At 43.1% G+C, this 144,179-nt stretch overlaps 1 protein-coding gene across 1 annotated transcript; it reads left to right on the forward strand.

Moving 5' to 3' along the window:
• Window positions 1-9,065: 9,065 nt before the first annotated feature.
• Window positions 9,066-95,009, forward strand: fam120b (family with sequence similarity 120 member B). Its single transcript, XM_060830798.1, has 11 exons — window positions 9,066-9,125; window positions 36,537-37,594; window positions 42,241-42,421; window positions 48,206-48,319; window positions 50,018-50,190; window positions 51,616-51,708; window positions 71,527-71,733; window positions 75,116-75,218; window positions 75,510-75,653; window positions 87,648-87,705; window positions 94,800-95,009. Exons 2-11 carry the CDS (start codon window positions 36,581-36,583, stop codon window positions 94,837-94,839), a joined length of 2,127 nt encoding a protein of 708 aa, XP_060686781.1. The 5' UTR covers window positions 9,066-9,125; window positions 36,537-36,580; the 3' UTR covers window positions 94,840-95,009.
• Window positions 95,010-144,179: the final 49,170 nt, after the last annotated feature.

Genomic DNA, 144,179 nt, shown 5'->3' on the forward strand with positions numbered 1-144,179 from the left:
TCCCATCGAAGAATTTTAAAAAAACCTTTCTGACAGTCACTACTGTCTGTAGCAAGAGACGACTTAAACTGCACAACCAAACAAAACAGTATGAGGACTTGCTGACTCAAGTTTCCTGACACAGTATCATTTGGAAATTCAATATTTTTTTAAATCTCTGGAGAGGAAAATGTGGCAGAGTTACACTAAAAGGGCAGGCGAGGAAGACTAGGCATGTCATTTTTTCAGAGAGCCAGCGCAGAGCACGACAGGTCAAATGGTCTCATTCTATACTGCAACCATTCTAACCCAGCACTACAAAATGTTAGAAGTCTTGAAATTGCATCAACTTTTCAATTTTGTTTCAAAAACACAGCGCCTTTAGATTTATTTTTCCTGTTATCTATAAGGTGAGCTGAGAAATGGAATTTTATTTTCACTGTTATAACCTGTGTTAATTTTAAGTGGGTTGGCACATTACAGAAAGGATGCAGAGCAAAAGATCATCACCAACCACAGTACCATCCCCAACCAATCTCACTACAACTCTTCCCGAGAGTATATCTTACAACGATACATTTTCATTTTCAATATCATTGGAAAAAGACTTGGCATTTAAAGTTTCCTCTCTGCTGATTTGGAAAAAGAGTTCCTGATTATTCTTTTCATCTCTTTTTATGTGAAGGGGTTGATAATGTGGAAATGGTGCAGTAAAGGTAACTAATTTTGTTACTTCCTCTCCAACAGGAAAAGTATTGTCTCTCCAAAGTCACAACATTTACAATGTTCCCTCTCTGCTGCACAAGAAACTGTCTAATTATTTGGCAAAAGGCCCAACATTTGGAAGAGAGAGAGGTGGTAAAGCAGCAATATTAGCAGCCTGAATTTATAGAGCACATTCAATGCAGTAAAATATTATATTGTCATTTGTGAACAGCAACTACCTAACTCTACTTAACAGTCACTGAGCCATATATTAGTTTTTCAAAACCTTAATGAAAAATATAAGATTTAACGGTCATTTTAGACCCATAGAGTTGTACACCATGGAAACAGACCCTCCAGTCAATTCATCCATGCTGACCAGATCTCCTAAATTAATCTAGTCCTTTTGCTAGCATTTGGCCCATATCCCTTCCTATTCACATACACATCCAGATGCCTTTTACATGTTCTAATTGTAGCAGTCTCCACCACTTTCTCTAGCTCATTCCATGCATGCACCACCCTCTGTGTGAAAATGTTGCCCCTTAGGTCCCTTTTAAATCTTTCCCCTCTCACCTTAAACCTTTGCCCTCTAGTTTTGGACTCACCTACCCCAGGGTAAAGAACTTTGGCTATTCACCTTATCCATGCCCTTCATGATTTTGTAAACCTCTGTAAAGTCACCCCTCAGCCTATTCACCCTCTCCCTACAGATCAAACCCTCCAACTCTGGCAACATGCTTATAAATCTTATCTGAATCCTTACAAGTTTCACAACATCTTTCCAAAAGGAGGATAATCAGAATTGTACGCATTGTAAAAGTGGCCTACCAATATACTGTACAATCACAACATAACATCCCAACTCCTACACTCAATACACTGACTAATGAAAGTAAACACTTTCTTCACTACCCTGTCTATCTACAACTCTACCTTCAAGGAAGTATTAACTCCAAGGTCTCCAGTGTATAAGTCCTAACCTGATTTGCCTTACCAAACTACAATATCTCACATTTATCTAAATTAAACTCTATTTGCCACTCCTCAGCCCATCTAATCAAGGTCCTTTTATACTCTGAGAAAACCTTCTTCACTGTCTACTAAACCACCATTTTGTTTTGTCATCTGCAAACTTACTAACCATTCTTCCTATATTGATATCCAAATCATTTACATAAATGACAAAATGCAGTGGACCCAGCAGCAATCCTTGTGGCACATCACTGGTCACAGGTCTCCTGTCTAAAAAACTGCCTTCTCCCACCACCTTCTGTCTCCTATCTTTGAGCTAATTTTGTATCCAAATGACTAACCCTCCCTGGATTAATGTGATTTAACCTTGGCAATCAGTCTACCATGCAGAACCCTTGTCAAACGCTTTGCCAAAGTCCATATAGGTAATGTCCACAGCTCTGCCTTCATTAATCTTCCTTGTCACTTCTTCAAAAACTCATTCAAATTGCTGAGACACGAATTCTCATGCACACTGCCATGTTGACTAACCCTACACAGTCCTTGCCTTTCCAAGTGCATGTTAGTGCTGTCCATAACAATCCTCTTGAACAATTTACCCACCACTGATGTCAGGCTCACTGGTCTATAGTTCCCTGGCTTTTCCTCACCACCTTTCTTAAATAATGGCACCACATTACTAACCTTCAGACTTCCAGCACTTCACCCATGGCTCTCAATGAGACAAATATCTCAACAAGGACCCAGCAATTACCTCACTAGCTTCATCTTAAAATGAAGAGAGAGTTAGAGACATTTATGGAGGGAATTCTAGACCTTGAGGCCCAGTCAAATGAAGACATAGCCACAAATGGAAGATCAGTGTAATGCAACAGCAAGAATTGCACTCGGGTTGTGGAGCTGAAGGAGGTTATAGTGAGGGGAGGTGGGGGGGGGGGGGGGGGGGGGGGGGGGTAGTGGGGTGAACTGCATTTGGAGCAAGTCAGGATACAAGTAGCAGAAGATTAGATGACCTCAAGTTTTCAGAATGTGGAAAGCTGGCCAAGAGTGAACTAGAGTAGTCACATTTGGAGAAACAAATGCATGGATGGGATTTTCAACAGTATAACAGCTGAGGCAGTGGTGGAGAGGCTATGGTGGTGGACATGGACAGTCTCAGCAATGCTGCAATCAGGGTGATGGTGGCGTAGTGATAATGTCATTATCATGCTCACCATCACAAATTCAAAACCCAGCATGCAAGGTGGTAGATTTTAAATTCATTAAAGTAAGCTGGAATTTGAAAGCTAGTGAGAGTGGTGATTCATAAGCTATAATTAATTGGTGTAAAAACCTTACCTGGTTCAATAACGTCCTTTAGGGAGCAAAATCTGATGTCCTTACCAATTCTGGCCTATATGTGAGTCCAGAACCACGTCAAAGTCTTCTGAATTGGCCTAGCAAGCTGTTCAATTCAGGTGCAATTCGTGATGGGCAAGAATTGATGGCATTGCCAGGGATGCCCACATCCTATGAAAGAATAATGGGTCATCTCAGGGCCAAATATGTCACCAAGTTAGTGAACAAATTGGCATAAACAATGGAGTAGACAAGGGTTCTTGCAGACGAATAACGAAGGCAGAGTTGGAGATGAGCCAGTGCCATGGAGATAGAAGTAGATGGTCTTGGTGATGAAGCAGGAAACCTCACCTCAGGCCAGGAGACAGTCAGCTTGTTTTCAGCGCAGTGGATTAATCATACCTAACATATATGCCTATTTTACTTCACCAAATCTGCACCACCATTAGCACTCCTTTTGTCTTTTGCTCTGGGCACCGTCACCAACAGGTCCACTCTCTCCTCCTCTACTTCTGTCCATAGCATAAAAAGAACAGCTCCTTTCAGTTCTGAAGAAGAGTAATTTCAGACTTGAAATGTAAATGTCTCCACAGATGCTGCCAGAGCTGCTGGAGCTTCTCAAGCATTTTCCGTTTCAGGGGCAGCCTCAGACAGCAGCCAGCAAGACGCATGGAGGTTGTGGCAGTGGGAAAGAGTAGGGGTGGCACTACACCTTAGAAAGACTATATTGGCCTTGAAGGGAGTACAACATTGATTTACAAGAATGACACCTGGACTTCAGGAGAGATTATACAAACTAGGTCTTCATATTTAGAATGTAGAAGGATAAAGGTGATCTGATTGAAGTCTTCAAGAGCCACGTCGTTGGTTTAAGATCCGACCTACAACGGTGTTGTCAGCAAACTTGTCAATGGAGTTGGGCGGAATTTGGCCACACAGTCATGAGTGTAAAAGGAGTATAGTAGGAGGTTGAGTCCACAGCCATGTGGAGCACTGATGTTGAGGATTATTGTGGAGAAGGTGCCTATCCTTACTGACTGCGATCTATGGGTCAGGAAGTTGAGAATCCATTTATATGGGGGGATGTCAAGACCTAGTTCTTGGAGTTTGGAGATGAGTTTGGAATCATGGTGTTGAAGGTGGAGCTGTAGTCACTAAGTAGGAGCCTGACATAGGTATCCTTGTTATCTAAATGTTTCAGGGGTGAGTGTAGGACATGGCATCTGCTGTGGACCTGTTGTGCCAATAGGCAAATTACAAAGGATCGAGGCAATCTGGTAAGCTAGAGTTGATATGAGCCATGACTGACCTCTCAAAGCACTTCTTGATGCAAATGGGGACTTCACATCAAAGTAAGGCAAAGTGAAAGGTGCCAGCGAATACTCCCACCAGCTGTCCCACACAGGAGCTGTGTGCACAGCTGAGGACTCCATTTGGATTAGTTACTTTCATGGGTTCACTCTTAAGAAGACCGATGCAATGTCTGTGGTGGTGACTGTGGGCACAGGTGCGTCCAAGGCTGTTGGGATAGGTGACATAATTTCATTGACCTTCCATTCAAAGTGAATGTAGAATGATTTGAGCTCATCAGGTAAGGATGTATTGTTGCCCACAATTCTGTTTGACTTTTCCTGGTAGCATGTTATGTTGTGTAAGCCTTGCCACAGTCTGAGTGAAGTCCATCCACTCAGCACTGCTGGCTGATCTCTGCTATGTTTAAGGATGGAATATATTCATGAAGCCTAGTACTCCCAATAATTGTCCAACCGCACTGTCATGACTGGATGATAGGACTGAGACACTTAATTTGATTTATTGATTGTGAGATTGATATTTTTTATCTATCACATCATGTCACTTTAGTGGGATGGCATGTGCTTTTTAGATATTTCTGGTATTGCTGCTCCTCACTTGCACTCTTCATTGAACCATGGTTCATTCACCAGGTAATGGTAGAATGGGGAAAATGTTGAGCCATGAGGTTATAGATTGTGGTAGAATGCAATTCTGTTGCTGAGGCCTGCTGTGGCCCATGGATATCTAGTTTTTAGCTGCTAGATCCATTCTAAATCTATATTGTTTAATAGGGTGGTAATCCCACACAGTGCATGGAGGGTGCCCTCATTGAGCAAAGGCCACTCTTGTTAATACTATCATGGTAGATTGGTGAGGATGAGTAGGTTTTTCTCTTGCACTTTAGCATGGGTCTGCAGCAATGTCCTTTAGGATTTGGCCAACTTGGTCAGCTCTGATGATGCCAAGCCATGCATGGTAATTGGACAATGAAGAATCCCATCCAGAGTGCATTCCGTACCCATGCTTAAAATTATTCATCCATTTGTGTTCAACGTGAGACAATGCCAATTCATCAAATGAGGTGGGTGGGGCAGTGGTAGTCAGCAGGACCTGATGGAACAGAACCTAATGGGTTCTGGAGTCAAAGCTGAGGACTCCACTCCCTCCAACATTGTGGTACAGTAATCTGATTACATGTTGATATTACTTGATTGTTACTGATTGAGTCTCCATAATATATTTTCAATTTTTTAACATGAACTGAATTATGAGTTAGTTTCAGTTTCCACTTTTAGCATGAGATTGAGAGCCTATCTGAGAGAGAGGCAAGGTGGAGGGAAAATAGCTCTCTATTTAATTTGAACATTGTTAAGAGGGGCACAAAGTCACAAAGCTTTTCATATTATTCTCATCAGGACTGGGACACAAGCAATCTAACTTTGAAAGGAGTCAATAATTTCTAGGAAAAGCATACTAATTACTTGGCCCATGGTTGGTACTGAAATGCAATAAAACCTGTTAACTGTCAATATTAGCTGATTTAACTCCAATTAGGGAGGTAAACCCTGGTCAGGGCGTTGCCATTGCAAATACAGTAGAGATTGGTCATCTTTGTAAGCTTCTCTTAAAAAGGTATGATGTATTCACAAATTCTTTTCAATGCTGGTGTAATGCCAGGTATGTATTCTATACATCCCAAAGACTGGCAAGCCATAACAACAACACATCCTTTGACTGTCAATGTGGGCAGAATGCTCATTGAGGTCAGCCAACTCATGCTTGCAGAGTGCCCAGCAGAGCTTATACATCAGTTTTGCCTCCTTTTGGAATGTTGAAGTTCTGTATTACCAAGCAATTATTCAACTTCACTTATCAATTTTTAAAAAATAATTATTAATATTGAGTAGCTTAGAGGCAAATGAGTTGAGATTATCATTGGTGTTTTTTCCCTCACTAACTCCATTTTAGATTAGTTCTGCCCGCTTTCCCTCCCTGATATTTGCTATGGATAAATTGCTTATGGTGGTTGATACTTGACAATTGTTCTTTTAATGAGTAACAGGCTGCTTAGGTGGTTTAAAAAAATCCAGAGGTGTGTAATGGCATCTTTGAATAGGGCAGAGGGTGGTGATGGGGATGCTAGTTTTGCCTCGCACTATTGTTGGTAAGCACAGTGAATAAGCCACTGACGAGCAATAATCAAAAGAGCACAACCAGAAAGTCCATGCCTTTCTGAAGAATCCTTCAAGCTATCAAATCCCAATGTGTCAAAATCTAATTCCACAATAACCATTCTTCTCTCTGCTCTGCAACCCCCATCCCCTTCAAAAAAAAACAAGCTGTCCAACTAAAATCCTTACTGATTTCCCCAACATCAGGTACCTTCCAGCAGCTCAGATAAATTGTTTGTACTTTTAATGATCAAATAATGAATCTAAATGTGGAATATTCTTATTGAATATTAAAATCACTGAGTGGGTCTCGGCTTTTCTTGATGTACTAATGACTGCAGGGCACTACTTCAAAATTTTCGTTTGAAACAAAACATGGAAATATCGTGAACTGCGAAGAGGTTAGTGATAGATTGACGAGGATACAGACGAGTCGAATGTGCGTACGTGATCAGTTTTTATAGGAGTGAAAAAGGGTACCTCAGAGTACAATGGCATCTTGATCAGATGGGCCAATGGGGCTAGGAGTGGCAGATGGAATTTAATTTAGATAAATGTGAGGTGCTGTATTTGGAAAGGCAAACCAGAACAGGGCTAATACACTTAATGGTAAGGTCCTAGGGAGTGTTGCTGAACAAAGAAACCTTGGAATGCAGTTCATAGCTCCTTGAAAGTGGAGTTGCAAGTAGATAGAATAATGAAGAAAGCATTTGGAATGCTTTATTCGTCAGTGCATTGAGTTTAGGGGTTGAGAGGTCATGTTGTGGCTGTACAGGATATTGGTGAGGACACTTTGGAGTATTGTGTGTAATTGTGGTTTCTCTCCTATAGGAAGGATGTTGTGAAACTTGAAAGGGTTCAGAAAAAAGTTACAAGGATGTTGCCAGGGTTGAAGGATTTGAGCTATAGGGAGAGGCTGAACAGGCTGGGGCTATTTTCCCTGGAGCGTCAGAAGTTGAAGGGTGATCTTTATGTTTATGAAATCATGAGAGGCATGGAATAGGGTAAATAGGTAAGGTCTTTTCCCCAGGCTGGTGGAGTCCAAAACTTTAAGGTGAAAGGGGAAAGATTTAAAAGGGATCTGGGGGGCAACTTTTTCATGCAGAGGGCGGTGTGTGTATGGAATAAGCTGCCAGATGAAGTGGTGGAGGCCAGTATGATTGCAACATTTAAAAGGTATCTGGAGAAGTATATGAATAGGAAGGATTCAGAGGGATTTGGACCAAATGCTGGCAAATCAGAGTAGATTAATTTAGGATATCTGGTTGGCATGGACGAGTTGGAGCAAAGGGTCTGTTTCTGTGCTGTACATATGTATGACTCTATGACTCAATATTAATAGGAAAAGACAGGGTAGATAAACTCGTTTCACTGCTTGGAGATTCTAAAACTAGTATAAGAGTTATAGCCAAACTGTTCAGGAGAGATGAAGGGCTCCTGCCCGAAACATCGATTCTCCTGCTCCTCGGATGTTGCATGACCTGCTGTGCTTTTCCAGCACTAGACACTCTTGGCTCTCGCTCCAGCAACTGCAGTCCTCACTTTCTCCTAGTTGTTCAAAGTTAAAAATCACACAACACCAGGTTTAATTGGAAGCAATTAACCTCAGCACCACGCTCTACCGCAAACCCACAGACAACCTCACAGTGCTACACTTCTCCAGCTTCCACCCAACACATATTAAAACAGCCATTCCCTATGGATAAGCCCTAAGCATACATCGGATCTGCTCAGATGAGGAGGAACATGACGGACACCTGGAAGTACTCAAGGATGCCCTCACAAGAACGGGGTACGATGCTCAACTCATCGACTGCCAGTTTCGACGTGCCACAGCAAGGAACCGTAATGACCTCCTCAGGAGACAGACATGTGCTGCAACTGACAGGGAACCCTTCGTTGTTCAGTACTTCCCAGGGGCTGAAAAATTATGCCATGTTCTTCGTGACCTGCAACACATTATCAATGAGGATGAGCACCTCACCAAGACCTTCTGCACACCTCCACTACTTGCCTTTAAACAACTGCCAAACCTAACAGATCATTGTTCGTAGCAAACTGCCCGGCTCTCAGGACAACTCCATACAACCCTGTCACAGTGGACGCTGCAAGACGTGTCAGATTGTGGACATAGATACCACTATTACGCGTACCTGCATCTCCAAATCATGCCTAGTTGTTCAGGAGAGATGTTCGGAATCACGTGTACACACAAGAGGCGTTGGATGTTTGGTACTCTCTTCCACAAAGGGCAGTTGATGCTAGATCAGATGTTAATTTTAAATCTAAGGCAGATAATTATTTTTGTTCAGCACAAGTATGAAGAGATAAGGGGCAAAAGGCAGTTGTCTCAGATTAGCTATGATCTCATTGCATGGCACGACGAGGTCGAGGGGCTGAATGGCCTACCCCAGTTAGTATGCCCGCCCCTTGCCCCGCCGGGGTTGGGTGACTGACAGCTAGAAGTGAGGGCTCTCGAGTTGCCACCGAGCCCAGGCTGGGAGGAGACTGGGGGGCTGCGCTGAGTGAATGAGTCGGGGCTGGGAGGAGTACCAGGAGGGGGCGCTGCAGCGGGAGCGCGCCTCTCAGCCTGAGGGCGGCGGGGGCGTGTACGTCAGCGGAGGGAGCGTGCACGGCGTGGGGGGTGGGGAGCGAGCCCAGGTAAGCCCTTATTTCAGGGGCGTTTCGGACAGTTCTGGCTTCGACCAAGATTCAAATGAGGTCCACACCCGTCCTCCTCCCCCTCCCCGGGCTGTCTGTGCCCGAGCCGCCGCTTTCAGCGCTGGGGATGGAGCTGCCCCCGCCCCTGGGCCGCTCTCATCCCCGGCCTCGAGTTGGATCCTGTCCGCCTGAGCGTGCACCTTACCCCGGGCACGTTCCGGAGGAATGCTCAGTGTCAGTGCACCCGGAGCAGGGGAACCCTGTTTTAAAATCTACTTCAGCCCGAGAGCCCCCCTGCTCACACTCGGCTGCAGACTTGCAACTTGTAGCGGAAACTTACTTTAAAGTTGCGCTGTTTTCTGTTTCAAATGTAACCTTGGGGGGCGAGTTTCTTGATGGTGCATTTTATTTGTAGACACCCTCCCCCTCGCCGCTGAGCTTGAGCTTGTACAAGCATTGATGACAAAATGCTGTGTCTTGATATATGGTATTTGTAATATTTTCTGTCAGGTAAACTCACATCCAGTGATGGATTGGTCTGTTATCATAGGTACTACTGGAGACATCTCCTCATCCTATGTTGCCCTCACTGTCTGAAAGCTTTCCTTTTGAGCTCCACCCTGCCCTTCCCTCCTTTGTAAATTCTCCAACGTTTCCCATGTACGACCCCTATCCCCAATATTTTTTGCATTGTCTTACTGTCATCATCTTCAGCTAACATTAAATATGATTGTTCGTTTGTGGGCAGCACGGTGGCACAGTGGTTAGCACTGCTGCCTCACAGCGCCAGAGACCCGGGTTCAATTCCCTGACTGTGGAGTTTGCACATTCTCCCCTCCCCTCCCCTCCACCCCCCACCGTGTCTGTGTGGGTTTCCTCTGGGTGCTCCGATTTCCTCCCACAGTCCAAACATGTGCAAGCCAGATGAATTGGCTATGCTAAATTGCACCTAGTGTTAGGTGAAGGGGTAAATGTATGGGTCTGGGTGGGTTGAGCTTTGGCAGGTCAGCGTGGATTTGTTGGGCCGAAGGGCCTGTTTCCGCACTGTAAGTAATCTAATCTAATTACTGCATTCTTCATAAATTAGCTGTCACATCTCTCACATTGCAACGGTGACCACTTCAAAAGTATTTTGTTGTTTGTAAAGTTTTTGGAGGCCACGTAAGGTGCAATACAAATGCAAGTTTTTATTTCTGCAAAACTGAGCTGGTAGTTTCCATTGTTGATGTAGAATGATGCAAATTGTAAGGAATGCTTATGCTTGCACTACTGTTAAAGTGGTGGAAAAGACTTACAGGATTCTGCATTTGATAAAGAGAGGCAAGGACGTTGTTGAATCTTTATAAAGTTCTGGTTTAGCCTCATTTGGAGTGCATGGTAGAAAGGCAATGAAGGCATGGGAGAAAATGTGGAAGACATTCACAAGAATAGCTTGAGTGATGAGGAACTTGAGTGGATGAGTGGAAAAGCTGAGGTTTTCCCTTGAGAAGGGAAGGTTGAAACAGTTGAAAATTTTTGAGGGATCCAGATAGACTGGATGGAGAGTAACTGATCCCACTGATGCAAGGGTGGGCAATCAGAGGATGTGGATTTTAAAGTAATTGGCAAAACAGCCAAGAGTGACTTGAGGAAAAACAAACTTATTAATTTTCCAAAGGGCGACTAATTGCAGGGATAGCAAAAGGGTGGTGGTGTAGATACTTTAAATAAACTTGGTCAGATACATGTCTAAGGCAGTTGGGACTTGAACCATATCCAATGATGGATTGAACTGTGCTACCATAGGTACTGCTTCAACCAGTAGAGACATCTCATGCCATCTTATCCTTGCTGTTCCTGCACTACAAGAGCCCAAGGGTGATGTTATACATGGACTTCTAAAAGTTTATGCTGAAGAGAGCATAAACTCTATGATGATGTCATAGAGTTGTGAACAGAACAGTTTAGGATCTCGAAGTGGTGAGACTGAACGTTCAACTTGCCTCAAAGTGTATGCAACAATGCAAGTGGGCGGCACGGTGGCACAGTGGTTAGCACTGCTGCCTCACAGCGCCTGAGACCCGGGTTCAATTCCCGACTCAGGCGACAGACTGTGTGGAGTTTGCACGTTCTCCCCGTGTCTGCGTGGGTTTCCTCCGGGTGCTCCGGTTTCCTCCCACAGTTCAAAGATGTGCGGGTCAGGTGAATTGGCCATGCTAAATTGCCCGTAGTGTTAGGTAAGGGGTAAATGTAGGGATATGGTGGGTTGCGCTTCAGCGGGTTGGTGTGGACTTGTTGGGCCGAAGGGCCTGTTTCCACACTGTAAGTCTAATCTAATCTAATCTAAATGTCTGTGGTATCTTTATAACTTGTAATTAGGTGTGTTGACATGTGATAAGCAATACCTTAACAAAAAGTGACTCTTTTAGTTAGACCGGGATGTGCTTCCTCAACCACATTAGACCAAGTAGACTGTTGAGTTTCCCACCCTTAATGGGCATGGTGCCAGCAGCATTCATCATGAGCTGGCATGCTCACATGAAATGGTAGGCATCTGTGGGAAATCTTCTGATTAACTTTAGGTCCCCTGCTTATGCAGCACAGCCAGCACCAGAGAAGAACTGAAGATTTCAGATCCTTACTTGGACCCTCTTGTGGCAATCTTAACATGGAAGAATATTCCCGTGAATGTTAAAAGCATTTCAGACCTGGTAAGAACTTGCTGAAACAGGAGAGTAAGCAGCTCCCTGGAGTCAGAGAATTGGTTACTGCAAAGCAGATACTGACGTGAAGTATCCGTGGAGATGGGCCAACCTATGTAGAATCATACACTTTTCCATTAAAGTTGAGAATCCTCCATTACAGCTGCAAAATGCAGGAAGATTCTTCAGAAAAGCCGCAAACACCGGCAGATTACTGCAAATTAAAAGTCTTATAAGCAATGAAATATAAAGGAAGTCATGACATGAGAAATAATATTGCCACGAAGACTGTATTTCAGAGAAGGGCAAAATAGTATGAGTCATATCTGGCACGTAGAAAGAGGAGGTCAGTCGTTTCAGCTCCAGAACAGCTCTGCAGGAGTTCCTTAGGGTGTTGTCCTGGGCCAACCATCTTTAGCTGCTGCTTCAATGACCTTAAGGTCAGTAAGGTCAGAAATGGGGTGTTCACTGAAGATTGCACCATGTTCAGCACCATTTGCAACTCCTCAGGTACTGAAGCAATCAGTGTTCAAATGCAAGAAAATAGAATAGAATAGAAATTTATTGTCATATTTACTTATATATGAAAAGTACAGTGAAAAGTTTTAAAACTATAACTATATTAATAACAAGACATACATAATTAAAAAAATTAAAATTGAGTCAAAGTTCATCACAATTCAGTTAATCGCTCCTGGGCTCGGGGAAAGCTGATTACGGAGCAATAGAATACCCAGAATACAGCCCAGATGAAACCACCTTTCCTTGACAAGAACGAGACAACCACACCAGGCTGCAGAAATACTGAGCTGGAAGCCTTCGCTGAAGAAGACCACAAGAATGGGAAGTAATATTCCTGTCAAGCAATCACCATCTTCAATAAAAGACAGCCTTACTACAGTCCCTTGAAATTCAATGACATTACATCCCTGAAACCCCTAGCAATCTCCTAGGGAGAGCATTGACCAGAAACTGGACTCATAGATATAGTGGCTTCAAGAATAGATCAGAGACTAGAAATACTGCAGTGAATAACTCATTTCTTGACTCCCCAAAGCCTGACAACTATCTCCAAGACACAAATCATGAGTCTAATGGAATACTCCCAACTTGTCTGGATGAGTGCAGCTTCAACAACGCTCAAAGATCTTGATACCATCCAGGGCAAAGTAGCCTGCTTGATTTGCACCACATCCACAACCATTCGCTCCCTCCAGCACCAGCGCATCTTCGCAGCAGTATGTACTATCCAAAAGGTGCACTGCAAAAAGTCACCAAACATCCTTAGGTGGCCCTTCCAAACCCATGATTGCGACCTTCTGGAAGGGCAAGGGCAGCAGGTACACAGGAATATTATCACCCTGCAAGTTCCCCTCCAAGCCACTCAATATCTTGACATGGAAATGTACCGATGTTATTTCATTGTCTCTGGGTCAAAATCCTGGAATTACCACCCTAATTGTAATGTGGGTCTACCTGTAGGAGTTCAAGAAGGCAGGTCATCACCACCACCACTACTACCCAAGTGCAACTTGGGATGTGCAGTAAATGCTGGCCAGTCAGCAACACTCATGTCCCACTTGTGAATAAAAGAAAGTGCGAAGAACTAGATGTCCTGGAGAAAATTTCTGAATTGAAAAATAGCTTCTAAATTACATATTAACTCAGAAGCTAAACGAATAAGTACACTTTATACATAATTGGAAGTCTAGCTACTGATGTTATAGCTTGCCCAGTAGTAAAAGAAGCAACAGATGCTTTTTAAGAATTAGTGAAAGATTTTGTCCTCTCAGAATTATTACAGTTCTTGAAAGAGCAAGATTAAAGAGGAGAATTCTGCACCCAGGTGAAACCATTGATTCCTTTATTCATGATTCCTACAGATTAGTGGAGAAATGAAACTAGGGTGACTTCAAGTCAGAATTCATAAGAGACAAAATTGTGTAGGAATTCTGCTGAGTCTGTCAGATTCACTGCAGTCCAAAGAAATCCCAACTCTTGAGAAAGCCACTCAGATGGTCAGTGAAACAGATGTCCAAAAGCCACACAGATTAATTCAAAGAGACCAGCCTTGCCACAGGAGATTAGTAGTGTCCACTAAAAACACAAGGCTCAAAACATGGACAACTGATATGAGAAACGAGTGCAATGAATAAGATAAGCACCAGAGATGAAAACTAGCACTGTGGAGCAAATCAAGCTCACAGGCACAGACAGTCCCCATTTTCCAGCAACCCTATTTAGGGGATAACAAATATTAGAAAAGCTATGTATAGTTCATAATCAAGAATTCTTACCCTTGAGGAGAGACCTACATCTTTTCTAAATGGTGGAATTACTTAAATGATATAAAGTTACCAGCTGGTGAAGGAGCAATCAAAATACCACCAACAGAAGACCTCCAGGGATAGGAAAAGTCTAGAGGGATATGGGCCAAATTTAGGCAAGTGGGACTAGTTTAATTTGGGAAACTTAGTCAGCATGGACAAGTTAGACTGAAGGGTCTGTTACCATGCTGTATGACTCTATGGCTCCTTAGACACTCAGTGGAACTGAAACAACAAAACAGAATCAATTGAGATTAGTTATATTGGTATAAATAATTTGTTTCATTATATCAACAGGAAAGGAACCTGTGAAATGTGCTCAGGCCAATGGGCTGAGAAGTGGCAGATGGAGTTTAATTCAAATAAATGCGAGGTGTTGCATTTGGAAAAGCAAATCTTGACAGGACTTATACACTTAATGGTAAGGTCCTAGGGAGTATTGCTGAACAAAGAGACCTTGGAGTGCAGGTTCATAGCTCCTTGAAAGTGGAGTCGCAGGTAGATAGGATAGTGAAGAAGGCATTTGGTATGCTTTCTCTTTATTGGTCAGAGTATTGAGTTTAGGAGTTGGGAGGTCATGTTGCGGCTGTACGGGACATTGGTTAAGCCACTGTTGGGATATTGCGTGCAATTCTGGTCTCCTTCCTATTGGAAAGATGTTGTGAAACTTGAAAGGGTTCAGAAAAGATTTACAATGATTTTGCCAGCGTTGGAGGATTTCAGCTATATGGAGAGGCTGAACAGGCTGGGGCTGTTTTCCCTGGAGTGTCGGAGGTTGAGGGGTGATCTTATAGAGGTTTACAAAGTCATGAGGGGCATGGATAGGATAAATAGACAAAGTCTTTTCCCTGGTATCGGGGAGTCCAGAATTAGAGGGCATAGGTTTAGGGTGAAAGGGGAAAGATATAAAAGAGACCTACAGGGCAGAGGGTGGTGCGTGTATGGAATGAACTGCCAGAGGAATTGGTGGAGGCTGGTACAATTGCAGCATTTAAAAGGCATTTGGATGGGTATATGTATAAGAAGGGTTTGGAGGGATAGGGGCCAGGTGCTGGCAGGTGAGACTAGATTGGGCTGAGATATCTGGTTGGCGTGGATGGGTTGGACTGAAGGGTCTGTTTTCATGCTGTACATCTCTATGACTACAAGAATCAATACGTTTTGCAATGAAAAACAAACGAGGTAGCCAGGGAACAGCATGTCCCATTTGAACCAGTTGCCACATTTATAACTAATATAACTTGGGATGGAACACAGATAGTGAGCAGATAACCATGACACAAATTCAAGTCTAATGTTAGCTGCTGAGAGGACTTGGAAGAGAAAGTTCAAGCAGAATATTTCACTTCTTTTTCCAAGAATAATCCAAAGTAACTGTTACAGAGATCGTGCTAAAGTCGAAGCAATCCTCAAATAGCAGAACTTCAAAAGGGAACATATTAGTTTCACCAATAATGCAATTGCTGAAGACTAACGAGAGAGTCATTGTGATAAAGTAAAAACTCGATATGCTTCAGCACAAGTCTACAGTTTGAGTATTGACATCTTCTGACTAAGATTGGAGATGTTATACATATAACTCCATGAGAAGTGATTACCAAAGTCTGACAATTCAAGATAACTGCAAATAAGAAATTGCCTGCTTCTGCAGGACGGTGTCTTCCACAAAGGAAATCCAAGGGAGCGTTAAGGAAGAAAGTCAAAGAAAACAATCTAATATCTGGTAAACTAGCAGTTTTGCAAGCTTGAAGAGAACCCATTCCCGGAGAATAGCGAAACCACCAGATAAACTGCACATGTAAAGTCAGAGACTTGGGAAATTGGGCTTATTTTAGATCACAATAAAAATGGTAAAAAAAAAACTTGGGGTGATAGAGCTATATAGTCTGAAAGGGATAATACTGAGGAGTGCCATAAGGACTAACCATTATGATGATAATGTACAGATCTGTGGATAGAACAGCTTTGGATCTCAAAGGAGTGAGACCTAATATTCAGGTCCTCCTCATAGTCTCTGTAACAATTTTTACCATTAGCAGTGTAATCTGTATATAGTTGCTGATATGCAATGAACTACATCATTGTTAACTAGAGCTTCTAGTTAGACCAGGAAGTGGTTTCCCTCTACCAGACTAGACCAGGCAGGCTCTGAAGTTTCCTACGCTAATGAGGATGTTGGCAGCAACCTTCATCATGAGCAGCAACTCATATCGTGTTGTGATCTGGTATGTCCATGCAACAGGTGGGAGTATGGACCTTGCTAAATAGCTGTTAAAGAGAGCTGCCATGGACATGATGGAACAATCGGTCTCCCTTGTGCCTTAACCATTCTATTATTTTACTAACTCAGGGTGAGGGTCTAGATGTAGGTATGCTCACTGAGCTGGAAGGTTCTTTTTCAGACGTTTCGTCACCATACTAGGTAACATCCTCAGTGAGCCTCTGGATGAAGCACTGCTGATGTTTCCTGCTTTCTATTTAAATGTTTGGGTTTTCTTTGAGTTGGTGATGTCATTTCCTGTGGTGATGTCATTTTCTGTTCTTTTTCTCAGGGGGTGGTAAATGGGGTCCAAGTCAACATATTTGTTGATAGAGTTTCGATTGGAATGCCATGTTTCTAGGCATGTCTCTCTTTGGCCTGTCCTGGGATGGATGTGTTGTCCCAGTCCTTCATTAACTGTATGTAAGGATACTAGTGAGAGAGGGTCATGCTGTTTTGTGGCTAGTTGATATTCAAGTATCCTGGTGGCTAGTTTTCTGCCTGTTTGTCCAATGTAGTGTTTGTTACAGATCTTGCATGGTATTTTGTAAATCAGGGTGAGGGTGTCACTGGATAGGCCAGCTTTTAATACCCATCCCTAATTGCCCAGAGGGAGAAAGTGAGGATCGCAGATACTGGAGTTCAGAGTCGAGAATGTGGTGCTGGAAAAGCACAGCAGATCAGGCAACGTCCGGGGTGCAGGAGAATTGATGTTTAGGGCATAAGCCCTTCATCAGAAAACTGCCCAAAGGGCAGTTAAGAGTCAACCACATTGCTGTGGGTCTGGAGTCACACAGAGGCCAGAGTAGGTAAGAATGGCAGTTTCCTTCCCTAAAGGTCACTACTGAACCAGAAGAGTTTTTCCAACATTCAACAATGGATTTCATGATCATTATTAGACCCTTAATTCCAGATTCTTCAGTGAATTCAAATTCTACTATCTGCCATGGCAGGTTTGAACCTAAGTCTCCAGAAGATTGCATGGGTCTCTGGATTAATAATCTATAAATAATATCAGTAAGTCGCCATCTCTCTTTGCACGGAACGGATTTCATTTCACAAGTTTTATTGTGCAGAAATGCAACAAAACCATCATTAAGCTTTACTAAAATTTGGCAACATTTCGCACAAAATGGTGACCATCACTATTTAAGTTGGTATGGATATAGAATGGACAAGTTTGATTAATGGAATAAATATTGAATCACTTGATGCACAGGTTCTGCTGAGCATTGCCCTTCATTGTTTTTACCAACTTATGTGGAGAGAGATGTGGCGCAGCTTGGCAGTACAGGCAGCAGACTGTTTTTCTATCCTTGCATGAAGTACGCAGGATGGCATGGGGAGCTAGATTGTTTTTGTGTGGGCCAATAACTGGTAGCTTTGACCGTCACCTCCTTCAGAACTCGAGAGGACACTACCATCAATGCTAGCATTTTTTTTTAACAATAATAAATGTATAAAATAATAGGCATTTAAAGATGCAATCAGTCTCATCCAGCACTCACCCATTGTTTCTAGTGAACCAACAGGCACCACCTACCTGCGGCGAAGCTCAAAACACAGACAGGCAGCGGGAGCATGCTTGCCTAATGATTCTCTGCATTTTAAAAATTAGCAAAGTATTAAATTGAGGCATTCATGATGATTGTTTAAATAGAAACATTGTGAAGGTTACAGAGAAAAAAGCAAGAGATTGACAATAAGTTAAAATGTCCAGAGCGCTGGTGGATGACTGGCCTCCTATACTATAGCTAATCTGCGATTCTCTGAAAAGAGGACCAGAACTGTACTGTCTGAACATTCTCCCCGTGTCTGCATAGATTTCTTCCGGGTGCTCCGGTTTCCTCCCACAGTGCAAAGCTGTGCAGGTTAGGTGGATTGGCTGTGCTAAATTGCCCGTAGTGACCAGATATGTGTAGGTTAGGTGGATTAACCATGGGAAATGCAGGGTTACAGGGATTAGGTAGTGGGATGAGTCTGGATGGAATGCTGTTTGGAGAGTCAATATGGACTTGTTGAGCGAAATGGTCTGTTTCCACGCTGTCGGAATTCAATGAATTCTATAACTGATAGTGGAATTTAAAAATCATAGGTAATCATTCGCAAAAAATGTATTAAAATTGAGTAGAAGTCATAGTAAGTATTTATCAAATCCCAGTTTGACCTCAAAAGGAGTATTGTATTCAATACAGGGCATCAAACTCTAAGAAGGAAATGATGATTTTAGTGGAGGCACAGACAAGATTAATATGAATAGTGATTTAAGTAGCTTCGGTTCCACAGTTAGATGGGGAAACTGGAAAATTGTTTTCCTTGGTGATGCAACGGTTGAGAGGCAGTTTGACAGAGGTATTCACAATCATGAGATATCAATTAAAAACAACTTGCATGAGTGAAAGAGTCAAGAACCAGAGGACATTGATTAAAGATGATTAGCATAAGACCCAAAGCCATAATGAAGGAAAGATTTTTTATACATCATGAAATTAGGATTCACAATGTACTACCTGACACTATGTTTTTGTATCTTTAATGGCTTTGTCTTGGGCTTGGGTATAGTTGTTATGACAGTAATCAGCCACACAGCCCAGGTTCTGGTAACTCCCTATCCATGTCCAGGCACATTCATTGCTTTTAAAAGGGAATAGAATATTATTCCCATTCCCTTTCCCTCTCTCTTCACTAAAGAAGAGAGAACATAATTGCAGGGCTACATTGTAAAGGTGAGGGCAATGAGACAGGATAAGTTGCTCTTTAATAGAGCCAGAGCAAACACGATAGTCTGAATGGCTGCCATTGTTGTAAACATTCTAAAATTCTAGTGTACATGATGTTGTGCTAATTTACGGGATTATGAGCAGTTCATGAATTTCCAAATAGCAGTCGTGTGCCTGATGGGTGAAATTACTGAGTAAATAACAAAATTAAAATAAGACAGTGCACAATGCCAGCATGAATAATTTTGCAAAGCTAATTTTGAGAATTTCTTCAGATGTATTCTGTAGTGTTTCTCTACAGATGTAGCATCTAAATGGATCCCAAAGCTCTGAGTGTTGTCTGAATTCAGTCTTCCACCCTTGTGTGTTTGCCTGAGATGGCCAAAGAGGTTTGAACTGAAAGTTATGATTCTCTCACAGCGCAAGATGCATTTATTCACTGACCCACAAATATCATTTTTATTCTGTAGTCACGGGCATTTCACAAGCCAGGCAACAGAATGGATTCCTTTTTATTTCGAGAGCCACATGAATCAACCATAAATCCAAGAACTGAAGTATATTTCCAAAGAATATATATCTCATTTTCTTGTATTCAATCAGTTTTCTCTCTGGCCAATAGCAAAAAAGACTGCATAACAAAGACATAGCTGCAAAGGTGTAAGTAAAGGACCTTCAGCACTTAGACAGCTCCTTTCTTCAAATTGGGAAGTCACAGTCAGAATCATAGAGATGTACAGCATGGAAACAGACCCTTCAGTTCAACTCGTCCATGCTGACTTGATATCCTAACCTAATCTAGTCCCATTTGCCAGCACTTGGCCCATATCCACCTAAACCCTTCCTATACATACACCCATTCAGATGCCTTTTAAATGCTGTCATTGTACCAGACTCCACCACTTCCTCTGGCAGCTCATTCCATACACGCACCATCCTCTGTGTGAAAAAGTTGCCCCTTAGACCCCTTTTATATCTTTCCCCTCTCACCCTAAACCTGTGCCCTCCAGTTCTGGACTCCCCCATCCCAAGGAAAAGACGTTGTCTATTTATCCTATCTATGCCCCTCATAATTTTGTAAACCTCTATAAGATCACCCCTCAGCCTCCAGTGCTCCAAAGAAAACAGTCTCAGCCTCTCCCTAAAGCCCAATATCTTTGTAAATCTTTTCTGAACCCTTTCAAGTTTCACAACATCCTTCCAATAGGAAGGAGACCAGAATTGCATACAGTATTCCAAAAGAGGCCTAATCAATATCCTGTACAGTCGCAACATGACCTCCCAACTCCTATACTCAATGCACTGACCAATAAAAGAAAGTATACCAAACTCCTCCTTCACTATCCTATCTATCTAAGCCTCCACTTTCAAGGAGCTATGAACCTGCAAAGTCTATTTGTCCAGCACACTCCCCAGGACTTTACCATTAAGTGTATAAGTCCTGCTCTGATTTGCTTTTCCAAAATGCAGTACCTTGCATTTATCTAAGTTAAACTCCATCCGTCACTCCTCAGCCCATTGACCCATCTGATCAAGATCCTTTTGTACTCTGAGCTAACCTTCTTCACTGTCCACTACACCTCTAATTTTGGTGTCATCTGCAAACTTACTAACTACATTTCCTATGTTCACATCCAAATCATTTTTATAAATGATGAAAAGCAGTGGACCTAGCACCGATCCTTGTGGCACACCACTGGTCACAGGCTTTCAGTCTGAAAATCAAACCTCCACCACCACCCTCTGTCTTCTATCTTCGAGCCAGTTCTGTATCCAAATGGCTAGTTCTCCCTGTGTTCCATCAGGTCTAACCTTGCTAACTAGTCTCCTATAGGAACCTCATCGAATGCCTTACTGAAGTTCATATAGATCTCATCCACCATTCTGCCCTCTTTGTGACATGGTTTCCTACGCACAAAGCCATGTTGACTATCCCTCATCAGTCCTTGCCTTTCCCTGTCCCTCAGGATTCCCTCCAATAATTTGCCCACCACTGATGTCAGGGTCACCAGTCTTTTCCTTAACATGTTTCTTAAATAGTGACACCACTGTAGCCAACCTCCAGTCTTCCAGTTGTGAAAGCAACCATACTTGACAGAAATTTGATGGGATTTGGTGGGAGATGGCAGTTTCTGTGTTTGACTACTACAAGATTCCTGAGAATTCCAGATCAAGGTTCCTCTCATCCTCAGCTTCTTTCACTGGCCACAAAGGATTCTGGAGGTGATGTGGTTTTTGCTGTACAGTTGCAACTGAGTCGATGAGATGTGTCTTCCCCTGTTCTGTTTATTATATAGGGAACATATAGAAGAGATCTTGCAATAACCAGGGCTTAAAAGATTTTTGAGCCACAGAAAGAATTGGTGAACATTAATTTAGTGAACCGCACTCCTTTCACATTTCAAAACATCACCTGCTGGCAATGTGATCATAAACTGCAAATTTATCCCATTAGTTTTGGTTTAGTTAGCATCAGTTGCTCCCTGTACAATACAGTTTTTGCAGTTCTTCTCATGCCTTGTTATAGGAGGGAAGCTTTACTATGTGCAGGAAAGTGGCAATCTCCACTGTGGATGGATTGCCCTCTGAGGAATAGTAAGTGGAACACAATTTAATAAACTCTGGATTAATTTGCACCAGATCCCTGTTGAATGTGACATCAGCGCTTTTTTAAATTACAGCAATTGCTACATTCATCTCATTGTTTCCTATGGTTTAGCCAGCAGTGCATACGATTATCCCTCCATTTGTCGGTATTATTTGACAGTGCGCATTCAGTTTTCTCTGTTATGTGTTGATACTTGAGGAGCACCAGAGGGTTTTAAGTATTAGTGGCAAAAGCTGCAAGTCAAATTTGCAGATCATTGATATTATCTTCTTGGTTCATGATCTTACACTTCTGCTTGTTTGAAGAGACAGGGCGTAGTCAAATCCCTGATAAATAATTGACACACATCTCTTGACAAGAAATTACTGGAGACACAATCCAGGTGATTGGCACAGCATTCAGTGGCCTGAACTTGGATTCGTGCCACTATTTAACTTCCATTTATGTTTGGCTTTATTTATTTCTGCTAAGACAAATTCCAGTACCACCACTTAGTGATCTGAAAGTAGATTAGATACTGAGGCAATGCCTTAAATTACTTGTTTATCTCTTGCAATGGCTCACTTGGTAAACAGAGTGTAACTGGGTTTAATTCCTGGTTTGGTGTCAGCCAGCATGGCACTGGGGAGGGAAATAAACACAATTAGCTTCTGCATCCCTGGATATAAAGCAGGGGAAATCACATATTATGTGTCGTATGAAAAGAGACCTTTCAGCCCCATTAGTCTGTGCTGTCATCTAACTTAAGCCATTCCTGTCATCCCAGGAGTTACTTATAAGGAGAGATTGAGAAGACTAGGCCTGTATTTTCTAAATTTTAGAAGAATGAGAGGGAATACAAGAGAAGCACTACATTGTGGAAGCAGGCCATTCAGCCCATCAGGTCTGCACTGACTCTGTAAAGAGCACCCTTTGAAGCAAAAAGGGAGTTAGGAGTCTGAATTCAAGATTCTCTTAAGATTAAGATGAAGGTTCAGTGGCAGTATGCAAGGCAAATGCAGTGTTAGCATTGATTTCAAGAGGGCTAGAATACAAGAGCAGGGATGTACTGCTGAGGCTGTATAAGGTTCTGGTCAGACCACATTTGGAATATTGTGCATAGTTTTGAGCCTTGTATCTAAGAATGGATATGGTGGCCTTGGAGGGATCCAGACTGGTTCACAAGAATGATCTTGGAAATGAAGGGCTTATCGTTTGAGGAGCAGGTGGACCTGATTGAAACTTCCAGAATCCTGAGAAACATGGATATGGTGGACTTGGAGAAGATATCTCCAGACTCAGACCCAAGAGCACAACCTCAAGAGTGAAGGACAACACTTCAGAACTGTGATTAGGAGGAATTTCTTCAGTCAGAGAGTGATGGACCTTTGGAACTCATTGTTGCAGAAGGATGTGAAGGCCAAGTCATTAGAGTGTATTTAAGACAGAGATAGATAGGTTCTTGGGGGATCAAAAGTTATGGAGAGAAGGCATGAGAATGGGATTGAGAAATATATTCGCCTTGATTAAATAGTGGAGCAGACTTGAGAGGCAGAATGGTTTAATTCTGCTTCTCAATCTGATGGTCTTATAGAAGTGCAGTTCTCACAACTCCAAAAGTACAGTATTCTCTGGGGTTAAACCAACTCAGGATCAGACTGCATGCCTAGTTTAACTCAATTTAAAATGGCCTTTTAGAATCATAGGATGGTTACAGTACAAAAGGAGGTCATTCAGCTTATTGAGTCTGTACTGTCTCTCTGCAAGTGTAATTTCATAGTTGCATTCCCTTGCCCAAATGCACTCTTCCAGCAAAGAAACTGGAAACAAAGGGACAACTCTGCAACCCAGCGATTCCCCATCACTGAAATAGACCGCATTAAAGTTTAGCTGTAGTGTATAGCTGTTGAAATAACAACCATAGCTGCATCATAGTGTGCAGAAATATCCTCGTTCAGAGATGATGAAGAACAAGCTGACTGATCTTACTCGTGGACTCATTTTAGTATTTGTCGCTGCAACTCAATTTTGGGCAGTAAAATGTAGTCCTGGACCTTATTAAAATAGATAGTTATTGTCCTTGGAACATCTGCCATGAAGAGCATTTTCTTTTTAAAAGATAAAGAAAGCCAGAGGGGGTCTGCGCTGGATGCATATATATTACAGAATTTACATAATTTTTTTTACTCAGTTTGTCAGGACAATTTGAAAATTATCTTGTGGGTCAAAGGTTTCATCTGCAGTCTATAATCCTTTCTGAAATGGGGCTTCTACTTTGAACATCAAGTCCAGTCTATCTTCCCAAGGGACCTTGGTTGGCTCCTCAATTTTCTGCAGCTCTTAAATTTATACGGTGTCCCATCCTAGTTGTCTTAATTGTAATAAGTTTTTTTTTGTCCTGATCATGATAATTGCTGAAAAACCCCTGTAAGATAACCGTTATCTGAGGCACACAAGATGTTGGTATAGAGTTACCACCAGGTTTAATTGGTACCTGTATGTAAAGGGATAAATGGCACTGAAGCTTTTTGGTGTGAAGTTCTTGCTTCATAATCTCAAATTACTCTCACCATTGTTATTCTTGCTCATGAGAGATGACCACCTTTGAGTTACACAAAACTCAAAAGTGCTCTCTCATTGCAGTAGAAGAGATTGGATGGTCAATGCACTGCCATGTCTTTCTCACAGGTTAACAACAGGAGTTAATCTCAGTTAATAAACAGATCTGTGTTTTGTACACTTGCTCGTCCTCAAAATGATGTATTGGGAACTTTTGACAGTCACCTGAGCGGGCAGATAAGATCTCTGTCTATGTCTCACCTGAAAGACAGCACCTCCACTAGTTCAGCAGACCCTCCATATTGCTGTGGGCTGTCAGGCTTGATTTTTGTATCGAACTGCAAAGTGGGACTGAGCAAGTCAATTTTCTATTTCAAGGTTGTGATTAACTGTAGCAATTTATATTTATGGACTATTCCCAAATAGAGGACAAAAGTCCATCACTGAACCAATTAAAAATTGAAAGAAATGAGTGATACATATTACCCAGATAAATGAATTGAGTTTGGAGTTAAGGTATGGATCAGCAGTGATCTCATTGAATGGAAGATCTGGCTTGAGAAGAGAATGGACTACACTTTTGTGACCTCCAATGGCAATCCTAGTGCATCCTCATTCAGAGTCCTTGGCTTCACCCAAACATAACAACCAACACCTCCAGTCTTAAATTGTGATTCTTACCTGCTATTCTTGGTTTAGATTTTCTCACATGTCTCCACTCTCCACAGCAGAACATTCAATGTTATCCTTGCTCTGTAGAGCTCACTTGCTAAGCCTTTCTGCTTTGCTTCATCACTCAGCATCTTGAAATGTTTCTTCAAAACCTACCTGTTCAACCAGGTCTTTAGTTTGTGCATTTACATCTGGAAGTCCAGTCCAAGATTTGGTCAGTCTTCTGTGAGGAATAACCTGCTATCAGTCCTAACTTCTTCCAGCTCTCTTTGACTTCCTTCTTCTTGTCGGACTGGGCCTATTCTCTGCAAAGTCATATTCCAGATCTGCCTTTATATCTACTATACTGATGCTTTGCTCATTTGGCTGTTGAGTTCAATATTTGATTGGCTTTGTTGTTTGCTCATTGACACTGAAAGAAAGAGAATAAGTTGTCCACTTTTATATTAAATTTTATCTGTTGTTGCTCTGTCCATATTTGTTTTTTGACCAATGTTTATAAGGTGTTCCTCCAATTCTATTGCCTTTCTTAATTTGATATCAAATTTGGCCAATTCACGTGATGTGTATAAACTAGAAGCATTAGTGATTCTGAGGTGGAGACACCCTGCTCCATCTTTTTCCACTCATCATTACTCTAACAAGTACCCATGGTATGGCATTGCTGATCATCCTGAAAGCCACAAAGTGGTTGTGGTGGATTGAGAAGTCACAGTGCCATATTTGTTGCCCAGGATGTCATTGAGTGATTTTTAACAGTCTCAGTATCATGAGCAAGATGAAAACAAAACTGGAGAGATTTGAACAGGGAGAAATGGACATAAGATTTGGTGCAACAGCACATTTCAGTGCCTAAGAGAGGATGGAAAGCATGAGCAGAAGAGGTAGTTCCTGATAAAGATGGAAAATGAGTTTAAATTGTTCTTGTGTTGCTCAACACAGCTTTCTTACTGTGCACATGCTATTTACAATGTGCTGTTGACTGCTTGACTTCTTCCTTTCCCTGCAGGCACTATCAGTATTACACTAGTCCTGACTAACTTATAATAACATGGCATACACTTCTGCTATTATAGAAAAGCAGATGATTAAAAAGCACAATGCCATGACTATTTGGGTTAAACCACCACTTAATTGCCTGATATCTGTTTCAGGGTTTACAGAAAGATTTGTTAAAAGCATTTGGGATCCATGGAAATGAGCATTAGCAGTAGGACTGACCATGAAATTCTTCATGACAGCTACTCTATGGAAACAGCTGGTTACACGTGAAGGGTCAATATTGATTCCATATTAATATAATGCAAGTAGATTTTACAGCATTGCTAACTGGGGATATCATGGGAATTCTTAAATCTTTTCATCTGCTTCTGGTCCTTCTGTAAATTAGATGGGTTTCTTTGCTTAAAAAGAAGAATTTTAACCCATTTAACATCACATGGAAAGCTTTATTCTCACAATTTCAATTTAAGAGTGGACTCCCTTCCTGCTCTGCAACAACATGCAATTGTATTCTTCCAGCTCTGCTCTTATGCATATTCCTCCTCCATTTTACCACCATTGGTCACAGTGCCTCTAGCAGTCTAACTCTAATTCACTCCCCTGAAACCCTGGCCAATTTTTTTCTCTCTGTTCCTAAGTGTGCTGTCATACTGCTGTCACTTACCTGCTGACACCATTTAACACAACATAGGTTGTGACATCTTTTTATCTTGGTTTAAATTGGGACCCATGTGCAATATACTCTCACTTCTTTTCCATTCTTTCCAAGGCCCTTTATTTAGGATCTTCCAAACCCATGACTACTACTACGTAGGACAAGGGTAGTAGATAAATGGGAACAGAACCAGCCACATGTTCCACTCCAGTCATCCTGACTTGGAAATATTCTGCTGTTCCTTCAGTATGGCTAGGTCAAAATCCCAGAATTCCCTTTGTAACAGCATTGTGAGTGCACCTACACCAACTGGACTACACTGGTTCAAGACAACAACTCACCTCCACAATCTCAAGGGCAACCAGGGATGGATAATTAATGCTGATCTAGCCAGCAACACCACTTCCCATGAACCAATTTAAACAAATTCTTCCTCGTGTGAGTTGCAGAAATGAACTTCTGAATTCTCATTCGAATGGACTACATCTGAATCTTACATTAAACTTAAGAGTATTTGTTTGAATGCTACTTTTGTTGGTTTCAATTCTCTGAAGCCAGTTTTAATTATTAGAAAGCCAGGAACATTTAGCTTGGACTATATGAATATCGTAAATGCTAAAACTTCACATACAGTGGCTAGTGTGATGGTTTTCTTTGTTCACAGAGGCCATTCCTTTACCCTCCAGAGGCACTAATTTGGGGCACTTTAAGCTGTTCATATGCAATGTAGGATCTGAGGCATTGCAGCCCAAACTCATAGGATCGCTGCAGCCAGGAAACAGAAAGCTTTCATGATTCAACCTGGTTATAATTGGATTCAAAACTCTCGAAATAAAAAGGATCACTGTCTAGGAGAAAGTGAGGACTGCAGATGCTGCAGATCAGAGTTGAAAGGTGTTATGCCTGAAAAGCACAGCAGGTCAGGCAGCATTCAAGAAGCAGGAGAATTGATGTTTCAGGCATAAGCCCTTCATCAGGAATGTTGGGGAGGGGGACAGGGGACTGAGAGATAAATGGGAGGGTGGGGATGGGGCTAAGGGGAAGGTAACTTGAAAGACGATCACTGTCTGGCCTTTTGAGTCATCCGATTCCCTCTTAATGAAGATTTTTGTTTGGCCCAGGGGACAGAACTGGCCTATCCGATAGTAAATACGTAACATGACTGGTTTCTAGCCTTTAAATTACCTACTTTAATTAAACTTCCTGATATTCATTTCACCCAAACAGTATTTTGAAGTACTTCTGTGATTTGGAATCATGCTTACCGAGAATCTCAACTGACATCTCTTAGGTCTACAGGAACGATATGAACTTGGGTCTCAGAGATTAGATTAGATTAGATTGGATTCCCTACAGTGTGGAAACAGGCCCTTCGGCCCAACAAATCCATACCGATCCTCTGAAGAGTAACCCACCCTGACCCCTCTCCCTGTGATTAGTGCACCTAACACTATGGATAATTTAGCATGGCCAATTCACCTGACCTGCACAGCTTTGGATTGTGGGAAGAAACCAGAGCAAACCCACGCAGACACAGGGAGAATGCGCAAACACCACACAGACAGTCGCCCGAGGCTGGAATCGAACCGGGTCCCTAACGCTGTGAGGCAGCAGTGTTAACCACTGAGCCTGAAGGAGTGTTTTAATGAACTGTACCATTCAGCCCCCTAGGATTTCTGCTAATATTTCACTTCTCAGTATTGTCTGTTGTCAACAAGAAGATATGGTATATCAGTCTTGCAAGCTGTGCCTGTGTAAGATGATCTTCAAGACAATCTTAACCCACTGCAGTGTAAATGATGTTGAAGAAAGCAACCTTACAGTGAGTGTGAGATCGACTCTGAGAGCAAACCCATGTGACAATCATTTTTCCTTTGGGTTCCCAAAGGGACAATGACAAAGCTTCCCTCCAGTGTGATGTATCATCTTTTTCTGGTGTAGTGGTCTTGCTAACAGAATATACCTGTCACTCTTAGGAATGCTACACCTTTATGTACAACTTTAGTTGTGTATGTAATGGCAAGAACTTCTTTACCAGAAGCCTTAAGCAGGGGATGGTAGTGTTGTCCTGGGCTTCCAGAAGAAGAACGGGAGGTTGCTCCATTATTTTGCAAAGTATAAAATGTAAAGGCTGTGGATCAGTGAATGAGTTGCATTATTGATAAGGATCCCTGTCTAATGATCTCAGAAGTATCCCAGATGATGATCCAGAAGAGTTGTTCAGGAGAATTTAATAAGGGAAATGGAGCAAAACTATTCTCACAATGGAGGAATCCAGAGCAAGGCAGCATAAAAAAAAATTTAAGATAGTCCATTCGAGGGTGATACCAGGAAGCAGTTCACACACAGGCTATTGGAAAGCGGAAACTTTCTGAAAAGGCTTTTTAGGCAAAAGGGTTGACTGAAACCCTGAGATTGATATAAGTTTGTTAGGTAAAGATATAACAGGACCAAGTGGTATTTGTAGTTGAGGTACAGGTAAACCATGATCTAATTGAGACAAGTTTGCAAAGCCTATTCCTGTTCCTATTGTATGGGTCTGGTTAACTGCTACAGGTAATGGGAACATTCAGAATAGGAGCAGGAGTAGGCCATTCAGGTCCAGAACTTGCTCTGCCATCCAATAAGATCATAGCTGATCAGTTTGTGTTTCGAATTCCACATTCCCATCTACCCATGGTAACACTACATTCCCTTCCCTAACAAGAATCTATTGATCCTTTCCTTAAAAATAGTCAATGTCTGTACTTCCACCACCTTCTGAGGCAGTGAGAAAAAAATTCTCCCTACACAATCCTCAAATTGCACCTCCTCATTTTTAAGTTCTGACCTCAGCCACAAGACAAAAAAATTCCTTTCCATGTTGATATTGTCAAGCCTATTCAGGATCCTATGCATTTCAGTTCCTTCATCTAAAGGGAGCACCCTTCCCTCATCTAAAATTGAAACAAGATCAGCCTGTCTAATCTATTCCCGTAAGGAAACCCATTCATTTCAAATGTAAATCTGGTTAACCTTCCCTTTGAAACTCCTCCAACACATTGACTTGCTTCCTCAAATAAGAAGACCAAAACTGCACAATTGTTCAAGATGTGGTCTCACCAATTCTCTGTATAACATCTTTCCTTTCATGTTCAGTTCCTTTCATAATAAAGGACAGGATTCCTTTAGCATTCTTGATCACATGCTGCACCAGATTACTAACATTTTATGACTTAGGCAAGAAAGCACTTAACTCGCTCTGCATCTCAGAATTCCACAGTTATTCTCCTTTTAATCATAGTTTTTTTTTAATCCTACCTGCGTTCGCATGTGCACGTGTGTGTGTGTGTGTGTGTGTGTGTGTGAGAGAGAGAGAGAGAGAGAGAGAGAAAGAGACATGGGAACATCCACTCCAGTGTATGCACCATAAATGACTCAATAACAGGCTCTGAGTGCATCCCAATTCTCTTTGCAAGGCTACACATTCCCTAAGTAAACATTCAGATTTTCCCACATTACACTCAAACTGCAATACTTTTGAACATTCACTCAAATATTAATATCCATCTGCAGATTCTATATCCACTTCACAACATATTTCCCTACCTGTCTATGTGTAGTCTGCGAATTTTGCTACCATGCCTTCACACATATCATCTATGATGTGGCGGTGCTGGTGCCAGTCAGGGAACACTTCAACGGTCAAGGGGATTCAGCCTCGGATCTTCAGGTGACCATCCTCCTAGGCGAACTTCGGGATATGCAACAATGCAGAGTGGCTGAGCAGAGGCTGATACCCAAGTTTGGTACCCCTGGGGATGACCTCAACCGGGACCTCAGGTTCATGGCACACTACAGGTGACCCCACTACACCATACACTCTCACACATACACACACATACACGTTTACATACTCACACAGAGCCTCTCTTATACACATGCTGTCTCTCAGACGCACACACATGCACATCCCACACTCACACCCATGCACACACCCTCTTACAGACTTATACTCTGTCACACTCATGCACACACAAACACACACTCATGCATACTCACACACACACACAGTCTCTCTCTCTCTCTTCCCCCCACCCCACCCCGTTGTGCGCTCTCTCTCTCTCCCTCCCCCCCTTACATACACACACACAAGTCTATGGGGTGAATTTGCCTTTGCAGAATTGTATTTACAGATACATTCTATTTTTGCTCAAAAAGCACACAATCTGCAGGCAGTCAATCCATGTAACATTTTATAATTTCCTACTTTGGAAATAGAACCAGTTTGATTCAAAATTGGGATACAGACAGACTCTAACCTCATACCTTTAATACATTGCCTGAGCAGAGATGTCACTTTTTTTTATAAAACCTTAAGTTATCTCGAGAATGTGACTTAAAAGAAGTTCTGGGATTTACATATTAATGACCTCAAACCTGCAACCCATTCTAAAAGATGAAAGACTTAACAGCAATCTAGATTCGTTCAATATATCATTTTAATTGCATGACACTGTGATCTTTTGCTATAAATTCTATGTCTTATGATCCTGCCCACTAGTTACCTGATGAAGGAGCAGTGCTCTGAAAGCTAATACTTCCAAATAAACCTGTTGGACAAAACTTGGTGTTGTGTGATTTTTAACACATTTTGTCTAAGTCAGTGATGTAAATTGTTAAAAATTGACACCCCTAAAAAACCCCTGCAGACCCCCCTCCCATCACATTCTGCCAATCAGGCAAGAGTTCACTTGCGCTCAGTTTTTTGCTAACCAACCAATCTCTATCCATAGGCGAAAGTGAGGACTGCATATGCTGGAGATTAGAGTCAAGAGTGTGATGCTGGAAAAGCACAGCAGGTCAGGCAGCATCCGAGGAGCAGGAAAATCGACATTTCGGGCAAAAGCCCTTCATCAGGAATTATTTATCTCTCCACCCCGAGGTTTCCAGCCACATTTCTGACCTGCTGTGTTTTTCCAGTAACACACTCCTAATGTCTATCCATGTTAATCTGTTACCCCTCTATACTGTCAGTATTTATTTCCACAGTGATCTTTGTTGTCATCTTATTGAATGCCTTCTGGAAATCCTTCCCAAAATCCATGCCTTTGTACAGTAAATCCTGCTGTTGATCTGCAAATCAGACTGCAGCTATCAAGACATTTTCTACAGCTGGCATTTATATAACACCTTTAACAAAATAAAATGTCCTGAGACACTTCACAAAAATGCTGTCAAATAACATTTGACACCAAGCCATACAAGGAGATGGGAGGGCAAATTGTTATACTTCAAAAGATAACTGTATTTACATAGAATTCAAGTCCACACTTTATGAGCCTTATTTCAGTTAGCGTTATTCCACTGATTAACAGCTTCCCATATTGAAACAGCCAGTTCAAACCCAATTCACTTCTGATTAAAATATCCATTACCTGTTCTCGCATTCTATTAGGTCTCAGGCATTCCTTCAGACGATTTGCAAAAATAACACAAATGACTTTTGTTGTGAAGTGCACGTAAGTAATTTGTAGATGGATATTAATGTTTGAGTGAATGGGCAAAAGTATTTCAGTATGAGTATAGTGTGGGAAAATGTGGATGTTCACTTTGATAGGAAGAATAAAAAAAACTGACTTAACAGGAGAACGACTGCTGAATTCTGAGGTGCAGAGGGCGTTATGCACTCTCGTGCAAATATTAGTATGCGGGTGCAGCATGTAATCAAGAATGCTAGTGGAATCCTATCCTTTATTGTGAGAGGAACTGAACATGAAAAGAAGGAATGTAATGCTTCAGTTATACAGCGATTTGGTGTGTTTTAAGCACTGTCTTAAAGAAGGAGAGAGTGGTGGAGAGGCTTCGGGAAGGAATTCCAGAACCTAATGCTTCAGAAGCTGAGGTGTGGAAACCAATGGTGGCGTGATTAATACTGGGGACACTTGAGGCCAGAATCATATCTGTTGTTGTCTTGGGAGGTTTGTGAGGCTGCAGAATTGTCCATAAATTATTGATGGTGGGTGGGGGGTCTTACGTTGGGATTTGAAAACATGGCTGAGAATTTTAAAATTGAGATGTGAAGGATGAACAGGGTTTGGTGCAAGTTAGAAATAAGTAGCACCCAGTGTTTTGGATTTAAGTTTATGGAGACAAATGGCAGATCAGGGTGGGAAAATACATGGGCAGCTTGAGTTGTGGCACTCCTTTTCTGAAGTCAGAGCCGATTTCCAGCTTCAGTTGAGAGGCAAAGTCCACTTTTATCTTGTCAGTATCCAGCACTGTGGGAGCGATGGCTAACATGAGCTTGAAGGCTCAGCTTCTAAGCCCACACGTGCTGCCAGTGAGTGCCTGAGCACTTTTTACTGCAGACTCTTGCAAAGGCTAAAGATGGATTTATTACATTTGTCATTTCTTGCTTTGCATTGTTCATATTGCGAACAGGCAGTGATAGCATACAGTGATGCTTTTCTCTGACTTTGATAATTAGTTTGGGGATCAGGTTTGTGACAGTGCAAATGGGACTTCCTGATGAGAGCAATTTTGGTGAACAGCAGGTGACTTACAGCGAGCGCTTTCATGGAAATTTCTGTACTCTTGAGGATTTGACTGAATACATGAAACATAATACAATAATTGTCCCTGTGCTACCCCAAGTGGATGTCCCTTCTCCTCCCCCTCTCATCCCGCTCCTCGTTCATGGTGGTTATATAGATAGTAACCTCTGACTGTCAAGCAATCAGTAAAATTGGTCTGCAGCATGCAGTGAAAATTCCCTTGTTACAGCCCTGCTGTGTAATGCAATACATAAGTCACAGCTTAAAGTGTTGTTGACAGTGCATTAATGGATGAGACCTTATGCTAGAAGCATGCCCTCAATCTGACTATATCATTGTACTCTAAGTATATCATATCAGGGATTGACATTACAGATGCTGACTGTTTAGGAATTCAGGGATTCTGAAGCTAAGCGTTGGTGTTTTAAGGTTTATAATAGTGACTGCTTCGAGTTACAGTTATTCTATAACCAATCTATCCAGTGAAATTATTATGAAAGATTGGCCTTGAAATTAGTTGTTGTCAAAAATGCCAAACCCAAAGTTAAATAAAAGTAAAATAGTGCAGATGCTGGAAATGTGAAACAAAGAGTCATACCAGACTCAACATCTCCTTCTCTCTCTCTGTCCATAGATGCTGCCAGACCTGCTGAGTTTCTGCAGCATTTTCTGTATTTGTTAACCCTAAATTATCATGTTCAGCTGAAGCTACCCAAATAAATTAGCAGTAAGAATATGTATACTTTCATGACACAATGGATTAGAAATTTAACAATGCCTTCCAAACTAGTACAAGAGCTTTGAATATGGCACATTCTTGTTCAGATAGAAGTGTATTGACCACCGCCACCAAACCCCTATCCCTATCCACCCAAAAGACCATCAGCAACCTTGATGTTAATATCGGTGTAGATATAGGCATCAAGGGAGTTGTCCAAGACTCTTGGCTGAAGCAATTATTGAGCCCTTTGCATGAACGCTACTTTGATATCCATTGAATAAACATGGTTGTTGTGTCTGCCTAATCCAAGGAGCAGGAGAATCGATGTTTCATGCATAAGCCCTTTTTCAGGAAGGACTTACGCCTGAAACGTTGATTCTCCTGCTCCTTGGATGCTGCCTGACCCGCTGCGCTTTTCCAGCAACACATTTTTCAGCTCTGATCTCCAGCATCTGCAGTCCTCACTTTCTCCTCTGCCTAATCTAGTAAAGTATTGCCTATGTCTTGTTGTGATTTATAGATTTTGGATACGGCAACAGATTCTTCATCCAACTTGTCCACGCCGACCAAGTTTCTCAAATTAAACTCGTCCCATTTGTCTGAGGAAGGGTCACCAGACCCGCAACATTAACTCTGATTTCTCTTCACAGATACTGTCAGACCAACTGAGCTTTTGAGCAATTTCAGTTTTTGTTTCCCATTTGTCTGCGTTTGCCCCATATCCCTCCAAACCTTTCCTATTCATGTGCCTGTTCAAATGTCTTTTAAATGTGGTAACTGTACCTGCATCTATCACTTCTTCTGGCAGTTCATTCCAAATATAAACCATCCTCTGTGTGGAAAGTTGCCCCTCAGACCCCTTTTAAATCCTCCTTCTCTTATCTTTAAATTATGCCCTCTAGTTTTGAACTTCCCTATCCAAGGGAGAAGACCTTTGCTATTCACCTTATCTATGGCCTTCAAGATTTTATTAATCACTATAAGGTTGGAAGGGCACTGGAAGCAAATTCATTTCAAACATTTCAGAGAGAATGATATAAAAGCTCAAATGGTAAAAATGTACAGTATGATAGGAAAAGAGGAGGAGGTGAACCTCATTGGGTAGCTCTGCTATAGAATTGTACAGTTACGATGGACTGAAGGATCTCCTGTTTCATTGTATGATTCTATACATGTCCTTAAAGGGAGAGCTGCAGGCAGTCACGTGACAAGCTGAATTCCATAAAATATACTTAACCGATAATGAAATTGGTAGTAACAGGAGTGTTTCTACAGCTCTGTCGAAACTCAGCAAACCATTGCTTTTACCCAGTCAGAAGTCTCCTGGCCACCACCCAGAAAGGCATGAGGCTATCTCTCTCTCTCTCTCTCTCTGTCTCTTACTCACACACATGCTCACCTGTCTCCCCTTTCTCTCTGTCTATCTCTCATTTTGTTTGTCCATGTCTTTGAAATTCAGATCTCTTGCTCTGCAAAGACAAATTTCTGGTCTGTCTTATTCTGGCCCTTAACCAAATAACGTCTCACTGATGCTTGTCATCGTTAGATCTGCATACTTTGACAGAATAAGAATTGTTATAGGATGGAAGGAGGTCATCCAACTGGCACTAGCTCTCCAATTGCGCAATTCAGCTAGCGTTATTCCTTCTCCTCTCTGTAACCTCGTGCATTCTTTCTTTTCAGATAATGGAATTTCCTCTTCAGTGCTTCACCAACCACACTCTGCAACAGTACATTCCAGATTTTAAGTGCTTGTATGACATCAATTTCTGAACATTTCTGCGTTTCTTCTTTTGCCATTTAAATCTGTTCCCTTCCATCCTGAATTCTTCCACCAGTTTCATGATCTACTCTGACCAAACCCTTTATGACTTTGAATGCCTCCATCAAATCTCCCCTCCACTTTAATTTCTCCAAAGAAAACAGTTCAGTTCTCCAAACTATCCAGTTACCTTAATTTCCTTATGTCTCATTCATTGACCAACTGGCTATCTATCATATGCGCATCAATCCATTACATCATGTTTTTCATATCCTTCTGTGTTCAGGCATTTCTTATCTCAAAGATCCAATGTCTTCTAGAAGGTCCTGGAGATTTTAAGCTTGTACTTGTATATACATTAGCACTTCCCACAGACTGTTTCAAGGTCGCAGTATTTTTGCTGCAAATAAGCAATTTTATAATTTGACATAATTTTCCCACTATTTTGGCATATTTTTCTGCACTGTGTCCTTCTTTCTGTTTACTATCCTCCAGAGAAGAGGATTTAATCATGTGGAGTGTCAGTTTCCAATAAAGTTAAAAGTTAGCTTTTTATGTGGAAGTTAAAATGTTAACATTTAACATTTTGTTTACACCCTAATGATCTTGCAAGACAATGACCTGAGGCCTTCCTTTGTCTGACATGAAAGATTATTCTGTGCTATATGTTTCAGAGAAGTGTGCGGAACTATGTTTTATGTCTGTTAACATTTACCCCTTGGCTAACCCCGTAAATGTGAGTCAGTCAACCCTACTATTTGCAGGGGAGGGGTCTCACTTTGCACGCAGTGGTTGCTGCCTACACGACAACAACAATCAGGCTCAAAATACATCTAACTGGCTGTGAAACACATCGGATCCTGAAAGGTGAGATATGAATACAAGTTTCTTTTCCTTACAATTGAAGGTTTGTTTTCCTTTTTCTCCAGACTTCTGATGCCGTTCTGTTTGGGCCCATTAACTGGCAGCAGCAATGGGTGTAAAGGGCCTCCAGAGATTCATGGATTGCGCCTGCCCACAATCGAACATTTGGGTAAATTTGAAGGAGATGGCAGAGCAGCATTGCCGTTTGCACCCAGGTCATTCTCCTGTTGTGGTGGTGGATGCTATGGGATGTCTCCGGTTCTGGTACACGTCAGAGGCTTGGGTGCATGGTGGGCAGTGGCGTGAGTATTTGCAGAGCCTAGACACCTTTGTAGCTGCTTTTCGATCCCATAACATAGAGTTGGTGTTTTTCTTTGATGGGGTAATAGAACAGAAGAAAAGGGACGAATGGGTTAAGCGACGGCTGAGGAACAATCAAGAAATTGCAGAAATATTTCAGTATATAAAAGCAAAGGCCAGTCAGCCAGGAAGAGACATGTTCTTTATTCCCTCTGGGCTGGGCACGTTTACTCGTTTTGCCTTGAAGTCCATGGGCTTAAACACCATGTGCTCCCTACAAGAAGCCGATTATGAAATCGCCAGTTATGCCCGGTTAAATGATTGTATGGCAATCCTGGGGCAGGACACGGATTACGTCATTTACGACACAGTGCCGTATCTTTCAGTTAACAAGCTGTGTTTGGACAAACTGACAACAGTTATGTACTCCCGAGAAAATCTCTGCCACTCCCTCCACCTGCAGCTGGTGGACCTGCCACTTTTAGCCTGCCTTCTTGGCAATGACGTGGTGCCAGAAAATGTGGTAGGAGGATTGAAGCGGCATTGCTTGTCTAGATACACTCCACATAATCCCAAGCCAACTAAGAGAAAGGAGGTGGTCGAGGCAGTCGCACATTATATCTCCACTGTGACCCGTTCATATGATGGTTTGAGAACGATAGAGAGACGTCTGCAGTACACTTCAACTGAAAGCCTTCTGGAGCTGGGAATGACAACTTACTTACTGCCCGGGCAGTCCTCACCCTGGCTTCTTCACAATGTGCCATCTCCAGTGACAAGCCAATATGAAAATACCATGTACACAGACCAAAGGATTTTACAAGTGAGTATATAATCCATCGTTTATATTTCAGTGAGGCTGGTAATGTTTGCTTGACGGAAAGCATTGATGGAAAGGGAGCTGGCTGTATGTGAGCTATTAAGGTGACAAAGGCAAGGAAACAGAACATTACATGAATAAATTCAGACCATTTTTGTGACATGGTGAGAAACAAGGAAACACCTAATTAGCCGGGGAACACAATGAACCACCGATGTCTTGATTCCAAGGTGGTAATTGGGTCAGATTGATGAACGGCCATTTGACCTGTGAGAGCCAGGGTTATAATCAGCTCAAGGGGTGAATTTGTGGTGTGGCAGTAGTGCACCTGACTCCACATCAGAAGGCTGCTTCTTCAAATCTTGTCAGGCTCATGGACCAGCAGGTCAAGTCGCAAGGGGCCAAATTGCACCTGCCACAAATACATCATAACATATCTGAGCAGGTTGATGAAAAATATCTATAATCAGATCAAAGTCAAAATTCTGAGTGTCTGGTTGAAAATAATTCAGCAGGTGCAACCCCTGCAGTGTAAGCCTTATTTTGGTGCAGTGAACTCACTGTTCACCCTCCTGCATTTCAGTAACAACCTTACCAATTTTTAGGATGTCCCAAACTGCTTTGAAGTGTCGTCACTGCTGAGAAGTGGGAAGTGTGAGAATTAATTTTTACAGTTGAGCTTTCACAAACAACCTGATATTTATCATAAACACACTTCTTCTTAAATGCCATAATTTCCACCTCTTAGGTCATCTAGCAAATCCTGGAATAGTCTGCCATAGAGAGACCTTTGAGTTCAGGTACACAGTTCTTTGACAGTTGTGTCACAAGTAGACAAAATAGTAAAGAAGGCATTTGGCATACTAGCCTTCATTACTCAGACCACTGAATATAGGAGTTGGTACACCATATTGCAATTGTACAGGATGTTGGTGAGGCCACTTTTGGAATATTGTGTATAGTTCTGGTCACCCTGCTATAGGAAAAATATGATTAAATTGAAGAAGGTGCATAAAAGATTTGCATCGATGTTACTTGGACTAGAGGATTTGAGTTATAAAGAAAGGCTCGACAGGCTGGGACATTTTTCACTCGCACTTAGGAGATTGAGGGGTGACCTTATAGAGGTTTATAAAATCGTGAGAGGCAGAGATAAGGTTAATAGCAAAGGTCTTTTCCTTGCGGTAGGAGAGATAAAACTCGGCATAATTTTAAGGTGGGAGGAGAAAATTTAAAAGGGACCTGAAGGATAACCTTTTCACACAGAAGTTGTTTTGTACGTGGAATGAACTGTCAGAGGAAGTGGTAGATGCAGGTACTGTTACAACATTCAAAAAACATTTGGATAAGTACATGAATAGGAAAGGTTTAGAGAGAAGTGGGCCAAATGCAGAAAAATGGGACTACTTCAATTTTGGGAAACATGGTTGGCATGGACAAATTGGACCATGAAATCTGTTTCCATGCTATATGACTCTATAACAGTGAGGTAAATAAAAGTTGGATAATCTGTTGGATGACATAATTATTTGTCAAGCCACTGGGGACTACTCCTTTGTTCTTCAATTAGTGCCATGGGGTCTTTAATGTCTACCTGGACAGTACCCAATGTCTCAGTTTAATGCTGTATCTAAGAAATTACACTGGATTGGATACTCTGCAGCATTTCACTGACCTTACTCCAATCGTAGTTCCATGACCTTGAACACTGAGAGAATCAAGAACAGCATTATAGTGGGAATCCAGGTTCCCTTCAAAGTCACACACAACCTTCAACTTGGAGATTTATCGCATTCTTCTGTTGTCACTGGGTCAACCATTATCGCACATTATCATCAATATAAGGATCTGCAGTGGATTGGGAACAAAGCCCACCACCTTTCCCAGCTAAGGCTGGGAAATATATGCAAGCCTTGCCCACATCCTGTTCATGGATTTAAAAATTATGTTCAAAACATCTAATTGATGGGGGTGGTTAATTTGGGAAGTTGAACTCTTACACTAGTGCTGAACTGCTTCCTCCACTGGGGTTTGAACATTAGCAAATTGACAGGCAGTGTGGAGTCATAGATCTATAAATAACTCATGGTATCTGTGAGCTGGAAGGACCTAATTCTGACAGTCTCAGATCAGTAACTAATTCCCTCTGCAAAGTGCCTCAGCACCAGTCTTAAAAGAACACTCTCACTGTGTGCCTTTCCCACACCTCTCTGAGTGAGATTAATTGGCCCACACCCACTCAGAACTTCTCCAATTCACTCAGTAGAAAACTTTCACAGCTAGCAGACAATGCAGAGTGGACAGGATTCAAACCAGAAAAGAAGTTGCCTTATCAGTTTGTCTGTTAATTACTTCTGAGCATTGGGCATAAACTTGGAATGAGGTGTTAATGGAAGTATATTTCAGTGGAGGATATGATATGAAAGGAATGGTTTATTCAAGTAGACCGAGAGTAATCAACAACCCTCAGAGAGCAGTAACCGTACTGGTTGGTTGACCCAATGTGGTTTTATCAATTGATTTGATTTTTTAAAATTGCTAGAGTTGAAAATAAATTCCATTTGTATGTTTGGATCTTGTCATCGTATTTATTACCGTTAAACAAAATGTGATAAGTGGCACTGAATCAGTGTTCCGCCGTATCTGCTCCCAGGAGGACCAGTTCCACCATAGAACACACCAGATAGCTTCCTTCTTTAGAGACCGCAATTTCCCTTCCCACGTGGTTAAAGATGCCCTCCAATGCATCTTGTCCACATCCCGCACCTCCGCCCTCAGACCCCACCCCTCCAACCGTAACAAGGACAGAGCGCCCCTGGTGCTCACCTTCCACCCTACAAACCTTCGCATAAACCAAATCATCCGCCGACATTTCCTCCACCTCCAAAAAGACCCCACCACCAGGGATATATTTCCCTCCCCACCCCTTTCCACCTTCTGCAAAGACCGTTCCCTCTGTGACTACCTGGTCAGGTCCACACCCCACTACAACCCACCCTCCCGTCGTGGCACTTTCTCCTGCCACCGCAGGAACTGTAAAACCTGTGCCCACACCTCCCTCACCTCTATCCAAAGCCCTAAAGGAGCCTTCCACATCCATCAAAGATTTACCTGCACATCCACTAATATCATTTATTGTATCCGTTGCTCCCGATGCGGTCTCCTCTCCACTGGGGAGACTGTGCGCCTCCTAGCAGAGCGCTTTAGGGAACATCTCTGGGACACCCGCACCAATCAACCACACCGCCCCATGGCCCAACATTTCAACTCCTCCTCCCACTCTGCCGAGGACATGGAGGTCCTGGGCCTCCTTCACCGCCGCTCCCTCACCACCAGATATCTGGAGGAAGAACGCCTCATCTTCCGCCTCGGAACACTTCAACCCCAGGTCATCAATGTGGACTTCAACAGTTTCCTCATTTCCCCTTCCCCCACCTCTTCCTAGTTCCTAACTTCCAGCTCAGCACTGACACCATGACTTGTCCGGACTTGTCCTACCTGCCTATCTCCTTTTCCACCTATCCACTCCACCCTCTCCTCCCTGACCTATCACCTTCATCCCCTCCCCCACTCACCCATTGTACTCTATGCTACTTTCTCCCCACCCCACCCCCCTCCTCTAGCTTATCTCTCCATGCTTCCAGCTCACTGCCTTTATTCCTGATGAAGGGCTTTTGCCCGAAACGTCGATTTCGCTGCACCTTGGATGCTGCCTGAACTGCTGTGCTCTTCCAGCACCACTAATCCAGAAACACATTAAGATAAGTTGATTTATAAAAAGAATTGTTTAAACCAGGCTCGGTGCATGGGGTACATCAAGACCTGATATCCAGGGCCCAGGGCTCTGGCGTGCCAGCTGTACTTGGGGTCACGGGATGTGGCTGGCACATAGGAGTAGCAGCAAATCCTGTAATTTCTGTCCTTACCCTTGGTTTAAACTATGAAGTCTTTTCCAAATGTATCCGTCCTTCCAATGAAATATAAATGCATCACAATTATTTTTACCAGCAACACTAGCCAAATGAAATCCTGGACCTCCCTCCTTGACATTACTGAGGCTGTATCTACACCACATGGCCTGCTGCAGTTCAAAAAGGTGCCTCACCAGCACCTTCTCAAGACCAATTTACAGATGAGAAATAAATGGTGGCCCAGCCAACAACATCCAAATTCTACAAATCCATGAAAAACCCTTACAACTTTACTGAATAAAATGACGCAGCACATTGTTCCTATGTTACTCTAGCATTCTTCTGAAATTGCTTAGAATTCACACCATTTACAATTTAATACATGATCAGTATTCACTACTTTCCGAACTTGTGACTTCTCCAAGCGGAGGAACAAGGGGAGCAAGTTGCTAGTGGCATCCTCGTCATCACCATTCCAACTCAGACTTTTATCACCGTTTCTTCACTGTCATCAAGTCAAAATCCCGGAGCTTCCTCCCTCGCAGTACTGTGAGAGCACCTTCACTCCATCAGGTGTGGTCGGGCACAAGGTGCAATCTTCAAGGGTGTCTAAGGGATGGGCAATAAATGCTCGCCTTGCTAACGATGCCTGTGTACACAGAATGACATTTCCTTTTACAATGATGTAGCCTTCTTGTTAAATCTTTGTTTTGATAATTATTTTTAATTTTTTAAAAGTTTGCAAAGGAGCGGCACATCAAAGCTGAAAGCTGCACAGTTTACAAAGTTCTGAACGTTCGGGAAGTGGATTGCAGCAATACTCTGGAGGATGCATTGGATACTGAACTTCCAGGACAGGCCATTGTTTACCAACCAGCTCGACAGTGCATTTATGGTATTATTCTTTCAGCTGAATCAAGTAAGGATTCCTGTCGATATTTTGTATCATCTGCCTTTAGAATGCACTGTTTTGTGATGAACAGCAAGTTTTTGACAATTACCATACATGTATTTATACCTGCTGATAGTAATAACAGTCTTGGTGAATCTAGTGGAGTTATTAAGCCTGACAACATGAAGATGTTGAATTATCATGCACAGATACACATCAGCTTGAATCCTCAGGTTATTAACTATAGGATGATTTCTGGATATGCAGCTCCTAGGGGAATTCAGCCATTAAATGGAGATCAGTTTTATCATTGGAGCTGAAATTAGTTTGCTTTTTGTACACAATCCTGCCATGCTAGTTCCCCTGATGTCACTTGATCATTTAAGCAGACCACTAGAAAAACAATGGAAATAGATGCTCAGAACCAAAATAATTGCAGTGTACTTAGTGTTTTGAAGAAGGGTGTTAATCTTCGTGGAGTGTTTCCTCTTTTAAATTCCTTGATTTCAATTCCTTTTAATTCCTAAACTGTCCAGGTTTGCATTCATAAGCCAGGTCTTTGTGCTCTTCTCTTCTCCAAAACTGTGTGCAAGTTGTTGCAAAAAATGTTTCTGCACGGTGGAAGAGCTCTGCGATAAATCAGTATGGTGTTTAGATTAGATTCCCTACAGTATGGAAACAGGCCGTTTGGCCCAACATGTCCACACTGACCCTCCGAAGAGTAACCGACCCAGACGCACTTCCCTCTAATTAATGCATCTAACACTATGGGCAATTCAACATGGTCAATTCACTTAACCTGTGCATCTTTTTAGTGTGGGAAGAAACTGGAGCACCCGGAGGAAACTCACACAGATAGGGGGAGAATGTGCAAACTCCACACAGACAGACACCTGAGGCTGGAATCAAACTGGAGGCCCTGGTGCAGTGAGGCAGCAGTGGGAACCACTGTGCCACTGTGCTGGCTTTACCCTATGGTGTTCTTACCCTATGCCTATTTGAGTTCCATGGACATTATGCAAACTTTTCTTCCTCACCCAAGTGGCTGTGTTTAGAAACATAGAGCATAACAACAACAGATGACTAGTTTTAATGTAGCAAGGTGCTTGACGAGAGCATTATCAATGTCATGGCTCACTGTGGTAATGTCTGGAAAACAAGGCCCACTTTTCCCAGTGTGGTCATAAATGCAAAACAATTTATTCAAATTATTCAAAGTTCCTAATTTACTGACTGACAAGCACACATTAAAAGATAATATTCATTAGCTTTCTGTACTTAACAGAGAAGGAGGATTGTGCAAACGCATTGTTTTTAACATATCGCAGAAAAGAAACATAAATTACTGACATAACTCTCTATAATTTAAATTCTACCCTTTTATAAAATTCCCATACATATACAAACAGAGATATGTATAGAAAAGACTTCCTTGAAGTGGGGGATTTCTGTTATCCAAACATAGTGTGTAATGTTGATAGTGTAAGGAGCAGTGAGAGACAAATGTTCCCAAATTATGTTATGGAAACATTCCCACAGCAATATGTCCAACAAGGAAGTATGCATTTTGGAACCTGCTCATTAGAAATGAGATGGGCCAAGTGTCAGGAGTGGTACATTTAGGAAACTCTGATGAATGTATAATAAGTTTCAGGATGGTGTTGGAGAATTACATACAGCAATCCAGATTAAGAGAAGTCAATTGCAGAGAGCTTAATTCAGTCAGGCAAGAACAGGACTAAGCAGGATTGATTGAAATAAGAGTTGGTGGGAAAAATAGTCACCTACAAAGAGCAGGTGATTCAGGCACAACTAAAATATATTCCTAAAGCGATTTACAAGAATGGTTCCAGTTATTCAGATAGATTGAAGAAGTTGGGATTGTTCTCCTTGAAGTGAAGAAGGCTGAGAGGTAATTTGATGGAAACTTCCAAAATCATGAACGGGCTGGGCAGAGTAGGCCAGGAGAAGCTGTTCTCGCTTGTAAGAGAAAAAAGAATGAGATGGCATAGATTTAAAGTGAAGTGCAATCGAAGTGAAAAAAAAACTTTTCACACAATGAGTGTTTATGGTGTGGAATGCACTGCCTAGAATTGTGGTGGAGGCAGGTTCAATTACGATATTCAAGAGGGCATTGGATGGTTATATGGGCAGAATAGTATGCAGGGATATAGGAGAAAGGCAGAAGAATGGCACTAGGCAATAGAACCACTATAGGGAGATGGGCTGAATGGCCTCCTTCTGCACTGTAACAATTCCTCATCTCCCCTCCCCCCACCTTATCCCAGGTCTAACCCTCCAACTCAGCATAGTCCACAACACAGATATCACGAGTGGGAGAGGAACAGAAGATATCAGTGAAGCACGGTTCTGGCACCAGTCTAGATTGTAGGCCTCAATGAGATGTTTTCCTTCCATTGCCTCCCAGTTCTTTCTGACTCTTCGAGGAAAACACAAGGGTATTTTCAAACTTTTGTTCACTGGCTGAGGATTCATCCTTTCAGTGTCTGTGAAGGTTATTCTGCCCTTTCTCCTTTCAAGAAGGGAATTTATAGAAAGAAAGAGTAACTGGCTGTTTGGGAAAGACACCCAGACACACATGGAGTTAACAGGATAGATGAGTAAAAGTTTGGTAAATGGACAGGTTTTCAGGAGAATCTTAATGGAAGGCAGAAAGTTAGAGAGGAGAAGTGGTTGAAGACAGAAATTCCACAGAATATGGCCAAGGTAGCTGAATACATGACTGCTGTTAGTCGAGTGCTTAAAATCTGGCAAGATGCTAGAACTGACTTCAGTTCACATCTAGCAGGTTTGTAGGGCTGGATGAAGTTATAGAGATAGGGAATGGCAAGACAGTGGAGAACTTGAAATCAACAATGAGAATTATAAAGTTGAGATTTTATCAAACCAGAAGCTAGTATTGACCAATAAGCATATTGGGATGATGGACAAAATGGGACTTGGTGCAGTATAGGATGTCAACAGCAGAGTTATGGATGAGCTCAAGTTTATGAACAATAGAAGATGTGATGGGAGAAAGAGAGGACTGCAGATCAGAGTTAAAAAGTGTGGTGCTGGAAAAGCACAGCAGGTCAGGCAGAGGAGCAGGAGAATTGATGTTTCAGGCATAAGCCCTTCATCAGGATTGTGGAGGAGGGGGAAGGGGTGTGCCCAATGTGGCTGAGAAATAAATAAGAAAGAGGTGAAGCTGGAGCGAAGATAGCTTGGAAGACGATTGGTAGATTGAGGTGGTGGTGATAGTGATAGTTCAGAATGGAGTGTGGAGTGGATAGCTGGAAAGGAAGATGGACAGGTAGGGCGGTTCAAGAGGACTATGCTGAGTTGGAGGGTTAGATCTGGGAAAAGGTGGGGGGAGGGGAGATGAGGAAACTGGTGAAATCAACATTAATGCCATGTGGTTGGAGGTCCCAAGGCAGAAGATGAGGTGTTCTTCCTCCAGATGTTGAATGGTTAGAATTTGGCACCAGAGGAGGTCCAGGACTTGCATGTCCTTGGCAGAGTGGGAGGGGGTGTTGAAGTGGTTGGCCACAGGGTGGTGGGGTTGGTTAGTGTGTGTGTCCCAGAGATGTTCTCTGAAATGTTCCACAAGTTGGCATCCCCAATATAGAGGAGAACACATCAACAGGAAAGGACACTGTAGAGGAGGTGTTTAGATGTGCAAGAAAATCTCTGCCAGATGTGGAAGGATCCTTTGGGGTTCGGACAGAGGTGTGGGCACAGGTTTTACACCTCTTGCTACAGCAAGGGAAGGTGGCGGGAGTGGAGGGTGGGTTGGTGGGGGGTGTGGACCTAACTAAAGAGTCACAGAGGGAATGGTCTCTGTGGGATGCTGAAAGGGGTGGAGAGGGAAATATCTTTCTCGTGGTGAGGTCTGACTGTAGCTGGCAGAAATGGTGGAAATTGATGCGTTGCATCCAGAGATTGGTGGGGTGAAAGGTGAGGACCAGGGGAATTCTATCCTTGTTGTGGTTGGACGGGTGGAGTTCAAGGGCAAAAATGCGGGAAGTGGAGGAGATGCGCTGGAGGGCATTGTTGACCACCTTGGTGGAGAAATTACGGTCCTTGAAGCAGGAGGCATCTAGCATGCTCTGGAGCGGAATTGCTCCTCCTGGAAGCAGATGCGGTAGAGGGGGAGGAGTTGGGAGTAAAGGATAGTGTTTTTACGGGGGTGGGGGGGGGGGGGGGAGTGGGAGGAGGTTTAGTCCAGGTAGCTGTGGGAGTAAGTGGGTTTGAAGTAGATGTCCGTGTTGATTCATTCGCTGGACATGGAGATAGTTCAGGAAGGGGAGGGAAGTGTCCGAGATGGTCCAGATAAACTTGAGGTCAAGGTGGAAAGTGTGCGTGAAGTTGATGAACTGTTCAACCTCCTCGTGGGATCATGAGGTGGCACCGTTACAGTCATCAATGTAGCAGAGGAAAAGGTGGGGACTGGTGCCAGTGTAACTATGTAGGATGGACTGTTCCATGTACTCGACAAAGAGGCAGGCATAGCTGGTACCTATCAGGTGCCAATAGCTACCCCTTTGGTCTGAAGGAATGGGTCTGGGAGGATTCAATGGAGAAATTGTTGAGGGTGAGGACCAGTTCAGCCAATCAAATGAGTGTGTCCGTGGAAGGGTGCTGGGTGGGTTGGTTGGAGAGGAAGAAACTGAGGACTTGGAGGCCTTCGTCATGGCAGATGGACATGTGAAGGGACTGGATGTCCATGGTGAAGATGAAACGTTGGGAGCCAGGGAAATGAAAGTCATGGAGGAGGTGGAGGGCATGGCAGGTGTTTCGAATGTGGAGAAGATGGGATGCCAATCAGTAAAGCGTTGGATTGGTCAGATCTAGAGGTAAGAAAGATACAGAGTTCCTCATCCATGATCCTATTCTAGTAAATCTGTTTCTCAGCTCTCCAAAACCTAATGTACTTCATTTGTAAGCCAAGGCAGACTGTTAGGCTACAGATAGTTTGACAACCAAATCCTGTGTCGATCTCTCTCTTGACAACAGTGTAGCCATTCACGACAGGTTAGCACTTTGGTGTGAAAACCCCAAATATGTCTGTCCTCCTTTGCTGGTAGAGTTGGGGCATCAGAAACATTTGTGGTTTTAGTGGCCTGCTGCTGAAATGCAATTAAAAATTAAACGTTGAAAATGGTTTCTCCCTTGATTTAGTTCTCAAACGTGGACCTATGAGCAGCAGATATCCTCCATTACCATGTTTGAGTGGGGACTGGCTTTTTTTCCATCTTTGATCCTTCCTACTTATCCTTACTCTACTCCAGATGTGTACACTTCCAATAGGCCATTGAATAGTAATCAGGAGGTGGACTGTTCCTGGACAGTTTTCCTCTCTTGGTGGCTTGTATCACCCACTGCCCTAACAGTTGAGCCATCATGGAAGATCCCATCGTGATCATTCTAATTTAGTTTCTGATTAATAACATTTGGAAAGAAAAGGCTTCAAAATGTTCACGCCAATGGAGTCAGAACATGGAGAGCTGCTCAACAGAAAGTCCTGTCAAAGAGCCAGCATAGGCTAGATGGGCTGAGTAGCCCTCTCCTGTGATTTGCATACTTAAGTGATGTTAGTGCTGCTGTTTTCATTCAACCTATAGTGGTCTCAGATATATGGTGGCTCAGAAATATAATTGTTAAGTCAACTCTTACAGGGAGTTGGCATAGATATATAAGGCCAGACAACTTCCTTCCACATTGTAAAATTCATTTTAAGTTGTACTGAGATCAACTAAAGGTGACATTTTATGATAGCTGATAATCTTATTTAAATTTCTTATTGTCTAGAAAGCCAACTTGAAACTGCCAAAGCATGTCCTATGGTAAAGGAGTGGTTTGTATATCCAGGCAACATGCTGCAGCAGCCGAATCTTGTGCCAGCGCTAGCACCTGATGTACCAGGTACCACATCATTACCCTCATGTGTTTCAACAAGTTTGACCAACCAACAGTAAGGGCTTGCACTGGTATAGTGCCTTTTGTGTCCTCAGGATGGTTCAGTCAACCTGTTAGCATGGGTTCAGAGATATTTGGTATATCTAGCTGTGCTGAACCTGACCTGGGAATGCTTGGTGCCAACACTGACTGCAGAATAAATGGTCCATTTACCAGCACTATATCCCTTAATCTGATGTACTTATAGGGTTAGATGGGGAACAGCAAGCAATTGGGATTTAATGCAGTACAGTTGCAAGGAAGATACTAAATGCTTTGCAAATGTTTCACAGGTGTCTGCAAGTGACTATTAAATCATATTAGCTTAGCATTACTCACAATATTAACTACAGTTCTGTTGTAATTACATTGTAGCTTCTCCCCTGTTTCTGGAATGACAAACTGCTAGTTCAAAAGAAAATATATGACTTTGGGAACCTAAAGTAAAAGCAGATAATGCTGGAAATAAGCTGCAGGCCTGACAGAAAGAGGAGTGGGACTTTAAAGAAAAAGCTAACCTTCTTGGGCCGAGATCCATGGTCAAATCCCAGGGGTCCCATTGCTGAAAGTTAACCTGTCTTTTTAGTTTACAGATGCTAACAAACCTGTTGTATATCTCTGGCACTCAGTTTTCATCTGAGTGCTCCTTGTGAGAATGCTCCCTAATTATTAAATAAAAAGAGCTTTCTGAAATGCTGCCCTTGCCACTGACCTCTGTAAGCTCAGAAAATTGTACTCCATTTGGCAGTGGGGGAATTCACAAGCAGATGTCTGCACGTGTGCAGTTTCCTGCAGAGCCTCTAAGGATAGCAGGAGCCCTGGATGATTTTGTTTCTTCTCTATGGCAGGAGGCTAATTCTTGTAGTCTATCCACTAATCGAGCTATGGTCAGTTAACTTAGCAGAGAGCAAAAATTGGCAGACCTTCTTGTCTGTTTGCATCAGGGCAACTCTTGTCTGTGCTTTTGTTCATTCTTTAATTTACAGAAGAGAATCATAACTTCTGACGTAGGAGCGTAACTGCTACCTCAAAGCTGTGTAGTTGCACTGCAGTAGATCAAAGTATAGGGTGTAGGTTTGCTCGCTGAGCTGTAGGTTTGATATCCAGACGTATCATTACCTGGCTAGGTAACATCATCAGTGGCAACCTCCAAGTGAAGCGAAGCAGTTGTCTCCTGCTTTTGTGGCTACAAAAAGACCCCCTCTCCCTCATAGCCCTACACACGGATGAAAAAAAAAACACCATTTCGACTGGGACAACACATCTATCCTGGGACAGGCTAAGCAAAGACATGCCAGAGTATTCCTAGAGGCCTGGCACTCCAACCACAACGCCATAAACAAGCACACAGATCTAGATACCATCTATCAACCCCTCAGAAAACGAACAGGAGATGACATCACCACAAACCCCAGGAACCCCATCCTGGAGAAAGATATAAATAGAAAGCAGGAGGCAACAGCTTTGCTTCACTTGGAGGTCGCCACTGATGATGTTACCTCGCCAGGTAATGAAACGTCTGGATATCAAACCTATAGCTCAGCGAGCAAACCTACTCCCTAAACCTCAACCTGAACTACAAACCTTCACAAACCTTGCGAAGATCAAAGTGTGTTTGAACCTGCTGAAGCAGGTGGTAACCAAATGCAAATGTTTTATTTGCAGGAGGAACTCCGGATTTACAAACCTTGTGGCTGACGGAAGGGTCAGAGGTTAAGAAATTACGTTACTGCACATTTCTCGCATGTTTTGGCTTACAGGATTTTGCTGAGGAGTTACTTCCTCTTAAGCCTTCCAGTGCTGCTGTTTGCTGCCTGCTGACCTATGTTACACTGCAGGTAGGGAGAAATGATTGTTCCCTTTGATCAAGCTCGCTTATTTGCAGTCTTAATGGTATAATGGATAGAATATGAGTTTCTACACACAAGTGTAAATCCTGCAACTCAATAGCTAAATAGAAGTCCGGTCTGCTTCTCAGATGGGGGAGAGTTAGATTAGGCAGGGAGGGAGAGGGAGTTTAGTAGGGGAGAGAGTGAAACTGGACATGGAGGAATAGAAACACTTCATCAGTCCAAGAAGGCACAAAACAGGAAAATAGCTCATGATTTGATAGTGGGAAAAACTCGTTCAGGAAATACCTATTGTGGTAAACTAAGATGATCACTCCCCCAGGAGCTTAACTATAAAAGTAGCAGTGTTAAGGTTCACTGATGCCACCAAGTAAGAAACAGTAAGTAATTTTAAAAGAGACAGGCTGCACCAGGGCCTTTCAGTATTTAAAGCTAAATTAAAAGGTTTAAACTGCACTGTGAGAACTCCACTCTTTAGATTGATGACATAGGTAGCAGTAGAAATCACATCACTTGAAAAATGCTGCAGAAGGATTGGAGGGAGCATTTGAAAAAAAATTTCAAAGAAGACAAGCAAAGTAAAACTTGGAAGGGGAAACCTTGGTTGAATTGAAATTATTGTAAATGTCTGAGAGATTGGAGAAGTATGTTACAGACTCTGATTTAGCATGAAAAGGGAGCTTGCTATATGATGAGAGGAGGGAATACATGAAAACATGAAGATTAATTTAGTGAAATGTCAATCAATTAAATGTAAACTGAGTCTCTCTAAATGATCTTGAGTCATGAATTGATAAACATAACAGAAGACGACTTGACTGAATGGGTTGGGGATGCCTTAAGAGGTTGTGCTTACCTAAACCTGTTGACATCAAGTGATTTGGACCAGGAAATGAAAGTCATGACACCCTAGGGAGGGAGTAACCACAGGACGATCAGATTCAGCATGATCTCCTAGTAGAGTGAAAACAACTCAGCATGGTGCTTATGACAGAAAGGAAAACTCACAGTCATACTTTTCATGTCCACCAATCATCTCAGAGTGGGTTATAGCAAACGGAAGTACTTCTAAAGTGTGATCACTTTTGTAATGCCAGAAGTGCAGCAGCCAATTTCGCCCACAGCAGTCGCTGACAAACAGTAAGGTGATAATGACTAGATTTTTTTTGGGATGTTGTTTGAGGGATAAATATGGAGCAGGCATAATGAGTCTGCTCTTCTTTGAAATAGGACATCTATTACACCCACCTGGAAGACAGAAGATGGAGCCTCAGTTTAATATCTTGTCTAAAAGTGGCTTCTCAGACATTGCAGTATGTCGTCAAAGCTGCACTATCTGCCTTGATCTTTGTACTCAAGTCTTGGAGTGGAATCAGAACTTAATGTTTAATTATGCTTCATGGACTGTTTCAGGTAAACACGATCAGTTGGGAGGACCTGGATGCATATTTATCTCAGGCTCTCATTGTCCGGGACAAGACAGCTGATCAGCTTGCTCAGAGAAAGGTATATGAATTACTTTATCCACCTATTTGACCTAATAGTCTATTAGGACTACAGTGACTTTATCATTTACTTGGTCTTGGTCATTTTCAATGCCTTTCAGTGACTGTGCCATTATCGAGCATATCATTTCTATGCCTACCTTTTAATATTCCAATAACAGAAGAAAACTTTGTTCCGTCAAAACTGCAGTCAAACATGACCCCTGTTTACAAATGGTTATCTGTGACAAAACAAGTAGTGCCATGTAACAAAGGAACTATATGAATGAGTTTTTGATGCTGATAGCATGCTCAGTTATTTAAAATGAATTAATGTTTGCCTTTTAAATATTTGGCACAAGTACTGCTAACACCTTCTAATCTTCCAATAACTGGGAATTTGCTTCAAGGATTCACTTCCTCTCATTGAATTTAAAGTAACACGCTCATCTGGCCTTCCAACCTTCATATATCTGGACCCTTACCACAGCTCACTGAGATAGACAGCATTTCTATATGCTATTGTCTCCAAACTCCATGTTGAAAAACATGGTATATAGTTGCTTACTAGCAATGGCATAGTACATGACTGATGACAGGTATTGACTAGTGAACAAATTGAGTTCAGATCAGTTGTACAAGCTTTTGCAAATAAAAACAATCCATTTAACCTGCTTTATTTCCATGACTACCTCCTTAACATGTTTCAATACAGTCCATCTTCAAAGCAATATTCAATGGTTACTTTGACTAGCCTTTGAAAGACTGTCTACACATTGGCAAAACTTTCACTAGAATGAGATAAAAAAATGAGAATTTAAATGGGTTAGCAAAGCAAAGGGATTTGAGCACAGAGTTCCGAGATCGCTAAAATAGGCAGTGGGTGGAGTAAAAGATCTTTTCAAAAAAGCACAAAGGAGTACTAGGGTTTATTGCTCGAAGGATAGAAATATAGGGATGTGATGCTAAGTTTCTATAGAACCTTGATTGGACCACACTTGGACTACAGTTTCTAGTTCCAATTGCTAGATTATACAAGCCCGGGAAAGGATTTATAATGACGATGTCAGAACAACAAGGTTTAAACTATCAGGAAAGGGGGAGAAATGGACAGGTTCCTTTGGTAGAGTAGACATAGAGAAAATATTTCTAATTGTGGGGTAGAACAAACAAGGAACCATCAATATAACATAGTAAGCAACATCAACGTATGAAAGAGGGAGATGGTGATGTAGTGAGAATGTCATTGGACTAGTTATTCGGAGGCTCGGCTAATGCTCTGGGACCATCAGTTCAAATCTTACCACAGCATCTGGCGGAATTTAAATGTAATTAGAAAGTCTTGTAATAAAACAGCTAGTCTTATGACAATGATTGTCAATTGTTGTAAACAAAAATTCTGGTTCACTACTATCCTTTTTTTAGGGAAGAAATCTGCTGTCCTTACCCAGTCTGAATCCAGATTCATAGCAATTTGGTTTTAAGACCATAAGACATAGGAGTGGAAGCAAGGCCATTTGGCCCATCGAGTCCACTCCGCCATTCAATCATAGTTGATGGGCGTTTCAACTCCACTTACCAGCATTCTCCCCATAGCCTTTAATTCCTTGTGACATCAAGAATTTATCAGTCTCTGCCTTGAAGGCATTTAGCGTCCCGTCCTCCACTGCACTCTGCGACAATGAATTTCACAGGCCCACCACTCTCTGGCTGAAGAAATGTCTCCGCATTTCTGTTCTGAATTAACCCCCTCTAATTCTAAGGCTGTGTCCACGGGTCCTAGTCTCCTCGCCTAACGGAAACAATTTCCTAGCGTCCACCCTTTCCAAGCCATGTATTACCTTGTAAGTTTCTATTAAATCTCCCCTTAATCTTCTAAACTCCAGTGAATTCAATCCCAGGATCCTCAGCCTTTCATCGTATGTTAGACCTACCATTCCAGGGATCATCCATGTGAATCTCCGCTGGACACGTTCCAGTGCCAGTATGTCCTTCCTGAGGTGTGGGGACCAAAACTGGACACAGTACTCCAAATGGGGCCTAACCAGAGCTTTATAAAGTCTCAGTAGCACAACAGTGCTTTTATATTCCAACCGTTTTCTTACACTTGTTCTCAGTTCAAGAGTATTTAAGGTTGGGAAATCCACATTGGCCTTGCCAGCACCAAGAAATTCAGTAAGGAATTCTGGCAGACGTTCTTCACACAGTGAGTGATGAGAATCTACAACTTACAGGAGGTAATGGTGGCAGATTTCAGGAGAAGCGAAATAAGCAGACAAGAGAGAAAGGAATCTGTTGATGATGGAGTTAAATAAGGACGACCTGAGTGGAACATGAGTGCATTGTGTGGGCCACGTGACCTATTTGTGTTTGTAGTCTCGCTTGAGGTTTCAGTACTGCAGTAGGATTCATTGCTCAGCACACATTTTCACCTCCACAAAAGGAGGGATGAAGGGCCAACACTGGAAGAGGTAACATTGGAATATACAGAGGAGGGCCTTTTTATAACTGACCAGAGGAGGATATTTGTTGTTACCAAATCTTTCCATGAACAGAAAACATGAGGTCTGGCCTACAGTCCCATTCCATTAGGTTGATTTAAAACCCAATGAAATTCATCAGCAAGCCATTCACTAAAAAAACATTTGTTTTACTCTCTCCTTCCAAAGATTCTTAAAATATACCTCTCCAACTGAACTTTTGGTCACTTGATTTAAAATCACTATATATAGTTCAGTGTCAAGATTTACTTGACAATAGCCTCATGAAAAGCTTAGTTTTAATACGTTAAAGGTACCATATAAACCCAAGTTCTTTCTGTAGGCTTGAGCAGTAAGTGCTTGTGCTGCACACAACAGGGCAACAAATAACATACCCTAACAAATACTTATTGTTCTGCACTTAGTGCTGCCTTCCTCCTATTATCTGTATATCTCCAGCCCGTAGTAACAAATTGCGGGAAGGATGTAATTCTTCTGGTCCCATCCCCTTGATCTAGGGACTTATGTAATTCTTTCTCTGTGATCATAAAGTGCAACTTTGTCAAACTAAAAATAAGAAGAGATTGGGAGGCCAGTGCATTTCTTGAAATGTTTGCACGGTGTTGGGTTTCTCTTTATGTATAGACTTGCACTGTTTTATGTTCACATTGTGGTAGATCTCACACCTCCGAATTGCAGTCACAGAGCAAGAATGCCACAAAGATCGTATCTAGCCACTGACCTGTGCTCCTGTGTTGTGTGCAGACTCATGTGGAGGATAAACGTCAGGGCTTTGGCATAAGGGCTGGGAAATGGGATTAATTGGGTAACTGTTTCAAAGAATCAGTACAGGCACGAGAAGACGGATGGGCACTTTCTGCTCTGAATGATTTGCAATTGTTGCACGACCCATCAGTTTGTGGGAGCTCACTGTAAATTTGGGACTACCCAACTTTGAGACAGCAAACAGTACACCAGGCTGACACAGAAATGCTGCAAAATGTATGGATACTTTGTGAATCAGTCACTGGGTCACAAGCAATCATTCAGCACGCTTTCTGAATACTTTTGTGGTTAGCAGTGTTTGAGTCAATATGCTGCGCTTCAGCTGCCATCGCTAATCATTAGGTAAAATGCTGTTACTGGAATTTTAAAAATGCGGGAGCTGCTTCACCCTGGATAAGCTATCTCCGACATCCACTGACCTTGCAAGAACCCAAAAAAACCTTGCTTTAAAACTGAATGGATCTGAATGTCACACACAGTGTTGACAAACCCTAGATGACCAAGATCCATCAATAACAGCATCTTGGTCTGCTGGCTGTTTGGGCAAATGAATGCAATGACAAACAGAATACTACAAAAATCTTACAACTTATTTCAATCTGACTCCATCCTGCACTTTAAAATTGTGATAATTTTTCTTGTATTGAGGCAGTAAAGAACAAAAAGTGGATTGGAAGGTGCAAAGTGGTTTAAGGTACAACTCTTAGATTTAGTTAATTATCCAGAACTTTCTGGGGTATAAACCAGAGCCTCATTATGAGGCCTGCAGTTAAGAGTGTGGTTTCTGCTGTAAGGCAGCTGAACTTTGACTCCTGACTTTCTTTTCTCATACTGTGTTACGGGGCAGTTGCTATAGCGCACACGACTCATTATAACACATACAATGCTTGCCTCCAGAGGACTGTTGCTGTTGGAGTGAAGACAGATGAACAGCGAACGCTGTGTGACCATTGTGCATACCAAATACGGCAGTGAAATAGTAGAATGTAGTTTTGAACCTGCTTGTGAAATATGCTTTAAGGTACCGACACTTAGTTCAGACTATGTAATGATTCAGTCTTGTTCAATTTGGATTCTCTGTTCTGGATTATTAAAATACATATAATTGGCTCATTTTAAAACTGAAAATGTTGAACTTCTTCCCCCAACCCCCACTTTAATTTAAAGAAAAGCCAGTCTTTTCATTAGTAAAATTTGCCCCTTGCAATCCCTCATTTGAACTGCGCACATTCCATCATGCTAGAGTGGGTAATTTATAATGAGAGTGTCCTGCAGTGCAGGGGAAATGCTTCTCATTAAAATATCTGACAGTGGCTAAACAGACCTGGATGCATTGGGACTGGTTATTGGCAGGACCTGTGAAAAATAACCTGATCCTCTTAGAAAAACCTCTGCAAACAATGATTAGACAATGCTTAAGTGGTCCAAGCGAGTGGTTAAAGAGACTCAGAAGGGCTGCGTGTGTTGCATGGGTGGGGCTAGCCATCAGTGAGACAAGAATCAGATTGCTCTTTGGAGCTGCCTGTGTCTGCAGCAGCAGCAGGTGTTGCCTGTAGAAGGGTGCAGTCTTGCAGTAATCTGGGGGAAGGGAAGGGGAGGGAAGTGACCCAGAACACCTGCCTGTCATCTGCCACTGGTCTGGGGCACCTGCCATTGGGGGTGGGGTGTGGAGAAAGAGGGTGGGGCATGACCATTGTTGCAGGTGGTCTGGAATGCAGCAACCACAGTGTTACATCTGCCGCAGGTCTGGTGCACCTGTCAGGGTGGGACATCTAGTCATTGTTTGTACTCTTGGCAAGTGTTGCATCTGCTTGGAGTTTGTGTGATTTCTAGCAATGGACAGACAGCTGGCTGCGGTTCAGGGGTGCTTGGAGCTCAGTCGGTCTCCATCCTACTGCTGATAATGAAAGAGTGTAAACGCAACTGCCAGCCCCTGGATTAGGACAACATAAACAGTCCTAGGGAATTAAATATAAGTAACGGTTGTAAGCAAGCGAAAGCTACATTTCCCAAATAGAAAATGAGGGTTTTTTTATCCTAATCACTATATTATCGCTGGGTATTGTTGCAACAATTCTGCACCAACCACCTATCAAAACAAACAGTGTATTAAAGCTGAAATTTGTGAGTAAAACAAAGTTAACTCCTTGTCAGGCTGAGCGGATAATTTACCATAAACTGCAAAGCCTCCTAAAGCAGCACAGGAAGAGTCCGTTGAACATGTCCCAGCTCTTTTGAAGGTCTGTCGAATTAGTCCCATTCCTGTAGACAAAACTTGTTGTTTTTACCATGATTCTGCAGAACTTTATTCCTTAAAATACTGTTCTTTTTTAAACATTACTGTGAAATCTGCTTCCACCTGTGGAAGCAGATTTTGGAACTCCCTATTTAGAACATAGAACAGTACAGCACAGAACAGGCCCTCAGCCCACGATGTTGTGCCGACCACTGATCATAAGGTAAACGTAATGTACGAACCCTCAAATTTCTGTGACCATATGCATGTCCAGCAGTCTCTTAAATATCCCCAATGACCTCGCTTCCACAACTGCTGCTGGCAACACATTCCATGCTCTCACAACTCTCTGTGTAAAGAACCCGCCTCTGACATCCCCTCTATACTTTCCGCCAAACAGATTAAAACTATGACCCCTCGTGTTTACAATTTCTGCCCTGGGAAAAAAATCTCTGGCTATCAACTTTAGCTATGCCTCTCATTATCTTGTACACCTCTGTCAGGTCCCCTCTCTTCCATCTTTTTTCCAATGAAATAAGTCAAAGCTCAGTCAACCTCTCTTCGTAAGATAAAACCTCCATTCCAGGCAGCATCCTGGTAAACCTCCTCTGAACCCTCTCCAAAGTATCCACATCTTTCCTATAATAGGGCGACCAGAACGGGACACAAGTGCGGTCTAACCAAAGTTTTATAGAGCTGCAACAAGCTCTCACGGCTCTTAAACTCAATCCGCCTGTTAATGAAAGCCAAAACACCATATGCTTTCTAACAACTCTGTCCACTTGGGTGGCAATTTTAAGGGATCTATGTATCTGCACACCAAGATCCCGCTGTTCCTCCACACTGCCAAGAATCCTGTCTTTAATCCTGTACTCAACTTTCAAGTTCGACCTTCCAAAATGCATCACTTCACATTTATCCAGGTTGACCTCCATCTGCCACACCTCAGCCCATCTCTGCATTCTGTCAATGTCACGCTGCAGCGTACAACAGTCCTCTATACTGTCAACAACATCTCCAACCTTTGTGTCGTGTGCAAACTTGCTAACCCATCCTTCAATCTCCTCACCCAAGTCATTAATAAAAATTACAAAGAGTAGAGGCCCAAGAACAGAGCCCTGTGGAACACCACTCACCACTGACTTCCAGGCAGAATACTTTCCTTCCACTGTCACTCGCTGTCTTCTGTCGACCAGCCAATTCTGTATCCAGACAGCTAAATTTCCCTGTATCCCATTCCTCCTGACCTTCTGAACGAGCCTACCATGGGGAACCTTATCAAATGCCTTGATGAAGTCCATATACACCACATCCACCGCTCGACCCTCATCAACTTGTCTAGTAACATCCTCAGAGAACTCAATAAGATTTGTGAGGCATGACCTGCCCCTCACAAAGCCTTACTGACTGTGGAACAGTCCATCTTCCGCAACTACACTGGCACCACCCCCCACCTTTTCCTCCGCTACATCGATGACTGTATCGGCGCTGCCTCGTGCTCCCACGAGGAGGTTGAACAGTTCATCAACTTTACTAACACCTTCCATCCCGACCTCAAATTCACCTGGACTGTCTCAGACTCCTCCCTCCCCTTCCTAGACCTTTCTATTTCTATCTCAGGCGACCGACTCAACACAGACATCTACTATAAACCGACTGACTCCCACAGCTATCTGGACTACACCTCCCTCCACCCTGCCCCCTGTAAAAACTCCATCCCATATTCCCAATTCCTTCGTCTCCGCCGCATCTGCTCCTAGGAGGACCAGTTCCAACATCGCACAGCCCAGATGGCCTCTTTCTTCAAGGACCGCAGATTCCCCCCAAACGTGATCGACGATGCCCTCCACCGCATCACCTCCACTTCCCACTCCTCTGCCCTTGAGCCCCGCTCCTCCAACCGCCACCAAGACAGAACCCCACTGGTTCTCACCTACCACCCCACCAACCTCCGTATACAACGTATCATCCGCCATCATTTCCGCCACCTCCAAACGGACCCCACCACCAGGGATATATTTCCCTCCCCTCCCCTATCAGCGTTCCGCAAAGACCACTCCCTTCGTGACTCCCTCGTCAGGTCCACACCCCCCACCAACCCAACCTCCACTCCCGGCACCTTCCCCTGCAACCGCAGGAAATGTAAAACTTGCGCCCACACCTGCTCTCTCACTTCCCTCCAAGGCCCCAAGGGATCCTTCCATATCCGCCACAAGTTCACCTGTACCTCCACACACATCATCTATTGCATCCGCTGCACCCGATGTGGCCTCCTCTACATTGGGGAGACGGGCCGCCTACTTGCGGAACGCTTCAGAGAACACCTCAGGGACGCCCGGACCAACCAACCCAACCACCCCATGGCTCAACACTTTAACTCTCCCTCCCACTCCACCGAGGACATGCAGGTCCTTGGACTCCTCCACCGGCAAAACATAACAACACGACGGTTGGAGGAAGAGCGCCTCATCTTCCGCCTGGGAACCCTCCAACCACAAGGAATGAACTCAGATTTCTCCAGTTTCCTTATTTCCCCTCCCCCTACCTTGTCTCAGTCGGTTCCCTCAACTCAGCACCGCCCTCCTAACCTGCAATCCTCTTCCTGACCTCTCCACCCCCACCCCACTCCGGCCTATCACCCTCACCTTGACCTCCTTCCACCTATCACATCTCCATCGCCCCTCCCCCAAGTCCCTCCTCCCTACCTTTTATCTTAGCCTGCCTGGCACCCTCTCCTCATTCCTGATGAAGGACTTATGCCCGAAACGTCGAATTTCCTATTCCTTGGATGCTGCCTGACCTGCTGTGCTTTAACCAGCAACACATGTTCAACTGTGATCTCCAGCATCTGCAGACCTCATTTTTTACCTGCATTTAATCAAGCCATGCTCTTCCAGATGGTCATAAATCCTATCCCTCAGAATCCTTTCTAACACCTTGCAGATGACAGATGTGAGACTGACTGGTCTGTAATTGCCGGGGATTTCCCTATTTCCTTTCTTGTCTCCCTCCAGTCCTCAGGTACGACTCCGGTGAAGAGCAAGGATGCAAAGATCTTCGCAAGCGGCGAACCAATCACATTTCTCACTTCCCAAAGCAGCCGAGGACAAATCTTGTCTGGCCCTGGCGACTTGTCAATCTTAATATTTGTCAAAATTTTCAGCACATCACCTTCCTGTATCTCTATCCGTTCCAGCGTGCTTACCTGCTCCTCAATGATCTCATTCACTACAAGGTCCTTTTCTTTAGTAAAGACAGAAGCAGAAAACTCATTTAGGGCTTCCCCTGCCTCCTCAGACTCTATACACAAGTTCCCTATGCTATCCCTGATCAGCCCTACTCTTTCTTTGATCATTCTCTTATTCCTCACATACGTGTAAAAAACATTTCTCCTTGTATTCTCTTTTGTTCTTTTGCCAGTTACCTTAAAACTGTCATTACCAGTCATCCTGCAAGTGGAAACATTTTCTCTCTGTCAGTTTTACCAAAGCCCCACATAAGTTTTGAAAGTCCCATTGCATTGCTATAATGCTGTAGAAAAGTTTATTTATTTTTATTCATTCAGAGTATGTGGGTGTTGCTGATGAGGCTAGCAGTTATTGCCTATCTCTAATTTATATGTTAACTTTATTGTTTACTCCAAATTTTGCCAACAACAGGCCTCTGCCAGGCTGTTCAGATAAACTCTTCAAGCTGCTGAATGCAGGACTGAAGATTACTGCCAGCAGATTTGACAGATCAAACACGTGACTCAGAGTCCTGCAACGTAAACGTAAACTGGGCTATTTACCACAAAACATTTATTGAGTGGTTTAAACCGGTTTTTGAAAGGCCTGGTCCAGCCCACGTGTACGTCTGTCTACCCTGGTATGCTAACAGTTGAGCTGGAAAGATCTGGCTTCAACCATCGCTTTGCGCCAAGATAACTTTTTCCAGATAGCGAGCTGTTGTTAAAGGTAATAATCCTCTCCAATCATTCAGGCGGTGTTTAAATTTTGTGCTCCGGCAGGGAGCCTCACCTCCAGGGAGCACATAACCGGAAATTCCAGTATTTTCAGATTCATGTTAATGATCATGCACAGTGTTTATCCAAATCTCTAATACACCCATCCTGGAGGTCAGTTTCCCTGCTCATAGCACAGAATCAAAGCATTGCCTTCCTGTTTCAGTATTTCAAATCTGGGGGGTTTGTGAATAAGCAGCTCTATTCTAATCAGCCCATTTGTGTTCACAATATTTTTAACACACTCAAAATCCATTCAGTTGCCCAGAATTAAATTCATTGGTCTGAGCAATGAAGGCAAGTATGTTAAATGCCTTGTTAACCACCCTGTCTTCCTTTGATGCAGATTTCAAAGAGTTATGTACCTAAACAAATTTGTTAGAATTTTTTGAAAATGTGATCAAGGGAAGTTCACTCGATGTAGTTCATATGAATTTTGCAAAACCTTTGACGAGGCCCCACACGGGAGACTGAGAAGATTAAAGCACATGGAATTGAGGGAAACTTGTCGAGATGGATCAGAATGTCAAGAAACATCAGAAGAGCAGGAGAGTCAACATTTCAGGCGGGGGGACCATTCATCAGGACTCTAATGAATGGACCTGCCCAAAATGTTGACCCTCCTGCTCTTCTGATACTTTTTGACCTGCTGTGCTTTTGCCAGCTCCACTTTTTATCGACTCTGACTTTCCAGCATCTGCACTTCTTACTATCTCAGAGATGCATCAGAAACTGACTTAATAGTAGGACACAAAGGGTAGAAGGCTGTTTGAGTAACTGGAGGCCAGTGTCCATGGTGTACCACAAGAATCAGTACTGGGACCGAAACTGTTTGTTATATACATAAATGATGTAGATGAAAATGTTGGGGCGGAGTGTTAACCAAATTTACAGATGACACCAAGATTGGTAAAGTGGTTAATAGTGAAGAAGATAGTTTTAGGTTACAGAAAGATATAGATGGGCTGGTCAGATGGGCAAACCAGTGGCAGATGATATTTAATCCTGATAATTGTGAGGTGGTGCAGTTTGGAAGAAGAAACAAGATGAGGGAGTATTTAGGAAAATGTGGATGGTCTGATTAGCCAGATGAGTTTGCAGATGACACGAAGATTGGTGCAGTTCCTGATAGTGCCGACAATTGTGAAAGGATACAACAAGATATAGATAGATTGGCGACTTAGGTACAGAAATGGCAGATTGAGTTTAATCCAGACAAATGCAAGGTGATGCATTTTGGAGGATCAAGTTTAGGTGTGAATTATACTGTAAATGGCAGAATTCTTAAGAATATTAACATACAGATGGATCTGGGTGTGCAGGTCCGCAGGTCCCTATAAGTGGCTAAACTTATAGGTGGCCAAGGTGATTAAGAAGACATATGGCATGTTTGCCATCATTGGCTGGGGCATGAAGTACAAGAGTTGGCAAACTATGTTGCAGCCACATAATACCCTTGTTAGGCTGCCTTTGGAATATTGCACACAGTTTTGGTCGCCACACTACAAAAAGGATATGGAAACTTTGGATAGAGTGCAGAGAAAGTTCACCAGGATGTTGCCTAGTCTTGAAGGTATTGGCTATGAGGAAAGGTTAAAAAGACTAGGATTGTTTTCACTGGAAAGACAGCGGTGAGAGGAGACTTGATAGAGGTCTACAAAATTATGAGAGGCATAGATAGGGTGGATAGTCAGAGGTTTTTCCCAGGGTTGAAGTTTCAATTACAAGAGGGGACAGGTTCAAAGTGGAGGGGGAAAAGTTTAAGGGAGATGTGCAAGAGAAGGTTTTCACGCAGAGTGTGGAATGCACTGCCGGAAGTGGTGGTGGAAGCAGGCATGTTGGCGACATTTAAGAGGCAACTGGATGGTTACATGAATAAGAATGGAAGAGAGGGATATGGACTGAATAAGGGCAGAAGGTTTTTTTTTGACTTTAGTTAGGACATGGTAATCGGTACAGGCTTGGAGGGCTGAAGGGCCTGTTCCTGTGCTGTGTTTCTCTTTTGGTGTTCTTTTTAATCAATAGCAGGACACTGGGTAGCCTCGAGGAATAGAGCTGACTAATAGCCCTTCCGTTAATCATAGAAGTCCTGTCTTTGTTTTACCAAAATGCAATATCTCACCTTTACCCAAATTAAACACCATCCGCCACTCCTCAGCCCACTAACACAATTGACTCAGATATCTTTGTAATCTTAGATAACCTTATTTCACTGTCCAGTGTACAGTACCACCAATTTTGGTATCATCCACACACGTACTTACCATGCCTCCTAAATTCTCAACTAAATCGTTTATATAAATGACGAGCAAAAGTGGACCGATCCCTGTGGAGCATTGCTGGTCACAGAACTCCAGTCTGAAAACAACATTCCACCACTGCCCTCCGTCTTCTGCTGTCAAGCCAATTTTATATCCAGTTGGCAAGCTCACCGTGAATCCCGAGTGATCTACCTTTACTAATTAGTCTACCGTGTAGAACCTTACCAAAACCTTTACTAAAGTCCATGCAAAAAACGTCTACAGTTCTGCCCTCATCGATCCTTTAGCTTACGTCCTTAAAAAATTCAGTCAAGTTTGTGAAACATGATTTTTCCCTCCCACAAAACCATGCTAACTATCCCTAATCAATCCTTGTCTTTCCAACTGCATGTAAATCCTATCTTTCAGAATCACCTCCAACAATCCATCCACCATTGATGTCAGGCTGATGTGTCTGAAGTTCCCAGGTTTCTCCTTATAGCCTTTCTTAAAAAAAGGCACAACGTTGGTCACCCTCCAGTCCTCTGGCTCCTCACCCACGGTTATAGATGACGCAAATATTTTTGCTAGGAGTCCCACAATTTCTTTCCTAACTTCCCACAACATCCTGGGATACAATTGATCAAATCCCAGAGATTTATTAACCTTTATGTTTTCTAACATTTCCTCTTCTGTAATGTGAACTGTTTTCGAAACATCACATTTATTTCCCTGAGTTCTCTAGCATCCATTTCTTTCTCCACAGTAAAAACTGACATAAAATATTCATTTAATATCTCTCCCATCTCCTCAGGTTCAACACATACACAATCTCATTGATCTTTATGGGGGTCTTTTCTCTCTCTAATTGCTCTTTTGCTCTTATTGTCCTTGTAAAATCTCTTTGGATTATCTTTAACTTTATTTGCCAAGGCTATCTTATATCCCTGCTTTGCCCTTCTGATTTCCCTCTTAAGAATGCCCCGACACTCTTTATATTCTTCAAGAGATTCATTTGATCCCAGTTGTCTATATCTAAAAACAAATCTTTCATATTCTTGACTAGAACTCTTTATTCATCCATTGTTCCCTACTTGTACCAGCCTTACCCTTCACTCTAACAGGGACATGCTGCCTCTGAACTCTCATTATCACACTTTTGAAAGCTTCCCACTTGTCAGTTGTCCTTTTACCTGAGAACAGTCTACTCCAATCTACTTTGAAAGTTCCTGTCTCGTATCATTAAAATTTGCCTTACTCCAATTAAGAACTTAAACTTTTATGGAAGGCTTATTCTTACACAAAACTATTTTAAAGCTAATAGAATTATGATCACTATTCCCAAAGTGTGCCCCTACTAACACTTCAGTCACTTGCCTTATTTCTCAAGCGAAAGTCAAGTTTTGCTCCTTCTCTAGTAAGCATATTTACATTTTGATAAAAAATATTCTTTAACACATTTAACAAATTTCTCTCCATCCAAGCCGTTAGCACTATGGCAATCCAAGTAAATGTTTGGAAAATTAACATCCCCTACTATTACAATCCTATTATTTTTACATGTATCTGAGAACTCTCTGCATATTTGGTCCTCAATTTTCCTCTAACTAGCGGGGGGGCCTATAATACAGCCCCATCAAGGCGATTATTATTGTTATTTCTTTGTTATTTCTAATTTCTATCTATATAGTTTCACTGGATGATTGATCAGAAATATCCTTCCTATTTATAGTAGTAATGTTTTTCTTAATCAAAAATGCCATTCCCCCTCCTCTCTTGCCTTCCTTTCTATTCTTCCTATAGCATTGAAAACCCAGAACATGGAGTGCCAGTCTGTTGGATGCTGCCTGAACTGCTGTGTTCTTCCAGCACCACTGATCCAGAATCTGGTTTCCAGCATCTGCAGTCATTGTTTTTACCCTGTCCTTCCCCCAGCCAAGTTTCTGTAATAGCTAAGACATCCCAGTCCCATGTTCACCTACATGCTCTTCAGTTCATCACTCTTCTCTGTAAGACCCCTTGCATTGAAATATATGAAGTTTAATTCTTCAGAGTTACCTTGTTCTCTGATTAACCAGCTCATGTCTGCTTTTCTAATTAAATTGCTCCTTACTGATTCTGAACCATCTTTATCTGTCTTTCTATTTTTACTGTCACTTAGACACCCCCACACCCCTGTCTACTAGTTTAAAGGCTCCTGAAATAGAACTAGCAAATCTTCTTGCCAGGATATTGGTCCCTTTCCAGTTCAGGTGAAATCCATCTTTTTTGAACAGGTCTTTTCTGCTTCAGAAGAGATCCCAATGATCAAAAAATCTGAATCTTTGCACATTGCACCATCTCTTTCACTACTGATTTATCTGCCCTTTCTTTTTATTCCTGATCTCATTAGAATGTGGCACTGGGAATAAACCAGAGATTACTACCTCTGAGGTTTTGCTTTTTAGCCTTCCACATAACCTCTTAGAGTCTTGGAATCATACATTAAGGAAGCAGACCCTTCGGTCCAACTCGTCAGCACCAACCAGACATCCCAGCCTGACCTAGTCCCATTTGCCAGCATTTGGCCCTTGTCCCTCTAAGCTCTTCTGAATCATATACCCATCCAGATGCCTTTTAAATATTGTAATTGTACCTGCATTCACCACTTCCTCTGGCAGCTCATTCCATACATGCACCACCCTGTGTTGCCGCTCAGGACCTTTTAAATCTTTCCCCTCTCACCTAGTTTTGGACTCCCCCTAGGAAAACGACCTTGGCTATTCACCATATCCATGCCTCGCCTGATTTTTCAAACCTCTCAATTATATGCACTCTGCAAAGCCTTAGCCCTTTTCCCAACTCTGTCATTCCTATCAATCTATACAACTATGTCCTCAATCCTGACAACAGGAAGGCAGCATACCATCCTAGATTCATGTTCACGGCCACAATGTCTCCTATCTGTGCCCTTGACTGATAACAATTATTCTTTTAAATATTGACAAACCCCACTTAACATAAGAATCATTCTCAGTGTCCAAGATCTGACTGCCACTTCTATTTTCCTCTGACAGACTGTCCCCTTCAGCAGTACCCAACACTTATGCCCCAACAAAATTCTCTAGTCCACATCATTAAGTGCCCGATTCTGTGGTTTTATTCCCAGATTACATGCTATTATTCCAGGGTAGCCATATAAAGTGTTGCAATTCCTAGTGCCAGACTCTGAAATAAAAGCTCCAAGTCATTCAGTATTAGTGGTGTGATATACTTGTCCAGCTCCTCCCACAATGCACAGAGTATCATTCTGTAACAAGAGGAGCCATCAAACCCTTCTCATTTTTTGTGTTTATAAAGTAACAAATACCTCACATCTCTTTCAAGGCAGGGATGCATCTGGAGGTCAGGAGCAGAAATAGTTTTTAGCTTTGCAGTTCTGCTTCATGATGTTGCTTGATCCGTCTCCCACTCCATCGGTACATGTTAAACTTCTGTAAAGCACTTCTAACAACTTATAACCATTTGTGTGGCATCCATTGTGTCAGGAGCATTTGTGAACACACTTAAAACTGAGGAGGAAATCTAGGTTGAGAATGGAAGCCTTAAGCCCTTCAAAGAAAATACAAATGATTTTTTTTATAAGAATGAAATCTGTGCGTAAAGGAATCCAGTGACCAGCATGTTAGACACTGGCTTCTGGGATTAGATGGTAAATTGAGAATGAGTTGAAATCTGACACGTGTACTTCACTGTGCTAACTGCTGTAAAGAAAAGTTAAGTGGAAGTTTAGTGTGTAACAATTCTATATTTAAAATTAGTAAAAGTTGTGATTAAATGTAGAAGACTACATTTATTCTTTAGTTTAGAAATTTTCAGCAAATTGCTCTCAAACTGCATGTATACATCCTGTTGATATGTAGTTAGTTAAAAATCACACAACAGGTTATAGTCCAACAGGTTTAATTGGAAGCACACTAGCTTTCGGAGCAACGCTCAGCTAGTGTGCTTCCAATTAAATCTTTTGGACTATAACCTGGTGTTGTGTGATTTTTAACTTTGTACACCCCAGTCCAACACCGCCATCTCCAAATCATGACTGTTGATATGTAGGTTGACTCCTTTAGTGAGTTTGTGTTGGACATATACTGGCTCCCTGCAGTTGGTGAAGGCACAATCCATTTTATCCATGAATTCCCACACATCAGGAAGCCCCAGGTTTTGATCCCTGGATCTATGTTGAATCAGCTAACTTTGTGGCACAGCATGAGGCAATGTCATTAGGCTCAGTGCACCCAGTTTAAGAAAAGCAATTTCTATCCAAAGATGCCTTTTCCCAGAAGTATCCAGTGGAAAATGCAGACAAATGAACAGGTGATGAGATTTTGGGCTAAGCCATGAAGCTCCACTTTGGCGAATAGCTGGCCAGAGTGCCATCTCTTGTCTGGATCAATGGATGAAGAATGAATGATGCCTTGAGGGGGAGAGAAAATTGAAAATAAAAGCAAACTTAAAAACTAAGCTTGGGACACTAAGCTTGGGACATAGCAACTAACTATGCATGTAGTTAGTTATTTGACTTGAGTTTTGTCGACATCATGCTGATTATAAAGCACAGATTTTTTGCACTGAATTTTCCCATACCTATCTGCATCCCATACTGTAAAGGTCAATGAGGAGCTTAATTGAAATACAGTGCACGCTTGGAAACTGGCAGTGGGATTTGTAGCAAATTTGCTGGGACACTGGTATTATCTTAACTGCTGTCAGTTGAGTTCACAAAGCCCTACTGTCTGTTATCTATAACCCAGCAGACGGAATCCCTTCATCTTAATGTAATGTTAGATGCCTTGCATTCGGACTATTGTCTTTAGTCTTCTGCAGATCAGCCGCTTTCTCTGCCCATTTGCGGGAACTGCTCAGTTCACCAAGACTCTGGCTTTCTTCTTTTGTTCCCTTTTTTCTCTCTCGGCTGCACTCACTTTCTCGGTTGGAAGAGAAGAACAGACTCAGGTTGTGAACATCACTGGAGCCATGTAGAAATCCTGGGCATGGGATTTGGCCACAGGTTTCTCCAAAAAACTAATTTCTCAGACACGTTGATTTGCAGTATGCACCTACGAATCTTTGAGCTGATTTTTTAAAAAGTCCCTTGTCTGTCCTGATGAATGAATGCACACTCTCCTCGTTTATTTACCAACCATAGTAATGATAAGTTAATCCTTCCATTTACCTCAAGTGAGAACAACTGCTGCATGCCCTTTTATTTCTTTGGCCTTTCGTTGCTTCAATTTTCAAAATATAATTACCCCACAAAAAGCCCTGAGGTAGGATTGTTCAAAGTGAAGCGGTAATTCTGCGTGCAGATTGCATTAAGTATTCATAGATTCAAATTGTGGGAATTTATATGCCTGTGTGGCTTCTGTCTTTACTATGCTATTGGGGTTAACGAGGAGGAAAAGACTTGCATTTGCATAGTGCCTTTCAAGACCTCAAAATGCCTAGAAGCACTTAATAGGGAAATAAATATTTTGAAGTGTAGTCACTGTGATGATATAGGAAACACGGCAGTCAGTTTCCACATGGCTATTTGGTAATGACCACAAATTCAGCCTTGGTGATTTTGATTGAACAATCAGTGTTGCCCAAGGACATGGGGTATGTTTCCCTGATTCCTCTTCTTCAAGCGAGTGCCAAGACATTTCATATTGACCTGAGAGGGCAGGTGAGCAAGTTGATTTAATGTTCCTTCAATAGATGGCACTTTTGGTGCAGCAGCCTCTCAGTGCATATGGTTTCTGGAGGAAAGCATGACATCCAGTTCAGAGCTGATTGAGAAAGCTACCTACTGAGCCACATTGAACCCTGCTATGTCAAATATAGGCCAGACTGGGGAAGGCTTGATTGATACTCTCCACACTGAAATCGTAGGAATCACCAGTGGGACATAAAGTATTGTTGCAAGGTTTTTTGCCTGCATGTGATTCATGGTCACTGTACCCAATCTACCCAAAACCCAGCATCTTAGGAGAGAAGGGGAGGAAAAACACATTTGCACCATCGAGCTGTGCTCAGCATGTTATGTTTCTAAGCTATTAATCCAAGGCGAAGAGCTAGTGGTCCTTGATGCAGGACTAGTAATTCAGGGAGAAGGGCTGGTAAAGTCACCTTACTGGACCACAAGCCTACTCCCTCATGAGAGAGAGACAATTGGTGCTGGTTAAACCTGATGGTCACTACATCTCAGGCGAGGGGACGGGTTGAGAAGAAGATCCCTTCATGGTAACTTCAGCTGGGGCGGGAATTAAACCCATGCTATTGACATCATTCTGCTTCTTACACCAGTCATCCAACTGACTAGCTAAACTGACCCTGTTATGGCTGGTGATATTGGGAGCAGGGATTGTAATTGAAGGAACAGTGATTGTAATCATGGGAGTAGGGCTAGTACTCTGAAGAGCAGGACTAGTAATCCAGGGAGCAGAGTAGTAATCTGGGGAGCGAAGTTAGTAATCCAGGGACAAGATTAGAGTGGTGCTGGAAAAGCACAGCAGGTCAGGCAGCATCCGAGGAGCAGGAAAGTCAATGTTTCAGGCAAAAGCCCTTCATCAGGATGAAGGACTTTTGCCCAAAACGTAGATTTTTCCTGTTCCTTGGATGCTGCCTGACCTGCTGTGCTTTTCCAGCACCACTCTAATCTTGACTCTAATCTCCAGCATCTGCAGTATCTAGTAAACCAGGGAGCAGAATAATAATCTGGAGTGCGAGTCTAGTAATCCAGGGAGCAGAGTAGTAATCTAGGGAGCAGGACTAGTAATCCAGGGAGTGGAGTAGTAATCCAGGGAGCGGAGTAGTAATCTAGGGAGCAGGACTAGTAATCCAGGGGTGTGAGTTCAAATCCCATGGTATTTTGAATTGGAAATAATTTGAAAGAAAAATATTGGAAGGTGAAACTGATATCACTTAAAATAGCCTTGAAAATATCCAATTGTCATAAAAATGCACGTTCTTTGAGGTATTATATCTTTCATCCTTACCTTGTCAAACTCGCCTCTGATGTAACCAGTGATAACAGCTTCTCAGGTCTACTAGAAATGCATATTAGATTCCTGACTTGTCAGATATAACTGTAAATCAAAAGTTTATTAATAAAATTAATTATATTTGCTTCTAACTGGAGAAGGCAGGAGTGTGGTGCTGGAAAAGTACAGCCGGTCAGGCAGCACCTGAGGAGCAGGAGAATTGATTTTCGGGCATAAGCCCTTCATCAGGAATGAGGCTTGTGGGCCGGGGAATGAGAGATAAATGGGAGGAGGGTAGGCCTGAGGGAAGGTAGCTGAGAACGCAATAGATAGATGAAGGTCGGGGAGAAGGTGATAGGCTGGAGAGGAGGGTGGAGTAGATAGATGGGAAAGACGATGGACAGGTCAAGAGGGCGGTACTGAGTTGGAGGCATGGGACTGGGATAATGTGGGCGGAGGGGAAATGAGGAAAGTGGTGAAATCCACATTAATCCTGTGTGGTTGCACGGTCCCAAGGCGGAAGATGAAGTGTTCTTCCTCCAGTCTTCGGGTGGTTAGGGTTTGACGATATGTTCACCAAATGACTCTGATCCCAGCATCTGCAGTCCTTACTTTCTCCATTTAACTGAAGAATCCATAATTCCTAATGCTTACTCAGTCAAGTTAAGCAAATGACTGAGATCTGTGTCTGCATCAAGCATTTCTGTTTAGCCAGTAGTATGTACAGTTATCCCATAATTCTGTTTTTTTCAAAACCAACTAAAAAGACTGTTCATCTTGTCCTGTTGTGTTAAGTAGCAATTATAGGTGTAAACACCAGACTCCATAACCGTACTTGAATCAGCAATGGATGTAAAACACTGCAACATGTGAAGCTTAGTCTTTGACTTTATCTCACCTAGAGACTAAATGTGTTTGCAAATTGTTTTGTGCACCTTTCTGGCTGTGCAGCTCAAACCTACTTTAACCGTTCAGTTCATGTAGATGCTACCAGATGGACTCCTTGCTGACAGCCTGTGTTTCGCACAGCAAGTCCAGCAAGTGAATTATTTGCTGTCATTGTCTGGTCATTAATCTTTGACTTTCTTTTTCAGGTATCCTGTGTTGACTCTCGGGCTGTGCACCTGGCCTTCCTCTTTGTTCGAGGCCTGTCCATACTTGTCTCAGCTAATAGTGCTTGTGGCTTTCCATTTCAAATGGGCGACCTGATGCCGTGGGAGGTGTTTGACGGAAAACTTTTCCACACAAAGTACCTGCAGTCGCACAGTGGATATAAAGCAGAGGACCTTCTAGAAAGGAATGTGGGTATACAGATGGGCTGTGTATGCTTGAGGTGATTCACAACTAATGATGGTGGTTTACAGTAGGTTGTTTTCCAAAGCAAATACCATCTGGTAATGCACATGCAAACCCAGTTATTACTAAGAAGGTGAACTTAATGATTAATCTTGATGGTACAAATAAGGCCAGCTTCTATCCACATATGCCAGGAAATCGATGTTTTACTCGTATACATCAAATGTAAAGTTGTTGGATAGGAATTGAGGAGCATGTTCACTTCACTTGTGAACACACTGTCTTCTTTTTGTTCCAAAAATCCTATCAGTGGTCAGTATAACTAATAACAAGAGTTTTCACTGCAGTGTGCCATCTTACCCTCATTAGCTGAAGACACTACAAGCAGATTCCAAAAATGCCCCCTCACCAAAGCATTCATTTTTCTTGTAGCAGTTCCAACAGTATTGACCATTAAGCTATTTGATCATCACTTCCTGTCAGCTGACATCCATGTTGTTACTGGATCGCAGCCAGAAGACTTTTCCTCTAGACTTTGGTTAGGTTGGGGGATGGGGGGGTGTTGTATGTGTGGGGGGGTGAATGTGTGGGGATGTACGTTAGATATTATACTTCTTCCTGATAGTTAACTCACAAGTGACTAGCCTCCATTCATTGCAATACTTCATCAGCTATTGACCTTGCTGTGTCACACATATACTTTTATCTTAATTGACCATATGCATTCTCGCCCTGGTCTTTGTCCCTGTTCTCCTTTACCTAATCTCGCTCCCTTGAGTGCTAGGGACACAGACTTGAACAGTTGTGAATTAATTTGTTTTGTTGATCATTACCAGAATCACATAGAGTGAAAGCAGGTTTATGTAACCTCTGCTAGAGGAAACCCTAACTTCATTTAAGGTCATTTTAAACTCTCACCTTTGTCTCTTCCAGCCTCATCTCCACGGTGCTCATGGAAATATTTATCAGCAAAATTGAAATTATTAGCTGCTTATACCATTCTCTCCCTTTCCCTGGCCTTGAAGCTGCATTTTCCTTCACGTTCTCTCCTCTGTCCGTTTATTTCCATTCTGAGTTCAGCCTGCCCCTGAGATCCACCTGTTTCTTTCTTGTTCCTGATATCCAGCGAACTGAACTGTACTTCCTGATTATTTCCTTCCTCTTTCAACTCTGCTTGCATCATCCTTTTTTTTCCTAAAAGTATCCTTGATCTCTTAGGTCCTTGCAAACTATTGATTTATCTTTAATTTCAATTTCTTCACCAAAGTCTTTGAATATTTTATTGCCACTTTATCAACCATAATTTTGATTTTTGTCAGGTATGCCTTCAGCTGCCAAACCTCAATCTTGGCTCACCTATGCATGAGCTCCCTCTAATTAGATTGCTGCCATGCCACAGTACTGAAACAGCCCTGACCAAAGACTCAAATCACATCCATGCCACTTATCCAATGGCATTCATCTAAGTTGAGGTTGTTGTATCTTATCCAGTCATAGCCAGCGAATCAGTCTCAACGTCTTCTCTTCTCATTCTCATACCGTTAAGTTCTGTGTTGTCCAAGCATCAATCCTTGGTCGCCTCCTATTTCTCACCTACAGGCAACAACATCTGAAAGTGCAGTGTATTATTGGGCATGTATATGACAATAACTATCTCTACCTCGCCACCATCTTCACTGAATCTTCCACCCATTTGTTCAATTTCTGTGGAGGGTGACCTGATACTTTCTTCAACCTGGTAATAGGAAGAGTTAAAGCAGTCCCTGTATCAACTTTCCTTGTCACTGACTCCATCCTTCTCCTTGGTCTCTCAGACCTAAGCGTTTCTTCAGTTTTGGTCTTCTGAGCATCTCTGATTTTCATAACTTTGATTGTTTGCAGCACCTAGGAGATAGTGAGGACTGCAGACACTGGACGAGTCAGAGTCAATGACGTGTGGCACTGGCAAAAAGCACAGCAGGTCAGGCAGTATCTGAGGAGCAAGCGAGTTAACATTTCAGGGCTTAACCCTTGTTTAGGAGTACGCCCAAAACGTCAACTCTCTTGCTTCTCAGATGCTGCCTGACCTCCTGTGCTTTTCCCAGCGCCGCACTTTATCAACCATAATTTTGATTTTTGTCAGGCATGCCTTCAGCTGCCAAACCTCAGAATTCCGTTTTGAAATCATCGCAGGGAGGCAATGGCCGAATGGTATTATTGTTGGTCTGTTAATCCAGAAACCCAGTCATGTCCTGGGGATCCAGGTTCAGATCTTGCCATGACAGATGGTAGAATTTGAATCCAATTTTTTTTTAAGTCTGGAATTAAGAGTCTAATGATGATCTATTGTCAATTGTCAGAAAAGCCCACCTGGTTTATTAATGTATTTTAGGGAATGGAACTGCCATCCTTATCTGGTCTGGCCTACATGTGACTCCAGACCTTTAACTGATTCTTAACTGCTGTAGGGCAATTAGGAGTGGGCAATAAATGCTGCCTAGCCAACGATGCCCTCATCCCGTGAATGAAAATGAATGAAAAAGCCTCTCCACCTCTCTATCTCTACCTCTCTCTCTCACTCCCCCCGCTTAAACAATCTTTAAAATCTACCTCTTTGACCATCCCTCTGATGTGCTTTGGAATTAAATTTTGTTTGATTGTGTTCCTGTGAAGTCCCATGTGACAGTTTATTGCATTGAAGATATTAGATGGAGGTCTAGTGATACAGCGGTAGATTAGATTAGATTACTTACAGTGTGGAAACAGGCCCTTCGGCCCAACAAGTCCACACCGACCCGCCGAAGCGCAACCCACCCATACCCCTTCACCTAACACTATGGGCAATTTAGCATGGCCAATTCACTTGACCTGCACATCTTTGGACTGTGGGAGGAAACCAGAGCACCCGGAGGAAACCCATGGAGACATGGGGAGAACGTGCAAACTCCACACAGTCAGTCACCTGAGGCAGGAATTGAACCTGGGTCTCTGGCGCTGTGAGGAAGCAGTGCTAACCACTGAGCCATCGTGTCGCCCGAGTTCCTACTTCTTGGCCAGAAGCTATAGTTAAAGTTCCATTTCAACACTTGTTGGCCATGAAATGTGTATTCGTAATGTAGCCAAACAAGTTGATTGTAAGTATGTAAATCCTTCCAATGTGGCTGAGAGCTTGCTGGTCAGCTGTCCTGCAGAAGTCAATGTCAAACCACTGCAGTCCCTTGGCCATTAGCATGGCCCAATCCGATGCAATTGCATGACCCAGCACTTGGAAATGTGGAGGAAAAATAGTCAGATAGAGTGGTGCTATACATTGCAAGTTTTTGTTCCAGTAATGGATCCCACAAAATGTCTGAAGTCATGGGATATGTTTTTTGTCAGATTGCTGATCATTTTTGTTCTCTTTTGTAGGATATTCTGCTGCAGGAATTCCAGGAGCTGAAGTCCCTCATTAACAGTATTTGTGTGAAAAAGAACAGGGACATTCAGAGCCGGCCCCGGCTGCACACAACAGGTCAGTGGCCAGGGCTGCATTCACTAATCATCGTTCAATACCTTTTCTGAATTGTAGACACCGCGGAAATGGGATGAAATATTTGATTAAAAATGGCCTTTGACAGTGTCCATAAGTGAGAAAGAGGAAACATCAGCAGAAAAAGGGAGACTTCTTGGAAAATTGTCCATTTCTCTTTGTTCTGAACTGTGTGAGAGAGACAGTCCAGTAAAACTCACTCATTGTTTATAATATTTGCTTTCGACCAATCTGTTGATTAAAATGGATCTGTCATGTGTTCTGTATTGATAGAACATTGGGAAAGGCCTAGTGCCTACGGTGGAGGAGGTCGATATCACATGGCACAGCAGGAACAGCAGCTGCCTGCGTATTGTCCATACCGTGCCTATCGCCCAGATTATCAGGCAAGGCAGCCGCAGCCTCCAACACAAATAGGTATGCCTAAAAGTCACTTCTATCACCATTATCTGTTATGTTTTAATGCTTAATTTAGAAGTAACCCCAAAAATATCTACTGACATTCTCAGTGGTCAAGGTCATGGGTACAACATAAGAATTAATTATCTTCCTAATGGAGAATAAGGTATTGGTTTACTATTCTATATGCATTGTCACTATGTTCCCACATCTGACCTTGGTTACTGTTGAATTACGTAATCCGTAGATGTCTAGGACTTCCTGCAGCTGACCTCAGTGTCACCAAGACAGGGAGAAAAGTGAAACCATCTAGGATACCTGTTCTCACTTGTGTAGCAATCTATGCTACAAAGAGCATTGGATTTAATGGTTATGCCCACCTTAGAGATTATGCTCTTGCTGTCTCTTTTTATCTTTCGAGATGAAAATGAACATGTTCATCACCTGGGGAAAACGGCAGAATTCTGGCAGGTCTGTAGGTGACTGAGGTGGAACTGCGGTCAGAATGTTCTGCTGCAAATACGACAGGATACCCACACTCCACAGAGCTTTGGATGAGCTGCTGGCTCAGAATTTCCCCTGCTTGTGTTTTTCTCTGTCTCTGATATGGGTTTGCGTTCGAAGGCGGTCGCACTATTTTTATTTGCCTATGTCCGGTACAACAATCCTGACAGAGCTTCTCCCAGGAATAGAACTCTTTATTAGAACTCATTTGTGCCTCCTTTGACTGTCATGAGGGTTTGCCCAAAACTCAATGTCTCTGTAGAAGAATCACTTTACTTTGTGAGTGTCAGGCACATTAGCTACATGATCCAGCTCAGTGTGGCTGTCCCCTTTCCATGTGGATGCTTGGCATGCCAGCCCAGCAGAGTACCTCATTCTCTGATATTTTGTTCTGCCATCTAAGCTTCAGAAGCTTCTAAAGACAACTCAGATGGAAGTGGTTGAGGGTCTTGGTAAGATCATGGTACCGAGTCCAATTCATGGAGTCCAATATAGACTTTCAGTTTGATATGCCAACTTACTCCTCTTCATTCCCAGATTGATGCTCAAAATCTGCAGAAGGCTGCACTTGTTTTGGCAATTCTTTCATGTGTCTCATCATCAGTGTGGAGTCTTGAGACAGTGTGCTGCTGAAATAAGTGAACGTTTCAACCTGTGACAAGTTCTGCTTGTGAACTGAAAGAGGCATGAGATAGGGCTTCCCTGAAGCAGACTGATGCACTACTCTAGCTTTCTTTATGTGTATCGTAAGGCCAAAGATTTTTGTTCAACTAGTGCACAGTCATCAGCAAACAGAATACCTGAAGTAGTCCTTTGAGAAGCTGGGTTTTGCCTGGAGTTGTTTCAGATTGGACAGCTTCCTGTTCATGTCTTGATGTCTGGATCACCACTGTGGAAGGCGTCAGAGAGCATGGAGCAGAAAAGCATGTTGAAGAGGGTTGGTACTTGCTCACAGCCCTGTTTAACTCCACTCGTGACTTGGAATGGGTCAGAAGACTCCCCATCATCTGGAACATGCACAAGCAGGCTGTCATTGGAATTGTCAATGTATTGTCCTAAATTTCACAGACGAGACAAATCCACCATTACTTACCACTGACTGTGTCAAAGGCCTTGGTCAGGTCAGTAAACGTAGTGTAGAAGTTCACTTTCTGTTCTTGACATCTCTCCTGGAACTGTCCAACTGCAAACACCGTATCAGTAGCTCCTTGAAATTTTCTGGAACCATACTGACTCTAGCAGTAGATAGTGGTTGAAATATTGCACTAAGTGGTTGAGAAGGATTATAGAGTCATAGAGATGTACAGCATGGAAACAGACCCTTCGGTCCAACCCATCCACACCAACCAGATATCCCAACCAATCTAGTACCACCTGCCAGCACCTGGCCCATATCCCTCTAAACCCTTCCTATTCATATACCATTCAGATGCCTTTTAAATGTTGCAATTGTACCAGCCTCCACCACTTCCTCTGGCAGCTCATTCCATACACATACCACCCTCTGCGTGAAACAATTGCCCCTCAGGTCTCTTTTATATCTTTCCCCTCTGACCCTAAACCTATGCCGTCTAGTTCTGGACTCCCCCATTCCAAGGAAAAGACCTTCTCTATTTACCCTATCCATCACCTCATGATTTTATAAACCTCTGTAAGGTCACCCATCAGCCTCTGATGCTCCAGGGAAAACAGTCCCAGCCTGTTCTGCCTCTCCAACCCTGGCAACATCCTTGTAAATCTTTTCTGAACCCTTTCTAGTTTCACAACATCTTTCCAATAGGAAGGGGACCAGAATTGCACGCAATATTCCAGCAGTGCCCTAAACAATGATCTGTACAGCCGCAACATGACTTCCCAACTCCTGCACTCAGTACTCTGACCAATAAAAGAAGCATACCAAGCACCTTCTTCACTATCCCATCTACCTGCGACTCCACTTTCAAGGAGCTATGAACTTGCAGTCCAAGGTCTCATTGTTCAGCAACACTCCCATGGACCTTACCATTAAGTTTGTAAGTCCTGCTAAGATTTGCTTTCCCAAAATGCAGCACCTCGCATTTATCTGAATTAAACCCCATCTGCCATTTGCCCATCTGATCAAGATCCTGTTGTAATCTGAGGTAACCCTGTCCACCACACCTCCAATTTTGATGTCATCTGAAAACTTACTAACTGTACCTCTTATGCTCGCATCCAAATCATTTATGTAAGTGACAAAAAGTAGAGGACCCAGAATCTTGAAGATTTGTCAGTGTTGGAACAGAGTCAAATTCCTCAATGGTTGTCACATGTTTGGTGAGCTCTTTACCATTTGTAAATTCTGCTTGCAGAATGGTTCCTTACTGTCACATAAACTGAAAGACCTCACCAACAAACACTAACACAACTTAGGATAAAGTCCAGCTGTTAAGTACCAGAGGTCACCTCATAACGTACATGAGTCCTTCATTAGAGGATGGATAATGAATGAAAGAAAGAGTTGAATTTAAGTAGAGCTTTCCACATCCATCAAACATCAGCTTTACAGCTAACTAAGTTTTTTTTGAAGCAGTCACTGTTTAATTAAGGAAGCGAAGTAGCCAATTTACAAACACGCCTTCCCAAATAGCAACATAGCAATGACCTGAGAATCTGTTAGTTTTTAATGTTGATTGAGTGATAAATATTGGCCTAGACACTGGGGATAATTCTTTAAAATAGTACCATAGGATCTTTCACATTCAACAGCACAGGCAGATGGAGCCTCAGTTTAATTTCTCTTCTGAGACACAACATCTCCATGTGTACAGCACATTTTCAGGCCTGCAGTGGAGCGTCAAGTTAAGTTTTGCATTCAAGCCTGAGAGTAAGAAATTTTGTTTGAATACTTAATTTTTATGTGTTTCTGAATGCTGCACCAATTGAGGACATTTTTTAAAAAAGCTTTCCTGAGAAAACTACCACATTGTGCATCACAAATTCTTGGCTATATTAGCACTACATGTTCAGTTAATTCTTCATCCTTATGATTAAATAAAGTCTTGCAGTCAGCTCTTCCATCACTATGCAAACTACGGAAACTTCCTCAAATGCAAGTTCCTTTTCGTTACTGAGAAATCAAAGTTCAGGGCTGCACCAAGTTTATAGAGATCAGGCGATGCAAGTACATAGGAAGAATGGCAAGTTAGCAGTGATCTGGGACTTTCACAGCATATAAACAGAAACAGGAAGGGAGGACCAAGGGAAATGAAATGTTCATCAATTTTCAGATCCCAGGAAAGACAGGATTCAAGTTTAAACCTAATCTAAAGCAGTAACAGTCCACGTCAAAAAGCAGCAAGTACTGGACAGTATAGGGCTTGAGCTGATAGGTGGCAAATAACATCCATGCCACGCAAGTATCAAGCAGTGATCATCTCCAACAAGAAAGATTCTAAACATTGAACCTTGACATTCAATGGCATTAATGTCACTGAATCCCCCACTATCAACATTCTGGGCATTACGACTGATTGGTCTATGTCACAGAATTAGTCATTAAAAATACCCATTTCTATGAAAAGTTTGATGGTGGGATCCAGATCTTAAATATCAAGCTAATTGCATTAGAGTACGTGTTGCATATGCTTTTAACAGACTCACTTCAAACCTGCCACATTCCCATCATTTTGCTAAATAATGCAAAATCATACATGTTCTGTTCCTTGGGTTTTGCAAATATTTCACTATGTTGATCTGGCACTGATGAGTTTCACAGAGCTTTTGAAAATATTCGAAGAATTATTCAGATTATAATTCTACACAGAAGAAGCCCATTTGGCCCACTTGTGGCTGTACTGACTCTGTGAAGAGCTATCTCACTACCTTTTCTTTCCCCAAAGCATGTTTTCACTTCAAATATTTACCCAATTCCCTTTGGAAAGTTACTGTTGAATCTGCTTCCACCACCTTCGTGGCCAATGCACTCCTGATCATAACAATTGACTGTGTTTCATGCTGTAGTCTTTGAATTGTTTTGACAATCACCTGATATCTGTATCTTCTGGTTACTGATATCTTCTTATATTTCTCTTAACTTTCTTTTCTCTAAGAAGAAAAATCCCAGCTTCTCAAGTCTCCTCACAAAGCAGTAGTTGCTCATCAATGTTGCCATTCTGGTAAAACTAGATTTCTTATGAATTCCTTTAAACCAGGGTTAAGTTTTAGAAATTAGGGGAAGTTCCTATGGAACATGTGTAAGTACAGTCAAATTATTGACCTTGTTAACAAATTGGTTGAGTGACATGAGAATGAGTAGGGATAATGATTAGAAAATTTCCACTGGTGACCTGCAATGATCTCCATTTGACTCTCTACTATTTACAATTTATTAACAACCCAGATGATAGGATGGAAAGCCGCATGTCAATGTTTGCCAATAACATAACAATAGGCAGGATTGCAAATAGTGTAAATGGAGACATAGCATTACATTAAAATTACTAAATTAAGCACAAGTACCATCAACTGCGGCAGGTGAAGGGAACAGGAGGGAGCAAGGCAGCCTCCTCACATCCACAGGCTGAACCTCGATCAGGACCTCCAATGCTGCATCCAAGAACACTGTGTATCCCGTGCCAGTCTGTGGCAGAGTGGTAATTCAAGCACTCCATGCCCTTCTGTAGATGCATGGAGCTCATAAAATAAGTAGATGCATGGAGCTCCTTGATAAAAATCCCATCAACTCTGCACTTGAGGGCTAAACCTCCTGCAGGTAAATTCACATTATGGTAATTGGCAATTATAACCAAGCACGCCTGTATTTTAGCACAGCACCTACTTGGCATCCAGTGTTAGCATCTATTCACAGACATTTCCTTAACTGCACAGGGTTTTCCTTTATTTTTTGTGCTTTGGTCTCCAAATATGTAAAGCTGATTTGATTCTGTACTTTATTTCTAGAGATTTTAGCCATCGTTGTGATGGGTTTTCACAGACAGTTTTTAATTCAACAATGATCACATTACTCTTGCCTTCATGACTTCAGGATTTATTTCACATTTTTAGCTCATTTATTGTCCTTTTTAGATCATTCCTTGGAGGGGTGGAGGTTTTCTACTAAGGTAAACTGGAAATGTGATTCCCAAGAAAACTGGTATCATCTATTTGCATTCCAAAATAATTCCAGTAAAACGTATGTCTAAGAAGCATTCATCTTTTCCTATTAATGTGCAGTTTAGATTTTTTTCCTCTTTATTTCTAAGTAGTCATCTTTTTATCTGAATTTTGAAAAGCCATTATAACCCCCCCCCCCCCCCCCCAGCAAAAGAATCTGAAAATCTCTTGCAACGTCAGTCAGTAGTATTTGAGCTGCTGTAAGTCAAACTGTAAAATGCCCCCTGTACAAAATTAGCTGTGATATGCTTTGGGGATGTCCATAGGTTTTGAGAATCAATATATAACTGTAATTGAAGAAGGGAGTCTGGACGTGAAACATTTACTCTCTTTTCTGTCCACAGATACTGCCAGATCTGCTGAGTTTCTCTAGTAATTTCTGTTTTTGTTTCAGATCTCTAGCATCTGCAGTTCTTGGTTTAATTTTTATGCAGCTGAGGGGGCTCTTGTGGTGCAGTGCTACTGTCCCTACCTCAGGACTAGGAGGCCTAGGTTCAACTCCTGAGGTGTGTAATAGCATTTTTAAAATAATATATTTTTATTAAGAAAACATAGATTTTAAAATATTACAACAAATACAAAACAATGCAATTAAAAACAATACAAAAATAGAACAAAACTAAACCCAAATAATAAAAAATATTCCCCAACCCACCCTCCTATACGAATGTAAAAACATATATAGAGAAGTATAAAATTTAACAAAAACCTAAACTAGCTATTTAACTAACTAAATAAATACCTAACAACAAACAAATAAAAAGTAATAACTCAGCCCAGCCAAACAAAACACTCATACATTCACAGCTCCTCCTCCCTGGTTATTGGACTCATGAAACACATCGTTATAGTAATATAAAAGCCGTTGTTAGTGTGGCAGATAAATCTGTGTCCAGGTATTTCAAAAAGGGTTGCCATGTCTTGTAAAAATTCTCAGTTTTGTGGTGTACCATATTTGTGACAAAATCTAGGGGAATATGCTCTATAACAATCTTCTGCCAACCCGACAGGCCTGGGGGGTTTTCGGATATCCAACCTAGCAAAATATTCTTCCTTACACAGATTGTAAGAATATTGAAAAGTTTTGCCTTATGCACGTCTGCAGGAAATACAATGGGTAGGTCCAAAAGGAGCGAAATAGGGTCCTTCTCCACCCCACACCTAAAATCCTCTCCATTGCACCCACCAGAGTGCTCCAATATATTTGAAGCCTGTCACAAGAGCAAAGACAGTGGGTAAGAGTACCCGTACAGACCTTGCACTTGGGACATGTTGAAGATACCCCTGGTTTAAATTTTGACAAATGGTCTGGGGCTAAGTGGACCCTGTGGAGAATCTTCAACTGTAAAGCATGGGTCCTATTGCAAATTGATATCTTCATTGCGTTCTCCCAAATATCCTCCCATGCCTCTGAAGAAACTTCAACACCCAGCTCTCTTTCCCACATCTTGCAGAGTCGATCAGATTCATCTGAGGTGGCACCCCCCAATTGTGATATAGAGTACTGACAGAGAGTGTACTCTTAGCCCTTAGTACCCCTCTTTCTATGTCAGATTTGTAGGGATCAGTCAAAAGTGTGGACTTTTTTTGAATAAAATCCCTAACTTTTAAAATATGAAAGAGGTCTCTATTAGGTAACTCGTATTTCCGTACTAACTGATAGAAGGACATCATTATATCTCCCTCAAATAAATCGCCCTTGCAAGATATACCCCTAGCTGCCCAACGTTTAAATCCTGAATCTATCCGACCCGGTTGAAAACTCGGCATACCCACTAAATATTACCATCCCTCTTCCGAATTGCCCTCCATGCTTTAACAGTATTGATGATTATTGGGTTATGGCAATATTCCCTAACTGTCCTCACCTTGTCCACAAACAGCAAACTGGTAAGGGAGCACCTTGCCTGGGAGACTTCGATATCTTGCCATATTGAAAGAGGGTCCCCACAAGCCCAATCACTCACGGAGGTCAAAAGCAAGCTTAATTGGTCATTTTTAATGTCTGGGAGGTCTACTCCCCCCAATCTGTGAGGCAACTGCAGTTTGGCTAATTTAGTGAGGGGCCATTTACAGTGCCAGATAAAGGAACTGAACCAACTGTCCAGTCTCCTGAGTGTTTGTTTATTGAAAATCAGGGGGAGCATCCGTATAGGGTATAGCAAATGAGGGAGAATATTCATCTTAATAAGCGCTATCCGACCCAACCTTGAAGTGCCTCCTATCTTTGGAGATCTTGTTTAATTTTTTCAAATAATTGAGTAAAATTGGCTTTGAACAGCCAATCCAGAACTGGAGTAATGAATATGCCCAAATACACAAAACCCCCATGTGACCACCTAATTGGAAATCTATAGTCACTCTCAAGAGCCAACTCTTTCATAAAACCACCCATAGGCATAGCCTCTGATTTAGCAAAATTAATCTTATACCCTGAAAAGGCGCCAAACACGTGAATGCATTGTATCAGGTGAGGCACTGAAACTGCTGGATTTGTCAAGAAAATTAGAACATCGTCTGCATACAGCGAGATCTTATATAATTTTGACCCCACTTCTGGAGCTGATATATTGAGATCCCCACAAATGGTCTCTGCCAATGGTTCAATCACCAACGTAAAAGGTAATGGTGAAAGGGGACAACCCTGCCGGCTGCCCCTAGAAATATTAAAATTGCTTGATCGTACCCCGTTGGTAATGACCGCAGCGAGAGGTACACTGTAGAGAACCTTTACCCATCTTATGAAAACTTCGCCCAGACCAAACCGGTCTAGAGTATAGAAAAAGTACAGCCACTCAACTCAGTCAAATGCTTTCTCTGCATCTGAAGAAATCACCAATCCCTGTATTGACTGCTGTCGGCATGCTTGAATTATGTTAAGCAGCTTCCTAACGTTATTGGAGGATCTGCGACCCTTTATGAAGCCCGTCTGATCCTCTTTAATAATAGAGGGTAACACAGTCTCCAGCCTTAACACAAGAGCCTTAGAGAGGATCTTAAAGTCCACATTTAAGAGCGAGATGCGCCTGTATGAAGCACAGTCTTCCGGATCCTTCCCTTTTTTAAGGATAAGTGAAATATCGGCCTCTCTCAGAGATGGTGGGAGACAAACATGACTGTATGAATCATTAAACATATTCAGCATCGGGCCTGATAGTATACTTATAAATTCCTTATAGAATTCAGTCCGTCAGAACTGGGCGCCTTTCCACTCTGAAGCTGCCTCACAGCTTCCTGCCCTTCTTGCTCTGATAATGGGGCATTGAGAAACGACTGTCGTTCTGGAGTCTCACCCGGGAGCTTCAGGTCTCTAAAAAAGGATTCCATTTTGGCCTGCCCCTCCTCACAATTCTCAGACTGATATAACTTAAGAGTAGAATCTCTGGAACGCCACATTAATCTTTTTAGAATCACATGTTAGGTTCCCAGACCCTTCCCTAATTGCTATAATGGTTTGTGGGACACTTCTCTTTCTGGCAAGGTATGCTAAGTATTTGCCTGGCTTGTCACCATGCTCGTATAACCTTTGCTTTGCAAAGGCCAGCTCCTTCTTTGCCATCTACGTGAGCACGGAACTTAGTGCAGACCACAGTGCCATAATCCTCTGTAGTTTGACCAACGAGGGTCTGTCAAAATAGGCCTACTCGGCTGCCTTCAACTGTGCTTCAAAGAGACGTTGCTGCTCACCCTTCTGTCGCTTCCTACTTGCGGAATATGAAATAACTAACCCCCGGCATAAGCTTTGGCAGTTTCCCAGAGAACAGATGAGCTATCAACCAAGCGTATGTTGATGTCTAAGAGTGCCCGAAATTCTCTAGAGAAATACTCCGCAAACTTACTGTCCATGAGAATAAAGGGGTCCATTCGCCAGTACCTTGAATTCACTGTAACATCCTTAATCTTAACCATGAAGTACACTGGAGAAATGATCAGAGATGGCAATATTACCAATCATACAGGATGCCATCAGATTCAGGGTTACTGCAGAGGCCAGAAAAAAATCAATCCTCGTGTGACATCTGTGTGGATTGGAGAGAAACGTGAAATCCCTACCTATAGGGTGGAGACACCTCCAGACGTCCACCAATCCTAATTCCCCACACAAACCCAATAACTGTTTAGTTTGTGCAGAGGGTATTAAGGGACCTTTAGGCAACCTATCTACTGTGGGGTCCATGAGGCAGTTAAAATCTCCCCCTATAATGATGTGCCGAGACTTGAGACTTATCAGTTTAGAAAAAGCATCTACCAAGAATTTAAGAGGATGAGCTGGGGGATAATAAACATTTAAAATGCCATATTCTTCTCCATTTATCAAGGCTTTAAGAATTACAAACCTCCCGTATGAGTCTTTAACACATTCCAACAATTTAAATGAGAGATTTTTCCTAACCAACATAGCCACTCCCCTACTTCTGGTATTAAATGATGAAAAATAAACTCGGTCAAAACCATTCTGCTGTAATTTCAGATGCTCCTTGTCATCCAAATGTGCCTCCTGTAACAAAGCAATATCCATCTTCTCCTTTCTAAGACTCAAGAGTACCTTCTTCCTCTTAATTGGTGAGTGACATCCCTTGATATTGCAGGTACACCATTTAATCAAATCATTAGCCATAACCTTCTGCAATTACATTTAAATTCCAGAGAGGAGGAACCCAAACCACAAATTGCTGAGCCTTAGTGTCGCATGGTCCACCAAATATAAAAACTACATAAACTAAAGCCACTACATTTAACAAACATACAAAATTATTAAAAATAAAAAACAACAAAAACCAGAAAACAAACCAACATATAAAGCTCCAACAGCGTTGAGTAGGGGAACTCATCTCCTGCCCTGGAGGGGGCAACTACCCGTCCCTAATTGCCCATAAATAGGCATCTAACCATCTCAACCACCTTCACTTCTCCCAGCTAGAGCCGCATCGCAAGCACAAACTAAAAAGAATAAACACCCCATAGAATATCAATATGAATAAAAAAACATTCTTTTATTAAAAAAGGGGAATAAATACCCCACCCATCCTTTGATATGTCCTAACTTAGAAATTTAAAATGTAGATCTTAACCACCGCCAGACATAGTTTGAACCAAATTATTATCAATAGAGGAAAGAAAAGGGGAAAAACAAAGCTCCAACTGGATTTCCTCCATTTCTTTTACAAAATGATAAACACATACCCAAGCAACAATATTTATACATACTACAATTGTTTAAATTAGGTTAGTTTGTCCACAAAGTCTCTTGCCTTCTCCAATGTGTCAAAGAGATGCGTGGATCCATCTAAGGTGATCCGAAGCACTGCCGGATATCTCAGGGAGTACTGAATCCCAAGCTCATTCAGTCTTCTCTTGACACCATCATACTATTTTCGTTTCTGGATCACCGCCGCTGAAAAGTCCTGAAAAAACATGATCTTAGACCCTTCATAAATTAGGGCTTTTGGATCCTTCTCCTTGAGTCTGGAAGCCTCCATGACTCTCTCCTTATCCTGGTAATGATGGAACCGCACCAGGAGAGGATGAGGGTGTTGACCCAGACCTGACCTCCACGCTGCGACCCACTGAGCTCTCTCTATCTTTAATCCTCTCATGCCAGTCTCCAAGTCAAGGAATTTCGGAAGCCAATCTTCAACAAATTCCGCAGGCCGCTCACCTTCCTTACCCTCAGGTAGACTGATGATCCGAATGTTTTTTCTCCTGCCCCTGTTTTCAAGATCATCCACTTGGTCACGTAAATTACGAACCTGCGTCTTCAGGGCTTGGATCTCATCCTTGAATGAACTGGCATTAGCTTCCACCACTGTGACTCTGTGCTCCACCTCATCCATCCTCTTCTCCAGGTCTCCCAGCTGCTGCTCATGCTTCTGCAGCATGAGAGAGACTAGAGCCAGCTTCTCTTCAGTCTGTTTCCCCAACATCTCGCGAGATTTCTGGAGCTGGTTCACCAGGTCCTGGAGAGTAATTGGCTCCGAGGCTGCTGCAGACTGAGCTGCAGGCCTGGCCTCAGATGCTCCTCCTCCCTTTTTAGGCATTTCTGGACAGCTGAAAATACAGGTAAGCCAATTTTTAAATGTTTCTTGAGGCTCCACAATCTTTCCAACGCCCCAAGAAATCCTGATGACCTGGGTTGGGCGGGTTAAAGGGCCGTCCTGCTCCTGCTGCGATGCGAAGCTCTGCAGTGTGATCTTCTCAGATCACCGCCATCTTAGATCCTTCGTAATAGCATTTTTGAAGAAGTTCATTAGGAAATATATATGATTGTAACTGTCTGCAACTGATTGTAACTGATTCAAGAAGTTATAAGCAGCACTCATGGAAGCTGGTAATATTCAGTTGTTGTGTTTTATACTGCCCACTCATTTATCTCAGGTGGAATACCTCAATCAAGATCAGGACCCTACAACAGGAGGCCACAGAGCGGTCCACGGTGAGTAGAAGTAGTTTCTTCTTTAAAGGGGCCCTTTCTTGACGTAAGCTTCAGTGATTAGATTCCCTACAGTATAGCAACAGGCCCTTTGGCCCAACAAGTCCACACCAACCCTCTGAAGACTAACCCACCCAGACCCATTCCCCTAACCTATATTTACCCCTAATTAATATAGGTGCACGTATCATGATGCACAATTTAGCATGGCCAATTCACCAATGCCAATTCACCTGACCTGCACATCTTTGGATTGTGGGAGGAAACCACATAGACATAGGGAGAATGCGCAAATTCCACACAGACAGTCGCCCGAGGTGGGAATTGGACCCGGGTCCCTGGTGCTGTGAGGCAGCAGTGCTAACTGCTGAGCCACTGTGTCGCCCAAACCTATTAGATTACTTACAGTGTGGAAACAGGCCCTTCGGCACAACAAGTCCACACTGATCCTCCAAAGAGTAACCCACCCAGGCCCATTCACCTACATTTTACCCCTTCACCGTACACTACGGGCAATTTAGCATGGGCAATTCACCTAACCTGTATATTTTTGGAAATGTGGGAGGAAACCAGAGCACCCAGAGGAAACCCACACAGATACAGGGAGAATGTGCAAACTCCACACAGACAGTTGCCTGAGGCGGGAATTGAACCCGGGACTATGGCGCTGTGAGGCAGCAGTGCTAACCACTGTGCTACTGTGTCGCCCATAAGCATGTACAAATTATGAAATTACACAGATATGGTTGCGATATGGCACTTCTTAAGCTGTATCATTACGCTCAGGGAAGGAAGAGACATTGGATAATGCAAGAATTCAGGACATGCCATCAGAAAAATTTCACACAAGTGATCAATACTGGGAATGGTATTCTGGGCAAGATATTGGAGGTGAATTCTGCCTGCTCTTGGTCTACATCTCTTCATGCCTTGCATATTCAAATGCTTATCTAAAAGCCGTTTAACCACCCCTATTTGTGCCTCCATCACCACCTCTGGCAGTGGGTTCCAGATTCCTACCACTCTCTGTGTAAAATGATTTGCCCCTCACATCTCCTTTGAACTTTTCCCCTCTCACCTTAAATGCATGCTCCCTAGTTGTAGACATTTCAACTCTGGGAATTGTGCATCTCATAATTTTAGAGATCTGTTAAGTCTCCGCTCAGCCTCTGCTGCTCAAGAGAAAGCAACCCGAGTTTGTCCAGCTTCTCCTTATAGCTCATATCCTCTAATTCAGGCAGAATACTGGTAAACCTCTTCTGCACCATCTCCAAACCTCCGCATCCTTCCTGTCGTGTGGCGACCAGAATTGAACACAGTACTCTTAAGTGTGGCCTAACCAAAGTCTTATAAAGCTGCAACATGACATGCTAACTCTTGTACTCAATTCCCCGACCAATAAAGGCAAGCATGCCATGCATCTTCTTTACCAACCTATCTACTTGCATGATCACTCTCAGGATCTATGGTCTTGAACCCCAGGATCCCTCTGTATATCAATGCTGTTCAGGGTCCTGCCAGTAACCACATACTTTTCCTTAATATTTGATCTCCCAAAGTGCAGCACCTCACATTTACCCGGATTAAATTCCATCTGCCATTTCTCTGCCCATATCTGCAACTGATCTATGTCCCACTGTATCCTTTGACAACCTTCTACACCATCCACAACTCTACTGATCTTTGTATTGTCTGCAAACTTACTTATCCACCCATCTACATTTTCATCCAAGTCATTTATGTAAATCACAAACACCAGAGGTCCCAGTATGGATACCAATAGAATACCACTCGGCAAGGACCTCCAGCCTGAAAAACATCGTTTTATCAGTACCCTCTGCCTTCTATGGGCAAGCCAACTCTCAATCCATGTGGCCAACTCACTGTGGATCCCATGTGTCTTAATCTTCTGGGTGAGCCTACCATGAGGGACTTTGTTGAAAGCCTTACTAAAATCTGTGTTGACAACATCCACTGAACTATCCTCATTGATCACCTTTGTCACCTCCATAAAAAATGCAATCAAGTCTGAAAGACATGACCTGCTCTGCACAAAGCCATGCTGACTACCCCTAATTGGGACATGCTTTTCCAAATATGCATAGATCCTAAACCAAAGACTTCTCTCCAATAGCTTCCCAACCACCTGTGTGAGACTCACCAGTCTGTACTTTCCAGAATACTCCCTATTTCCCTTTTTGAACAAAGGAACAACACTCAATAACTGAGTGGACACCATCAGAAACTGGGGACTTATCCACCTTAATGCTCTTCAAGAAGCCCAATGCCACTTCTTTCTTGATCTCAAAATCCCATAGCATATTAACATGCTCCACACAAATCTCACTGTCCTCCATATCCTTTTACTGGATGAATGCTGACACAAAGTACTCATTTAGGATTTTACCCACATCCTCTGCCTCCAAACACAAGTTCCCTCATTTATCCTTGAGTGATTCTACCGTCTCCTGAGTTATCCTCTTGTTTTTACTGTATATATAAAATGCCTTGGGATTCTCTTTAACCCTAGGTCATTTCATGGCCCCTACTTGCTCTCCTAATTCCCTGCTCGAGTTCTTTCCTGCTTTCTTTATATTCCTCATGGACCCTGTCCACTTTTAACTTCCTAAACCTTACATATGTTTCTTTTTCCCTTTTGACTAAATTCACAACCTCCCTTGTTATCCAAGAGTGTCTTTGAGTAAAAAGTGAGGTCTGTAGATGCTGGAGATCAGAGCTGAAAATGTGTTGCTGGTTAAAGCGCAGCAGGTCAGGCAGCATCCAAGGAACAGGAATTCCTGATGAAGGGCTCTGGCCCGAAACGTCGAATTTCCTGTTCCTTGGATGCTGTCTGACCTGCTGCGCTTTAACCAGAAACACATTTTCATCCAAGAGTGTCTTACCTTGCCATCCCTATCCTTCCTCCTTACTGGAACATGCTGGTCCTAAACATTTATCAGCAGGTCTTTAAATAATTCCCAAATGTCAAATGTGGACTTGCCTGATAACTGCTCCTCCCAATTAACACTACCTAGCTCCTGCCTAATTCTCATGTAATTTGCCATTCCCTAATTTAGTACCCTGCCACAAGGTCCTGACTTATCCTTATTCATAGCTATCTTAAAACTTATGAAGTTGTGATTACTATCTCCAAAATGATCTTTCACTGAAAGGTCAGTCACCTGGCCAGAATCATTAGCCAATACAAGATCCAGTATGGCCCCTCCTCTAGTAAGACTACCCACATACTGTTTTAAGAAACCCTCTTCAATGCACTTAAAAAATTCTGCACCATCTAAGCCTCTTCTACAAGGGAATCCAAGTCAGTATTGGGGAAGTTAAAATCACCCACTATGACAATTTTGTTTTTGTTGCATCTTTCCATTATCTGCCTACAAATTTGTTCCTCAATGTCTCGATGACTGTTGTGGGGCTTATACTATAATCCTATCAGAGTGATGGCACCTGTCTTATTTTTGAACTCTACCCATATTGCTTCAGTGGATGAGCTCTCCAGTATATCGTCTCTGAGTGCAGATGTAACATTCTCCCTGATTAGTAATGCAACTCCTCCACCTCTCTTATCTCCTTCTTTATCTCGTCTAAAACAATGAAATCCTGGAATGTTGAGCAGCCAGTCCTGTCCTTCTCTCAACAAAGCCTCTGTAATGGCCACAACATCACTGTCCCACATACTGATCTAGGCTCTAAGCTCATCTGCCTTTCCTATAATACTCCTTGCGTTGTAGTAAACATTCCTCAGTCCATTAGGACCATCGAGTTCACATTCCTGTCTCTGCATTTCCTTTCATTCCCCTTCCCAACAGTTGTCCTCAGATTGTGTTAACACCTTCGAAAGGTTTCAGAGACAGTTCCATGTTGCAAGCAATTAGATTTGAAGGGAAAGTTAAGAAAAGCGGGAATTGTTCAGTTTGGAAAAGAGAAGGGTGATCTTATTGACAACAGTGAATCATTGAAGAGAAGAAAGGCTCTGAAATGATCACATAGCATCATGAATTCTTTTATTCAAAAATAACTGGAGATTTCAAGACTGAAATCAATAGTTTTTTTTGTTTGAGCTATGGAGCAAAGACAGTGAAATAAAATTGAGGTATATGATCACCCACAATCTGCTTTGATAGCAGAGTGTGCTCAGTGATTGGAATGACCTACTTCTATTCCTCAGGTTCAATGCTTGTAGCTCCCAAATGTCACTCATGGTATTGAGCGTATTGCTGGAGATGAACTCTGGTATCCTTTGGTGCTCTTCTCTGTCGGTGCTTAGGGCATTGGCTGTTGAAGAGTATTGCTAAGCCCACCAACAAGGATTCGCAGGCAGGAGCTTAGAGGACTGCTGCCAACCAACAGAGCAGGCTTATGGTACCTACTGATTTAGTCAGCAGAACTAGCAGAGGTAAGCACTGCTTAAGAAGAGGTAGGTGGGTGGGTGGAGAGGAGCAGCACTTGAAGGTTTTCAGAGCAATAATTGGCAGTGGGTGAGGGGACTTGATGGCTTACCAGTGTCCATTATCCACCAGAGACTTTCCTCTTCCCATGATGGTCATAAGTTCCAGATCACAGGTAAAGATGTTTCTTGCAGTGTCCCTATTTCATTTATTGTTGATATTTTATTTCTGGCCCATTGATGTTAATTTTTTTTTCTACATCCATCTGTGATTAAGTTAAATGTTGGAGCAGCTTGTTTTAAAATAATTTCCAAGCACAAACTATAGTTGTCAGAAAATTTATGTCCCATTTTGCAACTGACTATCCAGTGAAGGATTACTTTTAGCTGCACTCTACGTCTTTCACACGATTACGTTTATAGACATACCTTACAATCCATTCACATGTTTGGAATTCTCTTCTCCTGATTGTTGGAAGTAGAATCACTTTCCAAGGCATTTTGCAGACTTACAGCCCTCACTTTTTGGCGTTGCTTGTTTGGAATGGGTTTGGAATTACCAAGGTGTGTCTGCATGCACTATCTGACCGAGTAACTCCCAAAGATCAAATTGGATTGTATTAAGACATGCAGAGTTCATTTTCAAATATCAGAAGTGCTTAAATGATGGCATCTGACATCAGTGGGAGAAATAGTCATGCATTGGTGTATAGTGATCAGCCGATACATTGTGTGCTCATAGTCAAGACCAATTTCATGACCCATATCTCTGCTGAAGATCCACAAACAGACACTGCCAATAAATGTGATGACATGAAGATAGATGATCACTTTGCATCAAAACGTTCCCATGCAGAGTATTTTGATATTCCACTATGGGTTGTCACTTCAGTGAAGTGTCCAAGTTGACGTTGAACATGTACTGCCTCAGATTTCTCACTTAGGAAGAATCTGTGTTAAGCTAATACTCATTTTTGTGGGAAACTTGCTCCAGTTAGAGAAAAGCATTTTGCTTCTTATCCTTGACACTCCTCCAGAAACTGCCCAATATCTTCGGCATGCTTTCCTAACTCCTAAATGTTCAAGAGATTAGTTCACTCTTTAGTCTGAGGGTCATTGATGTTAAAGTGTACTCAAATATGGGAGAAACTCAAGTTCCTGATTCTAATATGGTTGTGCAGGTGTGAATCTAAGGGTGTGTACCCATATTCCCCTTACACTTTGCCAAAAATACTATTATCAATACTGAGGCATCAGATCAGCTTTCTCTTTAGGATGCCACTCTTACACATGGAAATTCTCTACCCGTTTTCAACTTCCTGCTCCCCTGGCTGTGGTATAGTTATTCAAATCCACTTCCCTAAGTCTCTCGCGGAAGGCACTTCTTTGAGTCTAGACTGCTGTTTGTTTGACCCAACAACCATACATAGTGCACTTTCTGATAGGATTGCTGAATAACCATCAAGCAACCCTGTCTGAATGTTTCATCCCTGAACCCTAATCTCTCCAACTCAGGGCATCCCTCAGTCAGTTAACACTGCACAAATTGAGGTTCCTTCTGGCTTATCTAGTTCAGCAGTAAAACACAACAATACCTCTTCTTCCTCAAGAGTCTAAGGAAAGTCAGCATGTCCATAAGGACTCTCGCCAACCTTTATAGATGCGCCTTTAAAAGCATTCAATCTGGACGCATAACTGCTTGGTATGACAACTGCTCAGCCCAGACCATTACACAAGCCACCCATTGACTCCATCTACACTTCCTGCTGCACTGGAAATGCAGCCATCATCACCAAAGACCCCTCCCAATCTGGTCATAATCTCTTCCAACCTCTATCATCAGGCCAATGATACAAAACCTTAAACACACGTACCAACAGGTTCAAGAACAGCTTCTTCTCCACTGTTACTAGACTTATGAATGGACCTCTCAAATTTCTAACGTTAATCTTGCTTTTTGTGCACTTTCTTTGCAGCTGTAACCTTGTATGCCTCACTCTGTTCAATCACCCTGTGATCTTTGTATGTTACGATCTGCCTGTACTGTGCACAAAACAAAACTTTCCACTGCACCTAGGTACATGTGACAATAATAATCAAATCAAATCAAAACATTATCTACCCAACTTCAATGCTATGAACTTCCCTTGCTGTATAAAGATCCTGTACATTAATGTAAAAGTTGTAGTCCTGTCCCCATCCCTGTCACCTTTCCACCTCACCATGACCTCACCGTGTGAAGAATGTTGGTTATTTAACTGCAGGATGTACCCCCCACTATCTACCAAGGGTTTGAAAAGAAATTTAAGTTTGATATATGATTTCCACCAGTGCATCTGAGTAGTGAAGCCTTTGTGTTCTGCTAATGTTCATGTTACAATGCAGCTTTATGTTGATACCACTGTGTACACACAGTATATGTTGTGGCAGTATGTGCGATGTCCCTCAAAAGCCTCCTTGCGAACACAGTCAGAAAAGCCTGTATTTGCAGGTTGGTGTCAGAATGCATCGCCTAATTAATGTTAGTGCCTGCAGTATTGGCAGAATCAAAGGTTTTCCCTAATGTTTTGAATGGGCTGAATAAAACGTAGGCTTGCAGTTAACCTTGTGTAAAACAACTCACAATCATAAGATATTTCCTGCTGTTTCAAGGTCTAACTGTTATTTTTGTGTCTAAATTTGTTCATTTTAGGTGGTCTGGATTTCAAGGTTCTCGTCCTGGCTTGTATTAATCAGATTGTAGAATTTTAAAGCGTGGAAAAGGCCATTTGATGTGAAGGAAGATGCAGCATTGATTTATCTTGAATCCGCAGGAAAATTACTGGAAAGCTTCTTCGACTTATTGATGCAACAATTGAATTTTTGTACAGATCCTTCAAAATATTAAATATAATTTATGGGACATTGGTGAGGTCACTTTTGGAGTGCTTCTGGTTGCCCTTCATTCGGAAGGATGTTAAACTTGGAAGGCTGTAGAGGCGATTTTCAGGGATGTTGCCGGGACTAAAGGGTTTAAATTGTGGGGAGAGGCTTTTTTACGTGGAATGTCAGGGGCTGAGGGGTGGCCTCGTGGAGGTTTGTGGAATCGTGGGAGCATGGATGCGGCGGGTGCTGGGGTCTTTTTTTCTAGGGTGGGGGAGTCCAAAACTGATGGATGTGGGTTTGAAGTGACAGAGAAAGATTTAAAAACAGCCTGAGGGGTAACTTTTTCACACGGGGTGGTGCGTGCATAGAGCAGAAAACCAGGGGATATGGTGGAGTCGAGTGCAGTTGCAATATTCGGGAGGCATCTGGACAGGTAAGTGGGTGGGAAGGATTTAGAGGGATATGGGCTAAATGTTGGCAAATGGGGCTAGTTCAGATCTGGATGTCTGGTTGGTGCGGATGAGTTACAACGAAGAGTCTGTTTTCATGCTGTATGACTATGACTCTGTGATTTGTAAAAGAAAATTGACATGGGTTATGCTGATATATCCGTAATTGAGTCATACTATCAGGAAGTTCCTGCCTTTGATTCCTGATTAGTGCTGAATAAGCTGATCCCAGAAAAAAAGCGTCAACAATCCTACAATTACCATGGGATGACACGGTGGCTCAGTGGTTATCACTGATGCCTCACATGCCAGGGACCCGGGTTTGATTCTCCCCTTGGGCGATTATGTGCATGGAGTTTGCACATTCTCCCCGTGGCTGTGTGGGTTTCCTCCAGGTGCTCCCGTTTCCTCCCACAATCCAAAGATGTGCAGATTAGGTGGATTGGCCGTGTTAAATTGCCTATAGTGTCCAGGGATGTGTGCAGGCTTGTGGAATAGCCATGAGAAATGCAGGGTTACAGGGATGGAATAGAGAGTAGGATGCTTTTTGAAGGGTTGATGTGGACTCGATGAGTCAAATTGAGGGACCCATCCAAAGTAGGGAATCCCTCCAAAGTAGAGGGATTCTGTGATTCTATGGGGCAGTCATCCCAGGTCAGCATTCCCAATTGCAATCTAGTGTTCCCTGCTGAGAAACCATGCGTATGACTAGGTTTCACAGTGATACCCCATACAGCAGAATAACCTCCGAATTGAACTGTTGGGGTTTGCAAATAAACAGTGATCTTTCGAAAAGACGCTGCAGAGAAATAATTCTAGCGAGTACAGCCTGGATGGCTGAATGGTACCAATGGTGAATCAGAGAAATCAGGCAGAAATGAAAGAGGCTGGAGATGGAGCAACACAGCATTCTTTGGATGGTGTAAATCTAGTCAGAGTGTCACAGAGTTAGGAAAGGCCAAGATCACAAGGAGATTTGAATTGAACATGAAATGAATGTTTAAAGTTGGATGATCGTAATCTAAGTCAGCAAGCTGAGTGTATAAATAGTAATGATACATTTTGGCTCGTTAGGGCCAGTCCTGTGTTTGTTCACCTGAGGTGTTAGTGACTGATTAACCACCACAGTTTCTGAGGGGTTGAATAATTTGAACAAAAGCTGAGTCACAAGAATGAGGGCGCTGTGTTACCAAAACTGCAGCAGCCCTTCAAGGGCTATACACAACTTTGGGTGGAAGCTGTGCTGTGATGTGAAACAGAAACCAGGAACAGGAGGAGGCCATTCAGCCCTTCAAGCCTGCTTCCCCCCATTCTATATGATCATGGCTGATTCTCATTCCTATTTTTCTGCATACCCCTGATACCTTTAATATCAAAAATAAATTGACCTTTCTTGAATATTTTCAGTGACCCAACCCTCACAGCCTACTGAGGTCTACAGTTCCACAGGTCGATCACCATTTCAATGAAGGAATGTTTCCTCACCTCAGTGCTAAACAGTTTATTCCATATCTTGGGAGTGTGTCCCCGGTTCGAGACTCCCCACCTAGGGAAAACATCCTCCCTACGTCCACTCTGTCCAGCTGTGTTAGAATGTTATGTTTCAATCAGTTCTCTCTGATCCTTCTAAGCTAGAATACAGGCCCAGTCAAATGTCGAATCTCCTGTTCCTTGGATGCTGCCTGACCTGCTGCGCTTTTCCAGGGATGGTCAGGGATGGTTTGTAGGAGAAGGGAATAGAGGATATGCTGATAACATTAAGTGAAGTAAATGTGGGAAGAGGTTCTTGTGGATATTAAACACTAGCATAGAACAGTTTAGCCAACTGGCCTGTTTCTGTGAATTTACCTGGCTCCCAAGTCTGATTGCTGGAGGCTGGGAAAATGTGGGGAGAGTTCTTCAGTCCCACAGTGATGTTCAGATACACTTGAAATGCTGCTGCCTGGGAGTGAGGTTAATAGCTTTTTTGCAGAAATGTCTTTTGACTGGTTTTTGGAAACATGGGAATTGTTGCAGATAATATGACACAACTATTTCAATGTACAAAGGGTAACTATGACTGCATTATTCAATATTAGTGTAATATGTTTGTACAGCCTATTTAGGAAAAAAATAGGAAAATAAGTCTGGTCAAGACACACAGTGCAGGGTCTGTATTGGGCACTGCATTAGGCCAGCTGACATCACATGATATATATCGAACTGGCTAGGTCCTTGACTGAAAATGTGCAGCAGCTCAGGGATTTCTCATTTCCTAGGGGACTGGCCAAAAATTCTGGATGGAAATTGCAAATCCAATTTAATTTCTAGCAGAAGCCTCAATTCCCTGAACTGCACCAATAATTATTTCAGTTGACATCCCACTCACGTAAATCAGCAGGGTTCTTGCTCATCAGTGCTACACAGCCCTGCCTGCTACAAGATACACTTGTCAAGGCTGGCAAATGACAAGTTTGCCTGGGTTTGTGTGCAAGGTGGGGGCTGGTAGACGATTGTCAGGGGGCAGTAAGAGAGATTGACATCAAGGGCTCACACATGCTGGAATGGCCAGTGCAGGGAGTTGTTGGTGACCATGAAACTGTCCCATCTTTAAGAGCAAGGGGTTGGTTAACTGGAGAAATCAAGAAAAAGATGCTGACTTCTGAATGTGAGCATTAAATGAAGAATTGACAGCATCTGAGAAACAAGGAACAAAATATCGAACAAAAAGGAGAAAATAATCCCATTTAGGACAGATTATAAGGCAATTGTGCAATAAAGTATAGAGTGCAAATTGCTATTTGTTGAACCCATCTCAACCTTTATGATGTTGGATTAAATTTATCTTTATCAGTGATCCTGGACAGTCCCTGACAACCAGATGATGAGTCTCTTCCTTGCTTAGGGATCTTAACACCTGCTGAAAGACCATTGTGTAAACCTTGAGTGTGGGCCTGACCCCATTCAGATTCTTTCCCTCAATATGACCCCAGCTATGAGGAAGGTTTCGCTTTAGATTTTCAGTGGAGCCAGAAGGATTCAGTGTCATTTGTATCCCCCCCCCCCCCCCCCCCCCCCCCCCCAACCTGCTTTGTAGTCCTGACTATCAGTGGCTCTCTCCTCATGTCTGGGTTTCCACTCCAGTCTCAGACCTAACTTTAACGGAGAACCTCCACCAATGAGGTAGCTGACCAAGGGAATTGTTAGTTTTTCTTATGAGTTGAAACTGACCGCACACTCCAAACTGACCGCACACTCCAGCTAATATATAGACGAGGACTGTTAAATTTAAAAGGCCAATTCCTTCAGCCCTTTTGGCTCCGGCAACTATTGCATCAAATCAGTGCTCAGAAGCAGGCCTGGCTCAGAATCTGCCCACTTAGAATTTTTTAACACAAGTGTATGAATCTCTTCCCAAAAGGACAAGCGTTTGTTGACAATTGTTTATTATACAGTCAAAAGACTGACAGTTCCCCTTGCAGTAGCTGTGGTCATTTAAGAGAGTTTAATCATGAAATAAAGGATTACCTAGCTAATTCAGCCTCTCACAGTTTTCAAAAAAGCTCCTTCTTCACTATGTTAGCTTAAGCACAGCAGCACAAGGTAAGAATGAGGCCAGAATGCTCAGGGGTTCTTTTTCTACATTTAAATAATTTGGCAAAGAAGGCAGGATGAGAATTATTTTACTCAGCAAACGGTTATGGTTGGAAAAGCACTGTTTACTGGTGTGATGAAAGCAGGCATAATGTTAATTTTTGAAAGAGAATTGGAAGGTATATTTTTAAAAAATCAAGTAGCAGGGCTGTGTTGAAAGAGCAGGGGAGTGGGACTAATTCAATAGTTTATGGTACAGGTGTGATGGGCTGAATAGCCTCCTGTGCTGGATGACACTAATTTTCTCTCAGTGCCCCATCACACATGTAAAACCTGCACAGCATTCAGACTTCAGCTGGTCAGTATCACACAAGTTCCAGGCAGTCATCATCTCCAACAAGAGTGTATGTAACCATCACCCCTAATATTCAATGGCATTACTGTTGCTGAGTCCCCACCTCCAACCTCAAAGAGGTTACCATTGACCAGAAAGTGATTCACCCCACAACTCTTGAAAGCTCATCCACAGTCTACAAAGTTCAAGCCATGAGTGTGATTGAATACTTCACATTTGCTTTGATGAGCACAGCTCCAATAACTTTGAAAACTTTCAATGCTATCCGAAGTAATCATCCCACTTGATCAATACCCCATCCACCATCTTAAATATAACATTCACTGTCTCCGTCACTGATTCACTGTGGCTGCGGTGTGCTCTGTCAGCAAGTTGTGCTAAATTGTCAGTGCTCTTTCAGTGGTCTCTTCTAATCTTGTCAACACCACAATGTCAAACAAAAACAGCAGGCACATGGGGACACTTTTTCACCTCAAGTTTCCCTAAAGGTCACACAACATTCTGTTTCCACACTGTAAGGAATCTAATACTGGTTTGGAACCATATTGCTGTTCCTGCACTGTCAATGGCTCAAAAACCATAAGACAATAAGCTATAGGAGCAAAATTAAGCTGATCAACCTGTCGTGTCTGCTTGCCACTCTCAACCCCATTTTCCTCAATGCCTTGGCCTGCACAGTCCCTTTGGCAATGAGTTCCTCAGATTAACCACTAGTGGCTGAAGAAAATCCTCATCTCAGTTCCTGTGGGTTATCCCTTCACTCTGAGGCTGTGCCCTCAGACCCTAGTTCCTCCTACTAGTGGAAATAGCTCCATGTCCATTCTATCCAGCCCTCTCAGTATTCTGGATGTTTCGATCAGATCCTCCCTCATTCTTCTAAACTCCATTAAATACAGACCCAGAGTCCTCACCTGCTCCTCATATGACCAACCCTTCATCCCTGGATATTTCTTGAAAATCTCTTCTGGACCCCCTTCAAAGTTGGCATACCCTTCCTTAGATACAGGACCCAAAGCTTCTAGGAATGTTCCAAAAATCTGGAACTCCCTCACTTAACAGCATTGTGGGTGATATACCAAATGGATTCCAGCCATTGAAGAAGGTCATTCACCATCACTTTTTCAGGGGAAATTAGGAATGGGAAACAAATGTTGGTCTAGACAGTGACAACCACATCCTATAAAAGAAAGAATCAAAACATCTTCCTGGCGTGTAAAGACATTGAAGTGGTGAGGTTTGACATTGAGTGAAATTTGCCAGGGTTTGGAAGCTGCCACTGAACAAATGTATTTATTTCAATGAGCCCTGGGGATAGAGGCCACAAGATACCTTTTGCAATAGTATGTTTATAGCTTCACAGATTAGTTGTAAGGAAGCTTTCCCACAGGACAGTGCAAGATGAAAGCATGATAGGTGCTACATGGCCACTTCCAGCTCATGGAAGTAACATCTCCCCACTAAAGCAATACAAGGGCCTAGAGAAAGCAAGGCCTATTCCACACACGTACCACCTTTGGCACAACCTTGATAAATAACCCTGAGCTGCAGGATGTCTTTGTTATTTGCAGCAATTAGAGAGTCTGACAAGTTTTTGAGACACTTTGGCAGAATGGTGGGTCCCTTAACTTTAAACCTCATCGCGTGAGGTAAATGTGTGGAAAGAGAAAACAAAAATGCAGAAGGCTGTTACAATACAGTAAGCCTTGGCAGAAGTCAGTTTGGAGGGCCAGGCTGTGTGTGCGTGTGCCAATTTCCTAAAGTGAGCAGCAAATGGGTTCTACTGCAACAGCAACAGCAGCAGCCAAGCATTTCATTCCTATCATTATCTTATCAGGGATTAATGAGCATTATAGTCAGTGCATATAATACAAATCTCCCAGAAAACAGGTGCAGCTTTCCATGGCAGTATTGTATGAAGCACACAGGCACAACGTGTACACATTTACAACTGCTAATGTAAAGTGTTTACACTTTATCCTGCGCTTCAGTGCTCTGCTCTAATTATATGCTACACAGCTTTACCAGCCAGAGAGAGGAGGAGGTAGCTGAAATGTTTCCCTACTGAAGGGTGTGTTCTCTTAAGGGGAAGCATCAATCTTTGTACGTGTGTGGAGGAGAAAATGTGGAAATCCTGTGTCAGTCTTGCTTCAGATGTGCTCTGCATCATCTCTGAAAGAAATGCAGAAAACTGACAGAGCCACAGGCATCCAATAAAAGTCTCATGCTCCCTCCAGCCCTAGAAACACTGCCAAACTTTTAATTCAATGCAAGGGTCAGGATTTGAATCTATTCTCAGATGAGTGGCCCACAGTCTGTCCAGCAGTCAACTCAGAGCAGATTTAGAAGAGCCATTGTTGATCCATTAGAGTGAAATTCAAGGTTTGCAAATGGACTTATTAGTAATCTGGCTTCACAGGATGTTAGCCTTTCCTGGACACATTTGACTGTGTGTCAAGTGTGTTACCATTGGTGGCACAGTGGTTAGCACTACTGCCTCACAGCACCAGGGACACAGGTTCAATCCCAGCTTTGGGTGACTGTGTGGAATTTGCACATTCTCCCTGTGTCTGTGTGGGTTTCCTCCCACGGTCCAAAATTGTGCAGGTCAGGTGGATTGACCATAGTGTCCAGGGATGTGCAGTCTAGGTGGATTAGCCATGGTAAATGTAGGGTGGCTTTGAGTATTGATGCTCTTCAGAGGGTTGATACAGATTCCTTGGGCTGAATGGCCTCTTTCTGCACGAGAGGAATTCTATGATTCAAACTTTCTGCTACCTTAACTGGTTAAAATGGCCATGTCTAACATATAGTTGTATATTAACAATTCCCAGTTATAACTCTCAAATTAGTTAGCCGCACCTTAGTTGTATGTTTTTTCACTGAGGACTTGCAAGTTTCTGCTCCGTGTTTTTCTTCTCTCAGCGTAATGTGGTGCTTCACTCGGAGCTGGTGTACTTGGTCACCATTACTGTGCCCTATGATACGGTGAGCTTGGCCAGCTCCCCAGGCAGCAGCAGGCACATAGCACTCTGGGTCTCCTGGGAGCTGATGGTGCTGTGCTGGTTGTAATGGGCCAGGAAGGAAACCTTCCTACCAATGAGCTCGAAAGTATCATTGACAAACAAGTTTAAGACGCTCATGGCCTTGGAGGAGATGCCGGGTGTCAGGGTAAACCTGTTTCATCTCTTTGTGGGCATAGTAATTTTCTTTCATCTTGTCATCTTTTCCTCAACTGTGGTGGCAGTCATCTTCAGAGCCAAGAAGTCTGGACTGGAATGATACACTTGTGTGGACATCAGGAAAAGACTAGATTGTAAAATCTTCAGAAATGCTCTAATGGCACTCTCTATCGAAGTTCATTCACAATAAATGTTTATTTGACTAAGGCACCAGCAGCAGATTGCTGCCACTGAACTAATACTCTGCAAAATGTCAGAACCTAAGGTGAGAATAGAGTAAAGCAATTTATCAAGTGAAACTTCCCTTTTTTGGGACACCTTTTCTGGAACTGGATGTAAAAATGGGACGGTACTTTCATGAGTGAGATTTTTCAACTCAATTGCATTCTTTTCAGTTCATTATCTGTTCATGCAAGGGCATAATGCCAGAGTTCAGAGACAAAAAATACTGCCCCCACCAGACTCTTCAACATCTGGGTGTCATAGTTAAAAGGCACCAGGACTGCACTTCAGCCTCGGGTGCGTTGCCCCAGAGAGGTCAGAGACCAGGCAAAAAGGGCACCATTTTTTAGAGACACCTGTCCTACGGGTGTTCCTGAATGCTGCGTGGGAGAAAAGGGAAGTTTGTCTCCCTGTGGAAGGCCGTCCCAATTGACAAAAGCAGTCTGGACAGAGGTGCTGTAAGAAAATGAATGATCTGCTGCACTTGTCAGGGTCTGTACCACTAGCTACTCAGTGCCTCATGCCCCTCTGAGTGAGAGCATAGTATAGTTGCCATGACTCAGGACTGTCACAAACAAAATTGGGTACCAAACACCTCTATCAAATAACCATGTGCAGTCAATGTCTGTCATTTCATTGCAGCCACCAATGTAGTATTATTTGTACCATGGTGGTACAACTTCTGACATCTGTCAGGGCTTACACTTAAAACATTGATGCAAGGGCAATCGGTCAGCAACTCACACAGCATCAGCATCACTAACTATTCATCATATCTAAGAGAATCTAGGTAATTGATCGCTTATCCCCAAGGACTTGCATGGAGTAAGAACATAACCATAGATGGTGTTCCATTGAGTTCAGCCCCACTTGCCTGCCCTCACCAGGTTTGTTGGCAGTAGCCTCACTTGGGCAGGCCACTTGGCCTAGTCAGGCCTCACACTGTAAGTATTTTCCCCAAGAAAGACCTTGGTTATGCCAGAGTCAAGTAACAGAAGATGTTTGTGTTGACTGGCATTTGGAAGAAGGCATTTTTCCTGTGGATACAATTGATTCGTGAACACGTGCATTTCCCATCTTTGACTAATAAACTTGTGCCTGCAAACATAATTGCAATGGGCTGCATACTAATGATTACAATACAGAAGGTCGGGAAAGGTAATTCACCTAAGAGTCTCTCTCTACTTAATGGAAGAGCTTTAACCTGTCGACATGAAAGTGAATTTTTGCCTCGTGTCCAATTAAGGGGCCATGCCCACTCTTCTAAAAGCTCTAGGCAAGCCTGGAAGATTCCACTACTTTACTCAGATCACCAGAGATACAGGACAGCTATAATGTGAATCTTTGTATTTGGTCAATATCAAGATCAGAGCAACACTGGCAGCGATTAAATTCTTACTTTAATTAAGCAGCTCTAGATTTGCCATAAATACATTATGTTTGAGATATGAAATTTCAGAAACATTCCATTGCACTAACCCCCACATATCTTCCAATTTCATTGTCTGCTTTCATAGCCCCTATGTCCTGTTGTTTTTATTAACAGATGGAGAAATCACTACTGCAACCCAGATCATGTGAAAACCTGACACTGGATTACAGACGAAACAAAGTGGTCAAGTTAAATGGGATATTATTAGATTAGATTACTTACAGTATGGAAACAGGCACTTCAGCCCAATAAGTCCTCACCGACCCTCCGAAGAGCAACCCACCCATTGCCCTACGCCTAACACTACAGGCAATTTAGCATGGCCAATTCACCTAACCTGCACATTTTTGGACTGTGGGAGGAAATCCATGCAGACACGGGGAGAATGTGCAAACTCCATACAGTCAGTCGCCTGAATTGTGTCCCTTCATGCAAAAAGTTCCTTCAAGTTTGTTTTTCCTGAGTGAGGGTCTCCCAGGCATTACCATTTCTTTAAGTAAGCCTTCAGGGAGAATGTGCAAACTCCACACAGACAGTTGCCCGAGGCAGGAATTGAACCTGGGTCTCTGACTGCTAACCACTGTGCCACCGTGCCACCCTATTATGTTCTCTGTTGACAGGAATGGCTCAGAGGGTCAGACTTTGCCTCTGAAACAGAAGCTGAGGGGGTTTCAAATCCCATTCCAAATACTTGATTACAAACTGCAGACTGGCATTCCCCATGTAGAACGGAAGGAACATTGTTGGGTATGCTGTCTTTTAGACAAGACATTAAACCATCTGCTCCTTTGGGCGAATGAAAGAGATACTTGGTGTCACTTCATAAAGGGGCAGAGGGGCAATATTTGGTTGTATTTTTCTGATCATTGTCCACTTCCTGTTTGTGTGAGTGCCAGGGGTTGGAGGTGGAGGGTTGCTTTTCAGACTGGAGGCCTGTGAGTAGCGATGTGCCACAAAGATCGGTGCTGGGTCCACTGCTTTTTGTCATTTATATAAATGATTTGGTTAGTAAGTTTGCAGATGACACCATAATTGGTGGTGTAGTGGGCAGCGAAGAACATTACCACAGGGGACAATGGGATTTTGATCAGATGGGCCAATGGACCAAGAAGTGGCAGATGGAATTTAATTTAGATAATTGTGAGGTGCTGCATTTTGGAAAGGCAAATCAGAGCAGGACTTATATACTTAATGATAAGGTCCTGGGAGTGTTGCTGAACAAAGAGACCTTGGAGTGCAGGTCCATTGTTCCTTGAAAATTAAGTCGCAGGTAGATAGGACAGTGAAGAAGGTATTTAGTGTGCATGCCTTTATTGGTCAGAGCTTTGAGTATAGGAGTTGGGAGGTCATGTTGTAACTGTACAGGACATTGGTTAGGCCACTTTTGGAAAAATGTGTGCAATTGTGGGATCCCTCCTATAGGAAAGATGTTGTGAAACATAAAAGGATTCAGAACAGATTTACAAGGAAGGTCCCGGCACCTTCCCCTTCAACCGCAAGAAGTGCAAAACTTGCGCCCACAGCTCCCCCCTCACCTCCCTCCAAAGCCCCAATAGAACCTTCTATATCCGTCGCAAACTCACCTGCACCTTCACACACATCATTCATTGTATCCGCTGCACCCGATGTGGTGTCCTCTACATTGGGTAGATAGGCCGCCTACTTGCGGAATGTTTCAGGGAACACCTCTGGGACACCCGCACCAACCAACCCAACCGCCCCGTGGCTGAACACTAGCTTCCCCTCCCACTCTGCCAATGACATGCAGGTCCTTGGGCTCCTCCATTGCCAGACCCTGACCACATGACGCCTGGAGGAAGAGCACCTCATCTTCCGCCTAGGAACCACATGGGATAAATGTAGATTTCTCCAGCTTCCTCATTTCCCCTCCCCCCACCTGATCTCAGTCCCAACCCTCGGATTCAGCACTGCCCTCTTGACCTGCAATCTTCTTTCTGACCTCTCCACCCCCACCCCCTCTTCGGCCTATCACCCTCACCCTCACCCTCACCTCCTTCCACCTATCGTATTCCCAGCACCCCTCCCCCAAATTCCCTCCCCCCAACCTTTTATCTTAGCCTGCTTGGCACACCAGCCTCATTCCTGAAGAAGGGCTTATGCCCGAAATGTCAATCCTCCTGCTCCTCGGATGCTGCCTGGCCTGCATTTTTTTCCAGCACCACATTTTTCAACTCACTTTACAAGGATGGTGCCAGGGTTGGAGGGTTTAAGCTATTGTAAGAGGCTGAATGACCAGGGGCTGTTTTCCCGAAGCATTGAAGGCTGAGGGGTGACCTGATAGAAGGTTATGAAATCATGAGGATTATGGGGGGGGTAAATGGAAAAGGTCTTTTCCCTGAGGGGGTCCAAAACTAGAGGGCATAGGTTTAAGGTGAGAGGAGAAAGATATAAAAGAGAGCTAAGGGGCAATGTTTTCACACAGAGTGGTGTGTGTATGGAATGAGCTGCCAGAGGAAGTGGTGGAGGCTGGTACAATTACAACATTTAAAAGGCATCTGGATGGGTATATGAATAGGAAGGGTTTAAAGCGATATGGGCCAAATACTGGCAAATGGGACTAGATTTATATCAGATATGTGGTCAGCATAGACAAGTTGGACCAACAGGTCTGTCTCCAAGCTGTATATTTCTATGATTCTATGTGAGTGCAGAACCTGACTGTTATGTTTTTCACACTACAAAGACAAAATAATTACTGTAAATGGTTTTGGGGCGGTGTTAAGGTTGTGAAACATGCTGTCAAAACCAAATCTTCCTTTCATTGTGGGCAATGTGGTGGACCTTTTGTGGATGGAGAACACTGTATAACCTAGGGACTTCTCCATATTATGGTGAAATTTACATCCAGGGGTATAGACTGGATCATCCAAAAACAGAACTAGATTCTTCCAAAAACACTAGGGACAGGCCAATAGTACAGCCAACCACAGTGGAAAGGGGAAAGACTGATGTCACTATGCACAGAAATTAAATATGAATTAAGCCCAGTAAAAATCTTGCGTGAAAACAAAAGGCCTTCATCTGCCCAGGCCCTAAGCTTTGATATTCCTGCCTCAAATCCTTTGAACTGAAAGTAAGGTTCCCTCAACGCCATCCCCATCAAACATTCCTGGGGCAAGGACAGAACAGGGTTTAACACAAAGGAAAACTTCCGCTGCTCTCCGAACTAAACGTTATCTGAAAGTTCCCTCAACATCATTCCCAGTACAGAAACAACAAGGGGTTACAGTACAGAGTAAAGGTTTCATCTACTCACTTGAACTCAACGTAACTGAAAAGCAAAGTTCCCCTGACACCGTCCCTTCATTTCTCCAGTTCTTTCTCCCCCGTTAAGGCAAAACAACAAATGATTTCATGCACAGGCCATGAAGTGTTATGTGAGAGATAAGGACATCAAAGTGCGGGGGTTGGGGAACCCCTCAGTTCTTCTTCAAAAGGTGCAGTGGGATCTTGTACGTCCATCTGAGAGGTTAGCAGCCTATCACCTCATTTGAAAAAAAAAGCATCTTTCAGTCCTGAAACACATAATACCTGAGGGGACTTGACAGGGTGGATGCTTGTGAGGGACATAACCTGGGGGACACAGGATGCAAGCTACGATCTCAGTGAATGGTGAAGGAGACTCTGCGCTGAATGGCCTACATCTGCTGCTGAGTCTTACAGTCTTAAGAATGGGATGGAGGGTACCAACCAGGTACCCTCTGCCTGTCTTCACCTATTCTCACTTCACAACCCTGTCCCTGACACCCCCTTTATCTGCAGTTCCCCCACACCCACCTCCAGTCCTGAAAAAGGGTTATGCCTGAAACGTTGATCTCTGCACCTCCTGATGCTGGCAGGTTTGCTGTATTCTTCCACCCTCCTGCTTGTCTACTTAAACATGGGGGTGCCTGTTTAAGACAGAAATGGGAAGAATTGTTTTTTCCTCTCAGAGAATGAATTGGAGGCAGGGTCATTGAATCTTTTGATGGGTAAGGTAGATACATAGGTTCATGGCTAAAAAAGAAGCTAAAAGGTATTGGGGTAAGTGGGAAAGTGGAGATGAGACCTCAATCAGGTCAGCTCTGACTTTATTGAACAGTAGAGCTGCTTGACGGGCCAAATGGCCTTCTAATTTGTTTGTATGATGGACTGCAGTTTGCTAACCATCAGACAGGTATTAATGCCGAACCAAAGGAGGAGATGTTTTAGGAATGGTGGTGAGAGCTTAGTGAAGGGTCCTGAAGGACAGTGGGCAGATGGAAAAGCAGAGAGATTTGGAGAGGGAGTTCCCAAGCTTTAGACAGAGACAGCTCAAGGTGGAATGAAGGGAGTGAGCATGAATAGGTTGGAAGGAACAGAATTTGTGGGCCAGCTGAAGTGCCATCAGAAGTTCCCAGAACTAGGGATCAAAGAGTCAGGTCCCAAAGGGTTTGGACACAGAGGTGAGGGGTACACCAAAGACAGAAAAATTAATAAGGCTCATAGAATTCTGAGATAAGTACGATTCTAGGTTCTTCCATTTGGAAGAAGGGTCACTGGACTCAAAACATTAATTCTGTTTCTCTGTCCACAGATGCTGCCAGTCCTGCTGAGATTTTCCAGCAATTTCTGTTTTTGTTCCTGGTGTTAACGTTCAGTCTGCTTCATATATAAACACTGTACCAAAAGACCAGTTGCCCATGGGGGCTGTAGGGGGTATTTGGAGAAATTGGAAAGAGGGAGCAGCAAGATAAGGGAGCAGAGTTGCAGAGACTTGAGCATGTTCGTTCTAGCACAAAGGTTTTCAGTCTCCCAGACGTTGTGTAGCTAGGGTCAGCAGTCCCTGCTCTACCCCTCTCCCCTTACGTGTTTAAGTAATTGCTGTGAGCACTGAGTTACGGAAAAGTCTGTTTAAGAGCAGATTTTCTGCGGCCTTTCACTTCTCACTTTCTGCATGAAAAGGCCTTCCTCATCTACATGTGTGAGAGATTACAATGCAGCACCAAATGAGGAGGAAATATCAGGTTATGTTTCTGCCCTAGCCTCCTCTCCACCCTCCATCTGTGGTGATGTCAGGCCTTTATTGTCACAGATGCTGCCTGTTGCACACTGACCATCTGTTTACCAAGTTGATTAAATGCTCAGGTTGCTATGGGAACTGAGCCACCAAGTGCAATGGCACTGAAAGCATTTTATGCTCAGATTTCACTTTTTTTCTCATTCAGTGCAGCGGAATGACAGTAAATTATATTTTTTTTTGTTTTGTGTATGTGTGTGTGTGTGAGAGAGATGGGAACATCCCCTCCAGTGTATGCACCATAAATGACACAATAACAGGCTCTGAGTGCATCCCAACTCTCTTTGCAAGGCTACACAGTCCCTAACTGACAATAATAGAAGGAGGATGATCAGTTTGTCCCCAGCAGTCTAAAGGGGCTTTCACAGGGACTTCTTTTGTCTGCTCCCAGCCAGGGGTCGCTGATCTACATACATGGCTCACTTACCCTCTCCTTTTATGTTGGGTCTACCTTGCCTCTGGGCAGGCAGAGTTTCAGGTAATTAGTGGGGAAGGGGCTGTGAACAGGATGATCAGAACTCAGCACAGACTGAAAACAGGTTTCCCATCGCCACAAAGCTTACAGCCCAATGGTTTCCCGACCATCAATGTGTCTACACTGTTCAAGATTCACTGAATGAGCTTGGGCACAGTTAAGATGATTTCATGCCCACTGCCATTGCTGCTGTCGTTTAACAGCATCCAGCCTGGGCCTTGCTAGTTTGCAAAGGTGATAGTTTAATAACCAATCAAACCTCTCAGAAAAATATTTATTTCAGGCTGTGTCTTTGGAATTTGGACTTGTAAGCTGCTCAGGGAGTGATATCCAGAAGTACTCCTTTATATGAAGTTGGTGACTCTCTGGATTCTGTCCCAAAAGCATTGTAGCAGCTCATGCCTGGATTTTTACACCTCTGGAACAGACTTGAGAGTTCTCCAGGAGATTTAAAACAGTGAGTGTGACTTGGTTCCAATATCCCCCCCCTCCCCACAATTCCATCATGTAGGACCTTTACAGTCCTGTGGTAGGGGTGCAGGTAGTGAGCCTCCACACTCAGCAATCTCAAACTCACTTCCTCTGCTGTGGGAATGGATATCACTGCTATTTTCATAATTTTGTTAGGGCACATGGTTCATGGTAGCTCAAATGAGCCAAAAATCAATAGGGAGCCCCTGCCCAAAGTGGGGAATCATTTAAGGTATCTATGTTCCTATTGAAGGGTTAATTATAGTGTTCAGTCCTGCAAAGCTGTGTAGAACATTACATTCATCAGTATTATGTAAGTGTTGAGAACCACTAAGAGTCTTTTCCTAATGGTAAAAATGCTCTTTTATATTCAAGCCTGAAATAAAAATACACCTTTGTATCCCTAGTGTAACAATTTGAAATGACTTAAATTCCCAAAGTTCTTTTAAAATTAAAACAAAAATCTGCTGCTTTCACTTAGCCTATAATAAAAGTGTTCCTGAAACAGTTTGATTGATAGAACATCTGATGTATTATGATTGAAAATACAATTTATCTTCTTAATTCAACAGACTCCATTGTCTCATTTCTCTGAGTTTGGTATGGCAGCTGAGTTTCGAAAGGTTGAGAACCACTTATTTCTGTACACATTGGTTAACAGAAGTTTATTAAATAATTACCTACCTTTGATGTGGTTATGAAAATAGTTTTTTTAAGAAAAAATAGATTGGAAGGGATTTAAACTTTTTGAATGGGTTTTATGAACGTGTTTTTATTCAGAGTGAAGTGTGATTGAGTGTTAATTAGATTGATTGTTAGCAGTTTCTGTTTCAGATCCATTTTAAAGGCATGGCTCTTGAGCTCTGCCCCTTTTAGGTTCTGGGTGAGTGGCAGGGGCTGTATTCAGGTGGCATAAGGGTACTGGGAGGGCATGGGGGTAGCACAGGGAATATGAAGGGGCATGGATGTTTGAGGGAGCAGAGCGGAGTATGAGAGAGATGGGAAAGGATTTGGGGGAATGGGAGGATGTGGAGAAGAATGGTTGCAGGGACGTGGTGTGGGCATGGGGAAGATAGAGGAATACAGTATCTGAGAGGCATGTCAGGTGGGATGGGCCAATGGGGGAGAGTTTGAGAGCCTGATTATCTCCAATAAAACTGGGCTGACATCCAGTAAAAGGAGGAGGGGGTTGTAACCTGTCAAACTGATATCTATCCACACCTCAGTGTTGGGTGTGGATGAATGCATCTCACCATCCTCTCCCCAACTCAAGACACAATATCTGAAGGCCTTTCTAAAGCAAGTGGACCTGACAGGTCAAGAATTATCCCGACTTGACCTTCCCAACCCGTCAACAAAAATTCAGTGTTGATTGAAAATTCCAAAACTGGGATTAATAATTTTTTTTGTGACCAAGGGTATTAATGAATAGGAAACTAAGATGAGTAGGTGAAGCTGAGGTGAGATCAGTCATGATTTAACTAAAAGGCAGAACAGGTTTGAGGAGCTGATTGGCCCCCTCCTGATCCCATGTTTCCATCATTTTCACATATTCCAGCATTCCAACATATGAACTAGGAGCAAGAGGGTGCCATTTAGCTCCTCAAGCCTGCGACGCCTGTCAATAAGGTCATGGCTCATCTGCCTGTGGCCTCAACTCTGCATACCTGACATTCCTGATAATGTTTGACTCACTTGTTAGTCCAGAATCAACCCAACCCTACCATAATAGCATCTAATTATTTCACCTTCGCTAATCTCTGGGGAAGACAGTTCTCAAAATCCACAATCCTCTTGAGAAGGTTTCCCTCATCTCTGTCATAAATGGGAGAGCCCTTTTCTTAAACTGTTTCCCTTAGTCCTGGACTGCCCCACAAGGGAGAAACATCCTTTCATCATCCTCTTTGTCAAGTCCTGTCAGGATCTTTCTTCTAAACCCCAAATGGGATACAGCCTGACCAAGAGGTAACTACTTCCTTCCCCCACCCCACCCAAAACATCAGATGAATAAACCTTCTGTAAAAACATCAAGCAAAAATTAAGAAATCTGTTTTATTTTCTATTGGTTAAATGTTGATCCCATGTGCTGTTTTAACACGACTGATAAAGGGCTTTTGTCCAAAACGTCAATTTTCCTGCTCCTCAGATGCTGCCTGACCTGCTGTGCTTTTCCAGCCCCACTCTAATCTTGACTGTAATCTCCAGCATCTGCAGTAGCCACCTCCACCTGAAACTCTCACTGTCTACATTACTGTCCTCTGGCTTAAGAAGACCATGTCAATTATTCTGTTGAGAGTGTTAATGCTGGAAAAGGTTGGTCATGAACACTGATGCATTTCAAACACTTAAAACATACAATTCTCTCAAAGTTTTGGAGCTAGTTGTCTCCCAATGTAACATTGACCTAGAGGAAGACAATTTCAATTCTGACTCAGTTTATCTCTGACACAGTAGTGTCAGACAATTGGCCTCAGTGTCCCTGATATGTACAAATCAAAATTGCTGATATAGATGTGGCCCTGGCAGGACAATTGTAAGCACAGGCTTTAATTTTACTTTTAAGAAAGTATCCTAATTTATAGATATACTGTACTTCACTCAAGTCTATTTACTGGAAAACATTTTTCACCATTCAGTACACAAGGTTGTAAATCACACAAAATGAGCAAAAAGTACTCACGCATTCTCGGTCTCCTCTTATTATTTTACCAACAGGCACAACATCTTTCCTATAGCAGGGAGGACAAAATCGAAAGCAATATTCTAAAAGTGGCCTCACTAATGTCCTGTACTGCCGCAACATGTCATCCCAACTCCTATACTCAGTAGACTGACCAACGAAGACAAGCCTTTTTCACCATCTTGTCTACCTGTGACTCCACTTCAAGGAACAATGAACCTGCACCCCTAGCTCTCTTTGATCAGCAGTACATGCCAGGGCCCTACCACTAAGCATATAAATCCTGCCCTGACTTGTCTGACCAAAATGTAACAGCTCACATTTACCTAAGTAAAACTCCATCTGCCACTTCTCAGCCCATCAGACCATTTGATCAAGAATATCACTGACAAAGGGCAACATGACATCCTAACTTCTACACGCAATGCACTGGCCAATAAAGCAAGCATATCAAACGCTTTCTGCACTATCCGATCTTTTTCCAAAGCTTTTTGTCTTGCACTCATCAGGTCAGGCTCAAGAATTCCAAATTATAATCATTTAAGAATTTGGTATTCTTATGTTTGTGCAGATACAGGCAAATAAGAGCAGGACTTATGCACTTAATCTAAGGTCCTGGGAAATATTGCTGAACAAAATGACCTTGGAGTGCAAGTTCATAGTTCCTTGAAAGTGGAGTCGCAGGTCGATAGGATAGTGAAGAAGGTGTTTGGTGTGCTTGCTTTATTGGTCAGTGCATTGCATATAGCAGTTGGGATGTCATGTTGCATCTGTACAGGACATTAGTTAGGCCACTTTTGGAATGTTGTGTACAATTCTGGTCTCCCTCCAATAGGAAAGATGTTGTGAAACTTGAATGGGTTCAGAAAAGATTTGCAAGGATATTGCCAGGGTTGGAGGGTTTGAGCTATAAGGAGAGGCTGAATAGATTGGGGATGTTTTGCCTGGAGTGTCAAAGACTGAGAGGTCACCTTATAGAGGTTTATAAAATCATGAGGGGCATGGATAGGGTAAATAGACAAGGTATTTTCCCCGGGTTGGGGGAGTCCAGAACTAGAGGGCATAGATTTAGAGTGAGTGGGGAAAGATTTAAAATGGACCTAAGGGGCAAATTGTTCATGCAAAGGGTGGTACATGTATGGAACGAGCTGCCAGAGGAAGTAGTGGAGGCTAGTACAATTTTAATAGGCATCTGGATGGGTATATGAATAGGAAGGGTTGACAGGGATATGGGCCAGGTACTGGCAAATGGAATTAGATTAATTTAGGATATCTGTTCAGCATGGACGAGTTGGACCAAAGGCTCTGTTTCCATGCTGTATATCTGTATGACTCGATGTACAAAATGCAAAAAATGTGGCAACAAGTCACTGTTTTCAGCAATAGCTAACACTTTAATTGACTAATGAGGACTATAACTGGCCACATCTGTATTTCTTAGTGGCCTTTGGTTAATGTATTGGAACACACTGGACTTACAAAACATTCAATCATGTTTCAGCTTTCTAATTACCGATTTCTCACTCGTATAATGATCAGGTTAGGTTGTCTTCTTGCAGGTCATTCAGAAAGCCAATGGAAAGCTAGCCTTTATTGCAAGAAGAGATGGTGTTTAAAGTTACGGAAATCTTGTTAAATTGCTGGATGACTCCATGTATGGGACTTTAGAGAGACCACACTTAGAGTAGTGTTACAATTTTATTTCCTTTATTTAGGAGGGGGGATATACTTGCATTGGAGGGCACTCAGGGAAGATGCACAAAGCCAATTCTTGATGAAGCAGATGTTTTATGAAGAAAGATTGAGCAGGTCAGTCCTGTACTCTTTGGAATTCAGAGATGGTCTGATTGAAACCTGTAAAACTCTGAGGGGGCTTGACAGGAGGATGCTGAGAGGATCTCTCCCCCTCGTTGGGGAACCTGGAACTAAGGAGCACAGTTTCAGAATAAGAGGCCACCCATTTGATGAGCAGAAAGTCCTCCTCTCAGAGGGTCAGTTGTTTGTGGAAGTCCCTCTCCCAGAGAACTGTAGATGCTGAGTCATTAGCTAACACTGCTTTGACTATATTCACATCAAACAGGAAGCCAGAGAGGTGAGGGGAGGGGTAGGAAAGTAAAGACTACAATCAGTTTAGCCATGATCTTACTGATTGGTGGAGTAGGCCTATTGAGCTCAATGACCTCGCCCATTCCTTTGTCTTATGTTCTCAACTGTTAAGCCCCTGAAGGGGTGTTCAGCCATTAGTGTGAAATGCCAGACATTCTGTTTTCTTCATTTATTCCTTCATGGGATGTGGGCAAAGCCAGCATTTGTTGTCCATCCTTAATTGCTGTTGTGCTGACTGGCTTTCTAGCCTATTTCAGAGAGCAGTTATGAATCAACCACATTGACGTTGGTCTGGAGTCAGAGGCCAGACCAGGTAAGGATGGCAGATTTCCTTCCCACAAGGACATTCATGATCAACAAATAAATGCTGTAGATGCCATCGTTTCTGAGACTATCTTTCAATTCCAGATTTATTCGTTGAACTTAAATTCCATCCATCGCTTGTCCCTAAACTATTAGAGTCGATAAAGTGTGGCGTTGTAAAAACCCACATCATCTGAGGAGCAACATTTCAGGCTTAACCCTATTAGCCCAGACTTCTGGACTACCAGTCCACTAACATTCCCATTACATTATCATTTCTCACATGGCCTAGCACTGATACCCAACAGGGGAGGGTGATGTCTGGAGGTGTGAGGTGCTGCTGGCGCTGGGGTCAATTTGATTGCAATTTGCTCGAAATGTTCACCTACAGCGACGCAAAAAGTAGCTCCTCATTGGCAAATGTGGAATAGTATTGGAGCGAACACAGAGGTCAGGAGGTCCTCTCTTACTGCTGCCCAGTATTTGTTTCACCTCCTTGAAAATGCCTTAACACATTAAATTCACAGATCTAAACACAGATATTTATTGTTGCTTGGAACCATCATGGTGCAAGCCTCCACCACATCAGAGACTGTTACATAAGCATTGGCAAGCAGATCTCAAAGGGATGTATTCACTAAGTTGCAGAATGTCAAAATATGGGATATCTTGCAAATGACGATGTTATTGGAAAAGGCAGTAAATAGTATATGATTTAAATAGGACAACAATGGCTCTTAAGACATTTAGGGCATAGGACTGATCAGGAGAAAAAAATAAATAACTTTAGGAATGTTAAGTTTCTGACTGATTCTAAAAGGGATTCCTTATTCTTTTATAAAAAGCTGTGGATGCCGGAAATCTGAAATATAACTGAATCATGTTGCAAACCTCAGCAGTCAAGGATAAGAACCAGCATTAGTGTTTCAGGTCATTGACCTTTCCCATTCTTCAGAAAGGTCATTGACCTGACATGTTATCACCGTTCCTCTCTCCACAGCCACTGCCTGGTGTGTCGTGTTTTTCCAGTGTCTTTTCTTTCTCTTTGCCGTGATGGTTACAATCACAGCCCATGAAAGTACCTAATCAGAAGTTAGGAGTGATGTGCACGACCATCATTGCTCCTGCCTCCCCAAGTCACCCACTATAGAAGCTTAGCCTTGCTTACAATCCATTCCCTGGAATTTTGCAGTCTCTGACCAGCCTCAACACTGACCTCCTGCCACTCATTCCCTCTCTAAGGGAATATTGACCCAGCCTTCACATCCACATGCATTACCTGAAAATAGAACAGATTTTGCAGATGATATGAAGTTAGGTGGACAGGCAGGTAGAACTGAGGAGGTGGGAGGCTACAGAAAGATTTAGACAGTTTAGGAGAGTGGTCCAAGAAACGGCTGATGAAATTCAATGTGAGCAAATGTGAGGTCTTGCACTTTGGAAAAAAAGAACACAGGCATGGACTATTTTATAAACGGTGAGAAAATTCATAAAGCCAAAGTACAAAGCAATCTGGAAGTGCTGGTTCAGGATCCTCTAAAGGTTGACTTGCAGGTTTAGAAAGCAAATGTAATATTATCATTTATTTCAAGAGGGTTGGAATGTAAAAGCAGCGTTGTGCTACTGAGACTTTATAAAGCTCTGGTTATGCCCCATTTGGAGTACTGTGTCCAGTTTTGGGCCCCACACCTCAGGAAGGACATACTGGCACTGGAGCGTGTCCAGCGGAGATTCACACAGATGATCCCTGGAATGGTAGACCTAACATATGGTGAACGGCTGAGGATCCTGGGATTGTATTCATTAGAATTTAGAAGATTAAGGGGAAGTATAATAGAAACCTACAAGATAATTCATGGCTTAGAAAGGGTGGATGCTGGGAAGTTGTTTCTGTTAGGCGGGGATACTAGGACCCGTGGGCACAGCCTTAGAATTAAAGGGGGTCAATTTAGAATGGAAATGATGAGACATTTCTTCAGCCAGAGAGTGGTGGGCCCGTGGAATTAATTGCCGTGGAGCGCAGTGGAGGGTGGGACATTAAATATCTTCAGGGAAGAGATTAATAAATTCTTAATCTCGCAAGGAATTAAGGGATACGGTGAGAGTGCGGGTAAGTGACGTTGAAATGCCCATCAGCCATGATTGAATGGTGGAGTGGACTTGATGGGCCGATGACTTTAGTTCCACTCTTACGTCTTATGCTCTTATGGTCTAACTTCAGACAAGAGAAAACAGAACTTTGACAGTCAAGTATCATCCAATGAGGTAATGAACATTAGACAGGATTAGACAGGATAAACACAGGAAAGATGTTCCTGATGACTGGGAGTCCAGAACCAGGGATCACAGCCTAAAGATACAGGGTAGGCCATTTAGGACTGAGGTGAGGAGAAATTTCTTCACGTAGAGAATGGTGACCTGTTGAATTCTCTGCTGCTGAAAGTGGTTGAGGCAAAGCATCGAATGTTTTCAGGAAGGAGTTGGGTATAGTTAAAGAGATCAAAGAGTGTGGAGAAAAAGCAGGAGCAGGATACTGAGTTCGATGATCATATTGAATGGTGGAGCAGGCTCAAAAGACTGAATGGCCAATCCCTGCTGTTATTTTCTATGTTTCTGTGGTTGTTTGCAATATATCCAACTTGAGTTGGCATCTGACTATTGGGGCATCATGAACTTCCTTGTTGATACACAGCAGCTCCAGCCTTGGAGCAGGAATGGGAGTACAGAGCTCCTGGTGCCAATGGAAGCTGACACCTTCACGATGGGAACACAGAGAGGGGAGGATATGGAAACATTGCTTCTGCTTTGCTGTCAGTCTTTAATCACACAGAGCTGCCCTTTGCTGTGCTTAATCCAGTTAATTCCCTGAACTTTATCCACCAGATTGAGTGTAGATTTCCTTTCTCTCCTGACCCAAGCTGCTTATCAGTTAAGAGGAAACCACATTTGCCTTGCCCAGTCTGTACAGTCAAGTAAACAATAATGCAAGTCCTTGTCAGAAATGATGACAGAATTTTTCCAGCTAAATTGTTTTCAATAATTTCATTACTCAAGTCTGAGTCTGAATGTCTGAGATATGCTTGTGGCAGCGTTATTCAAAGACACAACTTCTTTCTGCTTTGTTTTAACTTCACAAATGTTCCTTTTGCAAATTTGAATATTGCTGTTAGACGGGGCTGTGTTTGCTGGCATAAGGTGTAAGCAGGGGAGTCCCACTCACGCAGTCAGCCCCAGCAACACAAGTCACGAAGTAGCATTTTCCTTTATGAGATGTGGGTGTGGAGTCACGTGGAGGCCAGACCAGGTAAAGACAGCAGTTTCCTTCCCTAAAGGACATTAGTGAACCGGATGGGTTTTCTCCTGACAATTAACAACGATTTCATAGTCATCATTAGATTCTCAATGCAAACTTCACCATCCGCTATGGTGGGATTTGAATTAGGATCCCCAGAATATTAGCTGGGGTCTCTGGATTAGTAATACCTGCGCTAATACCAATAGGCCATCACCTTCCTGCAACAGTACCTCCTTTTCTCACTTTTCCATCCCTCTCAGCACCACCATTTTCTGTGTGGCCTTAGCGTTGACATACCCGCTGGCTGGTCAGCTGTGAGTGCATCACAGTAAATTAAAGGAGCTCTGCTTTGTGTCCAAATCCCTCACGGGATGGCAAGCTGGAGCCTCATCTGCTTTTCTCCTTTTCCCAGTGCCTAGCAGGAAAACCTGATGGTGGATTCCTCCAACCAAACCCTGTTACCTCAGCGTAAACACCCAGCCGAGCTCCAACATTGAATAGTCAGAAGGCCATCAGCTCTGGGTCTGTGTAAGGAGCTTATGCACATAACCTAAATTATGTCCATTCAAAATTGCTGACAAGCAAGATGATTTTAAGTGCAAACACTGGTTTTAACAGAAAGCTTATTAGACAGGTGAAAGGCTTCGTATTAATTATAAGATTCTTAGGGGGCTTGACACGATTGATGCAGGAAGATTGATGTACTCCTCCTGTGGGAGAGTCGAGGTTCGGGGTCAAGATCTCAGAATGAGGGGTCGCACAATTAAGACAGAGATGAGGAGGAATTTCTTCTCTCACATAGTGAGTCTGTGGAATTCTTTGTCACGGGGGGATTGTTGAGGCTGGGTCATTATGTACAGTCAAGGCTGAGCCAGACAGATGTTTAATCAGGAAGGGAATCAAGGGTTATGGGGAGAAAGGCAGGAAAGTGGAGGTTGAGATTATCAGATCAGCCACGATCCCATTGGATGGTGAAGCAGACCCGAATATCAAATGTGCTACTTCTGTTGTGCCGTTTTATGGTCTTACTCAATATCTGTCAACCTTCACATAGGAGTAAAATGCTTACAATGATCAAAGAGTGTTTTGAATTGCATTTTTGTAATATAGATTCCCTACAGTGTGGAAACAGGCCCTTCGGCCCACCAAGTCCACACTGATCCTCCAAAGAGCAACCCACCCAGACCCATTCCCCTAACACTATGGGCAATTTAGCATGACCAATTCACCTGACCCGCACATCTTTGGATTGTGGAAAGAAACTAGAGCACCCGGAGGAAACCCACGCAGACACTGGGAGGATGTGCAAACTCCACACAGACAGTTGCCCAGGGTGGGAATTGAACCCAGGTCCCAGGCACTGTGAGGCAGTAGTGCTATCTGCTGAGCCACTGTGCCACCCCAATTTTTATAAAGCAACTTCCTCAATATCAGACCTCACAAAGTATTTTGCAACCAAAATGATATGTTTAATATGTAGCCAGTATAGTAATCCAGGAAACACAGTGAGAATCTAAAACCAGCAAATGATAATAACCACATAATGATTGGATCTCATTAAGTTTTTAATCATTTGGATCGAGAGGTGAGGGAGGAAAGATTTGAAAAGGATCTCTAGGGGCAGCTTTTTCATGCAGTGGTACACTTTTAGAAAGAGCTGCCAGAGGAAGTGGTAGAAGCTGGTACAATTACAACCTTTAAAAGGCCTCTGGATGGGTATATGAATCGGGAGGGTTTAGAAGGATAGGGACCAATGCTGTCAAATGGGACTAGATTAATTTAGGATATCTGGTCGACATGGATAAGTTGGCCCAAAGATTCCATTTGCCAGAACACTAGCAAGAATTCCCTAGCTCCTTCTTGGAATAATGCCAAGAGAGCTTTTGTGAGGAACCAAGGAGCTTCAGGTTAATGTGCCATTTGGAAGGGAGCATCCCCAAGAGTGCAGCACTCCTTCAGCACTGCACTGAAGGGCAGGTTGGCCTATAAACTCATATCTCTGCAGTTGGACTTGAATCCACAACATTTGCGCCTCCTGGCATAGAAGATGCCCAATTGTTCAGCAAATGAAGGCAATGCTGTCTCTTCTGATGATATTCACCTATTGGAAGGATGTTGTGAAACTTGAAAGGGTTCAGAAAAGATTTACAAGGATGTTGCCAGGGTTGGAGAATTTGAACTTTAGGCAGAGGTTGAATAGGCTGGGGCTGGAGCGTCAGAGACTGATAGAGGCAAATAGAGGTTTGTAAAATCATGAGGGGCATGGATAGGATAAGCAGAGAAGATATTTTCCCTGAGGTGGGGGGGAGTGTAGAACTAAAGGGCATAGGTTTAAGGTGAGAGGGGAAAAGTATAAAAGGAACCTAAGAGGCAACTTTTTCACGCAGAGGGTCTGTTTCTGTACTGTACATCTCTCTGACCCAATGACTCTGAACTTTCTTGGACTTCAGAGAAAGGAGAAGAAATAAAAGTCACAAATGTGCAAGTCCAGTGTACCTTGTCCAAATTCTGGGGACATAGGGAACAGGACAAGGTGAAGAATAAATCCTAATACTGATTAGTTTAGCAGAACTAGCTTGGAGTTGTAATTTTGATGGGACTGGAAGGGGATATGAAGAGCTGGGACATGTACGATAAGTGGTCCTGTGGCGTAAGGTGGGAGAGTCATATTCCTCAAAAGTAGGTTCTGCTGACCCAAGATGCTTCCAACAGCTGACTCCCGACACAACCACTCGACTCACAATTCAGTCTCGACAGGAAATTCCCACGAGGAAAACATTGGCCCCAACGAGGTCAAACATGGCTCGCAGCCTCGTGAATTGTGTCTGACCAAACCAGAGAACTGCAATCCGGGAAGACACTGAACACACTCCCTGGATGTGAAGTCGAGGAGTCAGAGGGAGAGCACAACCTTTCAAATGCCTCATTCTGCCCAACCCTTCAAGCCCCTGGCAGATTTGGAATTATCAGCTATCTCCGAAGCCACTGAACTGAGTAGAAGTGAGTTATTCTCGATCCTGAGGGATTGCCTGAGGTAAGGCAGTGATGGGGGGGATGTTAAGTGAAGGGGTTGAGGGTGCGAGTTGGTGGGAGGCTGGGGGAATACGTCAATGTTATTCTTAATTGGGCTGCACATCCCCAACAAGAAAATGTGCAAATCAAAAACAGAATATCATTATAGTATGTCGCGGGACAGCTGGTAGATGGAGGACAGTTTCAACCCATCTGTTTACACAGGGCTATCTAACTCAGATCAGCACTTAATACCAGACCCAAGCCAGTTCAACAGTATCTGAGTAAATGGAGCCTTTAATTACAAACCAGAATCTTTAAGTATTTGGCTGGTGGCTTGGGAAGAAGCACTGATGCAAATCTCTTCCCCAAAGGCATGAGGAGCAGCTGATCTCACCCAGCTGTCAGCCGACTGCACGACTGAAGATCAGAGAAAAGCCAGACCCCTTGAATATTTAATTCCAGGGCAATCAGGCATATGTCAGTGCAACAAAATGTCTCACGTTTAACCTAAGTAGAGATATGTTACCTTGAATGGTTTCTGAATACCTATGTGAAATGACTTTACAGAGACCAGGAAATTGTAAGCTGATGCTAAGTTTTGCAGCGATGATAAATGGGTTAAAATGTAATCACACACCACAGTGAAGTGGCCCTTGATTTGATTATGGAGGCTGCTGCATTTGTCCGGATGCATTGTTTGCCAGTTGCCTCCAGTGGAGAAACCAATTGGTCCAAACCTGGTTGACAGTCGCAGCATTAGTAATACTCCATTCCTCTCCTCACTATAAGTTCACTGCTAGTGTGCAGCACAAATCCTGACCATGCTTCTTAGTTAGATCTCTGATGTGTGCTGTCAAAGCTGCTCTTAGTCACAGCGACAATAGGGTGGCTACAATTGGTATTAATGTGTCAGTGAGGGAGAGGTGGTGTTTGACTGTGGGTAAAGATGAGAAAGAAAATGTTCAGATATATTCCCACTATTGGAGGCAGTGCAGCTTAGATTTACCAGAATGATAGCTGGATGTCAATATTTAAATTATGAGCCAAGATAACACAAATTAGTAACTTAAAGAATGTGCATGCTGCAGATCAGAAACAAAAACAGAAATTGCTAGAAAAGCTCAGCAGGTCTGGCAGCATCTGTCGAGAGAAATCAGAGTTAATGTTTCGGGATGAGTGACTCTTCCTCAGAACTGAACAGAGGATGGATCACTCCTGAAACGTTAGCTCTGATTTCTCCCCACAGATGCTGCCAGACCTGCTGAGCTTTTCCAACAATTTCTGTTTTTGTAACATGAATTAGTGTTGTACTTCTGGATTTAGTCGTGATTTGATTGACGTTTTCAAGATATTAAAGGGAATTGCCTGAATTGAGAGAATATACTTCTGCTGAGGACTATGGGACGGTCTAGAAGTTAGACCCAGAACTTTCAGGAGTAAAATTAGAAGGCACTTGTTCATACAAAAGGGTGAGAGCAGTTTGGAACTCACTTTTGCAAATGACTATTGGTACTTGATTGAAGGTTAGTTTTAAACCTGAGTTTGATAAATTCTTGTTAACCAAAAGCATTAGGATATGGGACAAAAGTGGTAATATGCAGATAGTTCACAAATCAGCCTTGATCTCATGGGGCTAAATGGCCTCCTCCTGGTCCAGTATTCCTATATGCAGTGAACCAAGTTGGAGAGGAGATCTGTGTCAATGCCAGGTGAAGGTGGCATTAGACCTGACTGTATGTTACCCATGATCAAGTAGCTTCCTAACACATACTTATTAGGATAATCATGAAAATTAGCCACTAATGTACAGTACTAGCGAGCAACAGGAATATTTGGGATGATCCCTTAGCAGCAATCAGCATCTTCAGTAGAAAACATAAGATCACAAGAAATAGGAACAGAAGTAGGCCATTCAGCCCCTCAAGCCTGTTCCACCAATCAATAAGATCCTGGCTGATCTAATGTGACTTTAACTGCACTTCCTTGTCTATTCCCTAGGCATCTTTGTCAATCGATAGTGTGTCTAACTAGCCCTTGAATATTTTCAATGACCCAGCATCCACTGACTCCTGGGAAGAGAATTCAAAACACCGGAGATCAATCTTGAGAGAAGAAATTCCTCCTTATGTCCTTGGTAAGCAGGGCTCCTTTATTTTGAAGCCGTGCAATGTTACTCAATCTCAGCATTTTCAGAGCTGAGACTAGTGTAAAGGACTGCTGTCCCAGGGACAGTGAAATCCAAGAAAATTCTGTTCCTCGTTTCTACACAGTGATCCCCGCCAACCCTCCCCCCAGAAATAAACACAAACGTGCAGCAGCTCAGGGCTGTCAAAGTTGACAATGACCCCAGAGTCTCCACAAATTAAAGATTAATCTCCAGCTCAGTGCAAGACGCCTAAGAGAAAGGTACTGGGGAAGCTAAACACTGAGAGTTCAAAAACATTTCTCTTGAACCAGTTTTTGTTAGTCATATAAACACCAGACAGGAGGAAACAGAACTGTAACAGTCAAGTATTGTCCAATGATGTTATGAAAATTAGACAGGATTGGACACACTAAACACAGGAAGGATGTTCCTGATGATCTAGGAGTCCAGAACCAGGGGGGTCACAGTCTAAGGATAGAGGATGGGTCATTTGGGACTGTGATGAGGAGAAATTTCCTCACCCCGAGAGAGGTGAGTATGGAAACCTCAGCCACAGAAACTGGTTGAGGCCAAACATTGAATTTTTTTCAAGGGGAAATTGGATATCATTCTTTGGGCTAAAGGGATCAAAGGGTATGGGAAGAAAGCGAACGCAAGGTTCTGAGTTGAATGATCAGCCATTCAAGAAACACCTAGACAAATACATGAGTCGGAAGGGAATAGAAGGATATGGATCCTGTAAGTGATCCAGTTTTGATATGGAAGGGCAAAATGTGTTGGCACAGTCTTGGAGGGCCGAAGTGCCTGTTCCTGTGCTGTATTGCTCTTTGTATTGAATGATGGACCAGGCTTGAGGGGCTGAATGGCCTACCCCTGCTCCTATCTATCAACTACCATCAACATTCCCTCCCATCCTCCACCAACACACAGTACCAGCAGTGGTTAGCATCTACAGGATGCGCTCTAACAACTTAACAAACCTCCTGAGGAAACATCTTCCATGACCACTGTCGACGAGCAGGCTACACACCATCCTGGTTTGGAAATATATTTGGAAATATGTTCCTTCATTGTGGCTGGGTCAAACTCCTGGAGCTCCCTCCTGAACAGCATCGTGGACCATTCAAGCCACTGTAAAAAGCCCACCACCATCTTCTCAAGGGGAACTAGCAATGAGCAACACTGCACAGGTCTAGCCAGTGATGCCCACGTCCCATAAAAGAATGAGTCAAGAATTTCATTTCTCCAGCTGCTCTCTGTCTCAGGTTGAACATGATAGTTGCTAATTTCACCATCCTTGTTAGATTTTCCACAGTGTGGAAACAGGCCCTTTGGCCCAACAAGTCCACACCGACCCTCCGCAGACTAACCCACCCAGACCCATTTCCTTCTGACTAATGCACTGAACACTATGGGCAATTTAGCATGGCCAATTCACCTGACCTGCACATCTTTGGGAGGATACCCACACAGACACAGGGAGAACATGCAAACTCCACACAGACAGTCACCTGAGGCTGGAATTGAACCTGGGATTCTGGTGCTGTGAGGCAGCAGTGCTAACCACTGAGCCACCATGCTGCCCATAATGTTAATAGCATTACCATCAGAAGGAAAGACCCTGACTTCTCATCATCCTGCTCATTTCCTGGGGTTAATTGTGCTGTCTCAGCTGGTATTGGGATTAGGGTTTCAGGGAGTGAGTGGGAAAAGGGTTGAGTGAGTGGAGAGCAGAACATGATTGTGTAAGGTGAACAGAAGTTGGGCCACTATTATCGGGAGGGGGGATGTGAGTGGAGGAGGTGTTTGGAGAATGTTCACAAATGTTGTGACTCTTTCTCTTGACCTGCCTTATCTTCAGTAAGTTTTGTATCTTCGCTGTGGCAATTATAACAATTTCCCCTCGTGAAACCAGCCACCGAAAGCAGAGTTAACAATATTTCAGCTCATCCTTCCAGTAAAAGAAGAAGCCTGAATTCCACTTATTTGAAAACTTGCCCTAATCGGTGATAGTCAGCTAACTTTGCAACAGCTGCCCCCAGTGAAGGGGAGGTGACAAAGGCAGTGACTTGTTTTAAATGTAGCATTACAGAGCGGGGCTCAGATGTCACGTTGACACCACTGAAGCAGAGTGACACACTGTTTGAAGTTTTACAGTGGCCCAAATGGATGAATAAAGTGTTGTTCAGGTGTCACAGAGTCATACAGTTGTTGCAACATTTGCACTGACCACATGAGGTTTCTGTTTGTTCAGCAGGGTGAAGGTGAGGAGCTTTTCTCAATGAGAGGGGAAAGGATATCCAGCAGCTTTCTCACGAAGTGTAAAGACTATGCGAGCAGCCGTACAATCACACAGCACAGAAAGAGACCCTTCGGCCCAACTCATCCATCCTTACCAGGTTTCCCAAACTGAGCTAGTCCCTTTTGTCTGCTTTTGGTGCATTTCCCTGTAAACCTTTTCTATCCAAGTACCCATTCAAATGTCTCTTAAATTTATTAATTGTACCAGCCTCCACCGCTTCCTCTGGCAGTTCATTCCATACATTCACCACCCTCTGCATGAAAACATTGCCCCTTCGGTCCCCTTTTAAACCTTTCCCCTCTCACCTTAAACCTAAGCCCTCAAGTTATGGATTCCCCCACCCTGGGAAAAAGACCTTGGCTATTCACCCTATCCATGCCTCTCATGATTTTATAAACTTTTATAAGGTCACCCCTTTGACACTTAAGGGAAAGAAGTCTCTGCCTATCCAGCATCTCCTTTTAACGCAAACCCTCCAGACTCAGGAACATCCTTATAAATCTTTCTTGCAGGAACATCCTTATAAACCTTTCCAGTTTAAGGACATTCAATTTAATAATGGCTTAAGTAACATTTAAGAGTTGTTTGAACTCCCATCCGGCCCTGATGTCTGCTGTATACAGTTCCCTGTTTCACAACTAGAATGAGGTAGGGTCCTCTCTCCAATCCTGAAGAAGGAGCGAGGAACCTACCTCTCCTGAAGAAAGGCTCATGCCCGAAACGTCGATTCTCCTGCGCCTTGGATGCTGCCTGACCTGCTGCGCTTTTCCAGCAACATATTTTCAGCTCTGATCTCCAGCATCTGCAGTCCTCACTTTCTCCTCTCTCCAATCGGAGGAACCTCTTCCATTGACTTGTAGACTTCATACACTTCATCACACAGCTTCCTAAACATCCTCTTAGTTGACACATGAACTCTGGCCATTACGGATGAGGTAACAGTTAGTGCTCAATAACAGGGAGGACAATTACACAGCAAGGGTTAACGCCAGTAGGGGCAAGTAGGAGGAGGGGGAGCAGCGGTGTGGCAGTAATCTCACAGGACTAGTAATCAGACTGTCAGGATCCAGGCTAAATCTCTCTTCAGCAGGTGGTGGAATTTAAATTCACTTCATAAAATATAAGGTGGAATCTAACTAGGGCCTGGCCAATGCAGACAGTGATGAGAAATCTGGGCCAATTAGGTGGGAAGTCGAGTGGAACCTTTCTCAAATGAAATAGAACAAAAGAACTGCGGATTCTGCTGATCTGAAACCAAAACAGGAATTGCTGGAGAAACTCAGCAAGTCTGGCAACATCTGTGGAGAGAAAACAGAGTTAACGTTTTGAATCCGGTGATTCTACATTAGAACTGCAAGCAGTGCGGGAGCAGTGGTATTTATGCTGAAGATGGCGTTGGTGGAGAGGAGAGTTTTGTCGGTGAGTGGAGATGGAACCCAGAGAGAGATATGGAAGGGATAGAGCCATGGAGCCACAGAGATGTACAGCGTGGAATCAGACCCTTCGGTCCAATTCGTCCATGCCGACCAGATATCCCAACCCAATCTAGTCCCACCTGCCAGCACCCGGCCCATATCCCTCCAAACCCTTCCTATTCATATACCCATCCAAATGTCTCTGAAATGTTGCAATTGTACCAGCCTCCACCACTTCCTCTGGCAGAGTAGGTAGACAAGGAGATTGTGGGTGACTGTGCTAAAAGCAACTCATGTCATGACAACTCAAGCCTCATTCCTGATGAAGGGCTTATGCCCGAAATGTCGAATTTCCTATTCCTTGGATGCTGCCTGACCTGCTGTGCTTTAACCAGCAACGCATTTTCAAACATGTCATGACAGGACCAGGATGTGGGGATGGGTAAAAAAAAATGGAAGAATGGAACCGGGTTCTAAAGTTATTGAACTTGATGTTGAGTTCTTGAGACTGCGGTGCCCCCAAACAGCAAATGAGATGTTCTTTGAGCTTACACTGAGACTGCCACAGTAATTCTGACATGGGAACACAGTGGGGTGTTGAAGTGGCAGGCAACTGGGAGCTCAGGATCATTTTTGCAGATAGAACACAGGTGTTTTGCAAAGTAGTCCCCCAGCCTGTGTTTCATCTCCCCAGTGTAGAGGAGATCACAGTGTAACAGCCAATACAGTAAGACTAAACCATTCTCAACATCATGGGTGGCACGGTGGCTCAGTGGTTAGCACTGCTGCCTCACAGCGCCAGAGACCCGGGTTCAATTCCCGACTCAGGCGACTGACTGTGTGGTGTTTGCACGTTTTCCCCGTGTCTGCATGGGTTTCCTCCGGCTGCTCCGGTTTCCTCCCACAGTCCAAAGATGTGCGGGTCAGGTGAATTGGCCATGTAGGGGTATGGGTGGGTTACGCTTCGGCGGGTTGGTGTGGACTTGTTGGGCCGAAGGGCCTGTTTCCATACTGTAAGTAATCTAATCTAACCAGAAGCAACGTACTGCATTCACTGACAGTGAGATAAGATTGTTGCTACGGAGCTGCAAGTGCGGATTTATTCCTGTTGTCAGCCCACATCAGCTGCAGATCCCACCATATCAATAAGCAGCTCCCTCTCCTAACCCCCAGTATGAGGAAACTAGACACTGAGGATCCCTGACATGTTAGTCAGAGCAGATACCTGGCGAATCCAGCCTGCCATTTCCATCTTGGATACCCGGGCATCAGGGTCTCAGGACAGCCTCCGGGGCAGTGGCCATAAACACTCCCTGTCCACAGACCTTGGCATCAGTGCCAGTCTCTCCACCTCATGGTGGCACACCTTGCACAGGGAGAGGTGTCCAACTGGCAGGTTGGACCAGGCTGTATCTCAGGGCTGTTTGCTTGCTCTCTTACTGTTCACTCACCTTGAGCCTCCACTGGATGCTCACAGTACCCCTGCCTTTGCCTATTTGCAGTTTGCCCCATTAGCCAGTGATACCAGACTCCCACGCCTTTTGCCTTGTCGTGCTGTTTGGAAGCTTATGACAGCTGTTAGATGTCATCAATGAAGTCAAAGAGAGGCAGGCTTTATTCAGGGGTACTGGCAGAGTAAGGTGAGGGCAGCTTCTCGTGACAGTCCAGGAACGTGGTAATGGTCAGTCAGCCATTCAGGCAATCACCCTTCATGAGGGGGGGAGGAGCTGAATGTTGGGCAGCCCACTACCCAACTTAGGTCTTCCTGCTGTATTGTGGGCTGTTTTCTCTTCCTGGAGTGGATGAAAGGGAGGGATTAAGGGGTATTAAGAGGGTGCTACAGCTGTTAGTGCTGGTGAAGGTGGGGAAAAAGCATTGAGTGAACAAGTAGACAGATCAGAAACTGTGCAGGGTTAGCAGTGAGGATGTTTGGGGTGGGGGAGTCCAATAGTGAGAATGCTAGACCATGAGCCTTGGTGAGAGAGTGGCATCGTAGCAAAGATAGAGTGTGGGGTAGCAGAGCAAAGGAAGTGCCATTTAACCCTGGCAGAGTGGAGAAGCTCATATAATGCCCACATCCCAGGAATGAATTGTAAAAAAAAAATTCTTCAATTGGTTTCTGTAGTTGTTCATGAGTTTGTAACTTTTTCTCATTTCACCCAGTGCTGCCCATTTCCCAGACAAGGTCAGGGTGGTATTGTTAAGAAACAAAGTTCTTGCATTGATATATCACTTTTTTCAAGCAATGCCAAATCTCAGGGAGATTTGCTAGAGCTGCTCGGGAGGATTTAAATTAGTAAGGGAGGGGTAGGACCCAGGGAGATAGTGAGGAAAGAGATCAATCTGAGACTGGTACAGTTGAGAACAGAAGCGAGTCAAACAGGAGCAAAGCAGAGAACAAGGTAGGACAGGTAAATTAAACTGCATTTGTTTCAATGCAAGAGGCCTAACAGGGAAGGCAGGTGAACTCAGGACATGGTTAGGAACATGGGACTGGGATATCATAGCAATTACGAAATATGGGCAGGACTGGCAGCTTAATGTTCCAGGATACAAATGCTACAGGAAGGATAGAAAGGGAGGCAAGAGAGGAAGGGGAGTGACATTTTTGATAAGGGATAGCATTACAGCTATACCTAGATGGGATGTTCCTGGAAATACATCCAGGGAAGTTATTTGGATGGATCTGAGAAATAAGAAAGGGATGATCACATTATTGGGATTGTATTATAGACCCCTTAACAGTCACCTGGAAATTGAGAAACAATTTTGTATGGAGATTTTAATTATCTGTAAGAATAATAGGGTGGTTATGTAGGGGATTTTAACTTTCCAAACATAGACTGGAACTGCCATAGTATTTATGGGTTAGATGGAGAAGAATTTGTTAAGTGCGTACAAGACAATTTTCTGATTCAGTATGTGGATGTACCTCCTAGAGAAGGTGCAAAACTTGACCTACTCTTGGGAAATAAGGCAGGGCAGGTGATTGAGGTGTCAGTGGGGGAGCACTTTGGGACCAGTGACCATAATTCTTTTCGTTTTAAAATAGTGATGGAAAAGGGTAGACTAGATCTAACAGTTGAAGTTTTAAATTGGAGAAAGGCCAATTTTGACAGTATTGGGAAAGAACTTTCAAAAGCTGATTGGTGGCAGATATTCGCAGGTAAAGGGACGGCTGGAAAATGGGAAGCCTTCAGAAATGAGATAACAAGAATCCAGAGAGAGTATATTCCTGTCAGGGTGAAAGGGAAGGGTGGTAGGTATCGGGAATTCTGGATGACCAGACAAATTGAGGGGTTGTTTAAGAAAAGGAAGGAAGCATATGTCAGGTATAGAGAGGATAGATCGAGTGAATCCTTAGAAGAGCATAAAGGCAGTAGGAGGGAAATCAGGAGGGCAAAAAGGGGACATGAAATAACCTTGGCAGATAGGGTTAAGGAGAATCCAAAGGGTTTTTACAAATATATTAAGGACAAAAGAGTAACTAGGGAGAGAATAGGGCCCCTCAAATATCAGCAAGGCACCCTTTGCATGAAGCTGCAGGAGAAGGATATGGAAGATATAGAATGTGGGGAAATAGATGGTGACATCTTGAAAAATGTCCATATTACAGAGGAGGAAATGCTGGATGTCTTGAAACGCATAAAGGTGGATAAACCCCCAGGACCTGATCAGGTGTACCTGTGAACTCTGTGGGAAGCTAGGGAAGTGATTGCTGGGCCCCTTGCTGAGATATTTGTATCATCGATAGTCACAGGTGAGGTGCCAGAAGACTGGAAATTGGCTAACATGGTCCCATTATTTTAGAAATGTGGTAAGGACAAGCCAGGGAAGTATAGACTGGTGTGCCTGATGTAAGTGGGTGGGCAAGTTGTTGGAGGGAATCCTGAGGGACAGGACGTACATATATTTGGAAAGGCAAGGACTGATTAGGGATAGTCAACATGGCTTTGTGCATGGGAAATCAAGTCTCACAATCTTGTTTGAGTTCTTTGAAAAAGTAACTAAGAGGATTGATGTGGGCAGAGTGGTGGATGTGATCTATATGGACTTCAGTAAAGCATTCGATAAGGTTCTCCATGGGAGACTGGTTAGCAAGATTAGATCTCATGGAATACAGGGAGAACTAGACATTTAGATGCTGAACTAGCTCAAAGGTAGAAGACAGAGGGTGGTGGTGGAGGGTTATTTTTCAGACTGGAGGCCTGTGATTTGTGGTGTGCCACAATGATCAGTTCTGGGTCCACTACTTTTCATCATTTATATAAATTATTTGGATATGAACATAGGAGGTATAGTTAGTAAGTTTGCAGATGACACCAAAATTGGAAGTGTAGTGGACAGCAAAAAAGGTTACCTTAGATTACAATGGGACCTTGATCAAATGGGCCAAAGGGTTGAGGAGTGTCAGATGGCGTTTAATATAGATAAATGTGAGGTGCTGCATTTTGGGAAAGCAAATCTTAGCAGGACTTATACACTTAATGGTAAGGTCCTAGGGAGTGTTGCTGAACAAAGAGACCTTGAAAGTGGAGTCGCAGGTAGATAGGATAGTGAAGAAGACAGTTGTTATGCTTTCCTTTATTGATCAGAGTATTGAGTACAGGAGTTGGGAGGTCATGTTGTGGCTGTACAGGACATTGGTTAGGCCACTGCAATTCTGGTCTCCTTCCTATTGGAAAGATGTTGTGCACCTTGAAAGGGTTCAGAAAAGATTTATAAGGATGTTTCCAGGGTTGGAGGCTTTGAATTACAGGGAAACATAGGCTGGGGCTGTTTTCAAAGGCTGAGGAGTGACCTCATACAGGTTTATAAAACTATGAGGGGCATGGATAGGATAAATGGACAAGGTCTTTCCCCTGAGGTGGGTGAGTCCAGAACTAGAGGGCATAGGGTTAGGGTGAGAGGGGAAAGATATAAAAAGGACCTAAGGGGCAACATTTTCACGTAGAGTGTGGTGCGTGTATGGAATGAGCTGCCAGATGAGGTGGTGGAGGCTAGTACAATTGCAACATTGAAAAGGCATCTGGATAGGTATATAAATAGGAAGGGTTTAGAGGGATATGGGCCAAGTGCTGGCAATGGGACTGGATTAGGTTGGAATATGTGGTCAGCATGGACTAGTTGGACCGAAGGGTCTGTTTCCATGCTGTACATCTCTGTGTTTCACCACAAACAAGTTACTTGTGAATTGTAGTCATGATTTTGAAAAATAGTTTAAACTCAATTGAGTTCTAAAACCAATAGGAAAGATAACCAAACTATTTGTTGTGAATTTAGATGTAAATGGATGTTGGCTGAGAAAGTGAAATGATTCTTTGCTCACCTTGGGATCACGATATGGGATTGTTCCCATTTGCCTGAATGAGTCCTACAGGAATGTCTGGAATTTCAACCCAATGGATCAGGTGCAAAACAAAAGCACAACCAGGAAAGAGCAACAACTTGGGACGCTTATAAAGCACTTCCAACATTACAAAATGTCCCAAGGTGCTTCAGAGAATCATTAAAAACCAAAGTACAATATTGATTCACATCAAGAAATATTAGGGTGAGGTGACCAAAAGCCTGGTCAAAGAGGTTGCTTTCTAAGAAGTGCCTTAAAGGAGGAAAGTGAAGTGGAGAGGTTTAGGGAGGGAATTCTAGAGAGCTCAGGGCCTAGACTCTGGGATAGTGTGTTGCCTCCCTGGTACCACAATCAAGGATGTTTCTGAGTGGGCATGGGATATTCTCAAAAAGGAGGGAGAACAGCCAAAAGTCTTGGTACACATTAGTACAAATGACATAGGTTGGAAGAGTGACCAGGTCCTGCAAAGGGAGTTCAGGGAGTTCGGTAGGAAGTCGAAAAGCAGGACCTCTAAGGTTGTAATCTTGAGATTACTCCCTCTGCCATGTGTCAGTGAGATTAGGAATAGGAAGATGGTGTGGCTAAAGACAGAGGGCGTCGGGTGTATGGATCATAGAGATGCCTTCCAGGACAGGTGGGACCTGTACAAGAAGGACAGATTACACTTAACCTAGATGGGCACCAATATCCTGGCATGGAGGTCTGCTAGTGCCACTCAGGAGTGTTTAAACAAGTGTAGCAGGGAGGAGGGTAACCAGAGCAGTAAGTCAGCAAGTGAAATGACCGAGGAGGAATCAGAGACTAAGGCCAGTGAGACTAAGAGGAAGAACAGATGGTGGACATTACCACACATAGTGGGCCTGGCAATCTCAGGTGTGTTTCATTTAATGTGAGGAGTATGACCCAGTAAGGTAGATGAACTTAGAGCTTGCATTAATCAGTATAACTATGATGTAGTAGCTAGTACAGAAACCTGATTGAGAGAGGGACAAGACTAGCAGCTTAATGTCCTGTGATTTAGATGTTACAGGTGAGATTTATTGATTTTATTGATGTATTTATTTAAACTTTATTGCCATGTGTGCCCAAGTACAAGAATACAGGAGTACAGTGAAAAGATTTCATTGTCGCCGTACATGGAACCTTTTTAGGTACAAGCACCGAGGATCAGAATCTTAACAACTAAGTTAAAAGTTCAACATTACAATCACTTTTGGTATAGCATAAATAATAAGAAATAAAGTTATAAGTTAAAATAGAAAATAAAAATAAGAGAGGGATGTAAAAGAGGTGGGAGAGGTGTGTTATCGAGGGAGGACACCTGGACGTCTAGTGACACCATATGGGTCGAGCTGAGGAATAGAAAGATTGCAATCATTTTGTTGGGATGGTAGTGCAGGTCTCCAGCAGGAGATTAAGGAAAAGATATGTCAACAGATTATGGAAAAATGGAAAAATATAAGAATAGAATAGAATAGAAATTTATTGTCACATACTTTCACATGAAAATTACAGTGAAAGGTCACCCCACGACAGCACCTACATCAATGAAAGATGTCATACATATTAATAAAAACAAGTAAAATTAGGACAAAGTTTATCACATTTCAGTTAATGACTCCTGTGCTTAGGGAAAGTTGATTAAGAATAGAATCCGTACAGTCCAAAAGGTCCACACTGACTCTCCGAAGAGCAATCCACCCAGACACGTTCCCCTATTACTCAACATGTCCCCTGACTAATGCACCTAACTTACACATCCTGAACACTGTGGGCAATTTAGCATGGCGAATTCACCCTGACCTGCACATCTTTGGATTGCGGGAAGAAACCGGAGCACCCGGAGGGAACCCATGCAGACACGGGGAGAAAGTGCAAACTCTGCACAGACAGTTGCCCAAGAGTGGAATTAAACCCAGGTCCCTGGCATTATGAGGCAGCAGTGCTAACCACTGAATCACCGTGCCGCCCTTAAGGACCGAATTAATGGAATAACCTGAAGATGTAGCCATGATGAGAAAAACCACACTGGGCCCCTGGATACTAGGCCGGAAGCCTCTACTGAAGAAGACCACCATGTCAGGCCTGGCTGACTGGCGCTCCTGGATGAGACAGTCTGTGGAGCCGCTGGAATACCTGGACACCAAAGAGAAAGAAAACCTCCACACAGGGACAAGACTGGCATACCGGGAGACTGGCATACCGGGAGACTGGCACACCAGGAGACTGACATACCAGGAGCCCACCACACTGGGAGACTGACATAATGGGAGTCTGCCAAACCAGGTGTCCAACACACCGGGAGACTGTCACACCGGGAGACTGTCACACTGGGAGACCAGCACATTTGGAGACTACCACACCGCGAGACTGCCACACTGGGAGACCGGTGCACCGAGAGACCAGCAAACCAGGAGACTTGCATACTGGGGGACTAGCATACCGGGAGTCAGGCACACCGGGAGACTGCCACACTGGGGGTCCAGCACACCAGGAGACTGCCACACCGGCAGATCGCCACACCGGGAGATTGCCACACCAGGAGACCAGCACACCAGGAGACTGGCATACCTGGAGACTGGCACAGTGAGAGACCAGCACTCTAGGAGACCAGCACACTGGAAAACAGGCATACTGGGAGAACAACATACCTGATGTCTTCCACACCAGGAGACCAGCACACCAGGAGACTGGCAAACTGGGAGACCAGCACACTGGGAGACCAGGACACTGGGAGACTTGCATACCAGGAGACTACCATACTGGGAGACTGCCGTACCAGGAGACTGATGCACCAGGAGACTGCCACACCAGAGACCAGCACGCTGGGAGACCGGCACACCGGTGGACTGGCATACCGGTAGACCATCACACCAGGAGACCAACACATCAAGACACCAGCAAACGGGACACTGGCATACCAGAAGACTAGCATACCAGGATACTGGGAAACTGGCACATCGAGAGTCCACCACACGGTCAGACTGCTACACGGGGAGTCCTCTACACCGGGACACTGGCACTCTGGGAGACCAGTATACCGGGAGTCCGCCACACCAGCACACTGGGTGTCTGCCACACTGAGATCCACCACACCGGGAGTCTGCCACACTTAGACACTGGTACACTGGGAGTTTGCCACACTGTGAGACCATCACACTGGGAGTCCGCCACACTGGGAGAGTGGCACACCACAAGTCTACCGCACTGTGAGACCGCCACATCGGGTATCTGCCGGACGGGGAGAACGCCACACTGGAAGAATGCCACAGCAGGAGACCACCACACTGATCAGAGACTGCCTTTACCCTTCCTCAGGCACCCAGGCCTAGCTGCACACCTGGAGCCTTGGTCTAGCCTAGAAGTCCTGCATGGGGGAGTCAGCCCAGGATGTGTTCCTCACTCTCTGGAAGACCCTGGGCTGTGGTGGAGCTGTGTCTGGCTTATCCTGGTGTTGCCACTGCCGCAGCTACCAGAAGCCTCTTCTTTCACTCGCCACTTTCCAGGCTTGTTGTTGAAAAGGTATTTGTGATGGATTTTAACTTCCCTGATAATGGCTGGGACACACTTGGTGGCATTTGCTTGGATGGGGTTGTAATTTGTTTGATGTGCGCAAGGGCGTTTCTTGGAGCAACATGCAAACAGTCCAACAAGGGAAAGGACTACACTAGGCTTGGTATGGCAGAATGAGTCCGGCCAAGAGATCAAAGTTTCTGTGTGGGAGCATTTCAGGAACAGTGACCATAATTCTATATGGTTTAAGTTACTGATGGATAAGGCTGAGAATAGTCTTCAGGTGAAAGTACTAAGTTGGGGGAAGGCTAACAACTACAATATTGGGCAGGAACGAGGGAATGAAGACTGAAGATGGGTGTTTGAAGATAAATCCACATCTTCATGTGGGAATCTTTTCAAAGCTAGATGGTTAGAGTTCAGGACTAGCATGTTCCAGGGAAAGTGAAGGATAAGGATGGCAAGATTCGGGAATCTTGGATGACAAGTGAAGTTGAGAGGTTAAAGGATTCTTGGGAATAGCAATATTTTGTCTCATCAATGGTGGACTTTTATACCTCTACTTTAACAGCTTCCAGCGAGTAGACAAAGAGGAATATGGTGGAACCTGGGAGTTAACAAAAGAGAGATTCATGACATCTTTTGCATTGTTTTTGAGAGCTTAGTCAGGTTTAGGAAACTGAAGACTGGCAGAGTGCTCGAAGAATAGAAAGAAATCAGGAAAGAACTCAAACAAGGAGTTAGGAGGTTAAAAGGGGTCATGAAAACAGGATTAAGGAAAATCCCAAAGTGTTTTATGCATATATAAGGAGTAAGCAGATAACGAGGGAGAAGGTAGGTCCACTCAAGGACAAAGAAGGAAATTTATGCATTGAGCTACAAAAGTGAGTGAGGGTCCTTAGTTAGTACTTTGCATCAATATTCACAAAGAAGGACATGGTTGATGGTGGGTCTAGATGTTGATATTCTATGACATAACAAAGGATGTTAAAAAAGGTCATAGGGTCATACAGCACGGAAACAGACCCTTCGTTTCAACTAATCCATGCCAACCATGTTTCCAAACTAAACTAATCCTGCCTTCCTGCACTTGGCCTGTATCCCTCCAGACAGTTCACATTCGTGAATTTATCCAGATGTCTTTTAAATGTTGCAACTGTATCTGCATCCATCACTTTCTCTTGCAGTTCATTCCACACATGAACCACTCTCTGTGTAAAAGGTTGCCCGAAAGTGTGGTGCTGGAAAAACACAGCAGGTCAGGTGACATCCAAGGAGCAGGAAAATCGACATTTCGGACAAAAGCCCTTCATCAGGAAAGGCACCACACCACAAGTTCGAGTCTAATCTCCAGCATCTGCAGTCTTCACTTTCGCCTCATGTCCTTCTCAAATCTTTCTCCTCTCACCTTAAAACAATGCCCCCTAGTTTTAAATTCTCCCAACCTTGGGAAAAGATCCTTGTCATTCACCTTATCTAGGTCCCTAATGATTTTATAAAGCTCCTTAACCTCTTGCACTCCAGTGAAGAGGTTTTCAGTGTTTTGAAAAGCGTTAAGGTAATAAATCTCCAGAACCTGATGAAATCTATCCCAGAATACTAAGGGATGCCAGGGAGGAAATTGCTGGGTCCTTGCATGAAATCTTTAGTCAGAAGAGAGGACTGGTGACTATACAATGTTGATTCTTTGTTTAAGAAGACGAACAGGGATAATTTGGAAGTTACAGGCTAATGATCCTTATGTCAGTGGTAGGCAAATTATTGAAGAAGATTCTTAGGGATTACTCACATTTGGAAAAGTATGGACTTATCAGCAATATGGAGCATGGCTTTGTGTAGGAAAGGTCCAGTCTCACAAACTTGATAGAATTTTTTCAGAAAGTGACAAAGATGATTATGGGGAAAATGGTGGATGGTGTCTACATGGACTTTAGTAAGGCCTTTGACAAGGTCCCCATGGCAGGCTGATCGAGAAGGTGAAGTCACATGGGATCAGCAGTGAGCTGGTAAGATGAACACAGAACTGACTTGGTCATAGAAGACAGAGATTCACAGTGGTATGGTAATTTTCTGATTGAACTGTGGTGTTCTGCAGGGATCAGTGCTGGGATTTGTTTGTTGATGTATAAATGATTTGGAGGAGATTGCAAGAGGTATGATCAGTGAGTTTGAGGGTAACACAAAGATTAGGGGAGCTTCAGATAGTGAGGAGGATTGCCAGAGGATATAGTCAGAAATTGATAGGCTGGAGACTTGGGTGGAGAAATGGCAGATGGAATTTAATCCAAACAATTGTGAGGTGATACGTTTTGGAAAAAGGTCTAATCCAGTAGAGAAGTATACAGTAAATGGCAGAACACTTAGAAGTATTAACAGACAGAGGAATCTGGGCATACAGGTCTACAGTTCTCCGAAAGTGACAACACAAATGGATAAGGTGGTCAAGATGGCATATGGCATGCTTACTTTCATTGGTCAGGTCATTGAGTATAAAAATTGGCAAGTCATTTTACAGTTGTGTCAAAATTTAGATAGACCACAGTTAGAAAATTACATACAGTTCTGGTTGCCACCCTACCAGAAGGATGTGGACCCTTAGAAGAAGGTACACAAAGGATTTACCAGGATGTTGCCTGGTTTGGAGGGCGTTAGATTTGAAGAGAGACTAAACAAACTTGTTTTCTTTTTGTGCTCAAAAATTGGAGGCCACATGGCAACCTGACAAAAGTTTACAGGCATGGATCATTGGAGGCTTTTTCCCAAAGTATAAATGGGTGGAATAGGTTTAAGGCAATAGGGAGAAAGTTTAAAGGAGATATGAGAGGCTTTTGATTACACGGAGGATGGTAAGTGCCTGGAACGTGCTTCCAGAGGAGGTGGTGGAAGCTGATACAATAGCAACATTGAAGAGGCATCTTGACACATACATGAATAAGTGTAGAATGGAGGGATATGGACTGCGTAGTAGGGGCTAAAGGATTTTGGTTTGGAAAGGCATTGTGTATAGGCACATGGTTGGTGGGCTGAAGGTACTGATCCTGTTCTAGACAACTGAAGGCAAAGCATTGAAACTGCAGGCCTGGCTGAGATGGAAATCCCGGAGGAGATTGAGAAGCAGGGAGGACCAAGGCCATGCAGTCATTTGAAAACAAGGATGAAAAACCTTTCATTTTAACCAGGAGTCACCGTGAGTCGGCAAGTGCAAGTCTGACAGGCATTTGGAACTTGGTGAAAGGTAAGACACGGAGAGTTTTGTTGAACTTCCAGAGAGTAGAATATGAGACACCAGCCCGGAATGTGTTTGAAAAGACAAGTCTGGAAGTGATGATGGGTAACAAGGATATGAATGAGGGTTTTAGCAGCAGTCATACTGAGATGGAGTTGAAATCAGTTGAGCTAACACAGGTTAAAAAAATGATTGTTTCCTGACGATGATCTGTACAACCAGGGGAGCAGTATAAAAGAGTGAACCATCCTAGTCTAAGAGGAACGTTCCCATGGTCACTCATAAGATTCCTTCTGAGCAACTACTGGTTTAACTCACACTGGGGAACGTCCAAGTGATAATCAGATCACACCCAGGGAGAGAGTTCTGAAGGTAAACTGGGCATGACATTAAACGACTCTCCCATCAGTGAGGTAAGTGAGGCTCCGATACTGTTAACGTCCCCAGCCCCCTCTGTTTATTTCAGTGAATAACTTCATTCTGGATCCGTCCAGGCTTGGGCTCCTGGTCACTTCCGAATCACCACAGGGAAGATGCTTCAAAGTTAACCAATGACAGAAACTACAATAGCATGCGTTTATACAGACAATAGGCAATAGACAATAGGTGCAGGTGTAGGCCATTCTGCCTTTGAGCCTGCACCACCATTCAATCTGATCATGGCTGATCATCTTTAATCAATATCCTGTTCGTGCCTTATCTCCATACCCCTTGATTTCACAATCCTTGAGAGCTCTATCCAACTCTTTCTTAAATGAATCCAGAGACTGGGCCTCCACTGCCCTCTGGGCCAGAGCATTCCACACAGCCACCACTCTCTGGGTGAGGAGGTTTCTCCTCATCTCTGTCCTAAATGGTCTACCACGTATTTTTAAGCTGTGTCCTCTGGTTCAGCACTCAACCATCAGCGGAAACATGTTTCCTGCCTCCAGAGTGTTCAATCCTTTAATAATCTTATATGTCTCAATCAGATCCCCTCTCAGTCTTCTAAACTCAAGGGTATACAAACCCAGTCACTTCAGTCTTTCAGCATAAGGTAGTCCCGCCATTCCAGGAATTGACCTCGTGAACCTACGCTGCACTCCCTCAATAGCCAGAATGTCTTCCCTCAAATTTGGAGATCACAACTGCACACAATACTCCAGGTGTGGTCTCACCAGGACCCTGTACAGCTGCAGAAGAACCTCTTCACTTCTATACTCAATCCCTCTTGTTATGAAGGCCAGCATGCTATTAGCCTTCTTCACTACCTGCTGTACCTGCATGCTTACCTTCATTGACTGGTGTACAAGAACACCCAGATCTCTCTGTACTGCCCATTTACCTAAATTGATTCCATTTAGGTAGTAATCTGCCTTCCTGTTCTTGCCACCACAGTGGATAACCATACATTTATCCACATTAAACTGCATCTGCCATGCATCTGCCCACTCACCTAACCTGTCCAGGTCACCCTGTAATCTCCTAACATCCTCATCATTTCACCCTGCCACCCAGCTTTGTATTATCAGCAAATTTGCTAATGTTATTACTAATACTATCTTCTATATCATTAATATATATTGTAAAAAGCTGAGGTCCCAGCACTGATCCCTGCGGTACCCCACTGGTCACTGCCTGCCATTCTGAAATGGAGCCGTTTATCACTACTCTTTGTTTCCTGTCAGCCAACCAACTTTCAATCCAAGTTAGTACTTTGCCCCCCAATACCATACTCCCTAATTTTGCTCACTAACCTCCTATGTGGGACTTTATCAAAAGCTTTCTGAAAGTCCAGGTACACTACATCTACTGGATCTCCCTCATCCATCTTCAGAGTTACATCCTCAAAAAATTCCAGATTAGTCAAGCATGATTTCCCCTTCATAAATCCATGCTGACTCTGACCTATCCTGTTACTACTATCCAGATGTGTCATAATTTCATCCTTTATAATAGACTCCAGCATCTTTCCCACCACTGAGGTCAGACTAACTGGTCTATAATTTCCTGCTTTCTCTCTCCCACCTTTCTTAAAAAGTGGTATAACATTAGTCACCCTCCAATCCGCAGGAACTGATCCCGAATCTATCGAACTCTGGAAAATAATCACCAACGCATGCATGGTTTCTCGATCCACCTCCTTCAGTACCCTGGGATGTAGACCATCAGGCCCTGGGGACTTAACAATCTTCAGACCTAACAGTCTCTCCAACACCAATTCCTGGCAAATATAAATTCTCTTAAGTTCAGGTCCTTCAGCCACTGTTATTTCTGGGAGATTGCTTGTGTCTTCCCCAGTGAACACAGATCTGAAATACCAATTCAATTCTTCTGCCATTTCTTTGTTCCCTGTAATATATTCACCTGTTTCTGTTTTCAAGGGCCCAATTTTAAACTTAACCATTGTTTTGCCTTTCACATGCCTAAAAAAGCTTTTACTATCCTCCTTTATATTTTTGGCCAGTTTACCTTCATACCTCATTTTATATCTGCGTATTTCCTTCTTATAGTAATCCTCTGATGTTCTTTAAAAGCTTCCCAGCCCTCTGTTTTCCCACTTATCTTTGCTATGTTATACTTTTTTCCTTTTAACTTTATATGTTTCTTAACTTCTCCCGTCAGCTACGGCCACCCATGCCTCCTCCTAGGATCTTTCTTCCTTTTTGGAATGAACTGATCCTGCATCTTCTGCATTATACACAGAAATATCTGCCATTGTTCCTCCACTAAGGTATTGCACCATTGAACTTTGGCCAGCTCCTCCCTCATAGCTCCATAGTTCCCTTTATTCAACAGAAATATTGTCACTTCCGATTGTACCCTCTCCCTCTCAAATTGCAGATTGAAGCTTATTGTATTATGGTCATGACTTCCCAATGGCTCCTTCACTTCGAGGTCCCTGATCAATTCTGGTTTGTTGCACAATATCAGGTCCAGAATTGCCTTCTCCCTGGTCGGCTCCATCACCAGCTGTTCTAGGAATCCATCTCGGAGGCACTCCACAAAGTCTCTTTCTCGAGGTCCAATACCATCCTGATTCTCCCAGTCTACCTGCATGTTGAAATCCCCCATAACAACTGTAGTAACATCTTTGCGACAGGCCAATTTCAGCTCCTGATTCAACTTACATCCGACATCCAGACTACTGTTTGGGGGCCTGGAGATAACTCCCAAGAGGGTCTTTTCACCCTTAGAATGTCTCAGCTCTATCCACACTGACTCTACATCCCCTGATTCTAGGTCCCCCCCCGCAAGAGACTGAATATCATCCCTTACCAACAAGGCCACTCCACCCCCTCTGCCCGTCAGTCTATCCTTACATTAGCACATGTAGCCTTGAATATTCATTTAAATCTGCCGGAGATCAGAGCTGAAAATGTGTTGCTGGCTAAAGCACAGCAGGTTAGACAGCGTCCAAGGAACAGGAAATTCGATGTTTCGGGCCAGAGCCCTTCATCAGGATGAAGGGCTCTGGCCCGAAACATCGAATTTCCTGTTCCTTGGATGTTGAATATTCATTTCCCAGGCCCTGTCCACTTGAAGCCACGTCTCAGTTATCCCCACAATATCGTATCTGCCAATTTCCAAAAGAGCCTCAAGCTCATCCATCTTATTTCTAATGCTTCATGCATTCATGTATAAGTATTTTTAATTTGTTACTGCCCTCACTCTTCCCATCAACTCCTATTTCACTCAACCTTACAGCATAATCCCTTTCTGAGTTTTCTGCCTCATTGATAGTTATCTTTCTTGACTTCCCTTGTTCTAACTTTCCCTTCAATTTCCTTCTTAAACATCCAGTTTGTCCCCTCTTCCCCCCTACTTAGTTTAAACGGAGCTGTTTTGCAGTAGCAAACCTGCCTGCCAGAATGCTGGTCCCTAACCTATTAAGGTGCAAACCGTCTCTCTTGTACAATTTATGCTTACCACAAAACATGTCCCATTGATCCAAGAATTTAAATCCTTGCTTCCCGCGTCAGTTCCCCATCCACACGTTCAAGTCCATTATCTCCCTGTTTCTGGCCTCACCAGCCCGAGGAACAGGAAGCAAACCGGAGTTAACCACCCTGGATGTCCTGCTTTTCAGCCTTCTTCCTAGTTCTCCAATGTCCCGCTGTAGTATGTTCCTTCTCTTCTTCCCGACATCATTTGTGCCGACATGTACCACCACCTCTGGCTCTTCACCTTCGTCCTTGAGGATTTCCTGCACTCAATCTGTGATGTCTTTAACCCAGGCACCAGGAAGGCAACACACCATCCTTAAGTCCCGCCTGCTGCCACAAAAACCCTGGTCAGTTCCTCTCACTATGGAGTCCCCTATTACCACGGCTCTGTGCGATGTCCGACTCTTCCGTTCTGCCTCCACGCCAACGTTTGATTGACAGACCTGGCCGCCTCGTGGACTGCCAGTGTCATCTGTCTCTCCTGCTTCCAAAAGATTCAACTTGTTCCTGACAGGTACTTCCCCCCGGGTCTCTTGCACCTGTCTCCTCTCTGGTATCTTTAATATCTTTAATATCAGAAAAATACCTCAAAATCAGGAACTTTGGTGTTAAGTTCTGTACACTGGTAGGAACAGGCAGAGGGCCATTTAGCCCCCAGAAACTGACCTATTGTTCAATTATTAGACCATGGTTCATTCATTTACCTACCATATCC

Source organism: Hemiscyllium ocellatum, chromosome 10 (assembly GCF_020745735.1).
Source record: "Hemiscyllium ocellatum isolate sHemOce1 chromosome 10, sHemOce1.pat.X.cur, whole genome shotgun sequence".
Lineage (NCBI taxonomy): Eukaryota > Metazoa > Chordata > Chondrichthyes > Orectolobiformes > Hemiscylliidae > Hemiscyllium > Hemiscyllium ocellatum.

Coding starts and splice junctions, on each gene's coding strand:
- fam120b (XM_060830798.1), top strand. CDS start 36,581: ATGGGTGTAAAGGGCCTCCAGAGATTCATGGATTGCGCCTGCCCACAA. Junction 71,734..75,115: donor AGGACCTTCTAGAAAGGAAT/GTGGGTATACAG, acceptor TCTCTTTTGTAG/GATATTCTGCTGCAGGAATT. Junction 75,219..75,509: donor GCCCCGGCTGCACACAACAG/GTCAGTGGCCAG, acceptor CTGTATTGATAG/AACATTGGGAAAGGCCTAGT.